The sequence below is a fragment of the Theropithecus gelada genome, chromosome 9, assembly GCF_003255815.1.
Source record: "Theropithecus gelada isolate Dixy chromosome 9, Tgel_1.0, whole genome shotgun sequence".
NCBI classification, from domain to species: domain Eukaryota; kingdom Metazoa; phylum Chordata; class Mammalia; order Primates; family Cercopithecidae; genus Theropithecus; species Theropithecus gelada.
In genome coordinates, this window is record NC_037677.1 from 53,804,440 (window position 1) to 53,922,145 (window position 117,706).

Sequence of the window (117,706 nt, forward strand, 5' to 3'; positions counted from 1 at the left end):
AAAAAAAAAAAAAAAAAAAAAAAATTTTTAAAAAGCTGCAGCCGGGCGCGGTGACTCACACCTGTAATCCCAGCACTTTGGGAGGCCACGGCAGGCGGATCATGAGATCAGGAGATTGAGACCATCCTGGCTAACACGGTGAAAACCCGTCTCTACTAAAAATACAAAAAAATTAGCTGGGCATGGTGGCGGGCGCCGGTAGTCCCAGCTATTCCGAAGGCTGAGGCAGGAGAATGGCGTGAACTAGGGAGGCAGAGCTTGCAGTGAGCCGAGATCCCGCCACTGCACTCCAGCCTGGACGACAGTGCAAGACTCTGTCTGGAAAAAAAAAAAAGGCGCAACAGATATCGTGGCAAATGCTGTTAGTTACCTTACCTGTTACCCCTCCCTCCACTGCCTCCTTGCTACTGGTACTCTGAGTTTAATCAAGACAGCAATATGCCTCGTTAAAATTCTAATTTTCTCAGTCGGCCAGATAAGGGTGGCCAATGAATGTAAATAGGTTACCAGGGAGTTGTGGGAAACTTTTTGCTGTCCTGATATCGACACCACCCTGGCTTTCTTTCTCCTCTTCTTCATACCAAAGAGAAGATGTGATGTCAGGAAGCACAATAGCCACTGCAGACCCAAAATGCTAAGCCAATCAGAGGATCATGAAAGAAGAGCCAGAGATATTAATATCATAGAACCACTAAGCTGGCCCAGGTCTGTCTATTTCCAAATTCTTTTTCTAGGTGGGGGAAAAAAATCCTACTTATGGAAATCCTTGGTGATTCGATTTTCTGTTGTTTGCAGCATAACACATTCCTGTCAGATTATTGATATAAACAAGCATCACAGAAAACATAGTTAATACGTTAAAAGATACTTAATGTCACCACTAATTAAAGATATGCATATTAAAACAAGTGTACACACTCCTACAAGATTGGAAAGAATGAGTAAGTCTGATGGTCCTAAGGTGTCAGAGAAGATCTAGAGCAACACTTATTCTTACAAACTGCTGATAAGGGAAGGTACTGATAAAACCACTTTGGAAATATTTGGCCATATCTAGTAGAGTTGAAAATGCTTTCAATTATTACTAAGGAATAGCAGTTTTAGGCAAATAATTTAATGACTCCTACAAATTTGCCTAGAGAAGCCTGAATAAGAAGGCTGATAAATACATTGTTCAAAATATAAAAAACTGGAAACCAGATAAATATCCAACAACTAAAAACAGAAAAATAAAGCATGGTATTTTTTTTAAATATAGTACTATATAGCAAGAAAGTAGGTTTGAACAATATAGTTACATCTCTTTTACAAATATATCTCTTTTAAAAAAATTTAATGGTATATTTTGGGTAGGGGGCAAGGGGAGGGAGAGCATTAGGACAAATACCTAATGTACGCAGGACTTAAAACATAGATAATGGGTTGATAGATGCAGCAAACCACCATGGCACATGTATACCTATGTAACAAACCTGCACGTTCTGCACATGTATCCCAGAACTTAAAGTAAAATTTTTAAATTTTTAAAAAATTTTTTAAAAATAGAAAACCTGAGCTAAAGTGATGACTTTGAGTGTACCAGTCTATTTACGGTTGCTTGCAATGACTTCAAATAAATACTACATTGTGGTATTGAATACAATCTAAAAATGGTATATTTTTGGGCCAGGGGCAGTGGCTCACTCCTGTAATCCCAGCACTTTGGGAGGCTGAGGTGGGTGGATCACGAGGTCAGAAGATCGAGACCATCCTGGCTAACACAGTGAAACCCCATCTCTACTAAAAATACAAACAATTAGCCGGGCTGGCGCCTGTAGTCCCAGCTACTTGGGAGGCTGAGGCAGGAGAATGGTGTGAACCTGGGAGGTGGAGCTTGCAGTGAGCTGAGATGGCGTCATTGCACTCCAGCCTGGGTGACAGAGCCAGACTCTGTCTCAAAAAAAATAAATAAATAAAAAGGTATATTTTTTAAAATACAGTACTATATAGCAAGAAAATAGGTTTCAACAACATAGTTACAAGTCTTTTGAAAATGCAGAACCACTTTGGGGGAGCAAAGGTGGGAGGATCACTTGAGCACAGGAGTTTGAGACCAGCCTAGGAACACAGTGAGACCCTATTCCTGCAAAATGTAAAAAAATTAGCCAGACGTGGTGGTGCACACCTGTAGTTCCAACTATTCAGGAGGCTTAGGCAGGAGGATCCTTTGAGCCCAGGAGGTCAAGGCTACAGTGAGCCATGATCATACCACTACACTACAGCCTGGGTAACAGAGTGAGACCCTGACTCGAAAAAGAAAAAACTGCAGAACCACAAAATTAAATTCAGGTTATCATAGTATAATCATATAATGCTATTTATATAATGATTAAGCAACATATTACTTATGGACAAAGTCTATATTACAGTAAGAAACAGATATAAGCATGATAAACATTGAATTTGCAACAAAGGTTGCATAAGAGATGGGGAGCAAGATTGTAGAAAGGCACCAAAGTAGGTCTCAACTGAATCTGAATTGTTTAAATAAAAACAAGGCACTAACGTTAACATTTGATAAATATACTATGGGCCCATGGGTATTTATAATATTATTTTCTCTTGTGCCTGTTCATTCAAATGTTTTATAATGAGAAATTTTAAAAGCATTGTAAAAAAGATATAATGTGAATAAACTAATTTTTAATCTAAGATATTAGAAAAAGAACATTAAAATAAGATAAAAGAGTAGGAAGAAGAAACAAATGAAGACAAAAGCTAAGATTAGTAAAATACAAAGCATATATAGCATAAATACAACTAAACATTTGTTCTTTGGAAAATGTAAAAAAATAAGAAACTGCCTGGCATAACTAAGTAAAAATTAAATAAAACAAAAATATATACCATTAGAAATTAAAAGACAATATAAAAAACAAGTGATTATAAAAGAATATTATGTGCTACTCTATCTTAATAACTTGGAAAATATATAGATATAAGCATAAATCTTCATGCTAAGGTTAGACCTTCATGACCTCAGAAACAAGGGTTTCTTAAATATGACAGCAAAAGTACAAGCAACAAATGGTTGCACACATCTATGAACATAATAAAAAGTGTTAAATTGTATGTTTTCAGTCCATGACTTAAGGCTGGGTGCGGCAGCTCACACCTGTAATCCTAGCACTTTGGGGAGCCAAGTTGGACAGATTGCTTGAGCCCAGGAGTTCAAGACCAGCCTTGACCACATGGCAAATCCCTGTTGCTACCAAAAAACAAACAAAAAAAATTAGCTGGGTGTGTGGTGGTACCCACCTGCAGTTCCAGCAATTGAAAGGCTGAGGTGGGAGAATCACTTGAGCCCAGAAGATGGAGGTTGCAGTAACCCAAGACTGAACCACTGCACTCTAGTCTGGGTGACAAAGTGAGACTCTGTCTCAATAAATAAATAAATAAATGCATGATTATTATATGGCATATTAATTACATCTCAATAAAGCTGCTTTTTAAAAAAAGTTTCTTCTGGTGATTAACAGGATAAGTAGGAAAAATTAAGCTACAGAAGATCTAAACAGCGTTATCAACCAACTTAATTGACATTTACGGAACACTTCACATGACAGCCGAACACTTTCTCTTTCAAGTACATACAGAACATTCACCAAGATAGATAGGATTCTCAGCTATTGAAAAAAAAATCAACAAGCATAAAATATTTGAAATCATGTGTCTTATGTTCTCTGACCACAGTGGAATCAATGTAGAAATCAATGACAAAAAGATACTTGAAAAAATTTCTTTCAAATATTCAGAAACTAAACAACACAATTCTAAGTAGCCCATGGATTTAAAAAAAAATCACAAGGTGAATTATGAAATATTTTAATTGAAGAAATATTTTAAATAACATGTAAAAATTCATGTGATGTAGTTAAAGCAGGGCTCTGACATTTATAGCATCAAATGCTTATATTCAGAAAGAAATGTTTCAAATCAGTGGTCTAAGCTTCCACACTAATAAACTTGAAAATAAGAACAAATTAAATCCAAAAGTAAAAGTAAGAAAGAAATAAAAAAGATAATGGTAGAAACCGATAAAATGGAAAACAGAGAAACAAAAAGAAACCACAATAAAACAAATGAAAATTAGTTTTTGAAGCCATTAGTGAAACTGAAAAATTTCTCAGCAGACCGATCAACATAGTAAGAGAGAAGACACGACTTTTAGGCATGAAAGAGAGGTCATCACTAAAGATCCTACAGACAAGGGAATTTTATGAGCAACTTTATGTCAATAAGTTGATAACTTAGATAATATGAGCAAATTATTTGAAAGAAGCAAAATATACAACAGTTCACTAAAGAAGAAACATACTTCCTGAATAGCTCTATGTACACTAAAGAACTTGAATTTATATGTTAAAATCTGCCCACAATGAAAGACATTACTGGTACATTCCATCAAACATTTAAGGAAGAAGTAATACCAAATGCATACAAACACAGAAAATGGAAGAGGAGAGAATATGTTCCAACATATTTCTTCAGGTTGATCTTACCCTGATATTAAACTAAATACATTTCAAGAAAAGTACAGGACAATATCGATCACACAGATTTTTTAAAATCTTAATAAAGTATTAACAAATTAAATTCAGAAATATATAAAATGGATAAAGCATCATGACCATATATGATTTTATCACAGGAATTTAAGGTTGGTTCAACGTTCAAAAATCAATCCAAATAATCCTATCAGCAGACTAAAAAAGAAAAAAATATGATCATCTCAATAGTTACAGAAAAACATTTGACAAATTCAATATCTATTCCTAGTAAAGATTCTCAGTAAACTGGAAATAGAGGGTAGTTCCTCACTCTGATAAATGCATCTGTGAAAACCTACAGTTAACATCATACTTAATGACCAGAGAATCCTGCGAGGAAGTGGCTGCCCAACAGCAATGTGTTCTCTTAACACAGATGCCTTCTGTTCTAAGCTGTAAACTTTAATCTTCTGGAACTTCAGTCTTCTGGAAAAGTTCTTCTAGAACTCCACTAAGTACAGAAGGAATGTGCTCTGCTAATGTTTATCAAGTACTTCCAACACACCCTGCTTCACTGGGACCATCATTTCGTCTTCCTCACAAATCTGGGATGCAGAACTTATCATCATCATCTCCAGTTTAGGCAAGAGGAAACTGAGGCTCAGAGAGTCATGAGTATCTTACCAAAGTCAAATTAGTAAGTGGGAATCAGCTAGTTAGAAAGTGGGTAGCCAAATTTGGAACCCAGACACTCTTACCGTCATACATGCCTCTGGCACAAAGAAGGCAAAAGCCTAGCACTCTGTGGGCACAGGGGCTGCTGCCAATAGTGCCAGGCTGTTTGATGTTGTATTCAGCACTGCCTTTGCTGTGTATGAGCAACACAAACATGGGGCTGGTCACACTAAGCCACCACCATCATGCCCTTCAACCTTGTAACTGTGGAATGGCACCCCCCTACCCCAGCTCAAGGCCACACCTCCTATGAAGCCTGGACCCTCTCTTGCTAGAACAAGAACAAATCCAAGAACAGCTCTCACCGGGGCCTTGATACCCCACGTGTAGTAGGACTTGCTGTAACTATCACTGGGAAATCCACAATGCCCCACCTGCAACCCCTACTCCCTGTCTGCAGTTCATTCAATACAGAGACATAGCAGAATCAATGTGTCAGTGAGGAGCCCAGATCCTGCTCTCAGTCCTGTTCCTTAAAAGCTCTGAGATCCAAATCACTTAATCTGTAAAATGAGGTAGCTGCACATGTTCTGGGGACAGGGACAGGACATCCTAAATCTTTAGCATCTCAGAGTTTGAGAATGAGAACCCTACCATGGTGCCCAGAAAAAAAGCACACCAGTGAAATAATAGGATAGAAATAAATGATGCCTGCCAGGCACGGTGGCTCACACCTGTAATCCCAACACTTTGGGAGGCCACGGTGGGTGGATCACCTGAGCTAAGAAGTGCAAAACCAGCCTGGCCAACAGGGTGAAACCCTGACTCTACTAAAAATACAAAAAATTAGCCAGGCGTGGTGGCGAGCACCTGTAAGCCCAGCTACTCGGAAGGCTGAGGCAGGAAAATCACTTGAATCCGGGAGATGGAGGTTGCAGTGAGCCAAGATTGTGCCATTGTACTCCAGCCTGGGCAGCAAGAGTAAAACACCGTCTCAAAAAATAAATAAATAATGCCTAAAGCCTAGGATGATGTAATTCTAACAGGACATGGGGTAAATACACATGAAAACGAACCCAAAGAATTTAGACCCCAACATCTAAGGCAAAATCTGTTTCCAAATGGGAAAACCGTAGGAAGCTTTGCTGATTCTTGGGTGAGAAAAACCTGGAAAGCAGTAATGCTAGCCACTCTGAGAGATAGCAGAGGGACAGGTAGTCTACAACCTGCTTCCACCCAGCTCCTCTGAGCTGGAGTGAGAACTGGGGTTTGAGTTACAGGGAGTGCCAAGATAAGCAACTGGTGGCCTTTCTCAGGAGCTGACCCTGCTGTCCTCCAGGCTGAAAGTGGAAGCAGGGAGGTGCAGAGATGGGGAAGCAGGGAGGGGACAGCATTAGCATCCTGAAATGAGGGGACAGAAAAGAATCCTAGGGAAGAGGGAGGAAGCCAGGGCAGCTCAGGTCAGCATCCCCCAGCTGGAGCCCTGAAACAGTGCAGGAGAGGCACCTCCCTCCATGCAAAGTGGAGCAAAAGTCAGTCCTGTTCAAACAGTCCCTGGGCTTTTGGCAGCAGCTGGGAGAAGGGAAGGAAAGGGAAACTGCACCGAAACTCAGGCTCCCTGCTGGTCCACTGATCACTGACCAGCTGTGTGACCCTGGGCATGAGCCTCTGTTCTCTAAAAATGGTCTGAAAGTCTGAATGTCTGTGTACCCCTGCAATTCACACATTGAAACCCTAGTCCCAATGTAGTGGCATTAGGAGGTATGGCCTTTGGGAGGTAATTAGGGCAAGAGGTAATTAGGTCAACAGAATGGAACTTTCATGAATGGGATTAGTGCCTTTATAAGAAGAGACCAGAGAGCTAGCACACTTTCTTTCCACCATGTAAGGATACAGGAGAAGTCAGCCATCCGCATCCAGGAAGAGGGCTCTCACCAGACCCCTGACCGTGCGGGCTCCCTGACCTCAGACATCCAGAGTCCAGGGCTGTGAGAAACGTTTGTTGTTTAAACTACTCAGTGTGTGATAATTTCTTATAGTAGCCTGGACTAAGACACCGCCACCCCATCCTCATCTGCCCAAGCCCTTCGGGAACCTGCAGAAGCATTGGAAAGGGACAGGCACTCGCTGTGTGTCTCACCCCTTGAAGTGTGGGAAAGAATCTCTTTCCCTGGGTCCTCATTAACATGGCTACTCTTAGACTCTTCTAACTCTTGCTAATCTGATTGCTTTAATTTACATGGAGGTGGTTTATTAGTGAAGTTGAATGTCTTTTTGCATCTTCATTGTGATTTGAAATTTCCCTCCTGTGAATTGCTTGTTCATTTATTTCTTCATTTTTCTATTGGTTATTTGTCTTTTGCTAATTGATTTGGAGCACTTCATTATGTTTTCTGGGTATTAATTATTTGCCTGTTATATATGTTGCAAATATTTTTCTATTTAAATCCAGTTTCATTCTTTTTTTAAGTTTGGCATCTGTTAAGATTTTTAAAAATCAAGTCATGTTGGCCAGGAGTGGTGGCTCACACCTGCAATCCCAGCACTTTGGGAGGCTGAGGCGGGTGGATCACGAGGTTAGGAGATGGAGACCATCCTGGCTAACACGGTGAAACCCCCTGTCTACTAAAAATACAAAAAATATTAGCTGGGCGTAGTGGTGGGCGTCTGTAGTCCCAGCTACTCAGGAGGCTGAGACAGGAGAATGGCGTGAATCCAGGAGGCAGAGCTTACAGTGAGCCAAAATCGCGCCACTGCACTCCAGCCTGGGTGACAGAGCGAATAAAATAAAATAAAATAAAATAAAAATCAAGTCATGTTTCTTTTACTTTTACTTTTCCTTGTTGTGCTTTATTCTTTCTTCTTTTTTTTTTTCTTTTTTTTTTTGAGACGGAGTCTTGCTCTGTTGCCCAGGCTGGAGTGCAGTGGTGCGATCTCGGCTCACTGCAAGCTCCACCTCCCAGGTTCACGCCATTCTCCTGCCTCAGCCTCCCAAATAGCTGGGACTACAGGAGCCCGCCACCACATCCGGCTAATTTTTATGTATTTTTAGTAGAGGCGGGGTTTCACTGTGTTAGCCAGGATGGTCTCGATCTCCTGACCTCGTGAGCCACCCGCCTCAGCCTCCCAAAGTGCTGGGATTACAGGTGTGAGCCACCGTGCCCAGCCAAGGGTGTGTCTTTCAATCAAGCACTCTTAGGTTTTATGAAATGCACAGGGGTGCATCTTCCAGGTCACTGAGGGGTAAGATAAGCTGAGGCCCTTAAAGGGCCTAGCACAGGCCTGACAGGCCCTCCATCTGGAGGAGTTCGCCTTCATATTACAGCATGCAGCTGCCTTTAGGTCTTGCTCTGCCACCCGACCCATCCTCCTTAGTTTCCAGGGTCCCCTTTGCCCCCCAGCTCCCCACCAAAAGCCCTTAGCTGACTAAGGCTGCAAGTTCTTTCCTTGTGGACACAGATTACTCAAAGCTGACAATTAAGGGCTCCACATATTAATCTTTCTCTACAGCCACAAAAACCACCCTCACCCCTGGGGATGCCCAAACCTGCCAGGTGCCAAGTGCCGTCGCCACCGGTGACTATGGGTGACTCCATGCCTGCTCACAGCGGCCTCTGCTCTGGCTCCTCTCACTGCCCACCTGGTAAGCTGAGGTTTTGTAGCTTTGGAAAGCACTGGTGTGAAAGACGGGGAGAAGTGGGCCCTGGTAGCCTTTGCAGGTGGAGCTGCCTCACTAAGAACCTCACTGCTGGGCCTGAGGAAGGCAGAAAGGAAACAAGAGCAAGGTGGCAGGCTGCAAAGGAACCAGAAGCCCTCGGCAGGTGCTGTGCACACCGGGTGGACTTCAGGCACTTTGTGCACGGCTCACTCAATCCCCACAACCTCCCCTGGAGGGAGGTGGTTTCAGTAAAGCCCGTGCCCATTACAGATGAAGGGTCTGAGCTCCAAGGGGGATGCTGAGACTACACCCCTGAGGAGCTCACTCATCCATGCAGCTGTCTCACCTTTCTGGCTGCCATTTGGAGGCAGAACAGGAGGCTGGGAGCCAGAAAGTGAGGCCCCACCAATGTCAAGGCCACAAACCTGGGTGGGGCACCCACTGCACGGCAGGGCCATACTGGATCTCATGGTTCAGGCAAATGGAATAGAAAGGTCTGGCCCCAGCATCTCTCTGCATGCCCCAAATGCCAGCAGAACACAAGCCAAACTCACACACTCACACACACACACACACACACACACACACCCCAAGTCCCATCACAGCTCTCAGAGATCCCTAGTCTTTGTTCCACTGGCTGGCTCAGGAGGGAGCCCTGTGTTTAGCCACACAATCACAATCAGAGAGTCCCAGGCCACAGGCTGTGCCGACAGTTACCAGCAGATCACAGCAATTCTCCGTGGGCTCTTCCTGCACCCACCATGATGCCTCATCTTTACATCATTCATCTGAAAAGCTCATCAGCATCCCAAGAATCAAGAGTGACCCTTCATTGGAAAAACTGAATTTCTTCCAGTATATCCTAAAAAGTAAAAGTACACTTGTAAAGTACACAAGGGTTGATGATCTGAGACTCACAGGAAAGACCTCACTCCCTAAGTCACCCCGCCCCCCATTGCTGAGACTCCAGAAAAACTGAGTTTGGCTAGGCAGTGATGTGGCTGGTCCCATAGACTAGGGCAAGCGATGGAGCACTCAGGAAGAGGCCCAGACTAATTCCAAGGGGATCTGCCAGCAGAACCAAGAAAGGAAGGAGACAAACACAACCTGGCTCTTAGGTGTCTACATGGTGGCAGAAGCTGCCCCCTTGTTGAAGAAGCATTTTTAATTCTCCCAAAAACTGTCGGGAAAGAGTTGTTATTCTCATTGCATGGGTGATTTTCCAAAGCCACCCCAGTGGAATCAGGATGAAATTGAGTTGCCTGGATCCATCCACCATGCTATAGGCATTTTGAAAGTAGCATCAAGCCCACCCAAGGGTGGAAAAATGAGGCCGGACGCGGTGGCTCACACCTGTAATCCCAGCACTTTGGGAGGCCGAGGTGGGCGGATTACGTGAGGTCAGGAGTTTGAGACCAGTCTGGGCAGCATAGTGAGACTCCATCTCTGCTAAAAATACAAAAATTAGCTGGGCATGGTGGCGTGCACCTTAATCTCAGCTACGAGGAGGCTGAGGCAGGAGAATCGCTTGAACCTGGGAGGTGGAGGTTGCAGTGAGCTGAGATCACATCAGTGCACTCCAGCCTGGGCGACAGAGCGAGAGTCTGTCTAAGAAAAAAGAAAAATGATCCATGACACTATTTCCCACCATAGAATCCCTCAGAAAATGAGCTAAGGGAGCATCCCTTGGGTAGGAAGTCTGGAAGAGTGTCAGGGTCTGCTTGCCTTCCAAATACCCCCTCGAGCTTCAAGGGTACCTACCTACAGGTGACAGGTGATAGGACATCTCTCTGGGGTCAGGTGGACAGCCCTGTGTCACCATAAATCCACTTCTAATGATTTTCTTCTTGTTTGATTTTGGGGCTCCCCTTCAGAAACTGGCAATATCTCATTCACCACCTGCTGCCTTAACTGGTCCCTCAGACCCACACTCAGCCCCAACTTCCCAACTCTCATGGCACAAGAGGCTTCTTACTTCTTGTCTTCCTGGAAATAATTAGGGCTCTGGACACTGTCCCTCACCTCTAGACACCTCATTTTCTCTCCTTATACACACGTGATCAAGTATTTCCTCCAGAGAATTGTTCCTTGAATTTTGCATGGTGACAGGAAATGTTTTCTTAACAAAAGAAATGGGGCACTAATGGTAAATAAACATCACTAAGAGACACCAGGGAGGAGATTCTGTCAGTCACCTCCCTAACCCCTTCCTCCCCCTCCCAGCGCTGTCCTAGAATCACTGTCCCCAGTGTCCAGGAAAGGGGTTGTGAACAACAGCTACAAAGAGCTACGGTCCAGATAACCAGGGCATGTGCTCCACTGACTTCCCAGTGTTCCTGTGCAGCATGGCTCCCTAGATAGTCCAAGGGAATCAACCAAAAAGCTGTTGGAACTAACAAAAAAAAACTGAAGAAGGAGGTTGAGGAAAATTAGCATGCCAAAATCAATGATGTCCCGAGAACATATTATGACAGCAAGAATAGGGATGGGGCGCGAGGCAGCTTTAAGCAAGAATTTCTCATGGTGTTTAGTGACTTCAGTGTAATGTGCTAAGAATCCCAACAGTGAGGGCTGCACTGCTTGATTGGACAAATCACTTGTGCAGTGGGGCAAAGGGGAAATAAAGCATTTATCACTGCCCCTCAGAGAGAAAACATGTAGGGAGCAATGAAACCAGACAAAGTGGAGTTAACATCCAAATAACTATTGTCATTGGGATTTCATTATAAAACCTCTACTATGAGCATAAAAAATAAATCTTGAGAGATGAAATACATAATGTAAACAAAATCAACTACTGATTTACCATCCTTGATTACACCAATGAAATCATGGGGAAGAATATAAAAATAGGCTTATGTTTCTCATCTTCAGTAGACCATGTTTCATTCCTGATAAAAATAATGGGCTTGAATACATTTATAAAAGTAAGCTTGGCCGGGCGCGGTGGCTCAAGCCTGTAATCCCAGCACTTTGGGAGGCCGAGATGGGCGGATCACGAGGTCAGGAGATCGAGACCATCCTGACTAACACGGTGAAACCTCGTCTCTACTAAAAAATACAAAAAAACTAGCCGGGCGCGGTGGTGGCGCCTGTGGTCCCAGCTACTCGGGAGGCTGAGGCAGGAGAATGGCGTGAACCCGGGAGGCGGAGCTTGCAGTGAGCTGAGATCCGGCCACTGCACCCCAGCCTGGGCGGCAGAGCGAGACTCTGCCTCAAAAAAAATAAAAATAAATAAAAATAAAAATAAAATAAAAAAATAAAAGTAAGCTTTAAAATACCGTATGCTATTTAATATACATTTTCCAAGAGAGTCTCCTAAAACAAAATGGCATCAAAAGGCTGCGGTGGGAGATACAGGCAAATATGCACCAAGTGAATGCAAAGAAAAAAAAGAGCATTGGTCAGGCTAAAACCCAAGTTCAAATCCTAAAACAAGAAATGTAAATTGAATGAGTGGCCAGCGCAATAGCTCACGCCTACAATCCCAGCACTTTAGGAGGCCCAGGCTGGTGGATTGCTTGAGCCCAGGAGTTTGAGAGCAGTCTAGGCAACATGCTGGAACCCTATCTCTACAAAAAACACAAAAATTAGCCGTGCATGGTGGCACATGCCTGTAGTCCCAGCTACTCGGGAGGCTGAGGTGTGAGGATTACTTGAACCTGGGAAGCAGAGGTTGCAGTGAGCTGAGATTGCGTCACTGCACTGCAGCCTGGATGACACAGCAAGATCTTGTCTCAAGAAAAAATAAAAAATAAAAAATATTTCTTTTTAAAATTTCTTTTTAAAAAAAGAAAGAGAGAAAAAATAAAAAGAAAATGGAATGAGAGATAAGTAAAAGTGAAAAGGTGACAGATTTGTCATTACTTATACATATATTATTATATATCAGCCTCTACAACAAATCCCAAAGAACACATATATTCTGATTTCTATACTTTCAGAGAGGATTTTTGATGTATAGTGGGGTGGAGGGGTCACAATGCGCAGCACACAGCCTTTCACTCAAAAAAGCAATCCTTTAGCATCTGTGTCCCCAGTCAAACCCCTGCCACAGCATACATGTAAGCACCTTAGCCGCTACTCACCCACGCACACTCCAACTCTGCCCCAGGCCTTGTTCTCGATGCTGGGATAGAAACTGGAACAATGCAAGCAACATCCATGGTCTCATGGCACTTTCAGGCTAATGGAGGAGATGGACCGTAAACAAGCAAACAGGTATGTGGAGCAAGAGGAGGAAGAAGAAGAAAAGGAGAAGTGGAGGAGAAAAGAAAGGAGGAAAGGAAGAAGAAGAAGAAAAGGGAGACGAGAGGGAGGAGAAAAAGGAGAAGAAGAAAAGGGAGAGGAGGAGAGAAAGGAGAAAAAGAAAGAGGGGAGAAAGTAAGAGAAAGAGGAGAGGAGGAGGAGGAGCAAAAGAAGGAGAAGAAGGAGAGGAACAAGAGGAAGAAAGAGAAGGAGAAGGAAGAGGAATAAGAGGCAAATTCACAGAGACAGAAAGCAGATCAGTGGTGGTCAGGGCCTGAGCAGAGGGGGGGATAGGAAAGGACCATTCATGGCTATGGGGTTTGTTTTTGAAGTGAGAAAAATGTTCTGGAACTAGACAGTGGTGATAGTTGGACAACATTCTGAATGTACTAAATGTCACTGGATTACACACTTTAAATGGCTAAAATGGTAAATTTCATGTATTTTACCATAATTTTGTAAAGACACTTGCAGACATGCTAAGTGCTAGGAAGAAAAGTAGGCAGGTGTTCAAAGAGAGAGACTGGGATGCGGCTCATTGAGAGCGGGTGGCCAGTGAAGAACTCTGCATTCAACCGAGATGAATAATGTCCCAGAAGAGCCTCATGAGGATCTGGGGAAACAGCATTCCACGCAGTGGGATGCACATGGTGGAAATTAGCTTGAAGAGGTGGGCAGGTGCCAGCAAAGACCTGTGCCTTTCATGAGTGCCATGAAAGCCACCGAGGCAGAGAGATAAGTCAGCTAACTCGTGTGTCCAAAGGTCTGCGGCTGCTGTGGGAAGGAAATGTAGGGATGAGCTTGAGGCAGGGACTGCACTGAGATCAAGGCCACCATGGGGATGTTGGCAGGCAGGTGCAGGGCTCCGTGCAGGGGTCTAGGCAGGGCTGGCATGCAAGGTCGGGACTTCCATGCCTGGAAAGAGGACACATGGAGGCCAGGAGGGCCCAAGCCCAGCAGGCAAGGTTGCTGTGGCTACCGGATGGGCCCAGGAAACAGGGAAGCCAGATGCCTAGTGAGAAGGATGGTGTCACACACCTCCCATGAGGGCAGTGGGAGTGACTTGATGCTGAGGAATAAAGAGGATGCTAAAGAGGATGAGCCCTTTAGGCCCCGGGTCAGGACTGCATCTGGGAGCACATCCTGAGCCCAGCTGTGGAGAATGGAGGCAGTGGAGGCTGGAGCCCACTGGGCTCAGAGCACTCCACTGGCTGGAATGAGGGCAAGCCAGGGAGCAGGCATAGGAAAGTTGACTGCCTGGTAGGAAACCCAAAGGAAAGAAGCAGCTTCTTGAGTGTGCAGACTTGGTTCACAAATAGGAGAGTGGGAAGAGTAGGAGGGAAAGACGTCTGGCTCCCAGGCAAAAGCATCCAGAAGGATGAGGAGGCGGTCACAGAGGAACCAATTTAACAGTGGCAGAAACCGTCAATCAAGATAAAACTGACAGGGCCAGGCACAGTGGCTCGTGCCTATAATCCCAGCATTTTGGGAGGCCCAGGCGGGTGGATCACCTGAGGTCAAGAATTCAAGACCAGCCTGGCCAACATGATGAAATCATGTCTCTATTAAAGGCAAAAATTAGCTGGGTGTGGTTGTGGGCACCTGTAATCCCAGCTACTTGGGAGACTGAGACAGGAGAATCTCTTGAACCTGACAGGCAGAGGTAGCAGTGAGCCAAGATCACGCCACTGCACTCCAGCCTGGGCAACAGAGCAAGACTCCGTCTAAAAAAAAAAAAAAAAAATATATATATATATATATATATATATATATAGAACTGACAGGTCCAAACAGGGAAGCTTCCTTGGTCAGTAGTGTGGACATGTGTCCTGAGTCATGTGTCCCCAGGTCACATCCAGCTCTGGCCCCAAGAACCTAGGATGACTGAGTAAGCAGAGAGGAGTCCACAGGGTTGTGAAGTTCATAATTCCTAACACGGGGTGTGCGTTCCCGCGGTGGCCATGCAGAATGAGGAGAGGATGAGATTGCACAGGTCGTGGCCATGCTAGAGGGGTTTGACTTAAGTCTTGCTGGGACATAATGTGATCACATGCCTTCTCTGAGTCTCAATATACTCAACATACTGGACAACAAACTGTCAGAAATGCGATAGAGCAATAAACATGATGTTAGATTAAAACAAACCTACCAAGCTGAGGGGTCCACACCATCCACAACAGTATAGAACATCAGGGGGTTCTTGCCAAAGCATAAAGTGAAAACAGAAAAGAAATGCCATGTGCTCAGAGGAGTGACGTGTCCAGCCACGCCCTCGTCTCCTCTCCTTCCTACCTTTCACAGTCTGCCTCTAAGCTTTCACCCCAGCTTACTCCCGTGGGTTCCAAATGTGGATCCCAAAATCAAGAAAACCTCCTAGGTTCTGTAAACGAGAATGATTCACATCACCAGTGTTTACTTGCGCCCTCACCAGGCACAACTCCGGGGCTGTGAGGTCCTCGGGCACAAGGCACACCTTGTCCTGCCTGCCTGTCTGTAGGGCCACGGGGAGTGTTACTTGAGCCCAATGGATGGCAAAGCCAGGCTTGCCAGGAGCGAGGAATATTCCCAGAAAAGAGGGGAGAAGGGAGGCTTTAGAGCACTGGGGACGATGGCCCAGAGGAGGCCCGGTGTCACTCTAGGCTGACCAGGACTCAGCCAGGTCGTGCTCAGGGATCCCAAGGGGCCGGCAAACAGCTCAGCAGGGCCACAGCAGGTGCTTCCTTCAGAACAAATGTGTGGGGAGGGGACCAGGAAAGAGGGTGCCTGTCAATGAGACAAGAATAGCACTGGGTGGTCACAGGAGCATGGAAAACCCAAACAACAGCGAAAACAAGAACAAGACAAAGAAACAACAAGAGAGCAGGAAACCGAAAGGAAGAGAGCAAAAACGGCTGAAATCCCACTCAGGGTGACTTGTCCATGGCTCTTCTGGCAAACCCAAAGAAGGGAGAAAGGAGACAGTAACCCAAGGGGTTCTCTGAAATCTCCTCCTCTTCCAGAACACCTAAGAATTGTTCCATCCCCTAATTAAAGAAACGCCCATAAAATTAGAAACCCAGATTCTGCTGGGCGTGACACACTCTCATGAGCACGCCCGCACTTCTCTTTCAAACGTGTACTTTCGCTTCTCACTAGCAGTTTCTTGCCTTTCCTATCATTCTGACTCATTCCTGAGTTCTTTCTCAAGACAGTGTCAAGAGCCTGGACATCAGCTGGGGGCTGGGGTCTCACAAGCATCTGGAGAACCTTCTGAGTCCTCTGGCAACATCAAGGGAAGGAAGAGAAGATTCCTCCGTGGAGCCCGTCCCCGCACACTTCCCGCCCTGGGACACGGCACGGCTGCTTTGCACCAAGCCTCACCCTTGGCACTCGAGTCGGCTGTGTTCCCTATGATCCATCTACCCGCTGTCTCCAGGACAAGCACTGTCCCATTCACAGAAGTCAGCACATAGTAATGCTGGATAAGCGAATGAATTAGTGAATGAGTGAACAAGTGAATGTGTGCACAGCTCATTTGTTTAATTGGAGTCCCGAGATTGGAAGTGAATGAATGGAAAAAAAAATCAGTCACTAGACTCCAGGTCCAAGTCATGAGATGTAGCAGCTGGGTGACCTTGGATGTAGCACATCACTTCTCTGAGCCTCACCTTCCTTAACTAAAATGAAATCAGGGAGCTTGCCCTGCCACCCTGCAGGAATATGGGAGCAGCAAGGGCTGGGTAGGCACCCAGTCAACGTAAAGCTCACAGGCTGTTGCCACCCTTCAACACGACCCCAGGACATGAAGCAGATCCTGTACATCCTGGACCCTCCAGCTGAAAGTTCTTCGGGCTCCTGGGCGGGGCCAGCCCCCAGGCTCCGCAGTGGCATGCCCAGACAGTTCCAGAAGGCAGGACCAAAGCAAAGAGCCGGGATCCGAGTGGGATCCTGACCTGGGATACACACATTCCTCAGTGTGTTTCCCTGCTTTTCCATTCTTTATAAATCAGAAAATTAATTACCAGAAAAAGGATCTTCTGCACCAGAAACTCAAATGAGTTTAATGTATAATTTATACATGAAAATATAGATGTCAATGTGTGACAAATCTCTGTACAAATATTTTTGCAGTTAAAATTTTAGGCATCCGTCTCCCTCCCAGAAGAGTCATCATGCAGGCAACGCGAGTCCCCAGGGCTCAGGCCGGGTGGGGCTGGCAAGGTGGCTTGTCATTCCACCAGTTAGTGATGCAGCTGCCAGCGCAGCCCAGCCCGGAAGGCCCCAGCCTTGGCACCAGCCACCTGCAGCCAAGTCACAGCTCTGACCCAACCTCCCCGGCAGGGTCCTGCTGTGTCTTTAACACCGTGTGCCAGCTCTGTGCTGGGCCCAGGGGAGAAAGACAGAGTGGAGTAAGGCCTCACACGCCAGGGCCTTTGAGCCCATTGGAGAGCAGGCAAGCAGACGAGGAATGACAATGACAGGGTGGCAAGTGCCAGGGCAGGGGTGGGTCCTACATGCCAGGCAGCCACAGAGGAGCAAGTACTGCCCTATGCAAGAGCATCCGTGAACATTCCGGGGCAGGGGGCCAGTCCTGATGGAGTCTGTCAGGTGGATGAAGGCAAGACATTCCCAACAGTAAGAGCCACTCACGTGAAGACCAGAGACAAGAGCAAGCAGGTCCAGATGGTGCGAGCATGGCCTGTGGTACCTGGTAGGGAATGGCCAGCAGTGAGTCTGGCATGGAGAAGAGCCAGATCACCAAGGGAGCTGTGTGCCCAGCCCTGAAACAGGACTTTGTCCTGGATTGAAAACTTCAAAAGGCAAAGCCTTGCAAACTGTAAAGTGCATGTAGCATCCACAGAAACTACCATCCCCAGCAAGATTGAGTCCTGTGCCAAGCCAAGCCTCAGTGGCCTGCCAGTTTCTGGCCCAGGGGTCCCAAACGACTTCCTTCACCCCCGGGTGTACCAGTCCATAGGATTGACTAGCACAAGACTTTGCATACAAAACACCTGAAATGTAGGCTAGGCCCTTGCTTCTCATCTGCAGTTGCCACAACCATTTGGGGATGGTCATTCTCTGTGTGGGATGTTCCCTGATGCCCTCTCTCTGGATGCCCAGTGGGACTCCAGGGACAACCCACAGCATCCTCCTGCCAGAGGACCTGGAGGGAGAGGCACAGTCCACAGATGGGGCCCTAGCCGAGAACTGGTTTGCCACGCCTGCCAAGGAGAGAGGAACTGCATGTCTATACCACACCCTGGCCCAGAACCAATGGCAAGGGTCACAAACATGCCCTTGTTCACCCTACCATTGCCAACCACGTTGGAGCACAATCTGAAGTCTCAGTGGTGTCTTCCCAGAACTCGGGCCTTCCACAACAAGACAAAGCTAGTCCAACTCCCCCACCCCGATAAGGGCCCCTGGGCAGCCTCTGCAGCAGCCTCGAAGCCCTAAGTTCCTGGCCAAAAGACAAAAGCACAGGCTCACCGGACCTGATGCCCACAGGACAAGGATTTCAAGCCCCCAGGCCTCATCACCCCAGTGCCCATCTTGAAGAAGGACACAGCCTGGCCCTGCTAATTTTTCTACCTCCTGGGGGACTGGTGGCCCACCCCTCCATGACTCCCAGCCACGTACCTCGCTTGGTCTTCGTAGGCCTGAGACCCTTGTCTTGAGCCAGGGACTCCCAAGTCTCCCGCTCCTTCCAGCGCCTCAGCTGCTCCTCCCGCATCTTGTAGAAGAGGATGTGCTTCTGCACATCACTGAGCTCGGCGAGGAGCTCAGGGTCGATGTACATGTCGTGCAGGATCTGCTGCAGCATGATGCCACCTGGGATGCACTCACCAGAAGGGCAGCCGGCCGGGGAAGCAGGGCCAGGCGGAAGGCCCGAGGGGCTGCTCTGCACTACAGGCTCCTCAATCCGAGGCCACTCTCGGTGCCCCTTCTCTGCGCAGCAGCGTCAGTTAGCCTCAGCTTGCAGCCAGCGACAAACTCATCTCCTCTACCCAGGACAGCAAAAGAGGCCAGGCAACAGGACCCAAAGGGGCAGCTGGGACTCTGCAAGGGGGAGCACCCACCAGGAGCAATCTAGTCCTTCTGCCGAGTCACCAAGCATGGCATCCCAGCAGAGCCCATGTCTTGGCCTCACCTGGGGTTCTGGGACAATGGGGAGGGCCCAAGCCTCCAGCTCAGCCAGGAAATGCCCAGTCCCAGCTCTGCCTGAGCCGGTAGGTGTCAAGTGATCTGTTAGTGGAAGGTAACAATGACACCAGCTGTATCAATGACACTGCCCCGGCCAGCTGGGAACCGATCTCTCCTCTGCAGATAAGAGGAGGAGAAGGAGGCAGACTTGCCTACTAAATTCCATGTCTTTTCAGCCAATTTCAAACAGAGACCAGAGGAGCCTGCCAGGAGCTGCTGGGCCCTTCAGCCCTCTCAGTCCCTCTCTCTGCAGGTTCCTTCGCTGCCAACTTTCTTCCTTTCCAGAACATTTGGCATTCTGAGGTGATGCGTTTAAAACTCTGCCTTGAGGGAGGAAAGATTTTTCCTCCTATCTGTGTTATAGCCAAGAAAGAAAACAAAATGGAATCAGTAGAGACAACTGGAGGGGATTTTATCACGGAATTCCAGGACAGAAAGGAAGCAGACATCCTCTGCCTTTGGCCTATAATGAGATCCTGCAGCCATGCGTGCGCTGACAGATAAACTCTCCAGGGGCCACTTTTAATGGTTGTTGTTCATCTTCTTGTTTGTTGCAGATGTCTGGAGTTGACCAAAAAGAAAGAAGATGAAACTGGCTCTTCTCTGTGCCTGATCAGAAGCACACTGGAAGGGCGGGATGTTGACTTCTGCTGGGAGGACTTCTGCTGGGAGGGAACCCACCCTCTCTTTGATGTGTGAAAGTGAGTAGAAGCTGCTGTTGCTGAGATCTTTAGGGTGAAAGCTCACCCTAAATATGTGCTCAGAGCTAATCACAGATGCCCTTTTATTGGGACAAGGATATTGAAACTCAGAGAAAGTAAGTGGCTTGCCTATGACTTCCTAATGGACAAGTCACCACTGGGACTCCCCTATTTTGAAATTTGACATCCACTAGCAGCTATGAATCTGTTGATGGTTTGAAAACATAACCTAACCAGGGGAAAACAAACGAACCAACAGGATTTGGCACTGTGGCTTGGTTGGATTGGTGACCTTCCTGTCCCCTTCCTTACCCATGAGGGTGGAAAGTGGATCAGGTACCCAGGAGTGATGGAAGGGGGGTGGAGAGTTGGCACTCTTACCCCTCTGCAAGGTTAACACAACAGGAAGACGGACTAAGCAGGTTCAGATGAGCTGTAAGTCCACAGGGTCAAAGCTCCTGCTCAGCTGGGCAATGTCCAGGTCACAGGAGTAGAGTCAGGCACCCCACCCCTCCCCACCCAGGTCCAGCTGGCTGGTCCCAGTGTGACCCAGACCTTCCTAGAGCCGCCACAGGACTTGCCTGTCCCCTGCAGAGCTGTGGTCCTGGACTCCCATCCGCCCTCCTCTCCCACCTCAGGGCTTGCACCGACTCCCCAACCGGGAGTCCTGGCTCCCTTCAGTTTCTGAGACCGAGGGTCTTCCCCAGCCTCCGCCCAGCTATTATCTTTCTCGCTCTCGCCGTGGCTGGTGGGGGACCCCCAAGTCCAGAGTGGAGACAAGGGGAGGAAGGCTCCCAGGGTCTGGGGTCCTGCGGGCAGCTTCTTTCTGTCTTTCCCGGGCTGCAAGATGCCTACGACCACAAGAGGGCACGGGGCAGGGACAACGCTGGAGGGAGCAGCAGGATTGGGCCGGCTGGAGGCGGGCGAGAATGGTGATAGTGCCACCCTGGAGGAGGGTGAGGCGGCCAAACTAGAATGACCCCACCTAGCGCCCATTTTGTGCAACAGAGGGGACCTCGCTGGGGGTGGGGTGATTCCTGGTACTCCCAGGTCAGTGGGGCAGGAGGCCAAGAGACACCGAATCGCGGAGACGTGAGCGTGACCGGGCCGCGGATGGCAGCCCGGGAGCGGGCGGGGTGCGGTTTCTGGAAAGACCAGCTTCGGCGCCCGCGCGCCTGTCAATTCTCCTGGGCGGGGGCGGCGCTCGGCCCGGCCTGGGGCGCCCCCTGGCGGCCGCACGGGGAGGCACTCGGCTTCGCAACCCGAGTGTATGGGGCCTGGGTGCGGGAGGACCCCGGAGGACCCCAGGAGCAGGGGTCGCGCCGAAGAGCAATAGTCCGCGGCTGGAAACCAGGCAGGGGAGCCACGGAGTAGTCACACAGGTTTCCTGCCGGCTTTCAACTGGTCTTATTTTGCTTTCATTTTTCATCAGCCCATGTGGCGTGTTTAATGTTGCACGCGAACGCAGTTTCTTCCGGGCCCTGGAGGCCCACGCACGCAACAATGTTGTGCAAGTGACTGGAAACCACCTGAGTGTCCCTCTGTGGGGGTGAGTTGCCCAGCATGGAGCTCTACTCCTGTCACAATGAAGTCGACTGTCTGTTTTGGCGAGGGAAGTGACCACCGTTGATAAAATGAAAAGACGCCATGCAGAATACTGTGCACAGGGTAATTTATAAACTTCTGTATGTCTGATTGCTTTTGTGAAGACAAAGGGAAGAATACGGAAGATCCTACTCCTAATTGTTTAGCATTGCTTCTTAGCTTCTTCTTGGAATGGGGAGAAAGATGACACTTTAGACAATTCTGTGTTGTTTTATACAATGAGTAGGATATACTTACATAATTCATATGACTGAACTATAATGCATTTCAAATGTTTTCAAATGTGATATAAACGAATGGACTTCTGGAGGCTCAGCATCTATGGAGCAGGGACCCACCCCAGAGAGGGACCTGCAGGCAAACCAGACCTGCCTATGCCAGGAAGGCTAGGAAGTGGCAATGGAGAAACCATCCATGTCCCCTGGGGTTCCTCAGCTGGAAGCGGGCTTTGAGGCATCTCTCGGAAGCAGCTCTGGCACTGGTGTGGAGAGGGCACTGGTGTGGAGAGGGCAGGAGGCAGGGGGAACAGCCAGTGGACTCTGGCCAAAGTCCAGGAGAAGGTGATAGGAACTGAGTCAGCCTTGCCAGTGGGAGCCAAGGAGGGCAGAAATGGGGGTCCCAGAGAGTCATATCAGGCACTCTGCTTCTCCATAAAATCCTTTCAAATCTGAAGTCCATATGACCAACGATGGCCAGACAGCCCCATCATCTCAGCGCAGCTGAGCCTGGCACAGCCACACGTAAGGATCGGTGATAGCAAGTGAGAGTCTGGAGTAGTGTCTGCCTTGTCTCCACTGAAAAATTATGGATGTCGAAATCAACAGCATCTCCTATATGAGTGCAACAACTACTTAGAAAATGCCATGTGAAAAAAAGAAAAGATCCTTTAATTTGGAATGAATTTAACAGTGTGGGGACCTGTAATGAACAAAAGTAAAAATCTTCACTGAGAGCATACCTAGAATTTAATTAAGTTTAATAGAATTAAGTTCATATAGGAACACACCACACTGACACTCAGAAAGACCCCGTATTGTCAGATGTGCCATTAATCTGTGTATTAGCCAGTCTCCAATATGGTTCCAATGATGCTCTCCTCCTGGAACTCATACCCTTGCATAGTCACTCTCGCAGGTATTAGGGTTGGGCTGAGTGACCAGTCGAATATGCCAGAAGTGACATGTTCTAACAGATAGATTACTGGTTGCACACTCTGTCTGATAACTGACGCTGGGGGAAATTACATTGTGAGAGCCAGGTGGAGAACTGAAGCCTCCCACCAACAGTCATGGAGTAAGGTTGGAAGGGATCCTCCAGCCCTGGCCAGCAGTTTCACTGCAGCCTGGTGAGAGACCCAGAGCCACAGTCACCCAGCTAAGCTGCTCCTAGATTCCTGACCCTCAGAAGGGTATGAGATATGTATGTGCTGCTTTAAGGTGTTAAACTTGGGGATAATGTATTATGCAGCAAAATGTAACTCAATATGTATTATGAGTAATACATAATACTCAAAATGTAACTCAGTATTATGCAGCAAAATGTAACTCAACTTAATGTATACATTGAATATCATTTCGAGCCAAAACTGAAAGGAAATTGGGAAGTAGAGACTTGATAAAATGATTCCCAAGTTAACCAAAAGAATGAACAGATAAGAAGCAGCCTTGAAAATACTGAGGAATAGTGAACTCTATATTGTGCCACTATTCAAATTTATAAAATTAAACATTTTAGTTCTGATACAAGAACAGGTAGGTTGAACCAAAAAAGAGCTCTACTAAATCATTATTATATGATCAAAATGGCAGTTCAAAGTAGTGCAAAGAGGGTGAAAGCTCAGTCCCAATGAAGCTGGGACAATTTGCTAGATCCTCACCCGTGATCCTGCCAGCACACCCTTCAGTAGTCATGTCCTCTGGGGGTTCTGTGCATACATAAGAATAATTACTGCAACATCCATCATAACACTGAAAATTTCAGAGTAAGTGATGTGTTCAGTAAAAGGGGTTTAGAGTATAAACGAGAGCACATCTGTAGGATAAAATGTAATACGGCCACTGAAATTGATGTTGAGAAATGTATTGGCCTAGATGGTGGTAGTGACGTGTTCGTTGGTAAGAGGGAAGACAGGTTTAAAATATTATGTGTAGCAATGTCCCAGTTTTACATATCTGCATCAGGAAAAAGAATCGTTCCACTCCCACTGCTTTCTAAGGAGAGAAAATAAGTTCTATTAAAAGGTGGAGCTCCAGATCTGGGCAGGATCCTTGCTAGGTTTGGAGATGAAGCTGTGGGGGGTGAGCTCAGTTCCTCCACATAACACAGGCCAGGAAATTGGGGTTTCTGAGCTGCAGAGACAACAGGGGAAGAAGAGGGGGAGGTGGCCATACAACCCAAGCTTGTGGCCCACCTTGCCCCAAATCTCATCAAAACTCGTGCTGTGAGATTTTTTTATTACTTTAAAAAGTGAATTTGAACTTTATTTTTTTTTAACGAATTTTCTCTAATTCTGCCAGAATAGAGGCAGGGCTCAACAGAGGTCCCTAAAGGACACAGGAGTTGGGGACACATGGGCTGCCAGGAGCAGGAGTCCCCAGACACTGGCAAAAATCATGGGGAGGGCTTGGGATTTTCCTCACCATGGGATCAGTGGCATGTGTCTCTAACAAACAAGCACACCCACACTGACATTGTAAACAACTGTACACACACACACATTCATGATTACAACAGCAGAGCCCAGGCTTGCAGCCAACCCGACCTGTGTCACCCAACTTGCCAGCCCAGAGACCTCCCAGGTCCTCCCTCCCATGACTCCCTTTCCTCCTCTGTGTGGGGGTAACCACCGGGGGTAACCAGCAGGGTGCGCCACAGGGCTTTGGTTCACATTAGACAGACAAGGTATGCATGAGCCAGCCAGGCGCACAGCAGATGACAGTGTGAGTTCTGCTGCTTAATCTGGGGCCTGCTTCCTCACTAACTTAGTGCGTCAAAGTAATACTGGCTGAGGGAGTGGGCTGTGGTGGCTGATTCTGTCTGACTAGTGAGCATCTCCAAACTCCAGGTTTAAAAGAAAAATTCTTGGCCAGGCGTGGTGGCTCACGCCTGTAATCCCAGCACTTTGGGAGGCCGAGGCGGGCAGGAGGTCAGGAGTTCGTGACCAGCCTGGCCAACATGGTGAAACTCCATCTCTACTAAAAATACAAAAATTAGCTGGATGTGGTGGCGTGCGCCTGTAGTCCCAGCTACTCGGGAGGCTGAGGCAGGAGAATCACTTGCACCCAAGATCAAGCCACTGCACTCCAGCCTGGGGGACAGAGTGATGATCTGTCTCAAAAAATAGAGAAAAGAAAAAGTCTTGAGTGCTGGACAGGCCTGTGACTCAGGTCTCAGAACGATAAACGAGAGAAATACACTGGGTTTCTATGATAGTCGCTAACTCGGGGCTGCTGGCAGTCATGTTCCCCTGCAGGGGAGAGGTCTGCGTGCCCTAAGAGAGAGCTGCCGGCATGCAGAGAGAAGCAGAGATGCTGACGATGGGGAGGAAGCACACTGGCAGTGGTGAGGCTCCTTCCAGCAGCCGCAGCCCTGGTTCCTCTCAGTATGTGACCCTCACACATCCTTCCCATCTATGAGAGCCTGTAAACTGCTTTTGCTTAACCTTGTTTTAGGTAAGGTTTTAAACAATTGCCACCAGTGTGTCCTAACCACCCCAGTGGCTTGAGTGTTTCTCCGCTTCTCTTGCCTAGGATGCTGCGGAGATGGACAGGACCGGAGACTAAGGAGGTGAGAATCCTGGGCCACACCATCACTGAAGGCCCTTCCGGAGGTCTGCTTCCCACATGAAGTCCTCCCAGGGCCCCGAATCCAGCCATCCACCTCCTTGTTGGACATAGGCTCCATTAGAGAGATGTGGGGCTCCAGGCCCCCTTGCTCCGCGCCTCCCTGTGAGAAGCTGCTGACAGTGAGGGAAAGGTCAGTGAGTCCTGCTAATTAGAAAACATTTTGCCCCATCCAATTTCCCCTGACACAAGGTCACTCAGCACTAGAACAATTAAGTCTCAGCCCAGGACTGACTCTTTTTTAACTCAAAGGGCAGGAGGAAACTCCAGGACCCCAGATGGCGAACTGGCTCACGCTGTGGACAGCCTCCCACAAGGCCCTCCGGGGTCTCCTGGTACCCACTAAAGACCACACAGTCTGCCAGCTCTGCCTGCTGCCTCACTCACTGCAGACGAGTCCATCCACACCACAGGCCCTGCCCACTGGGCTTCAGACCACTCGGACCCGGAGCAAGAGAAGCAGGGTCCTTGCCCTGCAAGTGGCTGAGAACTTGAGTGAGCCAGACTCCCCCAGGCCAGGGGAGCCCTGTGCCCCCAATCTCTGTTCCCTCCCCAGTGGAACAATCAGGACCGAATTGTAAACCTTTCCTCATTCAGTTCTTAGAACAGTATTGTGAGGAAGGTAATTTCATTATCTCAAGTTCATATTTGAGGAAAGTGAGGCACAAGTTCACATAGCTGCTAATGATGGATCCAGGACTTAAACCCAGGTCTCATGGAATCCTGAGTAGCCCCTGCCCTCCCACCCCCATCTCTCCTCCCCTCCCCACACCCCAGGCTCTTGTTTTCAGCTGGACAGTCCTTCTAGGGTCACACTGCTACAGACCCAAGAGCTACTGCTCAGCCTACCCCTCCCTAGTGACCAAATGTGGAGGGCACTGAAGGGATTCATGTGCCGTCTGTCCCTTAATCTGAATATAGAGCACACCCATCTCTGGCCCCGTGGAGCCTACATCCCCACCCAGTGTGACAAGGAGCCCACCATCTCCAGGCCGTCCTGTGGAGCAGAAAGAAGGCTGAGCAGAGGCTGTGAACCAGGCAAATCCACCCACCACAGACTAGGCCCTAAGTTCCCTATAAAGGGAGATTTAGAAAGCCAGGAAATCCAGTGCCAAGGTTCACTTCCCTAAACCATGGGACCTGGGGCACAGACCACTGCCGTCTTCCAATATCTGTACTCTCTTCTTTCTCCTACACACACAGCTAGACCTTTGTGTCATTTCAGGTGGCTTGTGAGTTCTGGCCAGCAGAATGTGAGCACAAGCAGGGTACTCCCATCCTCCCTCCCTGATCCTCACCTCTTCCCCAACCACCAGCTGACTAGAGATGCCTCCAACAGCTACAGGAGGCTGGACCCACAACAGGAAAGGAGCCTGGGTTCATGAAAGACTGTGTGGAGCAGAGAATTCCCCACCCTAGTTCCCAGCAACTACCAGAGACTGTGGCATGAGCAAAAAAATTAACATTTTTCTTTTTCTTTTTTCTTTTTTTTTTGAGATGGAGTCTCACTCTGTCACCCAGGCTGGAGTGCAGTGGCGCGATCTCGGCTCACTGCAAGCTCCACCTCCTGGGTTCAAGAAATTCTCCTGCCTCAACCTCCAGAGTAGCTGGGACTACAGGCTCCTGCCACTAACCCCGGCTAATTTTTTGTATTTCTAGTAGAGGCGGGGTTTCACTGTGTTAGCCAGGCTGGTCTTGATCTCTTGACCTTGTGATCCACCCACCTTGGCCTCCCAAAGTGTTGGGATTACAGGCGTGAGCCACCGCGCCCGGCTAAATAAACATTTTTCAAAGCCTCCCAAGTGTAGGTGATGTTTGTTCTAGTGGTTAGTCTATTCTGGCTCCATCCTTCTGTAACCACCCAAGGGCTGGTTAAAACAGTTTGTTGGGCCCCATCCCAGTTTCTGGTCCCACAGGCCTGAAGGAAGGGACATACAATTTGCATTTTTATTTATTTATTTATTGAGACGGAGTTTTGCTCTTGTTGCCTAGGCTGGAGTATTACACTCCAGGCACAATCTCGGCTCACTGCAACCTCTGCCTCCCGGGTTCAAGTGATTCTCCTGCTTCGGTCTCCCGAGTAGCTGGGATTATAGGCGCCCACCACCATGCCCGGGTAATTTTTTGTATTTTTAGTAAAGACAGGGTTTCACTACGTTGGCCAGGCTGGTCTCAAACTCCTGACCTCAGGTGACCCACCCGCCTTGGCTGCCCAAACTACTGGGATTACCGGCGCGAGCCACCGCACTTGGCCTGAATTTGCATTTTTAACAAGTGCTGGGGGTAATGCTGCAGCTGCTGCTGGTCTGGGGTGATGCTGTGGCTGCTGGCCTTGTGAACCACTGCCCAAGCACGTAGCTGCAGTGTGGGAGTTACTATCCCATTTTGCTGAGGAAATGGTACCCAGTTCCTGGCCGTCATGGGCCCTGTGCTGGCTTCCTGCTGTGCCTCGTCAGTGCCTGCCCACATCGTTGCTCACTGATCATGGCCTGCGAGTTAGTGTCGTCAGAGGGAGGGAGAAGAGTTCCTAGAGTGGAAACCCTGGGCTGTAAGCCTGGCTCTGCCACCTCCCAGCTGTCTGGCAGCAGGCGAGTTCCTTAGTCTGAGTCTGTTTCCTCTGATGTAAAAGGGGAAAAGGGTGTTCGTTTGCTCCCCACCCCCATCAGCCTGGCAGCTTTGTGCCCACAGTAGATTTTCTATGAGGACCTCTCACTGATGCACTTCAGTGGCAGAGACTTGGGACTAAAGGAGGACTTCTGGCCCCAGATGCCCCAGTGCCAGCCTCACCCCTGAGGGCCACAGTGAACACCCACATGTCTCACCGCCTCCAAGGCAGCTGACACCTCTCCTGGTACAGGCTTGCAGGGGGGAACGGGGAATTGTACGGGGAAAAAAAACTCAGACTACAATCACAAATTTTAAATGCACACCTTTTCCAGTTAAGAGAATTGTGTTGCAAAGAGGAAGGAGTGGAGATTTTACCAGCCAGGGGATGGAGGACCCCAACACCCCAGTTTCTTAGAACATTCATTGCAGGTTCTCTTTTCATACTACCAAAGTCCTCCCACCCCATCCCCCACCAACCACAGCTTCCAGGAATCACTGAGATTCAGAGAAGGGAAGTAAACACAAGAACACACTTATGTTGAAAAGATACTTGAATGCACATGTTGCAAACAAGGCGAGTCCCAGGAATCATTCTGAAGAAAAAGACAGAATGGGCCGGGCGCGGTGGCTCAAGCCTGTAATCCCAGCACTTTGGGAGGCCGAGACGGGCGGATCATGAGGTCAGGAGATCGAGACCATCTTGGCTAACACAGTGAAACCCCGTCTCTACTAAAAAATACAAAAAACTAGCCGGGCGAGGTGGCGGGCACCTGTAGTCCCAGCTACTCGGGAGGCTGAGGCAGGAGAATGGCGCAAACCCGGGAGGCGGAGCTTGCAGTGAGCTGAGATCCGGCCACTGCACTCCAGCCCGGGCGACAGCGCGAGACTCCGTCTCAAAAAAAAAAAAAAAAAAAGACAGAATGACACTGAAATCCATCATGATGGTTATCCCAGGGAGTAAAGCCTTAAAGATCTCCTTGTCAGATGAGACTTTTAGAATAGACCCGACATTCTGTTGACTTAGAAGAGCTGATGTAATCCTCAGAGCCCAGGTGATACATACATTCCCCGATTTGGCCACAGGGTGGATGGCAGTACTCAGCTGAGATGGGAATAGGCGGCAGAGCAGTTTTGGGTGTGCGTGGAATTAGGTGTTGGAGAAAGAGAAGCAAAGTTCAGCGGTTTTGGATGCAGCCACTGAGGTGTCTGCAGGAGTGGATGGAGAGGCAGAGCTAACAAGCATTTGAGGACACTCAGGCTCTCTGGGTAGCAGACATGGCCTGAGTGATCCATTTACTACTGAAAGGACAGCGAGTGCCCCGGGCTGCCTCCCAGAGTGGCTGGCCCTTACCTAGGGCACCTGGCGGATGCTCTAACCCCTCAGGATTCACTTTTCACCATGAGATATTGACTCCATTAAATTTCTGCCTGCATCCTATTTTAAAAATGGCTCTGCTGGATGGACAAGTGTTGGAAAGAAATTTGGAGAAAGAAACAGAGATTCTGGTTGTCTTCAGTGGAAAACTATGCACTGGGGCTGGGCATGGTGGCCGATGCCTGTAATCCCAACACTTTGGGAGGCCGAGGCAGGTGGATCACGAGGTCAGGAGTACGAGACAAACCTAGCCAACACAGTGAAAACCTGTATCTACTAAAAATACAAAAATTAGCCAGGCGTGGTGGCACGTGCCTGTAATCCCAGCTACTTGGGAGGCTGAGTCAGGAGAATCACTTGAACCCGGAAGGCAGAGGTTGTAGTGAGCCAAGATTGCACCACTGCACTGCAGCCTGGGTGACAAGAGGGAAACTCTGTCTCAAAAAAAAAAAAAGAAAAAAGAAAACTATGCATTGCTTAGGGCGCATCCTTCCAGTTATCTGATTCTAGACTTTCATTGCCTTTGAGCTATTTTTACAACTAAGTTGTAGAGTTAATGCAAAATAATTCTTGTCTATGGATGTGCATATAATATATCCGAATGAGGTTCAATTGACCTTTCTCCTCCACAAAAAGAAAAAAACCAGCCAGTTTCAACATTCCTTTACTCCATATAGATTTATGGTTCATTGTGATTTCTCTTTTGAACTGGCTGTTAATCTTAGCAGCACTCTCAATTACTGAGTTAAATAAAAGATTTGGCATATGTACATGTAATATTTATGAATCATGCCTTTTTTAAAAAAATTATCTTTAACAGATAATTTAAGGACCACTACCTCTCAGAGATGGAAAGGCTTGCCATGATCCACGCAGCACAAAGCCCACCCCCAGCCATATCATCCCAGACAGGAAGGGTGTAGCCTGGGCTTGCATACCTCCAAGGACAGGGTGCTCAGTCCCTCCTAGAGGCCACCTCACGTCTTCCCATATTGGATCACAGCTCTGACTTTAAAAGACAGAACAAGTACAAATCTAAAACTAGAAGAAAACACTATGGTCCTTCCTGCTGACAGCTGAGTACTTGGGCCTAAATCAGCATCTATACACGCGGCCTGCAACCCTGGGTTCCGTGCAAAGGCAGTGTGACTGAAATGGCTGCAGGGGGAGCGAGAAGAGAGGACAACACAGGCTTGCAGTAACACTTCCACTGCCTCAGAACAAAACCCTGGATTTCCTGACCTTCCAGCAGTCCCTGTGTATTTTCAAATACCAGGTTTTTCTCAGGGCACCAGGGCAAGCCGAGCAAGGCCCACACACGCTAGTCTCACACATGTCCCCCAGCACCGCCCCCAGGTTCCCAGCCCTGCCGAGCTATCCTCACAAAGATGGACACCCTCCCTTATAGGAGGTGTGGAGGAACACCCAGTCCCACTCTGAGGCCTCAGGTAAGTCCCAGCACATCCCAGGGCTTCTGTTCTCTTTATGAGTGGGACCAGATAGGGTCCACCAACCATCCAAACATGATGTCCTGCTGTCTTCAGAGCACATTATCCCCGGCGTGGATGTTCACAATAATGCCCTTTCTCCCCATGGACCATCCCTCCTGGGCCCCAGGCCTCTGTGGCCTACTTGCCCCTTGGCTGGTGATGGCCACTCTGCTGCTTCTGGGGGCTCCCGGGCAACTTCGGTTGTGTTGGTTTCTGGTAGGATCTGCGCTCCAGGCAAGAAGCAACCCCCTCCCTTGCCTCCCCACCTCTGTGGCACAGAAAGCGAACAGACCTTGAACTCTAAATGCCTGCTGAGGCTTGCCGCAGACCTCGAAGCCTTGTTCCTAAAGGGACAGGGAAGTGGACCGTTTCATTTCAGCATGGTTCAGTCTAAGCTGTCTGACATGCAATCCAGGCAGCTTTTTCGTAGGGACTGGCAGCCACAGATAAAATCCCCCAATCATTAAAATTATGTTAGCAATAATTCAGGGGATGCATACTAAATAATGTGGATCTTTGTTAGATGCTTTACCCATCTCAACTCATTTAATCCTTGAAACAACCTCACAGGGTAGGAGGTTTTGCCACCCGACACCCACACACACCAGCAATGGTCAGGCAGCAACAGGCACACCCCAGCCCTGAGTGCCTACTCATTAAAACGTGATCCCACCTCCCAGGAGAACGCCTCTAAAAACATGTTTTTTTTCTTATACACCATAAGAAGTAATTCCAATAACAAAACACTGTACTTTTTTTTTTCTAAGTCCTTGTAAGTGCAAAACCCTGCAAACAACTATAATGCCCATCCACAGAAGCGCGATGGCAATATTTGGCAGCATCCCCAGCCTTCCTCCCCCTCCTGGAGGATGCTGCATTTCACAGCCACATGGTTTCAGTGGGATGATGAAGCATGAGGAAGCGGGGGTCCCTTCCCTTGCTGGCTTCACCACCACACTGCCCCCATCAGGGGGAGGCTCAGGGTTTTCTGTGGCAGACTCCTTCCCTCCACCATAGATGAAGGGGACGCTGTGGAAGGCAGAGCAGACAGAAAAGGAAACAAGATCCTGCTGACGTCACTGAGCCACTTGGATCAACCCAACCCTGAAACTCACCCCACCTTTGGACTTTCCAGTTTCGGGAGCCAAAACCTCCCCTCATTGTTTAGGCCAGTTTGAATTGGGTTTTCTATTACCTGCAACTGTAAATGGACTCCTCTGGTACAAAGGCAAGGCCCATCTGCTCTTGGCACACTCCTACAACTGATGGCGTGACCGTGAAAACGCACTGTGGATCAGTATATTAAGTTAACATTTATAAAATACTATGTAAAATGATTCCATGGGTGTGATGACCCGAGTATATGCATGGATATTTTCAGGAAGGATTCCTAATACTAGTTACCTCTGGGGAACAGAAGACATACTTTCACTTTTCACTTTACATTCTCCTATGTTTAGATTTTTATTTAAGTGTACTTTTTAAAAAGACTAGTTTAAAAGTTGTTTGAGGTGTCAAAATTACAGTCCAAGGTGATAATTTATTCTGGTAGGTTTTTTTTTTTTTTTTTTTTGAGACGGAGTCTCGCTCTGTCGCCAGAGCTGGAGTGCAGTGGCCGGATCTCAGCTCACTGCAAGCTCCGCCTCCCAGGTTCAGGCGATTCTCCTGCCTCAGCCTCCCAAGCAGCTGGGACTACAGCTGCACACCACCATACCCGACTAATTTTTGTATTTTTAGCAGAAACTGGATGTCACCATGTTGTCCAGGCTGGTCTCGAACTCCTGGCCTCAAGTGATCTGCCTGCCTCAGCCTCCCAAAGTGCTGGGATTACAGGCATCAGCCACTGCACCCGGCCATTTCTGGTAGTTATTAAACCACGCATTGGAAGCCCCTGCTGGAATATAAGATGCAGAGCACAGAAAGAAAGCCAAGTGAAGAAAGAATTGTTTTGGACCCTTATAAGGAATACTCACATCCTCCTTCTCCAAAGCTGGGCTCCCTGAAGTTGGCAGTCTCATCAAAACAGTATCCACTTAAAAGTACCCTTAACTTTTTCTTCCAAAGTAACACAGTAGCCCCAAATTCTACAATGCCCACTTCGTGTTGTCCTGAGGCACCCTGGAGACGTCAAAAGCATTTGAGAATGGACGTACCTTTTTTTTTAAGATGTTGTCTCGCTGTATCACCCAGGCTGGAGTGCAGTGGCACGATCTCGGCTCACTGCAAGCTCCACCTCCCAGGTTATCACCATTCTCCTGCCTCAGTCTCCCAAGTAGCTAGGACTATAGGTGCCCGCCACTACGCCCAGCTAATTTTTTGTCTTTTTAGTAGACACGGGGTTTCACCGTGTTAGCCAGGATGGTGAACATGCCTTTAATGCAGCCTTGAACAGGAATGGCCAAGCCTTGCCAACTTGATAAGGAGCTAAAAAGGCTCTAAAGGTGTATGGTTCCCCAGATTTCTGGAGGGCATCCAGATGAATGAGAACAGGGCTGCAGGTAGTCACCTGCAGCATTCTCCTGGGCACGATGACAGACACAGGGAAGTGTCTCTACCAAGATCCATCATGGGGGACAGGTTCCCATAGTCCCGGACACACAACCTAAAAACTGTGGTTCTGTGGACAAACACCCGTATGACCCTAGAGCTGGAAAGGCCCACCCATGAAGGTCATTCAGCACTCCACCCCCCACCCCCAACCAGCACAGCTGAAAGCTCTGGATCAGTGGGTGACAGGCTGATGCATCTGACATTTGGGCAGAGACCTTCCCATGACAGCAGGATGCCTCAGGTGCCGGGGCCACTGCTGCCTCCCTCCGTTCTCTGCAGTCTATGTTCCTCTGAGACTGCTGGCTGAGAAGCCATGAGGTGGGTTCCCTGATGAGACTGAGATGCTCTCTGCTCTGCTGGGAGCCTTCCAACACTGCAGCCACCTACACTCACATGCGTGCCCGTCACCTCCCCAGTGGCCTCTGCATGGAATCTCCCAGAGAAATTCCATGTTCCAGGAAGGTTCTGCATCCTTTAATTTTCATTGTTATTCATGAGGAAACCCAGTGCCAGGCTTCTTGTGGACCATGCAGATGGTTTTTCAGCCCAGCCCACAGCCCTGCCCTGAGGGAAGTGGGATTCCCTGGAGGCCGGTGAGGACAGCTGCAGCAGAGTCCTGAGCAGACGGATGGGAGCGGCCAGAGAACTGGCGAGCCCAGGCCTCTGAAACAGAGAAGCAGAGGACGTTCAGGAGGTGCAATGTCTGGTGCTAGAGGCCGAAGGCCAGGGTTGACCACTGGGATAAGCAGCTTTCAGCTACGTGGGGCATGATGGGTGGTGGAAAGGAAGGGGTACAGACAGCCCAGATAAGAAGCTGCCCGGGAAAGAAAGGAGGGAGCCATAGGGCCTAGGCAAGTTTTTAGGATGAGGAAAGGAAGGCCAGCGACAGGAAGAAGGGACAGGAAAAGTAACGTGACAAGATCCTGAGGGGGTGGGCCAGGGTTGGGGAGGGGGTACAGGAAGGACCCTAAAGCTTTAAAGTGAGCATGTGCATGGTGGGGTGAGACCAGCCACAGCTGGCCTCCAACCAGGGAAGACAGGGATTCAGGACAGGCCAGTGCTGAGTGGGGAGTGCACAGGAGGCCTGCCCTGTGCCTCTGTGCAGAGAGCCGATGCTGGGTGGAGACGGCCAGTGCCCGGCTCTCATCCTTGCTTTCTTTCCATTCCTCATCCAACTATTCAGAGTCACATGATATGGCTGAGAATGGCCAGAAGGGTCTATAGTTGAAAGACAAACCCAACTCTGCAAGTCACACTGAGACTTCATCCTGAACTAGGTCTACAGGAATAGATGGGTCAGGCCTACAAGAGCCTTCCAGGAGCTCTGGCAGGGAGGGTCTGCGGCCACCCACTCCCCCAGGGAAGGCTGGATCAGAGGCATCTAGTGAGGCGGGCACCGCCACCAACCCCCTTCAGAGAGGCCGGCACACCCAGGACACACAGCTCGTGCAGCGGCAGTGCCCAGGCTTCAATCCCGTGTCCCCACTTCGACTCAGTGGCCCCAAGCTCTTTTGCCTGGATCAATAAATAGTATCGCCCAGGGGTGGAAATAACCTAAAACAATGTTTCCTCTAGACTGAAAGTGCTGCCATACAGAATCTTAAAAATAAAAAAAAAAAAATGCACTCAATGAAATGTAAGTCAGATTGTGCTGATGATGGGCTGCCTCTACCATCCACCCTTCTGTAAGGTCTACATACCCTAGCCCTTGGCTCCTCTGGCAGCTGCGTTTACCACTGAGATGCTTAGCAACATCTTGATAGTGACCCCAAACAAAAACGACCAAAACAACAGCATTAATATAAAGATATATTCCATAAAAGAGTTTGGCAGTCAAAGAGAAGCATCACACTTCCAAAAAACACAAGCATTCTTCTCCTAGTCTACAGAGAATTGTAAAAAACAAACAAACAAAAAAACCAGGAAAAAAAAAGATAATATCATCATCAACAAACAGCCACCAGTATACACCACACTAGAATGTACACTCCTGCAAGTTACTGAAGGTTGCACTCGATCCCTGAACGATGAGAAGTGGTCCGAGCTATGGCAAAGCGTTAGAAAGTAGCCCAGCTAGACAAATGCCCCAGCTATCCCCAGGGGAATTATTCAGTACTTAAGAAGACTTCATTTCCAAGAGCAGGCCCCAGAAAAGCCCTGACAGGAAGGGTGGACCAGTGACCACCGATATCCGGTCACCAGAAACAAAACGCCCGGACCTTCTGAGCAGCTGCAGCCTGGGGTTGTGGCTCGGCATGGGGCGTGGTTGCAGAAGAACGGCTGTCTCAGAGAGAAGCAAATGGCAGGCCAGCCAGCCCTGGGTACGCGGCCTCAAGAGGAGCCCTGGCCAACTGTTTCAGGCTAGCCATCTTGGGCTGGGGCTCCCTGGGCTTGCAGTGGGGAGGGTCAGGATTCAAGTTCTGGGTGACAATTTCAGTAGCACCAAGACCAGAAGACAGTGAGGCCACGCTGGGGAGTGGGGGAGTGCTTGTATGTGGGATACATGGAGGGAGGCTGCAGTATGTGGAGGGGAAGGAGAGGCTGTTGTGGGCTGGTTCTTAAGACACTCGAGGGGACTCAAAAGGGTCGGCTCCAGCCGTGGACACTATGTAAGGCTGCTCAGAGGAGAATGCTGGAGGAGAGGAAGAGGAAGTGAAATGGTGTGAGAACATTCTTACCCCTATAAATAAACTATTTACACACTTTAAGAAAAGGAGAGCCGGCTCTCAGTGAAGAACCATGCCCACCACCCCACCGGTGCCATCAGGGCTTAATGCTGTCAAGACCAGAGGCAGTTCTGGCACCGGGAGAACAGCTGGTGGACACAGGGGGGCAGTGGACAAGGCACTCCCGTGGCACCAGTCCACGCACTGGCTCAGGCTTATTTCACTTGAACATGGCTGAGGATCCTGCAAACAACCCCTGACGTGTGCATGCCCCCGCAGACTGCGCTGGCACTCAGAGGCCCAGCAAGGCCACGTCCGCCTCCCCAGTTACAGACAGGCCCCCGTGCTGCTTGGCTTGATGGAGAGAGATGCCTTGTCCACACCTGTGGGTCCCTCTACCCATGGCCCACCCACAGATGGGGCTGACCCAAAGCAGATGTCTGGATGCCAGTGGAGAGGGGACCAGGGTGTCCTGCAGGCGTGCTTGAGCTGCAGGGGGACTGAGTCAATCCCTCCTGGCAGCCACAGGAGCCCTCTCTGTCTTTCAGAGTCACCACTCCCACATAAAGACACATTCTCTGTCTCTGGATAGACTCCAGAGGGATACAGTCACAAGTCTGGGCAGGTAACAAGGGGGTCCCTTGGTCTTCAGCACCAGCAAGCAGAAACAGAGAGGTCACGTCACGCTGAGGCTGAAGATGGCGCGCTGGCTCTGGGGGTGTTGGCTCCTCTCCCTCTGGACTTAGGGCTGACGGCAGAGAAAGGCTCTAGTTTCCCGGCGTGGCTCAGCTCGGCTCCCTCAAGTCTGCTCCTCAGAAGTGATGGCCAGCCTTCACCGCCTCGATGTCCGAGATCAGGGTCCTTGCCAGGAAAATGCCAAATATCTGAAACCAACACCAGCAGAGTCAGTGACCATTGCTGGGGCCCAAAGGCAGACGGCAGGGAGCGGAAGGTGAGGTTGGGAGCTCCCACTGCACGCCTCTCCTCACCGCCCCCGCTGCAACTGAGGATGCAGAGATAGCACCGTGGAGCCAGTGGCACAGCACAGCTACTCCTTCCGCAAAAAGGGGTTCTGGGGTCTAGTCTGTTACATCCCCAGAGCCTAGAAGAGGCAAACCACAGGCAGCACAAGCAAAACAGACACTCTGCCCTGCCTCCAACATGATTAAGTGCATCACAAGCCATGGGGCAGGACACGCCTGTCCCTGGGTTAAACCAAAAATAACAGGGTCACCCTGACTGTTTCTGATTCCCAAAATAATAAATCTTGAGTGTTTCCCGTAAACGTTGATTCCACAAAAAGACCAAGGCCACCCCCAATTTCGGCTGTGCTAATGTCTGAAGGTTCATCCCAACCTTGGTGAGCGGGAAATCGTGAGAAAAGACTGATGTTCTTCTAATGTGAACAGACGAGCATGAACTTGGTGACCTCTGGAAATGGCTTTTTTTCCCTTTAAATTCTTGTGTGGTTCTAATTTGACTAGTCAGTCCTTCTGAAGTCTGATTCTTCCCTTTCCCATTTTACAAATAACTTTTTTCTTTCATTTTCCAGTTGCTTCCTCCTATTTCTTAGTCTTCCTTGAAGGAGGAAGGAATGTGTGGGTGGCTGGTGGCCCTGGGTCCACCTCAGTCACCCTCTTCCAGGAAAGAACAGAATCAAACACTTTATAAATGGTGTTATTTTCCACACAAGAACTGCATCAGTGGACCCAGAAGCTGCAGCTTCCTGGAAGCCCTGAACAGCACTGGAAAGACTCCTGGTTTCTCTGATCACTGAATTCTTGACTTTCTCTGCCACTTCGTCTCCTGGCAGTCACCAACCAGCCCAGTCACTCCAAGCCTCACTGCCCGCTGAGCCACCAACATCCTCCCACATGTGAAACCTGGTTCAAATGAACAAGCACAGCCTGGGAGGGGAAAGGATGCCACAAATGGCAGCGGGCCTCAGAGGATGTCTCATGGACAGGGAAGATACCTGACAATCCCAGCCCAGGGACCAGAGACAGGAGGAGAGGTCCCAGGGCGAGTGCACACACCTGAGCCTCAGGCCACCCTCAGGCCCCAGGTGACCAAAAGTTTAGCCTCCCTATCTGCAGCACTTGATGGCCCACACCGAGCACACTCCTGACCCACCTCCAGACAGGCAGTGACCCTTCTGCAGCCCACCAGGCCCTCTGGAGAGGGCTGCCAATAGGACCTGTGCAGGGCCACAAGCCCCTCCCAGCCTGCCCCCGCCCAGAGGGCGCCCCTATAGGTAGCATTTATGGAAGCCACCATTCTCCTCCCCAACACGTTTACACACATACACCCTCTCAGCCTTGGACATCCAGTTGAATCCCTTTTTTAATTCTGCAAATTCCTTAATACCATACCCAAGCTGGACCCATGCACTCTATGTTAAGGGCCCAACCTCAAATGAAAAAAGGCCACCTGCCAATCCTACAGGCTCCCGGGACGCACCTGCAGCAGCGAGATGGCGATGAAGACGCCAGCCACAATGTAAATGTTCCGCGGGAGCCAGCTTTCCAGTGCCTGGATGCAGCCTTTCGTGAAGATGGACTCGTCCCACTTGCTCTTCAGCTGCAGGAAAACACCACAGGGGCCTGAGCCTTTGGCACGCACAATGTCCCCACCCTGATTCCCTAGCAAACTCCACCAAGGAGCAGTGCAAAGCAGGGTGGGAACGAGGGATCCAGGAGGCAGGCAAGGACTCTCCAGGAGATGCTCGTCGGCTCCTCCCAGCCTCTGCCCCTCGCTGGGCACCGTGCCATCGCACCACCTGTCTGACCAAAGGCTCCCTGGCTGTTTCCCTTCAGGTCTCCAGAGATTTAAAGACCAACTTTCTCAAGATTCCCTTCCCCAGTGTCCACATCTGGAGAAAGAGAAAGGACTTGAAGGCTTGGAGGAGGATGTGCCTTCAAAGGGAGAGAAACCTGGAAAAGGGGATCCAGAGTCTCCTGAGAAGAAGGGTGCTTCTCAGAGCGGGCATCCCACCGGTAAGCTCGGCCAGGCAACAGTCACCAGCCAACCGGCTCCCTCCAGTGCTGACCCCGGTGGGGTATCAGTAACCATCCCAGCACACACCCCAGCCCTGCCCACCCCACCCAGGGCAATCGGCCCCAGCCCCCTCACACCTATCAGCCTCCTCCATGGCAACACGATGGAGCATTAGTCCCTAACTTTAGAGGTGTTAGGGGCTAAACTGTGTCCTCAAAATCCATACACTGAAGTCCTAACCCCCAGGACCTCAGAACGTGATTGTATTTGGAGACGGGCTCTTTACAGAGGTAATTATGCTACAATGAGGCCATCAGGGTGCCCCCTAATCCAATATGAAGAGCATCATGCCAAGAAGAGGAGATCAGGACACAGACATGCAAGAGGGGAGCCCACATGAGGACACAGGGAGAGGACAGCCACCTGCAGCCAAGAGAGAGCCCTGGAACAGACCCTTCCATCACAGCTCTCTAAAGGCACCCACCTTGCCAGCACCTTGATTTTGGACGTCTAGCCTCCAAACTGTGAGAAAATAAATGTCTGCCGTAGCTTAAATTTCTGTTTGTGTTATGTTGTGACAGCAGCCTTTGCAAATTAATGTAAGTGGCAAAACAACTCATAATTAGGGAAGCTGATGTTGATACAGGTTCTTATCTTAGTCCATTCAGGCAACTATAATAAAATACTATAGATTATGTGGCTTATAAACAACATAAATTTATTTCTCACAGTCCTGGGGGCTGGAAAGTTCAAGATCAGGGCACTGGCAAATTTGGTGTTGGATGAGGGCCCACTTTCTGGTTCATGGATGGCACCCTCTCACTGTGTCTTCACACAGTGGAGTGACAAATAAGCTCTCTGGGCCTCTTTCATAAGGGCACTCATCCCACTCATAAGGACTCTGCCCTCATGACCCAATCCCCTCCCTAAGACCCCACCTCTTAATACCATCACATTGGGGCTTAAGTTCTAACATGTGAATTTTGGGGAAACACAAACATTCAGTTTACAGAAGTTTCTCCCTGTAAAATGCAGATCCCTAAAGAAAGACAGTTGCCCAAGCTGTAGGGACACATCCCTCGTATGCACAACTAACAGGAGGGGTCTCTGCAGATTCCTCGAGACTTCTCCCTTTTAGAACAGCAGTCATTCATATCACCAAAAACCACTAGAACAAGGACTGGAGTGGGGTAGGGTCTTGCTTCTCTTTGCATCCAAGAGCACACTCCCTACAGCCTAAAGGAAGTCCTGGAGGACAGAGCCTCACCCCTGCCCCATGCCTGCCTCCCTCTTTGTCACCACTGCCTCCACACAGAGGCCAGACCAAGGCACATACACTCCTGCAGCTGTCCTCTTAACGAGAGACATCTTCTGGGATGCCAAGGAGCCTCCTAAAAATGCAGTCTTTGTCCCTCAAAACTTCCATCCCACCTCTTTAAATGCAGCAACTCCTAGTTGTTGGGACTGCAGCTCACAAGGCTTGGAATCACCATTACTGCTCCCAGGGGTCCTGCCGCCAGCTCAGGAAGCGGTGTGTGTGACCCTGTGCCCATGCTCAGCTTAGGTGGCATCAGGAGCTTCACTGCCCCGAGTTTCCCCACTTCAGTTTGCACTTGTGCTAAATCAGGATGTTGAACCATAGGGAATGAAACCTAAAGAACTCTTCAATTTGTATACACTGGAGCTCTCACCTGAATCCTGACATCATATCCACACTGTGTGTTCACAACTTTTTGCTGCAAGAAAAGTAGAAAAATTAGCTGCTTTTGGTGTCTCAAGAACCTAATGGTAAGAGACTCTAGAAAAGACATGACCAAACACTAGCAAACATTTGTGCAAATTCCATTACAGCTCATATCCTTCAATCACGACACCAACTAATCCTTCAGGCCAGGACAGAGTGGCAAACTTTCTCTAAAGGGCTAGACAGTGAATATTTCAGACACATACTCAATTCTGCTTTTGTTGCATGAGAGCCGGCACTGACAATCTGTAAACGAACAGGAATGGCTGTATTTCAAGAAAACTTCATGGACACTGAAATTTGAATTTCATATAATTTTCATGTGCCCCAAAATATTATTCTTCTTTTGGTTTATTTCCAACCATTTAAAAACATCTGAAAGCATTCTTAGCTCACAGGTCATGGAAAAATAACAGGCCAGATTTGGCCTGGGGGCCACAGTTTGCTAGGAGGTAAGACCTATACTTGGAGGTAAGAACTATACGTGCTAAAAGCAACACTTACGAGACTGGTACATTTCACAGTCGCAGTGGAGACCTTAGAAGAGCTGTGCAGTTTCAGCAAATCGGAGCCTCTCCTGGGCTGCAGAACTTGCCCATATAATAGTGGTGATGCTCTGCCTTCTCAAAGCCCATAACCCAGGACCAGGCTTTACATAACTGCACTGAGAGCTGGCAACATGCCCAGTTCTACTCAGGCTCAGCTCAGGCAAAATTCACAGCTCCTTCACGGGTCACCCCAAGAACATAGCTTCTGGAACCCAAGGACGTTGGCCTTGGATTGGGAATGCAAATAGGTATAGAAAGGACAGGACAGGCGCAGTGGCCCACACCTGTAATCCCAGCACTTTGGGAGGCTAAGATGGGCGGATCGCCTTGAGCCCAGGAGTTCAAGACCAGCCTGGGCAACATGGTGAAACCCCATCTCTACAAAAAATACAAAAATTAGCCAGGAGTGGTGCTCAAGCCTGTGATCCCATCTACTTGGGAGGTTGAGGCCAGAGAACTGCGTGAGCCCGGGGAAATAATACTGTTTTCTCCTGCCTCACCCAGAACACCAAGGCCAGGGTGGGTCATGCAAGCAGTGTTCCTAGAATGTACACACATCGGATTTCAGAGCTGGGCAGCCTTGAGGAGGGCGTGGAGAGAACACACCCGCTCCTCAGACCTCCATGAGAGAAAAGTACCCCAGAGCACTGGAGGAGTCAGGAAAGCTGCTGGGCTTCAGGAAGGGCAGGCTCCCTGTGTCCCAGCACAAGCCAACTCACCGCAGGATCTGGCACGCAGCAGGAGAAGGGGACCCCGCACTTCTCTCGGCTGTAGCTGGCACCGCTGCAATTGAAGTAGACGTTGAGATCCCAGTCTTCAGGGCCATATGCGCCACAGCACTGGTTCTGCAACCACAAAAGCCAGAACTGTTAGGGGCTCCAAGACAGGGCCATGGCTGCCCAGCATAGGGCAACGTTCGTGGTGATGCCAGGCTAAGTCTGCCGGCATCTACCATGCAGAGAAACCAGGGCCCGCCCCGCTACCCCCCATGTGCAGAGATGCTAAGCTGGCAACATAGGCAGCCCTTTAAGAAGAAAACAGCTGGGCTGTAGCCCAGGCCTGTAACTTCAGCGACTCGGGAGGTTGAGATGGGAGGATGGTTTGAGCCCAGGAGCTGGAAATAAATCTGGGCAACACAGCAAGACTGCACCAAAGAAAGAAAGAAAGAAGGAAAGAAAGAAGGAAAGAAAGAAGGAAGGAAAGAAGGAAGGAAAGAAGGAAGGAAAGAAGGAAGGAAAGAAAGAAGGAAAGAAAGAAGGAAAGAAAGAAGGAAAGAAAGAAAGAAAGAAAGAAAGAAAGAAAGAAAGAAAGAAAGAAAGAAAGAAAGAAAGAAAGAAAGAAAGAAAGAAAGAAAAGAGAAAGAAAGAAAGGAAAGAGAGAGAGAAAGAGAGGAAATGAGAGAAAAAAGGGGAGAGAAAGAGAAAGAAAGAAAAGAAAGAAAGAAAAGAGAAAAGAAAAAAGAAAGGAGGGAGGGAGGAGAAAAAAGGAGAGAGAGAGAGAGAGAGAGAGAGAACATGCTCTTTTGATGTGTTAAAGAAAATAATAAAAACAAATAAAAAGGAAATGGCGGTGAAGGTATCTCCCGGCCACGGTGCCTCCTCTGTCCAACCCACATCGCTGGCTCAGTGGAGCCCTCTGGCCCCACTGCCGGGCACAGCATACCCAGCCCAGGCCCTCCTTAGCAGGGAGCTTGCCCTTCTTCCCAGCCTCTTCAAAGGAGACTCCTCCTTCCAGTCTCCTCAGAGGATAGGAGAGTGGCCTCTCTCCTTTGAGGCCCCGTCGGCACCTTGGTGTGGTCCTTTACTTGCCACAAGAGAACACTTCCTAGTGTGCAGTGTTCTCCTCCCTGAGAAACTTGCAAGCGAATTCCCCTTTTCACCCCTTTACAAAAAACAGCTGCTAAGTGTCTGCTCCTCAGAAAAGAGGTCCAATGAGGGTGAAAGGTAACACAATCAAAGCTCCGCCCCACACCTGGGGCCTCTGCCCTCCCCTTCCTATCATCTGGTGTGGCTACAAAGAAAATCCCTATTTGACTACAAAATTTGTAAAAACCAAACACTGAAAGCATCATTGTGAAGTTGACAGTGTCTCTTCCCCTAAAAAACTTTTTTGCATTTGCCCTTACAGCTGACATGGTTATGGCAATAATCACAACAAATGACAACAGCGATTTCTGGTTGTTTTGTTTTGCTTACTTCTCAGGTAAAATCGTCTCCCCCACACCTCTACTGTTCCACTTGCTTTAGTGATTACCCGAAATTTCACCCCAAGGAAGCTCTGTAATTTACTGAATCCCTCTCCTGGGAAGTTTTTTTAAATTATTATTATTTATTTTTTTGAGACAGAGTCTCGCTCTGTCGCCCAGGCTAGAGTGCAGTGGCGTGATCTCAGCTCACTACCAGCTCCGCCTCCTGGGTTCACGCCATTCTCCTGCCTCAGCCTCCCGAGTAGCTGGGACTACAGGCGCCCACCACCACGCCCAGCTAATTTTTTGTATTTTTAGTAGAGACGGGGTTTCACCAGGATGGTCTCGATCTCCTGACCACGTGATCCACCCGCCTCAGCCTCCCAAAGTGCTGGGATTACAGGCATGAGCCACCACGCCCGGCCAGAAGTTTTACTTTTAAAAGAAAAAGAAGTCAATGGAGAAAACTATGTTTTTAAGGCAATGCAGGGATGAACCACAACCTAGCATGCTGACACCAGCAAGCCAAGGGTATGTGAAAATGTAAAAAGGATGGTGGCACTAAACAGAAAAGAAAGGAGAGGTATCAAAACATGGCTGGGATTTGGTGACTTTCACAGACTAATACACATTAGTAATAACAATACAGATAGGGTCTTTGGTACCATAAATGAGTTTTGCTGGATCCCATAATACATGAAATAAAGGTGAACAAGTTTTGGTTAATAATGAGAGTGAATCATAGATTTTTAATGGTTTCTGATTTATTTTCTTCTCAAAAGCAAAGTGTTCCATATGAAAAGTTCTTAAGGAAGCTGGGCTTTCTGTCAGCACACAGATCAAACAAGAGCCTTGCATTGCGCAGGCTGACATGGCCAAGGAGTGGGTTCCTCCCCAGGTGGCTGGGACAGCTGTGTTCCAAGCCTCCAGGTGCAGCCACACATGAGAGGGATAAGAGGGATGGGGACCAGATGGAGTAAAGGCCACAGCCTGGGACTACTTAGACAAACCCCTGGGCACATATTCCAGGGAGGTCACATTCTGCTAGATCTGACAAAGCTTCCTCCAGGCAGCGCTGGCTTCTTAAAAAGGAAGGGGAAAAGGTCCCAGGGAGGAAGGGGATAGGAATAGCCTCAGACGGTGAGTCACGAGCTGTGGGGAAGAAGCTATGCCTTACGGTATGCAGCGCCTAAGGAGGATTGCAGCTGGTGTGGCTATTGGGCAGGATTGGAAAGATCTGGGGCCGAAAGAGGAGGGCCAGGCACATGGGGGTGGGTGTTCTCAGGTGCAGCTGGATTTGCCTGTCCAATCCCAACGGGAAAGGGCTGGCCCACCGGGCAACCACAAGTCGGCAAAGTGGAACAGACCAGAGGCGGGGTGGCCTGTTCCACGGCCTCCCTGCCATCTGCCAAGCTGCAGGCAGAAAACCCACAGAGGAGAGAAGGCCTGGTGCCCTGCTAGCCTCAGCTCCGGGCAGCACAGCAGGCCACAAGGGGGCGCATGCTCTATCGGGGGCCCAATGGGGAGGTGCTTACAGCTTTCTGAAGGGAGTCGATGAGGTTCTGCAGGTCGATATCGTCCCGGTAGGACTTGATGTTGCTCTCGAAGAACTCCCGGAATCGGTCCCTCACCCAGTCCTGGAACAGGAAGGCCAGCACCGCCACAGCCAGCTCCAGGAAGAAGATGAGCACGATGGTGCCACAGAACTGCAGGGGAAGGGGACGAGAGCAGGAGTGACCACCCCACCAGCCTGCACTCCCACACACATAACCCCACCTGACCCAGAACCACCATCCTCGGCAGAACGTGGGCTCTGCACCTGAGAGTCCCACACCGGGGTCCCGAGAATCCCACACTTGGTTAGCTGGGTGACTCTGGGCAACTTCTCTTCATCTGTAAAAAGGGGTTATTTATCCCTACCCATGTCACTGCATTGCTGATAACGGTCACATGAGTGAAAAAGTGTGAGAAAACTCCAAGCCAATGTGTCAGCCATTTGCTATGAAGCAGCCCTCCTCCCTGGACAAGGAGGAAACCCTATCACATGAACGAATGGCTGCCCTACCCCAGCAGTTCCACCTGGACCCTCCAGGGCAGCATCCTGGGGTATCGGCTCCTTTAGGACAGACACTGTGCCCAAGACACAATCTGACGACTCCCCCTACACACACAAACCCATTGAGTGCCTACATATCTGTCACCTCACTTTAGGGATGAGAAAACTATGGCTATGTCACTAGGTACATAGCTTGCCTGAGGTCACATAGTTCATGCAGGACATGTGAGTTCCCTGCAGGGCTCTTTACAATTCTGGAAGTGCCAAAGTTATCTGTACCAACTCTGCATGAAAGTATATGATCGTCAGCTGCATAAAGACCCCTCCAGAAGCTCTCAGCTGCCCCAGGCCACAAGGAGTGGTGGCATTCTGCAAGGGGCCAGTGCAGCCACAGGTCCATATCCCATCAGGGCAGACTCCCAGCCTACAGTCTGTGCTCTCACAGACATTATCACTGGCCATACAAGACACTAAGCAGCTTGCCACAACCAGCAAATGTGGAGTAATCTTTCAAAGTAAGAAAAAGGAAACACACACGCACATGAGGCCTGCCAAAACGTAATCTCTGTTCACATAAAAGCAAGATGCTAAACATAGTTGTTGTTTTTTTTTTTTTCCAGAGAAAAAATTAGGAAAAAAGCCCATAGCTTTGCTTTTAAAATTATGTCCAGGAAAGAGAGAGCTTGATCTAATCAAGTCAACAAACAATACAGTGCAAAATATGATAATGTGTTTTCCCCACCAGGTATTATTTAACTGAATATATCTAAAAATGAATTTGCATCTAAATATAAAACTAAACTCTTAGTAATCTGCAGTTCTGCCAGGAAATTTGGGATTCTGCCTTGTACATCCAATAGACTCACACATCCTTGGAGAAGGGAAATGATTTAAGGTTACTTGCAATATCTTTTGATCTTAGCCAGGAAGGGCAAAGGACAGTAGCAGACAAACAATTCTTTTAGAACTTCTGAAAGAAGATAAAAGGCAAAGGAGCAGGGAGTAGAGCTGGCCTACAGGCAGCTGGCTCCTCCCACCAAGGGCTAAAAACCAGAGGGTACCTAATTCTCCTGTCGAGAGGAACCAGCTTCTCTAGACAGTAGGGTGCAAAGGGCTGCCTCCTGCCCCCAGGCAGGGGCCTGGGGGAGGCTCATAAGAGCTGCCACCTGCTCTGACCAGGTAACATATAATCCTGCCCAACAGAGCCTGCACCCCATTCCATCCTATCCCACTCTTGTCTCTGTGACCACTCACAAAATTGAGCAGGCAGATATTCTCCCGCAGAGCCCCCACACAGCCGGCGAACCCCAGGGTGAACATCACCACGCCCACCATCAGGACCAGCACCACGGGGTCGATTCCATGCATCCGGGTCACTTTGGTGAGGTCGGACAGCACACCCTGAAAGAGACAGAGAAAGCAGGGCAGTATCGGCCCAGAAGGGGAGTCAAGGATGCCACCCTGGGGGGTGCAGGTGGTACTGAAAACAGGGACTTGTCTCCCCAGGCTCAGTCCTCTTGTTAACAGCCAGGCCAGAGTCCGGCCCCATCCATGCCCTTAGGGGCCCCTCTGACCAGCAGATCCTTGCCCACCTCAGGTCCCAGAAAGTGTTCCTGGCCTCCACCTACGCTGTGAGTTCCTCCTAGGCAGCCACCAGGCTTCTTTTGCAGCCTGTGGGGTGCCTATTCCAGGCCTGGAGGGAAACGGGGCTCTGTGGCCTGTGGTCAAACTGGTCACCCTGGTGGCTAACCTTGTTAGTCCCCCAATTTGGCACCTAATTAATAAGGAACACTACTCTTCTGAGATGAAAACAGCCTCACTATGAACACTCTTGTGGAAAACACGCCCAAGGGCAGGCCAAAGCAGTGCTATCCATAGAAATTTCTACACCAATGGAGGTGCTTTAGACTATACCCCCACTCTCTGGCCATAGGTGTCGTGGAGCACTTGAAATGTGGCTAATGAGACAGAAGGACTGAATTTTAATTTATATTCAATTTCAATTTAAATATAAACACAGACAGTCACATAATGGGCAGAGCAGTTCCGTAGGGTTTGTAAAATGCCAAGAGGAAAGCCGAGCCCTGGAGATTGAGTCATGTAGCATGTTTGCAATTCTGTTTCTTAGATGATGGTTGAACTAAGGGACTGGAAAGACCACAGCCCCCCTTCCAGTCACTGATCTCTGTTACAGTTTAACTGCCTCTTTCATTGTTCTTTACTAAACTCAGATCAGATATCACCTAAGACCCAGGGACAATTACATCTTCAGTGTGGAATGTTAAACATACCTTTCCTGAAAGAAAAAGACCGCCTCAACTAATCAGAACATTGTGACTAAGCATCAAGACATACATAGGTGTCTGGGCATGGTGGCTCATGTCTGTAATCTCAGCACTCTGGGAGGCCGAGGGCAGATCACTTGAGGCCAGGAGTTCAACACCTGCCTGGCCAACATGGCAAAACCCGATCTCTACTAAAAGATACAAAATTGAGCCAGGCATGGTGGCACATGCCTGTAATCTCAGCTCTTCGGGACGGTGAGGCATAAGAATCTCTTGAACCTGGGAGGCGGAGGTTGCAGTCAGCCAAGATTCAGTCACTGTGCTCCCGTCTGGGCAACAGAGCCTCTGTCTGGCTTTGTCTACATAAATGAGCCCAAGCTCCTACACTTCGAACAGGAAGGCTGACTTCCATTCTTTGGAATTTGTGCTTCCTGGGCAGCCCTGTCCTTAACATGTGTGCTTGAATAAACTCTCTCTAAACTAGGTTCTGGCCTTTTTAATTATTTTAAATCGACAGATTTGCTCCACACTCAGGGCCACACTCGGTTAGGCGGCTGCAGTCCCAGGGGCAGCCACACGGTGGTGCTGTGAGGCACAGATTGAACCTGCTTCTGGGTCACAGGGGCACAAGGACATCGCACCCCAGCTCTTGCCCTTTCGGGGTTCACAGGCCACTTTGAAGGTGCCCAAACCGGAAGGTGGGCCTTATCCTGTTCGTAAGACCATGGCAGGAAAGCCTGCAGACCTAGGTTCTTCTGCCTCCTCCTGCTGGAAGCAAAGGGAAGTTCCACTGAAGGAAGAAGGCCTGGGCCCAAGATGCTAGAGGAAGCTTTATCCTGGCTCTTTCCGGCCAGGCCTGCTCCACCTTACTGCTTCCCTCCCTTCCCCCCTTCCCTCCCTGGCCCTTTTCAGCCCTCACCGCCTCCACAGCACCCCTGCTACAGGGCAATAAGCAGCAGCACAGCCCCACCCTGCCCATATCCAGTCTCATCCCCTTCCTGGAGCTGCAACTGCCCCATGTCCTTCCAGACGGTAGAAACCAGGTCTCCACTCCTCCCCTCTCCTCCTGAGGCTGGGCAAGGAGGCCCAGAGGTGCTTACCTCTGCCCCACAGGGCACCCTGGGGGCACGTCACCCAGCCCCGCTCCCTGCTCTTTCTCATCCTGGAGGATAAGGGCTTCAACAATAAGCATGCCTGTGTTCAAGGACCTGCTCGCTTGCTCCCAGAGGCACAGACAGGGTCAGGAAGCTGGGTTGCCCCAAGCCTGCTCTGCGGACAAGAGCTGAGCTCTCCACATCCACAGGGCTCAAAACCCAACCAGCCCAGCCCAGCCCATGCCTCCAGCAGCCAACACTATCATGTGGGCAGAGTAGGCAAGAGTTGTGTCTGTAAAGATTAACAACTACACACCTTGACACTACACAAGAAATGTTTGTTGTCAGGGAACAGATTGGAGGAGGGAAAATGAAGTCCAACGAATCTGGTTTTGGCTGCCTGAAGCTCAGTGTCCTGTGATAGTTACACCTACCTTTTCGCTCCATGCCCACAGCCCGACTCCAAGGAAGACAACTCCAGCCAACTAAGTGGGGCAGAGGAAAGAGAGAGAGAGAAGGAAGTTAGGATGGAAACCAACACTATGAACATGCTTCATAGAGCAAAGTCCACACTGCCAGGCAGGGCATGCTCCTAGCTCACATCTCACATAGCCCCTCAGGCCCTGCAGATGACAGATAACCTGAACCTACCTTCCTGAATGTCTGGACAAACTCCTTCAACCTCAGATGACCCTATGCCCCAGGGAGGGAAGAGAAAAAGATCTCACAGCAGGCTCCACCCTGGAGAGACTATGGGTCACAGATATCAGGCTGTGCCGTTTCTTCCCCTTTTTGCAACCCTGAACTCATTTCAGTGCACTATCTGGTGTATACGAAGACATCACCCCTTGGGAGGGCTGGCCCAGGTCCCTTCAGAGGTTCCCAACACACGATGAGGCTGCATAGGACTGGGCACCACTACACGGTAAGGATGGGGGGAAACAGAGCCCAGGATCTCTGCCACACACCCCAGCTCTCTAGCCCTGGAGATAAGACTCCAGGCACAGATAAGCAGCTATCCAGAGGCCCAGGCCAGGGCTGATCCTCCCCCTCACTGTATCTACACTGAGCAGGGGGTGCACCTGTGCTCAGGAAAGGCTGGGTTTTTAGCTAGAGAAAATAGGCCTGCTCTAAGCAGTAAGCTCACCCCAGAGGAGAAGCACCCCCAAGCCCAACTTCCCACCTGCAGGACCCTATACCCCATGTGCACCACAACAAAAAGGGGCCCTCCCAAATACATGACACAGGCTCCTGAACCAGGGAGGGCTTTTCCACATAGAACAAAACACAACGTGGGCTCTGCTAATAAAGCTGCCTCCTATTTTTCTGTGACTACTTTACACCACACTGGCATTTCACTGCCATTTATCACCATCTCACGATAAATAACAGGACCACGCTTCTCTATGACTACCAGTGATCTCAAGCCTTGAGCCACTTCTGCCTATTTTACTCAGTAACTAGCCCCAGGGGCTAGAATGGAAAGAAAGGGCTCAAGGAAAACCCCAGGAAGTCTTACCCAACCCTGAAAGTAATCTGTGATCCAACCTCTTCTGGATCACAGATCACTTTCAGAAAATGCACAAATGCCCAGTATTTTGTATGAAATTTTAGAGGATTCACAGCTTCCCACTGCTGGCTCCCACAGTGGTCTGTGAACACTAAGCGAAGAACCCCCACCAAGAACTAATGCCTCCATTTTACAAAAGCAGAGGCACTGAGGCCCAGGGAGGGCCAAAACCAAAGTGCCAGGCAGTGGGGAGAAGGGCTGAATCACAAGTCTCAGTTCATTCATTCACTCCTCACTCATTCATTCAACAAATATTCACGGAGTACATCCCGAGTGCCAGATGCTATCTCAAGTACTAGATACAGCACCAAGCCAAGGGGGGCAGAACTCCCTGGGCTCATCTCTAGCCCTTTCTACCACACCACACCCATTTCCTGCTTCTCAGTCCTCCCCCTGAACTGACTAGCTGGGAAGGGTTTTCCTGATGGAATGCATGACTGCTTCGTTTCCCTCCCCAGGTGTCTTACACTGGCATGCCGAGCGAGCCTGCAGGCGACTGGTCACCACCTGCCGAAACCTGTAAGCTCCATCCCCACCCATCTTATTCAAGGCCCCCAGTGACCTGCCTCCCTCTTGCCAAAGCTGGAGGCCAAGACTTTTCCTTGTGGTATCTGACCTCAATGGTCACAGCTGGTCATTCTCTCCTCCTCCAAGCACTCCACTGACACACTCTGCTTCAGGGACCCTGAGCATATGCCAACTGCCTTCCTCCCTGCTACTCCTCCTCCTCCTTCAGACCCCTCTAGACACTGGTGGGCGTCACTCACAGTCCTAGCTCCTTCACCCTGCCCTGAGCCCTCTCGATGATCTCATAATTCACAAGGTTTAAATACCATCTAAACACTGCTGACCGACATACCCAGATGTCCAGTCCTGGCCATGCCCCCGGTCAAATACTCTAATGTCTACTTTACTTGTCCTCCTAAGACAGCTAATGATATTTCACTCTTATTCTGCCCCACTACGCAGCCTTGGTCCCCCGACCCCAACCCAACTCATGCAACTCTTCTCCGTCTCATTCAGTGGTACCACCGTCCACCCAGCAAGTGTAGAGAGAAAACCCAGACCCTAGGCTTGGTGCCTTCTTCCTCTTTTGCCCCACACTCAACCCAGAGGACCCTCTGTTGGTTCTGCCTCCAAATACACGGTGCATTCAACCAGCTTTTCTCCAGTCTCTGCTCCCACCTGCCCCGGCTCAACCCATTCGGGTCTGGATCCCACAGGGGGCTCCTCACTGGTCCAAGCAACGAGACTGGTCCTTCAAAAATACAGAGCTGGGAACTCCCCTCCTCGAAACTCTGCAGTGACTTCCCACGCAGACCTAGAAGAAAATGCACGTTCTCTCCCATGGTCCCCAAGGGCCTCTGCAGCCAGGCTTTGCGCACACCTCCCAAGACATCTCCTTCCCACCTGCAACCCACTCCCCGGGCCACCCTGACATTCCTTCTGTTTCTTGAAGTCATCAAGATCACCCCTGCCTCAGAGCCAGGACACTCTTCCCTCAGCCTGGAATGCTCTTCCTCCATATCCATTCCTGACTCCTCCCTCACTGCGTTCAAGGCCTCCTTTTACCACCCTTCGTGGAACTGCTCCCCATCTCCCACGTGTGACCTCCTCTGTTGATTTTCTTTGTGGCACTGATCCCAGACCACAGGGCCTGTCTCTCTATTGTGTCTCCCCAGCTAAGCCCTTCTAAGGCCAGAGATGTTATCTGTTTTGTTCAGAGTTGCAGCCCAACAACGAGGAGGGCTTGGCCCACAGTAGGCACAGAGCAGGCATGAGTGACTCCCCAGGACCCAAGACCACGACAGTGCTTGCCTGGGTCCTTCTAGTTACCCCCAGGTGCGCTTCTGGGTGTGATTCGATCCAAAAGCATTTTCAGCAAATGTGGGCCAAGAAAAACTCAGCCTGGCCCAGTTCCATGGGCCAAGCTCTATATAGGGGCATTCGCCTACAGTCAGAGTAGAACAAGCCCAGAGGCCGATGCCCCATCCAGCATTCCCAACAGACATTCCAGCCCCTGCCTAACCACTTTCCAAGACAGTCCACTCATCCCCTGGTGCCACATGGGACAGGTGAGAAAAGTCTGTCTTAAAGACACTCAACAAAACCACTGCTGGAGCTGCCCTCTCTCCTCCCCACTGCACTTCACAGCTCACCCCTTCTCTCACCTTGACTACTAAGTCTGACTTCTAAGTGTATCGTTTCCCACATTAATACCAGCCTCAGGCTGAGAACAGTGGCTCACAGTAATTTGGGAGGCTGAGGCAGGAGGATTGCTTGAGCCCAGGAGTTCAAGACCAGCCTGGGCAACATGGCAAGACCCCATCTCTTAAAACAGACAAACAAAAAGGTTTTTTTTGTTGTTGGTTTTTTTTTGAGACAGAGTCTAGCTCTGTGCCCCAGGCTGGAGTGCAGTGGCACAATCTCGGCTCACTGCAAGCTCCGCCTCCCGGGTTCACGCCATTCTCCTGCCTCAGCCTCCTGAGTAGCTGGGACTACAGGCGTCCGCCACCACGCCCGGCTAATTTTTTGTATTTTTAATAGAGACGGGGTTTCACCGTGGTCTCGATCTCCTGACCTTGTGATCCGCCCGCCTCGGCCTCCCAAAGTGCTGGGATTACAGGCGTACAAACAAAAAGATTTTAAAAAACTAGTTGGGTGTGGTGTCACATGCCTGTATTCCCAGTTACCAGGGAGACCAAGGTGGGAGGACTGCTTGAACTTGGGAGGTCAAGGCTGCAGTAAGCTGAGATTGCACCACTGCACCCCAGCCTGGGTGGTGACAGAGTAAGACCAGGTCTCCCAAAAAAAAAAAAAAAAAAAAAAAAAGCCTCAGTTCCATCTATATTAATAGGTTTCTGTGAATTCATGCTGAGGTGCTGTATTAATTGCTCTCCCAGGTGACTAAATAGATACAACAGGAAAAGGTGACTGGTTTCACAAAAGGAATTTTGTTCTGTACAAGTTCTCAAAAAAGACCCACGACCTCAAGAGCTGTTCATATCCCCACCCTCAGGGGCACAGTGCCCATGCAAAGGTAGGCCCACTCCTGCTCACCTCTGTTCCAATCACCCCTTCCCCAAACGCAGGGCCACTTACCGCTCTGCATATGGCCCACAGACCATACCCTCCTTCGCTTGCTGATCTTCTCAAGGCCCCCAGGGAAAGCCCTGGTTGACTCTGTTTGCTGGGGAAGCCAGCTCCCTACCAGTGCGTGCAGTTCTCTTTCTCTCAGCTCTAAGAATAAGGGCTTGGCCAGGTGTGGTGGCTCACACCCGTAATCCCAGCACTTTGGGAGGCTGAGGTGGGCGGATCACCTGAGGTCAGGAGTTTGTGACCGGCCTCACCAACATGGAGAAACCCTATCTCTACTAAAAATACAAAATTAGTTGAGCGTGGTGATGCATGCCTGTAATCCCAGCTACTCAGGAGGCTGAGGCAAGAGAATCACTTGAATCCAGGAGGTGGAGGTTGCGGTGAGCCAAGATGGCGCCATTGCACTCCAGCCTGGGCAACAAGAGCAAAACTCCGTCTCAAAAAAAAAAAAAAAGAAAAAAAAAGAATAAGGCCTCGTGTTGTTTTTTATTCTGTCTTAAAGGAAGAACTAAAGTTAACTCACACCGGAAAGACAGGAACTTGGGGATCACATGTCAGATCATGGGTTCAACAAACAGTGACCCAGGGCAGGAACTCTGAGTACGAACAAATCTGGTTTCAGAGACCAGGAGATTGAGGGAGGACCAGACAGGGGAAGTGACCTGCCTGAGAGCTCACATAACAGTCCCATGAATGAACCGGGTCACTGGCCCGCTTCACCCCACGGTACCCTTCCCTGGAACTCTGCAGCAGATGGTCTGTGGGGCCAGGCTGGGTGAGCCCTGACTGCTGTGAGCCCTGGCTGCCAATCTTCTGGGAGTGAGGGTTCAGCTGAGTACCCTCCAGCCTCAAGTGACCTTCTTTGTCTCCCTCCTATGGCCTAATTGAATTACCTACTGAAGAACGGGGCCCAGCTCTGGCCCAGCTTGAGGGGAGACCAGCCTTCTGTCTGCTGCACCAGCGAGCTCCTAGACTGCTATGGTCACTGCGAATAGCTGCCCTTTCCTGGGAGCTGTGCACTGCATTAAACACTTAATGGACCTAAGGCTATCCCTCCACATCCCATAACACTGGCTCAATTACCCGCATTTTTCAGACAGGAAAGCTCAAATGTAGAGCAATTTGGTCCTTTGCCCAAGGTCACATGGCTAGCTGGTGGCAGACTTAAGAACCAAACCTGGATGCCTCTGACCCTGGCAACACATTATCTTACCACCCACAGAGCAGCTGCCTTCCACGCAGGGGCACTCACATAAGGGCCCGGGGATGTAGGAATTCCACAGGGGGGCTTTGGGGTTGTGCAGCTCTAAAGCCAAATGATCCACACTGTCAGGTGGTGAGACCACTTGTGTCCCAACCAGGGCAGGTGGATAAGGCAGCAGGGCCTCTTTGTGGGTCACCGCAAAGATTAAATATTGACCTTTCACCTTAGGAAAATGCCCCTGCGAAAGGCAGGAGGTCCTCTTGGGGCACTCTGGGCTGGTCCAGCCAGAGTCCAGACACAAGAAATCCACTTACCACATGAGCAAGCACGTGGTACTTTACCCAAGCGCAATCAAGTCACAAAGGAAGTGACACCCGGCCAGGCCCTGCTGAACTGGAGGAGAAAGATGCAGCTCCAAGCGGGTCAAAGGCAGCCTCTCACCCATGATTTAATGGCCTTGGCTCCTTGCAAGATTTAAGCATGTATAAAAGTACTTGGCAACTCCAGCAGGCCCCAGAGGCCTTTCTTCAGCAAGATCAAGGCGAACTACCAGCAGCAGGCGATGCTCTCAGGCTCTACCCTGCTGGCCTCCGGGTCTTGCACAATCCATGCGCTGACTCAGGCTGACATTCACAGAGCCTCTTCCCCTGAACAAAGCCGGCCCTGGGTCCAGTCTCTGCTTTGCAGCTGCCTAGTGACAGGGCCTCATGCGAGTCCGATACCTTTTCTGAGCCTATGTTCTCTACAAAACAGGAATGATCTTTCCTAGGTCACAGGAAGGTTGGAAAGATTAAAAGAAGATCCTACGTGACATACTTACTCCAGGCACAGAGCCAGTCTCAAGGTGGCCATGCCCTCCTGCAGGGCAGGCAGAGCAGAGACGCGGGGGACGTTCGAGGATATGCCACAAGCATCTGCTGTCCTGAAGACACTGCGTCTCCTTCTCGTGATGCTGGTGTTCCGTACCCCACCCCCAATTACTTCCAGCACCAGCCTCCGTCCTAAGACAAAGTTCTCCTTTCCAGAGGCACCTGTTTAACTGGGCTTCTGGAGACAACAGTGAAGCAGAGCTTAGGGAAACAGGGCCTTCTGCAGGCTTTTCGAGTGAGGTAGGAAAGGATGATGGAAAGAAAACGCCAGGGAGTGGAGGAAGCCAGGACTGAGTCTCAGCTTTGTTCCTAACTTACAGAGTCAGGGCCTCGAGGAAGCCATCCCTCTCCTGGGTCTCAGTCTGCCAATCAGCAAAATAAGCAGCAGGAGACCGATGACCTCCAAGGACCCATGCACATGCACCTCCCACTGGCTAAGCTTTGCCATTACAAATTACACCAGATGGAAACCCCAGGGTCCTGGCACTCTCCAGAATAGGAAATCCCGAATCCAGGCCTGAGGCATTCAGGAAACAACAGCGATACTTGTGGCCACTTGAAATGCTGATGATTCAATAGAACTTGAGGCAAAAAACGACCAGGAGGGTGCAGATCCCAGACCCAGCCTGGCCCTGAGAGCCCAGTGGGCCAAGGGAGGAGTTGCAGTTAACCATCCTGTGTTGAAAGTCTGAACCAAGCCACTTGTCAGTGGGAGTTTGGAAGGTCTGGGAGCCAGAAGGAATGCTAGGACTCGGCTTCCTTATGACACAGGGAAACAGAGCCCAGAGCAGGAGGTACCTTGCACGGGGTCACACAGCTATCACACCCCAGCTTTTCCTCCTGCCAGAAGGGTGGTTCTGAGAAAAGGCAACAACATGTGCCCTTCCAGCAGAGCCAGAGAACCCATGCGAGGGCCCCATTGTGGGGAAGGACTGCGCAGAGGGCTCCAGGGGCAGCTTCCACAGCTGTCTGTGTTGCCAGATAACAGGGAGTTGACCCCCACTGAGCCCCGCCCAGGAACCTGTGTCAAGGCCCTTGAAAGGAAGGAAGGCGGAGGGAACAGAGTCATTCAAGGGAGGTGACAGGCAGTACCCCCAGGAGAGAAGAAACCCCCATCCTAACTTTGGCACAGTTCACAGTGATTAACAGTGGGTAGAAAACCAAGATACTAAAGCAGTGGTCAGCATTTTTGTAAAGGGCCAAATAGTAAATATTTTCAGCTTTGTGTGCTGGATGATCCCCGTAGCAATTACTCAACTCTGCTGTTATAATGGGAAAGCAGCCATAGATAATACGTAAATGAATGGGTGTGGCTGTGTTCCAATAAAATTGTATGTGTAAAAACAGGCGGAAGGCCAGGTTTGGCCTGCAAGCCATAGTCTGCAAAGCTCAGCTCTAAACTATCACACTAAAACCATCTGGACCTGGAGAGGAAAGACGGGATTTCCTCCTGCTCAGCCACACAAAGCCTGGGATACCCTATACTCAGGTCTCCAACACTGGTATGTTTTTATACCACTGTAACAGGTCTTAATAGCCTAAAACTGTAAACAACACAAACAATATATCCCCACAATAGAATATTACACAACAAGAATAAATGATCTACAACTATGTACAACTGCATGAATGAATCTCACATATGATATTAAATGAAAGATATCAGACACAAAAAACTTCATACTGTTAGGGAAGAATACTTAGTGGAAAAACTATAACTAACATCCAATCAAAAGTTACTAGATAGGGAAGAAAAGGAAACAAGTGAGCTACAAGAGAAAAAATTCAGTAAATAGAAGACACAAGTATGACAGAGAAGATGAAATTGCAACAACTTCAAAACAAGTATTGCAAATATGTTCAGGGATTTAAAGGAAAATATAAATATGATAAGGAAAGAAATTGGAGGCATAAAAAAGACCTAAATGTAACTACTAAAAATAGAAACTACAATACTAGAAATGAAGACTTCACTAGATGGGTTTAACAGCCAGTGAGACGCTACGGAAGAAAAGATCAGTAAAGCTGAAGACAAAGCCACGGAAACTAAAGGAGAGGGGTAAAATGCTCAACAAAATAAAAAACTAAACCAAGCCTAGGACAATGTCCTAGGGAAATGGGACAGGGAAGGGGAGGAAAAGGGTGTACATTTGAAAACATAATGGCTAAAATATTCCAAATCTGATGAAAACTATAAACCCACAATCTCAAAGGCCCCAGAATAAACACAAAGACAACTATACCAGCACGTATAAGCATTTTACCCCTCTCCTTTAGTTAGGAAAAAAAGATCTAAAAATTAGTGATCTACTCTTCCAGTTTAGGTAGCTAAGGAAAAGCAAAATAATCCCACAGTAGAAAGGAAGAAATAATCAAAATGAGAACAGCAATCAAGGTGAATGTGAATGTACTTGATGCTAATGAACTATACACTTAAAATGGTTTCAATGACAAATTTTCTGTTATGTATGTTGTACAATTAAAAAATAAAAAATAATTTCAAAAGATTTTTAAAAAGTAATTAAAAAGAGAAAAACAATAGAGACACTATCATCTAACTAAAAAAAGTCAGATACCAGAGTTTAATTTATAGCAACAGGAGGCAGAACCACCATCACCCAGGGAAGGGGTGGGGTGGGGTGGGCATGACTGTAAGGGCACAAGGAAAGTTCCTGGGGTGATGGGAATGTTTTATATCTTCATTGTGATGATAGTGATTATGTGACATGTACAGTTGAGATTGAACTGTACAGTTAAAATGAATAAATGTTATTCTATCTAAATCAGACATCAATAGAAGTGATCATTATAAAAAGGATTTCCATTAAAGAAAAAAAGCACAAACAAGAAAAATCACTCCTGTAGACTATGCCATGCTGATTATTTACCAGCCAAGGAGGCAGAGTTATACAAGTACACCAAGGTACTTAAGACTTGAAAGTACGTGTAAGCATTTAACAGTCCTGTGTGCCAGGCAATAATCTCAGAGCACCTTGAACATCCCTTCCTCAGTAATCCCAACTGGTGGTCCCAGCCTCACACTTGCCTAAGTTGGGAAAATTGGGGGCTGAGGCCATGCAGGCCTCAGCACCACTGGCCATTCCTTAAGTTCTAGTGGAGTTTCTGATTAAGCAATCCCTGTCCTCTGCCTTGGCAAGCCTAAATGCAGAAACACACACACACACACACACACACACACACACACACACACACACACCCCCTGTGCCAAAAGACGGTCAATTTCCTATGAATTGAGGCAGTCGTTCTGGGGATGTGATTCTGACTGTATGTCAGGCAGGTTAAAATAATGTACACACCTTGTGACCCATTTAATCTCACTCCTGGGAATCTATCTCAGCGAATAATTTCCCTCCCTTCCCTAAAGGGAAGAATGTGTATTACATAAACTAATCACTGCATCCTTATCTGGGATAGCAAAAAAATTGGAAACAACCTAAATGTCCAATATGGGAATTTCTAAAAATACGGTTGGAAAGATAATGTTGCAACCTGGAATGTTCTGTATTAGTAGATGCTGCTGTGAAAATGCATATCTCAAGATTGCAAGGATACTACTCACAGGATATGAAACTGTGTGCCTGCAGACAGGACAATGGGGCATGGAAGAAGAAATGCAGTAAACCTGGGATGCCTTGTTTAGCCTTTATGAATTCCCATGCAATTACAAAAGTTGATTAAATACTACTTGAAGAGAAAAAAGGACATCTTCCCAGCAGTGAAAACAAAAATACACTATATACATTATTAAAACACTAGACTTTTCCCTTTTGACTGCATCACTGAGATGGAAATGAAGAAATCATCTGCCTGAAGATCTAGGGATCAGGCCTTGGGGTCTGATATCAAAGGCACAGAGTTCAGCTCAAATAAGGGCAATTCTCCATCAGTCAGAAGAGCCCAGAACAGCAGACTATCCTGTGAGGTGGCAAGTCCTCTCTAAAGAGGAGCATAATAAAAGTCTGATGAAGAGAATAAGACCCTGCCTGCAAAGATGCCCTAGACAAGGGTAAGGAAAGAGAGCTGATCTTTCCTCCTTGGGCTTGTCTTCTCTTTCTTGTGCAGGGTGGCCACATGCCCAGATTTGCACAGGACAGGCCTGGCGTACACCTGTTGTTCCAGGAACATTCTCAACAAACTCTCTCTTACTCTCAAAAGTTGAGCCACAGATTACATGTTCACCCTACTCACAGGAGATATCTGTGACTCTGAAGGAAGAGGCCTCAAGCCATGCTGGTCACAGAGCACAGATGTCCATGGATCTCATCTCACTCAGAAACAGGCTGCACAGAGGCGAATTCACACATTTTACAAGGGTAAGCTCAAATAGACCCAAGTCACTGAGAAAACCAATGGCAGAATGTCATTTAAAAAAATTTTTTTTAAACTACAGACAAGCAAAGGACTCTCCTGTGTAACAAAGGCCTACAGTCTACTTAGAAGGGGTTTCAGTTCTTCACTTTTAATCCGTCTCTGAAGCAGATCCAGGCAAGGACTTCATCCAACCTCAGCATGCAGATTAAAGCCAATGCTTGTGCTGGAAACCAGCCCTGGAGTTGCAGACATCATCTGAATCATCCCTCTAGAGGATTCACTCGGCAAACTTAGACAACCCCAAATGCTTTGTGGAACCAGTGGGGGGTATAAATGAGCAAAGACAAAGGGCCAGACGCCACTCCTCCAGTGTACGCCTCTCCCAGCTTCCCTTCCTCTGCACGTCAAAGTGAGATCTTCTGTACCCATTAACCAACAACTCCCCAATCTTCCCTTCCCAGGCTCCTAGCAACCAACATTCTACTTCCTGTCTCTATGATTCTGACTACTGTGGGCACCTCATATAAGTGGAATCATACAGTATTTGTCTTTTTGCGTCTAGCTTATCTCACTCAGCACAATGTCCTCAAGGTTTACCCATGCTGTAGCATGTGACAGAACGGCCTTCCTTTTTAAGCTCTTTCACATCTGTATAATATCACATTTTGTTTATTCACTCAATCATCGATGGACACTTTGGTTGTTTCTACCTTCTGGCAACTGTAAATAATGCTGCTATGAATGTGCACATGGGTGTACAAATATCTCTGCGAGATCTTGCTTTCAGCTCTATTTGTTATACCCAGAAGTGGAATTGTTGGATCATACGGTAACTCTATTTTTAACTTTTGTGGAACTACCATACTGTTTACCATAGCAATTGCACCATTTTACATTTTCACTAATAATGCACAAAGGTTTCAATTTCTCCACATCCTCATCAACATCTGTCATTTTCCATTTTTTAAAATAATAGCCATCCCAATGGGTGTGAAGTGGTATCTCATTGTGGTTTTGATTTGCATTTCCTAAGTCAAAGTGAGATTTTGCACTAAAAACAGGTCTAGTACAACTAAAGAATGATTTTTTTAACAAGTAAAAAACACTAGCGCTCTCAAAAAGCTATGTTGCACGGAAGCATATTTTCCCTAACATCCTTGTGATAAGAACCTCATGAAGCCCATTCCATTCTCATTCTGTAAACCAAGAGGTTCAGAACAGACACGCAAACATCAGTGGCATCCACATTTCTTATCCCAAGCAGGTTTTAACAATCCCTGGGAAATCTTGACCCTGAAGTCAGAGAGCTTAAAAAAAAATCTATTAGCGACCAAAGGGTATTTATCTATAAAGAATGCTATTGTGGAAAAAAAATATATATATATATTTTTTGGAGACAGAGTCTTACTCTGTCGCCCAGGCTGGAGTACAGTGGCGTGATCTTGGCTCATTGTAAGCTCTGCCTCCCGGGTTCACGCGATTCTCCTGCCTCAGCCTCCTGAGTAGCTGGGACTACAGGCGCCCGCAACTACGCCCGGCTAATTTTTTGTATTTTTAGTAGAAACAGGACTTCACCGTAGCCAGGATGGTCTCAATCTCCTGACCTCATGGTCTGCCCGCCTCAGCCTCCCAAAGTGCTGGGATTACAGGCGTGAGCCATCATGCCCAGCCTATGAAAATAATTCTAATTGAGGGCAAACTACTAAATAAAACATCATATTTGTTCCAACACCTAGAATTGGTCACAGAAGCAACAAGTTGCCTTCTGCACGTTGAAACTTGCCTGCTGAGCCCAGTGTCCACCATCAGCATGTGCAATCCTTCTGCCACTGCTCACTGTTAATTCATTAAACAAAATACAAATAAAAACACTGTGCAAAATCATCTACCTGGGCCTTGCTTCAAAATAATCCAAAGGGTTGAGCGGGGAGATACAAATCAAATAAGCTAGATGGTGGGAACATGGAGCTCATTTTATTATCCTACTTTTATATTTTCTCCATTTTAAAAAAAGAAAACTTATCTGAAGAGGCAAGGGCTTGGGCATTCCACTTTATACATTTTCAGCAACCTGAGGCAGACACTAGGCAGCTGAGAGTGCTACGTCACAAGGAAAACACTGAAGCTTAGCCAGGCCACTCAGCTCAGGGAGACCCTGGGTGCCCAGAGCCAGCCTGGCACACTCCTGCTACACCATGAGCTTCCCAGAGGGCTGTGCGCCCCAGTGTCAGGCCTCACCCCACATTGCCAGCTCCAGTGCAAATGAAGACTGCACATCACTACCAGGAACCCAGTGGGAGGGTCCAGCAGCTTCCCCCTAAGCAAGGCACTTGGCCTCCCACTCTTATTTCCCAACCAAGCTCTCTCATGCTTGGTCTTCCTGGCTGTTCCTGTTTGTTCCTTCCTGTTCTGCCCCAACGCACACTAACTGAAAAATGATTAACTTTCAACACACACATTGCCAAATCTGCAAAAGGCGGAAAACACTGCAGCACCCTTCAACCACCAAGCAGACTTACTACCATGCTGGATTCATGCGCTCCACTACTGGAATATAGTGCGGCAAATGTGTTACCGAGCAAGTTAGTAGAGCTCCCTGGTGTCAAAAACTCTCTCCTGAAACCCTCTGAAGAAATGAAGATACCAGGGCCCTCAGCCACAGCGGTAATGGAAGAGTGTTGCTCTAGCTGCAGAAATTAAGATGAGAGTCGGAGGTTGAGGCACAAAGCCAAGCAGCACACCCACAGAAGGGAGCAACTGGGTGTCCAAGTGTCCAAGTGTCAGACTGCCTGCCTAGCCCAGTGACCTGACCCTCCACCATATACTTGGCTGGGGGTGCAGGATGGTGGAGGGGGAACACCAGGTAAGGCCAGGGGGCTCTCCAGACAGGGAACAATGCTGCTCTGAGAAGCCAAACATCATGAGGATGGAGGACGGAATCCCACATTAAGAGGGACCCAGAGGCACCACATCAAATATCCAGCAATGCCCTATTTCAGGAACAATGATGCAGTTGCTGGTGCAAAGTTATCGGAGCACAGGAAAAGATGTGGGCTAAAAGACCAAGCCATTGAATCCCACCTTATTTCTCTAGGACAGAAAATCCCCAAACACACTAAGATAAATCACCAGGAGATGAGGCTGTAAAATCAAGCTTGCAAGGCTGAGAAGACTTAGTAAGTCTGCCTTGTTTTCAAGAGTTCCAGTCCCAATAGGTGATGCCAAATCTGCAGTAGAAGCAAAATATGACATCATGGCCACTCATTCTGTCCTCCTTTCTCCACCTACACCCACACAGATATTCATAAACTATGTTTAATGGTTTTAAAAGCCTCTGTGCATGATCATGTCCCCAGGCCCTCCTGCACAGAATCAATGTCTGCCTCTCCCTGGACCAATCTCACTGGCAATAAACACATGCAATATCTCCCTTAACCCCCTGACCATCTCCAGCCAGTGTCCAACTTTTCTTCTCCTCTTTAAGGCAAGCATCCTTGGAAGAACTGTCAAGAGTCATCCCCTTCACTTCTTTACTTCCCACTGGCTCCTCAGCCAACTCCAGCTGGGTTTCTATCCACCCACCCCGATCCGCTACCCAGAGCACAGAGTGGTCTCTTCAAGTTCATCAACAACCTCCACTTTGTCTAAGCCATTACCAATGTCCTGTCCTCATCCTTCTTCGCCTCTCTGCACCATGGTTGACTGTGCCTTTCTACTTTAAAGGCTTCTACAACACACAATCTCCTGGTCTTCCCTTTACCTCGGACCACTCGCTCTCAGCCAACTTGGGAGTGGGTTTTCTTCCTCGACCCAACCTCTAGCATCCTAGGGCTCAATATTCAGACCTCTCCTCTTCTCAGTCAACACACCCATTTTCCACACTCTCATCTGGTCCAGCCCTTCCTCTGATGGTGGCTGGCCAAGACTTCCATCTCCAGGACAGTCAACAACAAAGGAAATGGTATCTCCCTGAGGCTGGCTATGAGATAATTTAAATGTACCCCTTCTATCCCAAATCCCATCTCAGAACCTGGTCACTCTGCAGAGTGACTCTCCAGTCACTCCAAAATCAGATCACACCACCCAACTTACAAGCCTTCCAATAATTATTTAAAGCAGTAAAAAATAATTCCAACTATTTATTGAGACCCGTGTGATCCTTTGTGACCTGGCTCCTGCATGCCTCTGTCCCTATCTGTGTCCCTTCTGCCACTTACTCAGCTCCAGCCACATGGCCTTCTGTTTGTCCTTTGCACACACAGAGCTCATTCCTGCCTCAGGCCCTTTGCAGCTGCCATTCTGTCTGTCTGGAGCATTCTTCCCCAGATCCCTGCTTGGCCGCCTCTTCATTAGTACTCAGTTTTCAGCCCACAAGTCACCTCCACAGAATGCCTTTCCCTGGCCACCCTAGCTAAGGAGCATCTCCCTCACTGTCCTGTTGTTCAGGAGGCTAACATGCCTCTTGGTTACACATAAGCACTATAAGAATAGCATTTTATTGCCCTTGTCTGCTATCACCTCCCAGAACCTAAAACAGGGTCTGGCCCATAGTCAGATGCACACAAAGTACGTTGCTCCTGATGTCTCACTGGGGCACTCCCAGGATCGGAACAGGGGGCAGGTGAGGGAGACAGACAGGAATCTGGGTCAGAGTCCCAAGGCTTCCTGAACCCCCAAGGCTGGGTTGGCCTTACTCTGGCTTTCAATCACCTCAGCCTTCGGCCTTCCCCCATCCCCACAGTTGCAACTGGTTCTGTGAGGGTAGGGGTCACTGACCCTCCCCACCACCTTATTCCAGAGCTTTACATAGTGTCTGGCAAATTAAGAGTGTGTGGAAAACCATAATTTAGTGAATAAAGGACTAAACAAGGGAATGTGGCCACTCTCATCCACTTACCCAGAAGATGATGTTGTAGCTGAAAAGGAGGTACTTGTACCAGCAGCTGACCTTGGCGTTAGAGTATCTATAATAGTGCATCTTCTGAGAAGCAGAATCTGCGGAGAGATGTGTGACTAGTGAGATGACAGGCTCAGCGTTAAAACCTCTCCCCAAAACCTGCTCATAGGTAGATTCCAGAAAGCTCCCGATCATTTCCCTCATGACCCTTTACCGGTCCAAGCAGAGGCCTACTACCAAGGCTAGGTATAGGTAATGCAAAACTCAGGTTGAATCAGCTCTCCAAAAAACAAACGAAAGGATAAGAGACATTTTTGAAAGAAGGAAGAAAGATGCTTTTTAAGTGTCTTTTAAGTACCAAGAATTCTGCTCGGAGCCTTCCCAAATATTGATCTCATCACCTCTCGACTGGGAATTGGTTTTTTTTCACTTCATGGTTTAGGAAACCATTCAGAAAGATCACATGACTTGCCCAAGGACAAGAGAGCAGTGATAGCCCAGGATTGGAACCAAGGACAGGGGACTTCACAGTCCACGTTCTTTCCATGCACCAGAGCCAACAGAAGAAACAGGGGCTCAACCACAAAGAGCCACGTTTGGGAGATGAACATGCAGGCAGGTCTGGACATGATCCAACTGTGCCCAGTGAAGAAAAGCCAAGATGAGGGCTCCATATTCATTCATGCAGCATTTTCTGAGAACCTCTGAAGCTCAGCCCTCAGAGGTGAGGAAGGCCACTGGAGCCAGCAGCCATCCCCCTGCTCCCTCCCTCCCCTGTCACCCGCACCCCGCCCCCCCCACCTCAACCCAGACCATAGCCATAGCTTTGTCCTCCAGGGCTGTCATGAAACTTGGACTACACAGCCTACGTGGGAAGACCCTGTGAACTACAGAGTGAAGGGTGGGGCCACTGATTTTTATCTGTGTCTAACCCCCAAAGCAACCTCAGAGATCCTACCACAGAAGGGTGTTATTTCTGAGGGACTTTTCTGAGGGCCTGGGCTACCTTTACTGCTTTCCTTTTTGAACCCCAGTGGCAATCCAGGTGGACCCCTAAGTCCTCCATGGTCTCCTGCCCCCAGTGCAATGGCTGAACAGCGGGGAAGGAGGGAGTGCCTCAAGTGGACAGGTAGGAACAGGATCAGAGGCCCGCAGGGCAGTGGTCCCATGCCAGCCCCGTGCTCACCCCCAGCTTCCCAGGTGAGGAGAGTAATACAGCACAAGGCGAAAGCAGACAAGGCCACCCTAGAGGTGAGGAGGCGACCGACCCACATCCGCCAGTGAGAAACCAGCTTCCACGTGGTGGCTACTTGCAAAACCCCTTCCTGTGAGGCTGCCACGGCCGGCTGGCTGCTGCTCTGCAATGTTCTCAGAAAGAAGTGCCAAGAAGGGACATGAAACCACACTCCTCTGGAAACGGAACCTGTGACCGCTCCACCTCTCCCACGGTGTGGAATTGACAGGCACAGCCTAGACACTACCACTCATCCACCGGCCCCTCCTTCTGTCTGACCTCGGGAACCGGCAGGGGAGAACGACAGGCAGACCACTACCCAGCTGCCCCATCCCCACCTCCTGCCCTACCACCACCCCACCAGCAGAAGAGTACATCCATAAAACTTGCCTCCAAGAATGAGTGTGTGAACACAACCACCTGCTGCCCAAGGACTCTACAGGACACAAGGCCACACGAGGTCTAAACACTGTCTGGGCCACACAGAGTGGCTGCAGGGAGAAAAGGAGCTCTCAGGTAGAGACACAAGCGCCTTCCTCCAGCAACATGACCTCAGCCCATCCAAGTCCCTGCTCTCTCGGGACCTCAGCATCTTCAACTAAAGTGGGGCTCTTAGTGACCTACCCCTAATGTCACTGGCATGAGGGGCCTGGCTGGCAGCATCGGAATCACTTATTCTAAATACAGATCCCAGCCCCCAACACAAGGTTCTGGTAAGGAGATCTGCGTTGGAGCCCTGAATCTGCATTTCTGACAAGTCCCCCACCCCTGCCCCCACCATGATACTGACATGCCAGCAGACCCATGCCCAGCAGATCAGGTATCAGCTTAGGCACCGAGGGCTGCAGCAGTCCCCTTGGGGGATCTTACAAAGGTAGATGGGCCTGTGAGCTATGATGCAGCACACGGATTCACAGAGAGGGGCTCCTTGCAGGCAACTAACTTAATGGTAGCTATAGCTAACATTCACCAGCTTGTTTCAGATTACAGGGCCCCACAGCACTGGGTTGGTTTGTTAATTTTTTGTGTAGGTAGAGATAGCAGTCTCACTATGCTATGTTGCCCAGGCTAGTCTCAAACTCCTGGCCTCAAGCAATCCTCCCTCCAGGGCCTCCCAAATTGCTGAGATTACCTACATGAGCCACCACACCCAGTCAATGGTTTGGCTTTTTTAATTGTTCTTTTTTTCCCCTTCAGGGGAGGGTTGCACTACCCAACTATAAATCCATGACTGGATTAATGCATATAGAATGAAAAAAAACTTTTAACCTAAAACTCAAGTACATTTATCACAGAGAACTGTCAATTCAGCTGGAAACGCCCTATGAGGCAGAAAAATGTTCTAAGCAGTAGAAACTCTGTTCCTTTTTATGGACAAGACAATCCTGCCCCGCTCTTTCTCATGGTTCCCAGAGGAGCCTGGAAAGTAGAAGGCTGTGCCCTCCAGGGAGCTGGGCCTCAGGAACTGAGGAGGGCTGGTCAGGCATGGAATCGAATGCCTTGGGATCCTAGAGAGTGCTCCTTTAACCTCATTTAACCCAACCCTGTAAAGAACTCTCCGGAAGCAGTAAGAAAAGCCAAACTTCCCCCTTCCTCCTCGATGAAAGCTCCACAAAGAAACCAGCTCATTAGCAAACGTGTCTGTGTGCTTTCCGCAGTGTTGGTGGCTCACCTCTGCTCCCCTGCCCGGGGCCTTCGCAAAATGACTGTCCTGTGGCAACACAGGGAATCTCAACCTGATGGTCCCTGGTCTCCTGCAGCTCGCAACCATTAAGTGCACAGAACATGGAAAGGCTACAGGGAACACTTCAGGGGGATGCAGCTGGCAGGGAGGCCAGCACTCTGGAGCAAGGATTCTCCATGGGGCGCCTGGCTTCCCTGACCATCTGCTGTTTCACCTTCCACCCAACACTCATGACCAACCAGGAAACAATTCTGCTTTCAGATGCTGGGATCCACACCTACAACCCGTCAGAGACTCTCATAGCCACACCCTAAACTCCAAGCCCTCACTCCCTCCCTGGTACCATCAATACTCGAAACTACACTAGCCAGGGCCACACTGCGGAGTAACTAAGAAGAAACCCCCTCTCATCCAAGAAGAGGTATGCCACACTCAGACAACGTATCCTGATACACGTGCCACTTACAACCCAGAGCACATGCACCACCAGCATTATACCACTTTTGGCCATTTTTGTACAACCCAGGATAACCCTATGAGGTCTAGAGGTGGGGCTGTCCCAGTGACACTTTTTCCCCCATCCTCAGCCCACAGAAGAGGAAACTATTGCAAGAACTGTTGCAAGGAAACATTTCAGTTTTCCTTCACCCCCCTCCCCCACCCCTGCCACCCACCTAACCTCAGGAGAGGGAGGGAAAGCACCTCTCACTCTGTCCTTCTCTATTCTGTTGGTCAGCAGGTTGAAAAGCAGGTCCTGACCCTCCATGGGGCTGGCAGATCCTGGTCTCCACACAGTTTAAGCTGAGGGAGGTAAATGGGAGGCTCATTTGGACTCCAGCCTAAGCCACATCCTCCTACACAGTGTATGGTGGCCTTCTATCTGTGGAGGGGTAATGATGGAGCTGCACAACAGGTGTGGCTCGGAGGCTTCAGAATCCCAAGGGAGAAAAAAAGGACTGAGCATTCCTGAGCCACCAACGGAGCTACTAGCGCATTTACGCAAAAATGCAGGAAGGCTGATAAGGCAGTAGTGCTGAAACTAGAACCCAGATCTGACCCGAAATGATTCCCGAAATCACCATGGTCCCTAGCATCTCACCTCATTTGCTAAACCACATCATACTGAAGGAAGGCAGAAATTAGCCCTCTATGAGCAGACGCATCCACAATGAACACCAACACCATTTATCTTACACACACACAGACACACACGCACGACTAAGAACTTTCCTGAAAGTAGAGATGGGTAAACTTTTCACAAATGTTAAGTACCATTCCAGCAGAGGAAGAATCTCCAAAAGCTATTTTGTGTGCACAGAAAAAAAAATTAAGATCTCAAACTGTCTCAACTCTAAGAACATGATAGAAAATAAAGCATCAGTGTGGCAGGAAGGAGGCACATGTTTATCAAAATACCAACTTTTCAAAATGGGGCAGAGGGAGAATTGTTTAACAGTGGTGAGATAACTGGTTAGCAACTTGAGGGGAGTTAAATAATAAGCAAATAACAATTTACAGATTTAAAGGGCATACGCACATGCATGCAAACACCACACCCAGAGAACAGGGTTTTCAATTCCATTTTACCCTCCTTCAACTTTTGAGGCAACAGGAAAAAACAATTTAAAGCACAACACTACCAAGCCTGAACAGATAACAAGTCTAAAAAATTCCCATGATTAGAAGTAACGTTAAAATAAAAACGGAAACACAAATGGTTCTGCAGCTGAAAAAATTACGACAGAGTAAATATCTGCAACCTACAGAGAGAGTCATACTTCAAAAAGACTCCCATTGTATACAAATGAACAAAGGATATGAACATCATACACGAAGGAAAGAATAACATAACAAAGGGAAGAATAACATAACAAATGGAAAAATAAGCCTGCGCAACATGGCCAAACACCATCTCTACAAAAAGTACAAAAATTAGCTGGGTGTGGTGTCTGAAGTCCCAGCTACTTGGGAGGCTGAGGTAGGAGGATCGCTTGAGCCCGGGAGGTCAAGGCTGTGATGAACAGTGATCACACCACTGCACTCCAGTCTGGGTGATGGAGCAAGACCCAGACTTTAAAAAAAAAAAAAAGGAAAAATATTCAATGTCACGAGAAATAAAACTTAAAGACAATCCAGACATACTATTTCACACTTTTTTTTTTTTTTGAAACGAGTCCTGCTCTGTTGGCCAAGCTGGAGTGCAATGGCACAATCTCAGCTCACTGCAACTTCCGCCTCCCTGGTTCAAGTGGTTCTCCAGCCTCAGCCTCTGGAGTAGCTGGGACCACAGGCGCATGCCACCAGGCCCGGCTAATTTTTTTATTTTTCATAGGGGTTTCGTCATGTTGCCTGGGCTGTTCCTGAACTCCTGAGCTCAAAGCGATCCACCCACCTCGGCCTTCCAAAGTGCTGAGATTACAGGTGTGAGTCACCATGCCTGGCCTATTTTATACTTTTTTTTTTTTTTTTTTTTTGAGATGGAGTTTCACTCTTGTTTCCCAGGCTGGAGTGCAATGGCGCGATCTCGGCTCACTGCAACCTCTGCCTCCCGGGTTCAAGTGATTCTCCTGCCTCAGCCCACTGAGTAGCTGAGATTACAGGCGACTGCCACCGTGTCCAACTAACTTTTGTATTTTTAGTAGAGACGGGGTTTCACCATGTTGGCCAGGCTGATCTCGAACTCCTGACCTTGGGTGATCCGCCCATCTCAGCCTCCCAAAGTGCTGGGATTATAGGCGTGAGCCACCACACCCGGCCTACTTTATACTTTTTAATTTAACAAAATTGCCACTACTATTGTGGCAAAACATTTATTCCTTGCTAGCAGCAGAAGAAATGGTGTTACTACCATTTGGTAGCAACATGGTAACATTGACCACCAAAAAAAAAAAAAAGGCACACCCTTAATCAGTAAACTAATGACTAAGAATTTGCCTCCAGAAAAAGGATATGCATTAAGTGAAACACGAACCTGATGGTTTGCAATTATGGGACAATTTGTAAGCATGTGCTTAAAGGCCAAAGTGGAACGTTAAGAGCATGAAAATGGCTGCATGGAGTGGTGGTGGACTTACAAGTGATTTTCCAAAAAGGTTTCCAGCGTCACACTTACCATTACCACTCTTGTATTATAAATGAAAATGGGGTCACTGCTGATTGGGGGGTGCCCCTGCTGGGGAGGAGAATGCTGGCTACAATATGATAAGGCTGGCAGTCACTATAAACAGGGCTCGGCTTCAGTGTTGTACTCACCTGTAACATTCCTCCCTTCTGCCCTTCTTTAAATTAAAAAAGTAGCACATTCTCAACTGTAAAATATCTCAACAATTCAGAATTATGAAAAGTGAACTGGCTGGCTGGGAGCACTGACTCACGCCTATAATCCCAGCACTTTGGGAGGCTGAGGCAGATGGATCACCTGAAGTCAGGAGTTCGAGACCAGCCTGACCAACATGGTGAAACCCCATCTCTACTAAAAACACAAAATTAGCCAGGCGTGGTGGCTCACGCCTGTAATACCAGCTACTCAGGAAGCTGAGCAGGAGAATCACTTGAACCAGAGAGGCGGGGATTGCAGTGAGCCAAGATAGCGCCATTGCACTCCAGCCTGGGCAACAAGAGCGAAAACTCCATCTCAAAAAAAAAATAGGAAAAGAAAAGTGAACTGACAATGAGAAACCACTAAATAAGGGTTTTCAAATCTTACCATGACCCATAGAAAGAAATACATTTAACGAAAGTCAATCCAGTGCACACACACACTCACATGCACAACTAAAATGAGTTCTGTGGAGGCCGGGCACAGTGGCTCACGCCTATAATCCCAGCACTCTGGGAGGCTGAGGCAGGCGGATCACTTGAGGTCAGGAGTTTGAGACCAGCCTGGCCAACAAGACAAAACCCTGTTTCTACTAAGAATACAAAAAATTAGCCGGGTGTGGGGACGGGCGCCTGTAATTCCAGCTACTCGGGAGGCTGAGGCAGGAGAATTGCTTGAACTTGGGAAGCAGAGGTTACAGTGAGCCAAGATTGCTCCAGTGCACTCTAGCCTGAGCCACAGAGCAAGACTCCATCTCAAAAAAATTAAAATGAGTTTTGTGAAATATGTCCTCCATCACATGCCGTGCATTACAGATTTGTTTTTTTCTTTTCATTTTTCAAAATCATAACTGCACATAATCTAAGAATCAACTACTGTAAAAACCGTGTTGAGAAAACAGCAGATTCCAGCCCTTAGGTCAGGTTTTCCCTTTCTAGGTGACACTTCCAACTTCTAGCTGACTCTTGATGTTTACACCCAAATATCTCTTAGAAATGTCTGCATATAGGCTGGGCGTGGTGCCTCATGCCTGTAATCCCAGCACTTTGGGAGGCTGAGGCGGGCGGATCACCTAAGGTCGGGTGTTCAAGATCATCCTGACCAACATGGAGAAACCCCGTCTCTACTAAAAATACAAAATTAGCCGGCTGGGCACAGTGGCTCATGCCTGTAATCCCAGCACTTTGGGAGGCCGAGGCGGGCAAATCACGAGGTCAGGAGATTGAGACCATCCTGGCTAACATGGTGAAACCCCATCTCTACTAAAAATACAAAAAATTAGCCGGGCATGGTGGCGGGTGCCTGTAGTCCCAGTTACTCGGGAGACTGAGGCAGGAGAATGACGTGAACCCAAGAGGCGGAGTTTGCAGTGAGTCAATATCGTGCCACTGCACTCCAGCTTGGGCGACAGAGCGAGACTCCGTGTCAACAAAAAAAGCCAGGCGTGGTGGCCCATGCCTGTAATCCCAGCTAATTGGGAGGCTGAGGCAGAAGAATCGCTTGAACCCGGGAGCTGGAGGTTGCGGTGAGCCGAGATCGCGCCATTTTGTATTATTCCCCAACTTTTCAGTTTTAGCACTCCACTTTCTACCTTGGAAGAGGAGGACTTAACTATTTACTCTCCACAAATCCCTCTCCCTGCAAGCTACCCCTCACGCTTGTCCTTTCCAATCTCTCCACTGATTAAACTGCAGTGCTGGCTGGAGTAATTTTCATAGCTGACCTTATTATGACCATGTGAGCTATCAGAGTGAGCAAGATAACACATGATTTCATTTCTTTTCCCGTACAACTTCTTGTTTTGCTTAATTTTCTATGAATTTATCAATTTTTAACTGAAATTTTGATATCAGTTGTCTAAATCTACTCTCAGTGAGTTTTTTCACATCTGATGTTTTATTCGTATTTCTTCTTCAAAAAGAAATCCTCCTGGGGCCTTCGGAGGTCCTTCCATCTGGACCAATGCACAGAATTCCCTTTACATCTTTTGGGATATACCCTAAAGAAGATCCGGTCTTTGTTCATCTTCATGGAGAAATCCTTCAATGTGAAAGGCAAGTTTTTCACATCCAGTATGTCTGAAACATTTTTATTCTACCTTCCTTTTTTTCTTTTGAGACAGAGTCTCACTCCTTCACCCTGGCTAGAGTGCCCTGGCGCAACCTCAGCTCACTGCAACCTCTGCCTTCTGGGTTCCAGAGATTCTCCTGCCTCAGCCTCTGGAGCAGCTGGGAAACAGGCATGCACCACCACACCCAGTTAATTTTTACATTCTTAATGGAGACAGGGTTTTGCCACGGTGGCCAGGCTGGTCTCGAACTCTCCTAGTCTCAAGTGATCCGCCTGCCTAGGCCTCCCAAAGTGCTGGGATTACAGGATCCCTTCACTCTTGAATGAGTTTGGCTGTGTGCAGAGTTCTAGGCTGGGGTTCAATTTCATTGAGCATGATGAAGGCATCACTCCTCTACCTCCTATATTCAGATGTATCGAGAAGCCCAAAACCACTCAGATTTCTGATCTCTGTACTTGACCTGTTTCTTTCTCTGTGTAACTTGTGTATCACCCCTTTCTCCCAAGCATATTGACGTTTGAGGGTACTAGTTTGGGTCTGCCTTCCTCTACTTGGCTCAACATTCCATAGGCCCCTCCATAGAGAAGCTAATAACCTATTTCAGGCAATATTTTCCTCAATGATTTTGCCACCTGCATTCTTCTGTTTTCCCTTTCAGTTAGCTCCCATCAATTGATGTGGGAAGCCTGGCTGATGCTTTAATTTTCTTACCTTTTCAGCCTTATTTATTATTCACCTCCTCATTTGTTTGCTCTATTTTCTGAAAGACTCCCTGAACTTTATTTTCTAATAATACTACTGATATTTTTGCTCTGCCCTTATTTTTTTTTAATTTTCAGATAACTTTGTTTTCTAATTGTTCCTTTTTATTGTATCCTGTTCTTATTTCATGGATATAATAATTTTTTTCAAAATGTTCTTTTCTCCAAATAGACTTCCTTTCAAATTGCTTTTTTTCATTTCTTTTGCTTTCCTTCATTAGGCACTTTCTTTAGCCATCTAGTAATCCCTGGCAGTCCTCATGATTAAGAGTGAATGACTCAGGAACTAGCTGGAAGCTCTGAGTCCCTGGGCAGCTAAGTTTCTGTCTAGGATGACCTGGTTGGGTCATTTGCTGGGAAATCCTTGCTGTGAGCATCATTTGTATTGTTTTCCCATCTTAGGCTGGTTAGATTCCACAGTGAGGACCCTTTTCATCTCTAAGGGCCTGGCTGTCAATGTTCTAGAAGCTAAAAGGGGTCAGAAGACTAGAGAATGGAAGTGGTCTCTATATTAACTCCCAAGAATACCTGGAGGCTCCTAGGCCCTTGGTTTTTCCTTCTGCAGAAATGTGCAACATGCAGCTAAAGTCGAAGAGGCCAACACCCAGCATCATGGTGGAAGGAAAGGGATCGAAGGATATAACTGCATCAGCTGCTTTCAAACTATTCTTGTACTCAGCAACCTCTGATGCCCACGTTCCCCTCCCCCCACCAAAAAGTCTCATGCCTTCCACTCCTACATTATAAACCAAATCATTCATGTACTCTTTGCTTGCAAAATTTTTCTTGCTGTTGTTTTATTTCTCATTCTCCCTGTCCTCATCCATTGATTTCTTTTTTACAACTCCCTTTATCTTATGTGGGGTTTTAGGAGAAAGCAAAATCAGATGTGTCTACTCAGATCACTATTTTTTACCCAGAAGACCTCTAGGAAGATTTCAAAGTATTTTTAATTGCCACCTTTTTATTCAGCAAAGTGAAAAAATCAGGAAGTATAGTCTATTATTACACAAAAGAAAGGGCAAAAGAGACTTGGCACATGTAATTAAGGTTACTAATCAACTGATCTTAACATAGGGGGATCATCTGAGCAATCCAATGTAATTACATGAGCCCTTAAAAGCACAGCTTCCTCCCAGCTGAGGGCAGAAGAGGAAGGCAGAGAAGCAGCAGCAGGATTTGATGCACTGTTGCTGGATCTGAGTAGAGGGGCCACATGCAAGGACCAGTGAGGGGCTCTAAAGGCTAAGAGTAGCCCTGGCTGATAGTCAGCAAGGACTCAGTCCTACTGTAGCGAGAAACTGCACTCTGCTGAAAACCTGAATGAGCCTGGAAGTGAATTCTTCCTAGAGCCTCCAGAGAGGAGCACAGCCCTGCCAACAATTTGATTTGGGCTTTGTGAGACCCTAAGGAGGGAATAAGTTGAGCTATGCTGGGCCTGGACCTCTGACCTACAGAAATTGTGAGATTTAATACAGGCAGCCTTCTGCAACCACAGTTCTGTATCCATGGATTCAGCTAACTGGGAATGAAAAATATTTGGGGGAAAAAAAAAAGATACAAGTAAAAAATACAGTAAAACCACCTGCAATCCCAGCACTTTGGGAGGCCGAAGCAGGTGGATCACGGGGTCAGGAGATCGAGATCATCCTGGCTAACATGGTGAAACCCCGTCTCTACTAAAAGCACAAAAAATTAGCCAGGTGTGGTGGCAGGGGCCTGTAGTCCCAGCTACTCGGGAGCCTGAGGCAGGAGAATGGCGTGAATCTGGGAGGCGGAGCTTGCAGTGAGCCGGTATCACACCACTGCACTACAGCCTGGGTGATAGAGTGAGACTCCGTCTCAAAAAGAAAAAAAAAAAAAATACAGTAAACAACTATTTCCACAGCATTTACTTTTGTTTTTGAGACAGGGTCTTGCTCTGTCGCCTAGGCTCGAGTGCAATGGTGCAAACTTGGCTCACTGCAGCCTAGACCTCCCAGGCTCAAGCAATCCTGCCTCAGCCTCTCAAGCAGCTAGGACTATAGGAGTGTGTTACCATGCCCAGCTGATTTTTAAATTTTTTGAAGAGACAGGGTCTCACTATATTGCCCAGGCTGGACTCGAACCCCTGGGCTCAAGCAATCCGCCTGTCTCAGCCTCCCAACATGCTTGTATTATAAGCGTGAGCCCCCGCACCCAGCCAGCTTTCACACTGTATTAGATATTTTTAAGTAATCTGGAGATGGTTTAAAGTTTAGGAAAGAATATGTGAAGGTTATATGCAAATACTACACCATTTCATATTAAGGACTTGAGCATCTATGGATTTTGGCATCGTGGAGGAGGTGTGTCCTGGAATCAAACACCCTTGGACAATGCAGTGATGACTGTATAAAAAGAATGGGGAGGTCGGGCACCATGGCTCACGCCTGTAATCCCAGCACTTTGGGAGGCCGAGGCAGGTCAATCACAAGGTCAGGAGTCCCAGACCAGCCTGGCCAAGATGGTGAAACCCTGTCTCTACTGAAAATACAAAAATTAGCCGGGTGTGGTGGCAGGTGCCTGTAATCTCAGCTACTTGGGAGGCTAAGGCAGAGAACTGCTTGAACCTAGGAGGCAGAAGTTGCAGTGAGCTGAGATCGCGCCACTGCACTCCAGCCTGGGCGACAGAGCGAGACACTGTCTCAACAACAACAACAAAAAGGATGGGGAGGCCGGGCACAGTGGCTCACGCCTGTAATCCCAGCACTTTGGGAGGCCGAGACGGGCAGATCACGAGGTCAGGAGATCGAGACCATCCTGGCTAACATGATGAAACCCCATCTCTACTAAAAACACAAAAACATAACTAGCCGGGCGTGGTGGCGGGTGCCTGTAGTCCCAGCTACTCGGGAGGCTGAGGCAGGAGAATGGCATGAACCCGGGAGGCGGAGTTTGCAGTGAGCCAAGATCTCGCCACTAAACTCCAGCCTGGGGGACAGAGCAAGACTCTGTCTCAAAAAAAAAAAAAAAAAGGATGGGGAAAGGGGGCAGAAAAAGAACATCAACTCAGAACAGAGTGGACCTTTAACTTAAAACTTTTTGTCTCTTTTTAGAGACAGGGTCTTTAATTCCCAGCTTCACATGGTCCTCCTACCTCAGCCTCCCAAGTAGCTGGGACCACAGGTGTGTACCACCATACCAAGTTAATTTTTAATTTTTTTTTGTAGAAATAGTGTTTCACTATGTTGCCCAGGCTAGTCTCAAACCCCTGGCTCAAGAGATCCTCCCTCTGCAGTCTCCCCCAAAGTGCTGGGATTATAAGCATGAGCCATCACGCTCAGCCCAAAACTTTTGGATTTACAGAAAAGCTCATTATCTCTCCTATTGCCAGATTAGCTCTATCAAACATCACTGCAACACAACAACTCCCTCAAGAACCAGCTGTTTGTGAGCCTTGGATCCAGATTAAACTCCAGCCAGTGCTTGGCAGCCCCACACCCAAAGGAGTCAGGCCCCTGGCTCCTCCCACAGGGACCTTCAGAGGGGGAGGATGGCCGCCTGCATCCCTCCAACAGGGTCTCCTTCTACCTCCAGTTCTTTAGCATCCCCTGATTCTGCCTTGCCCTCTTTGGATGATGCCCATTTCAGGAGCTTGCTGGAAATGTGGAATCTCAATTCCCTTCAATCTGCATTTCACTAAGATCCTGAATAAGATGAAAATTTGAGAAGCTCTGAGACAACAGGCTCATTTTTTATATATAAATAAAAGGTCATGAGGGAGGAAGAGGGGAAAGAAGCCCCAAGGGAAGGAAGCCGGATGACATGACAGTGGAGAAAAGTGAACTGAGTGTTGGGAAGGCCAGGCCCAAACCATGTGGCCTGACCCTGCACAGAGGCACTGCGAGCTCCCCAGGCTTCCCTAGAGTGACGTCCCTGGAGTGTCTGCCCCTCCTATGGGATAATTACATGCCTCACAACCCTCCAACACTACTCTGCTGACGGTTCCAGAGATCTGCATCTTTCCACAAAAGCACGAGGCACAAATACCAGACAGAGCATGGACCAAGGGGCCCCACCTGGAATCCCTAAGCCTTCACCCACCCAGACACTCAGGAGCTTTCCTAAACCCCTCCCGCTCCAATCGCTCCCCTCCCCTCCTCTCCCCTCCCGTCCCCTCCTGAGGGCACAGGTCAGTCCCTCATGACCTCACAGGGAAAGTCTGAAGGTCTCTTACCCAGCTCTCTACTTCTAACCCGACCCCTCTTCTGGCCCCTCTTTTTCCTAAGGACCCAACTGACAATGACAACACCCACCACCCATATCCTCAGCTACACCCCATGCCGCCAAATTATCCTTGCTATCTCCTTCCCTCTCATTCTCTGAAGCCAATCCTTCAACACCACCTGGCCTTTGAGGCTCCCAGAACTGGCCTCTGACCTGATCACAGGCCCATCCCAGGGAAGGGCAGCCACATCTCCCAAGGAAAGTGGAGTTCCTGTTGCACCTCCAGTAGCACCTGGGGCCTGGACATTCCTACCATCTAAGAAGGGGGTCTCTAGACCCCGCTAGGTGCTGGGGAACATTCACAGGCCAAAGGAACAGGCAGGCCCAGGGAGAGAAGCCTAGGAGGAGGCAGGCGAATATGAAAGGGAATGTGCCCCAGTAGGAGAGAGAATCACTAAGGCAGGCCAGGGCAGGCTGCTCAGCTGCCCACAAGAATCTCACCCTCTGAGGGTGGAAGGAGGGGCTCGGCTCCCTCTGACTCACCCCTTAGAGCCAGAACTGTCCATGTACATCCCTGATCCATTCCCTCATTAACCCAAACACCACACCCAGGGGCCACCAGAAACACTGCAAAATTAGACGCCGTGGCATGTGAACCTATGGATTATATCAAAAGAGAAAAAAAAAGTAATTAAAAAAAAAAAAAACCACCATGGTGGCAGCAACCACTCACTGGGGTGAAGAAGTTTGACTCTTTACTGTGGGAAGTCACTACACAGCTGCACAATGTCAGGGGGGCTGGATCCCCTACTTTATCACAGGGTAACAAACACTACCCTGGCACAGTGTGGGGAAGGTGGGCCCCCGGCTTCCAAGGTCATCAAGCCCCTGACCGCCAGCTCTGGACAGCCTCCACGCGGAGGCACAGGAGAGGCTGGGCCCCAGCCCTGAGCTCCACTAGGCTCTCCAATGGGCCTGAGGGTCTCAGTGCCTGGCATCCTGTAAAAACCCTGATATTAGCGACTGAAGCACTATGAATTTCCACCACCAAAAACCCACAACCCAAAACCTGCTGAGTTTCAGGACACCGAAGGGCCTCCTCATTAACCTGGTGAGAGGAGGCCTCTGTCTACCTCAGTGCTGTCATCAGGAAAGCAGCAGAGTGGGTGGATGTGGGTCAGGGGAGGCCTCAGCAGGAAAAGCACTGGGCCTGGAATGGAGGTCACCTAGTCCAGTGACTTCCAAGCTTACTATTTTTATTATTTTTTAAGCTACAGGAGGCTTTGTTCAAAGAAACTCTGACCCAGAAACCCAACATAGAGGCAGGCAGAGCAGGACACTTTTATCTTCAGGTGGCTGGGGAAAGGGAGACTTCACAAGGTGCACACTAAAAACCACGGGCCTAGTGCGGCTGATGCCACGCTCCACAGGACAGCAGAAAGGCTCAAGGAGCTGCCTCCAGAATCTTATGGCGACTAGTTCAACAGAACTATAATAGGCCTGGAAATGCATGTTTTGAAGAGCTGTCATTCACAGCAGCTTGAAAAAGCCCCCACTGGCCAAATCTGGAATAATCTGAGTGGCAAAATAAACAATAATAACAATGGATTTTAACTCATTGAATAAAATAAGAATTCATGAGCCCATTCTAATACACACAGAGAGATAAATAAACAGGAGAGAAGGAAAAGTTCTGTGTAGCACAATGATACATAGCTACAGCAGTTCCGTATAGTTAAATGATAAATGTAGGAGGAATCATGGAATTAAATCATCGCATTCGACACCCATGACAGAAACAATCGACTGTGCCAAGAATCTGCAATGGGTCCTAAAACCAGTGATGAGTCTGATGTGAAATAGCATACTGTATTTGCATAGTCTCAAAGTATCTCCCCACAGGACACTCACAAAAGAACAAAACTGTAAGCTAGAGGAGAGAAACCCAGCAGACATCACCATAAGCAAGTGATCATTGTTAGTATCACCGGTAATGACTCAGACCCACATCATGTGCCTCCCAGGGGGATGTACCCAGGACTCACCATTTCTGCAGTATTCCTGACAAAACTGCAAATCTTGCATCTAACCATGAGGAAACAACAAACAAACTTAAATTAAGGGAGATTCTACAAAATAACTGGCATCAAGTAACTCAAACACAGAGTTTGTGGTCCTTCTTTAAAAAAAAAAAAAAAAAAGCAAACAAAACATTCAGGCCTTGGGCCCCATTGGAGATTTTCACTTTTACGTTTTTGAGACAGCGTTTCACTCTGTGACCCAGGATGGAGTGCAGTGGCACCGTCACGGCTCACTGCAGCCTTAACCTCCTGGGTTCAAGTGATCTTCCCGCCTCAGTGCACACCTGCAGTTCCAGCTACATAGGGAGATGGGGTCTCCCTATGTTGCCCAGGCTGGTCTCAAACTCCTGCTTAAGCCATCCTACTGCCTCGGGCTCTCAAAGTGCTGGGACCACAGGCATGAGCAACCACGCCCAGCACCCATTAGAGATTTTCAGAATGATTCATCAGGCAGCTCATTCAACTGCACCAGCAGCCTCAGGGCAACACCTGCCCACCCAGGTGAGGCAGGGCCTGGTCACCCACACTTGCCACCCCCCCACCCCCACTTCTCAAATGGCTAGGCAAAAGGAGGCCTGGCACCTTGGCTTCCAAGTTGATGTCCCAACCTACTTCCCTCTGCCATTGAAGGTGAAGCTGCCCACTCACGGGAGGATGCTAGGCCAAGGCAGGCTTGGTGCACATGCCCTATACCCTGATCATCATGACAGGCCTGTTTCTGAAAATCTAAGTCCACAAGAAATGTCTATACACAGCATCCTTTTACACGCCCCTGGTAAGAGCACATCAGAGCCTCTTCCTCACCCAGTTGCAAACAAATGTGGAGAGTCTGGGCCCAATCTACACTAGTATTCCCAAAGTGAACAAGAACCCACACCAAGGTGCTGTGCCTCCAGACTTCAGGACGACTGGGCTGGGCCCTGTGGCCTCCAGAGATCAGCAAGGTTGAAGCAACCCACCCAGCAATCCATCAGTGCACAGGCTCGCTTGCCAAGCCCATGGGGTGAAAAGGCTTTTGCTGTGGGAGACAAGCACCTGAAGACTTGTTTCTACATGTTCACGGCACTGCTGCATGCAAGACACCCAGAATGAGGCCGTGGAGACCAACTCCAACTCAGAGTGGGACCTGTGCCTGACTCAGGGGACTCAGAACATGACCCCCTTCACTAAATGTAGTCAAATAGGTGCTGGAGGGCAGAGAGGAGGAGGTGGTGGTGGTGGTGGCAAGCTGGTCAGGAAATGCTCCCTAGAGCAGCTGTTTTAAATGTGTACTAGATGAGGGCAGCACATATAGAAGCTCCCCAGTTTGGGATCGAGAGCTGTGCCTGAAGACAGGGAGGAACACACTACAACCCAACCTGGCAGCAGGCAACTCTGTCACCCCAAGACTGCCCCTCCAATGAAGATGATTAACAGAGCCTTCAGTGTATCCCCAGCTCCAGGCTGGGACCTGCATGATGATACCAAGACAAAACCAGCATGGTCATCCTTGCAGGGCTGACACCGTCGGGGAGGGAGCCACTCCTGAACACCACATTTTCCAAGTGATGAGTGGCCTGTTCCTGGTAAGAAATAAACTTTGCTCCAATAACTGGGTCTTTAAAGGCTGGCTGTTACAGGAGCTGTTCCAGTAGGCTGCAGGGATTTGACCTACATGCCTAATGTAGATTTGAAGTGTTCTCTTTGCACAGGTCACAAAGACACTACATAAGAGAGTTTAGAATTATATTTGCTCCTCATTCTCTGTTTCCATGCCTGAAAGGCATAAAGATTATGGCTATAAGATGCTTAAAAATCTTTGTACACAAAATTGCACAGTCAGCTAGAATATACTGTCGGTCTTCCATATATCCACAGATTCAAGTAACCAGGATCAAAAATATTCAGGAAAGGCTGGGCACAGCGGTTCACACCTGTAATCCCAACACTTTGGGAGGCCGAGGGGAGTGGATCACCTGAGGTCAGAAGTTCAACACAACCTGACCAATATGGTGAAACCCCGTCTCTAATTAAAACAGAAAAATTAGCTGGGCCTGGTGGCGCACGCCTATAGTCTCAGCTACTCAGGAAGCTGAGACAAGAGAATTGCTTGAATCTGGAAGGTGGAGGTTGCAGTGAGCTGAGAATGCGCCATTGCTCACCAGCCTGGGCAACAGAGCAAGACTCTGTCTCAAAAAGAAAAGAAAAAAAAAAGTACAAATGCTTTAAATTATATAATACTTATATTGCATTTACATTGTATGAGTTATTATAAGTAATCTAGAGATGATTTAAAGTATATGGGAGGAAGTACATAGGTTATATGCAAATACTACTAAGTGCGGGGGCTAAAACCAATCTCCCCTGGAGACAGGACACCAAGGGACAACCATACTGTGTTTTAAGACAAAAACCCCACCTCAAAGGATGGCAAGCTGGAAAACTTCTGAGTCTAGGATGGGACACTTTCCAGCCCACCCCAGGCCTGCCTCCCCCAGCCCGGGGGAAAAAGATTTACAGAGCTAAAACAAAACAAACAAACAAAAATCCTTTCCAAAGAAGCCATGAAAAGTGAAGCCCAGTGGGGAAAAATAAAACTAAGTGTGCCTTGCGAATGTCAAAAGAGAGGAGGAAGCAGGGGCAGAATTTTTTAAACTGCAAATCAATGGTGAGAAACTACTGGAAAAGGCTGAGAGGAAATCAAGAGTCAGGAGAAAGCAGATCATCCCCTAAAACAGAGCTAGAAAGGCAGGGGGCCCCTTGGGTAGCTGAGCAGGAGAGTCAGGGTCTCATTCCCAGGGACGCAAGCTCTTCCCCACAAAGCCCCAACCTTCGCCAGAATGCAGGGGTTGTGCAGGCAGTACAGTGAAATCAGGACAGCCACCTCAAACTGTTTTCTGCTGCAAAACTACTATAAAATACGAATTTACAGTCCCTCTTCTGGACTATTTATTTATCTTCAACATACACCAAAACATCTTTATAGAAAATGCTTTGTGTTTCTTCCAAAAGCAAACAACATTTACGACCTGATTCTGATCCTGTTCTCCAGCTGGAACAGGGCGGGGCGAGTGGCACCAGATGGCCAGGGAGGCTTAGGGCTGCCCTTTCACCCAGGAGGGCTCCAGTTATCCCCCACCCCCACCCCCATGCCCCAAAGATAACCTCGACAGCAGGGCTGTGGGCCAAGGGGGCTTTCTCGATCTAGCTCCATTCCCAAGACATCGCCGGCACCGAGGAATAACTGCTGTACACTGCACACCCAGAGGGGAAGGACTGCAGAGCCGGGGCTGGTGAACCTGTTTAAAGTCGGCAACTTTCAGGAAAGCAAGCGGGTGAAGACTGCAAAACCACGAAAGAGACTAACAAAGCAAAGGCGCAAGCATGACAGTGCGGCTGGCTGAGGCTATGCTTCTCAAACATGAAAGTGCATTCAGGCCAGGCACGGTGGCTTGGGCCTGCAATCCCAGCACTTTGGCGGATTGCTTGAATCCAGGAGGTCAAGGTTGTAGCAAGCCTTCATTGTACCACTGAGTGCAGAGTCAGACCCTATCTCACAAAAAATAAAAAATAAAAATTTTAAAAGAGCATTCGAATCACTTGGGTCACTTTGTTAACAATGCAAATTCTGATTCAGCTGATCTGGGTGGAGGTCCCCAAGGTTCTACAGTGCAGTAAGCTCCCAGGTGATGCCCATCCTGCCTATCAGCAGGTCTGTAGATGGCACTTTGAATAGTAAGGATGTAACACTGACACACAGAAGGAAAACAACCAATCAAGCACGTCATGGGAAGAAAGCCACCCATCTTTATTGTGCTTGATTTGCGAGGATGCAATCAGCTTCCCTGGAGAAATGCTTTAATTTTGGGATTTGTTCGGGATTTTGGTGCATCCCACTGGATTCTCACAGATTATTTTTATTCCCACTTCTCAGCTGTAAAAGCTACTCTAACCAAATGATAGAGACCTGCCTCTTCCAAGACGACCGCCCTCCTGTGTCATGCCCAGCAGAAACACAGCCTACAGCAGTAGTGACACAGGCTGTACCCTGAAGACAATGGGAGGAAGTCAGATGGGCAGCAGGCACAGGGGGGCCTGGCACACAGTGCTGGTTAGGGCTGGCGGGCCCAGAGGATGGAGGCTGGGCCAGGAAAGGCAGATAAAGGGCCAGAAACACAGCCTGAAAGGTTACCAGGAAAAGAACATTTTGTCTCCTAGAACCTATTAACAATATAGAGGCAAAATTTAAACCGAGTCTCCACCCTCAAAGAGGCATGGGGATATTGTTTTCGTTTTTACTTTTAACAAGTTTGTTTTTACATTTAAGAGCTTGGCCTCACTTTGGCAAGAGGTAAAATTAAAAGCTTTACTTCCCTCTCCCTGGATTCCACTTCACAAGAGAGGGGCTACACTAATAAACAAAAGTAATGTGCCATTTCCAAGAAAAGCCAAGGCAAGGTCCAAGGTAAGACTACTTATCAGTGAGCTCCAGGGGCCACACTCAGCACCTGAGAACTGGGAGTGTGTGTTTGGGCTCCGGGTGGATCGGTTTCCACTTGAAAACTACGGGCATCTTTTGAGGTGATCATCACCACCGCTCGAAACGCCCAGAAAAAGAGGGGCCCTTTGTTAATTCCATCTGATGACATTTTCTTTCAAAGGATCCTGAGTTGGCAAGAGAGATTCCAGGTCGTGACCAACCATTTTGGAGTTAGAGTCACAGAACTCCAAGGGTTACAGCTAAAATGTTCCCGAAGTTCCTCTAAGCAACACTTCCATTTTCCAGTCAGAATCTGCACCCCAGGAAGTGACCCGCCAAGGTCACCCAGGAAGCCAAAATTCAAACCCCAGCTTCTACATTCATGTGTTTTTCCCAGAAAGAACACCGAGCTGCCTTGATCGTGACTTTCCCAGTCTTGTTTGGGTCCAACAACCTGTAAACTAAAAATAAAATTCTAAGCCCCACAACCAACTAAACAAACCCTCTTGGCCACGAGGACCCCAGAGAAACCTGAAAAACAGCTCTTGGCCACGACGAGAAGGGAGGTTGGAAAGGCCTCACTACATACCTCCTCCATTTCGGGATTTAGACACAACAACTGACCATCATTAATATTAAAACAGAGATCATTAAGACTAAGAAACAAGACTCTTTGTGACAATAAGATATCGAAATATAAAGAGGATCGAAGGCCATGACAGACAAGGGTTAAGTCACTCACCCCACTGCTGTAACCCAGTGTATTGGTTAATGGACTTCCTTATCTTACCAGTCCTTTCTGCTGACTCTAAATTTTTGGACAAAGCTTTACTCCTTTAACTAATTGCAAACTAAAGAATCTCTGAACGCACCTATGACCTGTAAGCCCGTTTCACGATATCCCACCTTTCTGGGCTTAACCAATGCATATCTTCCATGTACTGACTTATGCCTTTGCCTGTAACTTTTGCCTCCTTAAAATGTGTAAAACAAAACTGTAATCCGACAGCCTCAGGCACCCTTTCCCTGGACCTCTTGAGACTACAGTGCTTTTCCCGGGCCACAGACACTCACTGGATTGGAATAAACCTCTTTAAAATATTTTAGAGACTTTGGTTTTTCTGTTAACATACCCCACCCCCCCCACCCCCACCCCGGCAAAGTGGCATCTGTGTTTCAACGCCTTTCAAGGTGAGCACCAGCTCTTTTTGCTTTGAGTCCTGTAGGTGCTACAACATTTGCTAAAATAAGGGCTGGGTGCTGTGACTCACACCTATAATGCTAGCACTTTGGGAGTCTGAGGTGGACAGCTTGAACCCAGATGACGAGTTCGAGAACAGCCAAGGCAACATAGCAAGAGCTTGTCTCTATGAAAATTTTTAAAAAATTAGTTGCGCATGGTGGTACGTGCCTGTGGTCTCAGCTACTGGGAAAGCTGAGGCAGGAAGATCACTTGAGCCTGGGAGGCCGGGGCTACACTAAACCATACTCATGCCACTGCATTCCAGCCTGGGCAACAGAGCAACATTCCATGTCAAAAAATAAAATAAAATGAGGACACTCCAAGGTGCAACCCTATCTGGGGCTGAGGCTTGCTTCCTGATTTGTAAGACTTGGCTGATAAGAGAATCAAGTAAGACAGCCAGGATGGGTTTTGAAAGGGTAAGATAAAACGCTAAACACATGAAAACTAGTGGGAGTTATGAGTTCTATACAAAACAACTCTATTTCAAAGGCAGGTGCCTTACAGATTCTGGTTGTGGTTTAGAAAGGAGACAGTATGGGTTGGGGCGGGCACACCTCAGATAGAGAAGTCAGACAGTGGGTGAGAGTGGCCTTCACCCCGCCTGCAACCCCACACAGAGCTAAAATTGCACCCTCAGAGAGAATGCTCATTTTGCCCACCAAAAAGTGGTCGGGGAGAGAAAGGAGAGATTCAGATATGAAGGAGCAGGGGACAGTTCCCCTCAGTTAGAGAAAAGTCCTCACAACCACAGAGACCAAAATAAAAAATATTCTCAACCAATCCTGCCTCTGTTTTCAACAAGGACCAGGAGATTAAGAACGAGCATCCTTTGTGCCTCGGAGTGGCTTTTTCTGCCGAAGACCTGGAGGCTAACTCGCTCTCTCTTTAGTGTGCACCCTCGGTGGCCCAAAACAGGTGAGACCTCTCTCTGTTCCCACTGTAGGTGTCACTATCTTTGTGATCCAGTAAGAGGGGAGACTCTGTGCTTCTCTCAGCATGGCTGGGAGACAGGGGTACAGCCAGAGGAATTAGGGGTGCAGTCATGGGGCTGCCATGCCTTTGGCTCAGTGGGCAGATTCATGTCACAAGGGTTTCCACTCCGCCGGCACTGTGTGCTGGCTGCCTGCTGCCCGCTGCCAGCCTGAGATTCAAGAGCCCGGAGATGGCAGAACAAAGGAAAATGGCTGTGGCTCCTGCAGCGGGGGTGGCTGCAGGCTGAGCTGCCAGCACACAGGCTTTTCAGCAGCTGAGTGCTCGCGTGAGGAACAGGGGACACTGCGCTGAGCACTGAGGCACAAAGAAAGTGGGGGGCCTGGGAGACTAACAGGCACGTGCCTGGCCCCCACCCAAAGGCACAGCTGGGCCAGGAAGACTGGGCAGAACTCACTCCCCAAAGCAGCGGGCAGGTGGCCGACAAGCCTGGCACTAGCCACTCCTGCTCCTTGCCCAGCTGCTCAGAACTCTTACCTAGAGGTGTTCCAGGCAAGCACAGGGACTTGAGAAGGGCGAAGGGGGATCTTGACAGAGGCAGAAACTAGAATCTGAGAACACATCATGGGCCTTGGATTGGCTCAAGGCTCTCTGCAAATGGACCTCTATTAAGCATAATGGGCTCCTGCTACCAGCAACAATAGCTGCACTGACCACTCCCGCTCCCCCTCGCCTCCTTTTCTACTCCCCTCCCACCACACCCCCCAAAAAAAACCTACAATGGGAAGCAGCAGGAACCAGGGCAGAGCCCCTGAATAGCTCCACTGTGAGGCCCCAGGTCCCTCCTCCTCAACCCCACAGGTCAGCCCGCACTGCCACCAGGCCACAATAGAAACCTCTGTGCTATCAAGGACCCAGGCCCAGACAACGAGCTGCACATGGGAAGCTCTGGCCTTCTCACAGGGACTGCATGTAACTGCAATGGTGAGAAGTTCTCTGACTAGAAGGGTGGGAGAGCCATGGCAGGGACACAGATCTCAAACCCACCAGGTCAGGGTCTATTTAGGAGGACTATCTGCCAGCCAGCCCTAAAATCTCCCTGCTTCCCACCCTGCCCTGGCATGGGGCAGTGAGAGCCACACAGGGAAACAACCAGAGAGCTCCCAACATGGAGTGGGCGCCTCCAACATGCCCTCACGACTGTTCCTCCTTCCCCACTCATCCCAGGAAGAACCATACCCCGTTTCTGTTCTGAAAGGAAGCGCCTGCTCAAAACATAAAACCCATCTATTATTTTCACCAGGTGCCCTTTACACAGGCTTTTAAAATCACAGGGTGGCAATCAGGCCCAATGTGGCCTGAACAGAGAGGTCTGCAGAGCAACGAAAGGCCAAGGGAGACCAGAGCAGGGGGCTGATCCTCACACCAACCCCTGACACTGCGGGAAAATCTGCTCCTCTAAAAGCTGACGCCAGCTCCAGCTTGTTGCAACCAAGGCTCCCCCTTCGCACCCTACACAGGTCCTGCAAAGTCCTGAGGCCGCTGGAACCCACTATGAGAAGCCTGCTCCCCCACCCTACACCCCAGCTCGCTCTGGCTGACTCCTCACACTTTTGGGGGCACAGGCAGCATGACCCACAGGGCCAGCCAAGGGCTGTAAATATGGAGCTTATGGGGACAGGCTGGCCGAACTGAACCAAAGACGGACCTGGGTGGGAACCAACACGCTGGCACCCCTCATGCCTTCCCAGTAGTTTCTCCAGCTCTTGTCTCTGTAGAAGGCCAAGATCCCTCCAAAATAAAACTTCCTAAACTTTCATTCCCCCTTTCGGAATCAAAGCTGCATGTTTCTTTTCCTTTTACACACCTAATGCAGTAACTCCACATCTAGTCATTTCCACTACAGACCTAGAGCATGCATAAGACACTCCTGCAGCTTAGCCTATAGAAACAAAATACTGAAAGAAACCTCAAAATCCATCAATAGGGGGCTGGTAAAGTGAGTCATCATTCACTGTACAGCAGAATCATGCACTGCTGTTAAAAAGAATGGACTAAACTATGTGCTAAAATGGAACAATCCTGGGATAAATTTTTAGAGTGAAAATCAGGAAGTGCAAAACAGCGTAATTAGTTTACCACTGGGGTAATAAACAAGAAAGGAATACGGACACGCTTGACTAGGCACTGAACATCTGGTGACAGGGGCCTCAGAGGAGTAGAACTGAAGGGGTCAGGGATAGAAATAGGAGTTTTCACTGTGTATCTTTGTTATGTGTTCTTCATCATGTATACATTTTTGTAAATAAAAATGTTAAACCTAAATTAATATTTAAAACACCTAAAGTTTGTGGCTGGACACACAATTTTACCTGTAGCTGTCTGAGGGCAGCTTCTGGTGTTTCCCTAGAACAAGGCAGAGTTAACAGGGAGGGGGAAGGAATCAAGGGGAAGGAGGGGGTCAGGCAGTGGCAGCCTCAGGAATAAAGACTCACCAACTCACTTAAGACTCCACCCCAAGTCCCGAAATAGAAAGTTTTCCTAAGAAGAGCAAGAGCAGATTCTGACAAAGCCACAAAAGAAACCGGACCATCTGCTGCCAAACCCACTTCGTGATAAAACTGTAAGACCCTAAGGTCCAGGCAATGTACGCAATGCAGGAGAGGGGGCTGAAACCCAGGCATCCCAGGCCTCCACAGGGACCCTTCTCTGAGCCCCTCCCCACTCAGTCATCAGTGGAGCTCGAGGTCCTAGTGCTATGAACAACATCCCAGTTTCAGCAACTAAAGAAAGCTATTTCAACAGATTTCTAGGCCTGGCCCAATTCCAAGGACAGGCTAAAAACAGTTTCTCCAAAATCCCAGCTCAAAATCCCATTCCCTAACCACTAAACTCCATGTACCTTCCAGGAAACGGAAGCTGCAAAATGGAGCTATGAGATGCACTTGTAGATTTATTCCTCACTAAAGGGATACATATATGTTGTTTAAAAGCTTCCTTTAACTGACGTGTCAATAAATACTCTGCACTCAGAAGCACTGATATACTTCCTCCAAGTGATTCTTCCCCCTAAGGAACAATACAAAAACCATTCCAGCCTTTCCTGCTGCTGAGGGGAATGACACAATGACCATTAGAACCTGGACCGGCCAGACCATTTGAGAGATGTGGAAGGCAGGGAGTGGTTCACAAACAGAACTCCATCTGTGTAGAATAACTCCCCCACCTCACCCCACCCCATCACATCACATCCCATCACATCCCATCCCACCCCACTGCCACCCCCTAGGCCACCAGAGCAGACAGAAATAAACACCTCCTAATGACCTCAAGCTCAAAGACTGCCCAGACCACAGGGAAAGAAGGCCAGAGAAGGGGAATGGGTATATTTGGTTCCCCTTACAGAATAAGATGCTTTCTGAAGACTGCTACGTATGTTCAACAAGTAGCCCCTGAATTAAGAAGCACAAGTGAAGTGCCCAGGAGTTTGACACCAGCCTAGGCAACACAGCAAGATCCAACCTCTACAAAAAATTTTTAAAAATTAGCTGGGTATAGGCTGAGGCAGGAGAATGGCATAAACCCGGGAGGCGGAGCTTGCAGTGAGCTGAGATCCGGCCACTATACTCCAGCCTCGGTGACAGAGCGAGACTCCGTCTCAAAAAAAAAAAATTAGCTGGGTGTGGTACTGCATGCCTGTGGTCCCTGCTACTCAGGAGGCTGAGGCGGGAGGATCACTTGATCACTTGAGCCAGGAAAGTGGAAGCTGCAGTTGTGATAGGGCACTGCACTCCAGCCTGGGCAACAGAGTGAGACCCTGTCTCAAGAAAAAAAAAAAAAGGCACAAATGAGATCTCACAACAGTGAGAATCACACTGGCACTTGAAGCCCTCATATCTCATTCTGCTCCTGTCTGTGGCTCAATGTAAGCCCTCAGCAGGTCTTGCCTGTAATCGCACAATCCTCTGTGAAACCAAGACCAGCCCCTCTCCGTCTTTCTGCAGGAGTGAGCAGAGCCCACCCCAGGCACTAATCCTCAACACACCAAATCCTGACACCTGCCTTTGCCACCTCATCGATCATGCCACAGAGGGGAGTGTCAGGGCTACCCTATGCCAGAGGAGCCCTCAACTAAACCTGCCCACCCCACCCCATCCTGGGCACATGCCACTTGCTCCTCTTTGCTTACACACTTAGCATCCCAGAGCCCTTGGGAATCAATCCCCCACCACTACCACCAACTTTGATTTTGGCATGCCCCCCTCAAAAACCTATCCACGTTTATCACTTGTATTTTACAGGAAGCTACTAGAGTAACAAAACACAATGATTGTGGCAGGCAGGATGGCTGCAGAGAGCAGGGTTCAGTCACCACCACTGTTCTGCTGCAAGGGTGGAAGCTGGCCACAGAGCCTCTGGGAAGGAGGGAAGGCCCCATCCACAGCTGACTGGTTTTCCTTACTACAGCAAGAGCCTGGTTCCTGAAAAGCTGACTGTTGAGACAAGATCAGCTTCAAGAAAAGGAGGCAGGCCACACAAGGTCACCTGTGCAGGGGGGGCTGGAGGGAGCCAGCCCTCAAGAGAGGCAGAGTCTGATCAAGCAGAGAGGAGGGCCAGAGAGAAAAGGAGGAGCCTCACTCATGAAGGAGGAACAAGGTAGGCTGGATGCAGGGACCTGAAGGCCTCAGACAGAAGGAAGCTGGTGAAGCTCCCAAGGCCAAAATGCCCAGGAGCTCTGGCTAGAAGGCTCCAGGAGTATGCAGTCCAGGCAAGAGGAAGAGATCCCCCACAGCACCTCCCTCTGGCCAGCTCAGACAAATGGGACAGTCAATTCCCAGGCTGATGGAGGCAGGAGAGAGAACCACAAAGTTGTCAGACTGGTTTGTCCAGGACAGGGAGAACAGGAAACACAAACTGCAGCAGGAGCTCAGTTTCAGGGGGCAAAAAAAAAAAAAAAAAAAAAAATGGCTGAATAAAATGGCTGTGGTCTGACAGCCAACAGATTTGGCAATAGAAGGCTAGCGGGGGATAGCTGTTATAAGCAGCAAAATTGGTGGGTTGTAGGGAAATGAGGACCCAGGTCCATGCGATTTCCTGGGTGCAGAGGGGAAATCCAGCAGGCCAAGAGCAAGGGAGCCAAGGGACAAGGGGCTAGCAGATGCTGAAAAGGACCAAGGTTTCTGGAAAAAAAGAGAGTGACACAAGAAGGAACACCTACAAGGAGAGAAACCTGTGCCCTATTCTTGCACTGGCCCAAGTTCAGGACCACTCACACCTGTCTCCTGAGGGACAGGCCAGTGCAAGAAGAATGGACAGGACACTGCCAGCCACGGGATACTGACAGAGATTCTGTCCCTGACCAAACTTTATTTCTCTGAGCCCTCTGCTCACCTGGTCCTGACCTAGGGCTCCTAGCTCCATTCTGTCAGAGCCTAGTTTTAGCAAAAATCCTGTTAACCAGAATCCCCCACCCTCAATATCTAATCACCCTGGATATCTGATCGTATTTCTCATCCTCTGCTATCTCCCAGGTAAAACCTGATCACCCTGGCCTGCTTGCAACAAGAATTCAGTTAGCTACGTTTAGTAAAAATTTCCCTACCCTCTTAAAAATGTTCAGGAGGCCCCACACTCCGTTCCTTGGCTGTAAGTTCCCACTTTTCTTTGTTGTATTTGAAGTTGGCCCACTCTCTCTCCCCTACTGCAAAATCCCATTGCCATAATCCCTACACCTATTGCAAGTCGTAAATACAGACTACCTTACCAGTTTAACAAGCGTCAGAGTAAGTTTTTCTTTAACCAGCTCCCTAAGTCTTCCCGGACCCATTGCTCCCACCCCTCACTCAGAGTGTGTAAACTACTTGGTCTGGGGCTGTGGCTGACCTCCCCTACCAAGCCCCAGAAAAAGACCCTGTCTGCCTGGCCCAGGGACACAGGAGAGGACCCTGAGCACAGCTGGCAGGCACCCAGATTGGGGACAGACACACTCCTACTGCTGAGAGTCCCACAGCATCCCCAGGATCACCACTCAGACCTCGGGGTACAAACAAAAGTGATTCGGGAGAGACACATTTCCTTCCACTGCTCTGGGGCCTCTCTCCTGGATGTTACGGCTACGAACTCCTCTCAAGGCCGTGAAGTGTATAGGAGCACAGGCCTCAACAGCTGGGACACATAGTCAGGCAGGAAAAACCCAGAGAAGGTTCACTAGCCCCTTGTTCCGGTCCCTCCCCAAACCTTATCCATGCAGGACAGCCCAACTCCAGCTCTCCCAAATGCCAGGAAACCACAAAGACTCTGAGGCAGCACCAGGAGCTCACCTCTTACCAGAATCCCAGAAGCCACTTTAGAGACAACTGCCCCAGCTCTCAGGCTCCCAGCTCAGGCCAGCACAGCCTAAGGAGGGAGGAGTCAGTTCCTCCAGCTATCTAGCTGAAAGGCACAGGCTCCAGGCCTTCTCCCTGGCTGCTCAGTTGGGAGTCAGAACAGACCACAAGGGGTGAAGAGTTTCAACCCCAGCCTGCCCAGGCCCACTTAAGCTCTGGTCTCCAGGCCTGGCCTGCTGCCTCCTAAAAGAAAACCACAGCCCCACCCAACCCTACCCAACCCCACCAAGCCCAAGAGTGGAGGAAGTGGGGTTTCCAGAATCAGCTGCTGGTGAGCACTTGCTGAGTGCCACCAGAGATGGCAGCTGTCTCACACCAGTGTCAGGCCTAACTCAGGGGCTTTGGATCTTGTTTCTCAGTGTGCTCATGCTTCACTGCAACCCAGTGAGATAGGAAAGGCAGCCTTGATTCTTCTCACTTTACAGATGAGAAAATTTGACAACTTTTTTTTTTCCAGGAAGAAAAAAAAAAAAATCAAAGACTTGTGTAGGTCACTCAACTAGAAAGTAGATGCAACTTGAAAGCTTGCCTCACCATCATCCATTCATCTTCACATCTCCACGTTTAATCGGCAGAGGCACTGGACACTGCCTCCCTGCCAGGGCCTGCGCTCTACCAACATGGCCACTTGCCCTGTCTAAACCAAAAGCATACGCAGTTAAGGGAGAAAATGGATGTGGAGATGCTATGAATAACCTCCCTGATTCCCAGTTAGAGAGGACACTGCTATAATGGAAGATAAGCAAACTGAAACGCTGGCATTCACCTAGACCAAAGGCTATCAAAACTTCACTCTACGCAGCAACCTGGGTACTCTGATGGCCTGCCAAGAGTGGGACCACTGCTGGAGACCACCACCACCTCTCACTCCACTAGTAGAAAAACGGAGGCCCTGGAAAAGGTGAAAATATGCCTAAGGAGAGTGAGTTAATCATGAGGCGGAAGAACCTGAGGCCTTACCACTTCCAACAGTGTCTGCTAGCCCCGAGGGAAATCACCAGAGACCAAGCAGGTGACCAGGCACAAAATCAAGGGCCACAGTGTGAATGACTCCTTAAAATCCTGCTAAGGTGGCCTGAGGGGGAAAACGCAACTAACAGAGGGTTCCTACTCCCTTCTACAGACCAGGGATCTGGCCCCACACTCAATCCCATCCCCAGTGGGAGTCCACCTTCAGTCACCTCACCACCACTGCTTTCCACACCCCTACGACTGCAAGCTCAATCCCTGAATCAGGACCAGGCCTGCCTGGGTAGCGCTACCTGCTCCTGCTTCTAGGAAAGGTGGCTGCCCCTACAGGCCACATCCAGATAGGGGATGGAACATGCAAAATGTCCAAGGACTGACAAGGCAGGGCAGAGACAGGCAGCAGGAGCCTAATCCCCTTCCCATAGGCATCTTAAAGGCCACCAGGACTCAATGGCAGGAAACAGGGATCATCATGCTCTCTGTCCCTCTGTCCAAGCCACCAGGAGTGTTCCCACTAATCACTATGGGTCCCCCTAGTGAGGACAACATAAAGAAGATAAATGAATATGCAGTGTGAACAAGAAATAAACCTCTGTTGCTTTAAGCCTCTGAGACTTGGGGATTGCTGTTACCACAGCAAACCGTGATCTATCCAGACAGACACAGGCAGTGACTCACCAATCTTCTGCATGTGGCAGTGTTGGTCTTCCCATTCCCTGGCCTGAGGGAGACAGAAGCTACATCGCCAACCAGCAGGGGTTCTGGGGTACCTGCTATGTGCCCAGGCTGTGCTGGACAGATGAGATGTGTTCAGAGGCAGGGACACAAGGGCACCTTCACTGAAAACACTCATTAGTTCCACTGTGGGCCAGGATTGTTCGGTATATGAATCTATTTTAATCACCTCTGAGAGGAACGTATTGTCTAAATTAGAAATGAGAAAACCTGGCCAGGCATGGTGGCTCACACCTGTAATCCCAGCACTTTGGGAGGCCGAGGCAGGCAGATTACTTGAGGTCAGGAGTTTGCGATCAGCCTGGCCAACATGGTGAAACCCCCTCTCTACTAAAAATACAAAAATTAGCTGGGTGTGGTGGCGCACACCTGTAGTCCCAGCTACTTGGGAGGCTAAGGCAGGAGAATCACTTGAACCCAGAAGGTGGAGGTTGCAGTGAGCTGAGATCACACAACTGCACTCCAGCCTGGCCGATAGAGTGAGACTCCATATCAAAAAAAAAAAAAAAGAAAGAAAGAAAGAAATGAGAAAAGCCAGCTCATATTGAGACCTCAAGCAAGTTACTCTGTGACCTCTCGGGACCACAGTTTCCTCATCTGTAAAATGGAGCTGTTGACATCACGGTTGTTTTGTTTTTTCTTTCTTTCTTTTTTTTTTTTTTTTTTTGAGAGGGAGTTTTGCTCTTATTGCCCAGACTGGAGTGCAACGGCGCGATCTCAGCTCACTGCAACCTCCACCTCCCGGATTCAAGCAATTCTGCTGCCTCAGCCTCCCAAGTAACTGGGATTACAGGCATGTGCCACCACGCCCAGCTAATTTTGTATTTTTCATAGAGACAGGGTTTCACTATGTTGGTCAGGCTGGTCTCGAACTCCTGACCTCAGGTGATCCACCCACCAAGGCCTCCCAAAGTGCTGGGATTACAGGCACGAGCCATTGCGCCCGGCCATCACAGTTGTTTTCGAGGATTAAATGAGTTATTACAAGTCAAGCTTCTAGGGTGTAAGTCTCAATAAACTCACTATTAGTATCACTATGAAACCTTCCACATAACTGCTATAATCTTGTCCTTCACTAGATTTTAAACCAGCAAAGTTTTCCCAGGCCTGGTACAATGCCACTTTACAGGCACTGCCAAAAGGAATTCTACCTCAGTTGAAGTTAAATGGGTCAAATTCCTGAGCACATGGTGGCCTAGAGTGTGGCCTCAGGAAATAGTTCCAGAACCCAGGGAACGTCACTTCACTGCCACCGCAACCTTTAGGGCAGGGCCATCTCCTCTCCCACTTCATCCTGCCACTTTCCACATGGGAAGGACCCTCACCAGTCCTCAGAGACTAGCACAGCTGCCCAGCTGGTGAAGGGGGACACTTCCCTGGGCACCCAACCATTCTGCAGCTCCATGCCCTTTCTTCCTGGGGCAGCCACAAACCTTCAGAAGCACCCATGGACTCAGACCCCCGTCTCCCTGAATGATTCTGCTGTGCTGAGATCAAGCTCAGATCAATAAACACTACTGAGCACCGATGCCACGTCCAGCCTGGGTTCTAAGACCACACCAAGTTTACAGCTGGTGAGGGACTTTCCAGACTTGGAATAGTGCCTGCAACAATGCCTCGCACCCCACAGAAATCTCAACCATGCTTTGTTAAGTAAACTGAGGATGACATTAGGTGGTCCAAGCAGTGGAGTTCAGAGATGCGGGGATGGACATACCCAGAAAGTCTCCAACTGAAGTTGGGGTGCAACACAATGAGAAGGGAGGGGAAAATACATCTGGTGGCCCTGGGTTTCCAGGGCCTGTCACTAACGTTAGGGATCGGGGTGGGATGGGATCAGACTGCATGTGGTGGCTCACACCTGTAATCCCTGTGCTTTGGGAGGCTGAGGTGGGAGGTTCTCTTGAGCCCAGCAATTTGAGGCTACGATCACACCGGCAGCTAAGGGGATAGAAAGGCATACAGGGCCATGATGGTGGAGTCTGGGCTTCATTCTGGGGGTGCCAGGGCCCAGGAAGATCCCTGGAAGGAAGGCCGCCCCCACCAACCACTTGGCTGGCTTAAATGTGGCAAGGACATAGGGCTGCTCCGATGGCCTGTCCCCAGGTTTCCCTTCACAAATTGAGAAGGGTAGCCGGAGCACTCAGCAGGCACTAACTGCTTCCAGACTTCAAGGTCAAGGGGCGAGGGGAAGGCTACTTTTGAGGATTTGGCAGGCCACTCTCTCACTAGCCCAAGAACAACCCCGTAAAGGAGGAGGATCCCCTGGAGAGCAGACCACTGCCAGGAGCACACCTGCAGAGGCTCCAAGGAGGAGGATCCCCTGGAGAGCAGACCACTGCCAGGAGCACACCTGCAGAGGCTCCAATACTATGCTCTGCACTGCCGCTCAAGACCGCCTGACCTCCCGGATAGCCGCGCCAGGACACCCAAGGAGTGTGTGTGACACCGCCGCACTCACCACCGCTCCGCGCCCAGCACCAGGACAGTACCCGGGCCCACAACTTCCCCCGACTCCCCCTAGCACAGACCGCTTCTCGCCGGAGATCAACTTTAAGTCCCCAACACAAGTGCTCCAGCGGTCCGAGGGCCAAAGTCTCTCCACACACCCTCACACAGGCACTTCCTACCCACCCGCACCCCACCCCTGGGGGTGGAGGAGAAGCAGCAGCGGCCCGGGACCAGCACACTCCGCAGCCACAAACCTCACTCTACCAGAACTCCGGCTAGGTCAAGGGGTCAGGCTTTGCTCCCAAGCACAACCCCACACGACTAACGCGAAGAAGCTGGGTCACCGCCTACTCAAACTCCGGCCGCCCCAAACCCAAGCCAGGCAGAGTGGGACCCACGGCGGCGTGGCAGACTGACCACGACAACGGCGGGGCAGGGGGAAAGGGTGGCCCGCCCCGGCCTACGCCCACCCCCACCCCGGACCCGAGCTCCGGGGGGCCGAAGGTGGGTGGCTGAGCCGAAAGGGGCACCCATCCCAGAGCTCGCTGCTGGGGACAAGAAGCAGAGCTCCGAGCAGCAGCGGCCGTCCAGACTTCCCGTCGCCCTCACCCCGCCCGGCCCGGGCGCGCACTCGCCGGGGCGCGCGGATGGGGCGAGGGCTACCGAACCAGGAGTGCCGGCCCCGGGACCGCCGCGGCTCTCGTCCGCCGGGCGCCGGAGTTCGGCTCAGCCGGGTCCCGGCCGAGGCCTCCAACCTCTAGCAAGCGATCCTGGCAGACAAAGCCAGCACCGCCCGTGGGGCCGCTCCCGGGCAGGCGGGGAAGGAGGCTGAGGGGCCAAGCAGGGACCTGGGGAGCAGACTTGCCCCCGGAGGACGCTCGGGGAAGTCGGCCTCAGACAAAGAAGGGGGCAGGCCCCGACGCCCCAGCCGAGTCTCCGCGCTCTACTCACCCGCGCGCGGCGGCGGCAGCGGCGGCGCGGCCCGGCTCGGCCGAGGAAGTTAGAGCAAGTTCGGCGGCGCGGGGTGGGAGGGCGCGACTCGGGCCGTCCGAGTGGCGGGGGCGGGGCGCAGAGGGGCGGGGCCGGAGGCGCGGCGCCTGCCGGCTGCCGAGGAAGGGGCGCCGCTTCCCTGCGCCGCCCGGTGCGGCCCCGCGCGCTTGGGCCCGCCTTTGCCCCGCCCCGCCCCCGCCAGCTCGCCCCTCCCCCACCACGCCCCGCCTCCCGGCCCGCGCGGCACCGGGGACCGCAAGGCCGGTTCGCCGGCCCGCCCCTTTGTCCCGCTCTGGGCGGTGCCGGAGGCTCGAGGCGGCCAGGTTCCGCGCCCTCCGTGTGGATGTGCGGCGCAGGCCAGGCCTGGCCCGGGGCCGGGCACTTGTGGCCGCCGGGAGCTCTCTGAGCCGTTGCGCTGCGCAGACGCCGCTCTGGCCTTGTCAGAGCCGAACCTGGGAGAAGCACGAGCTGTGGGAGGCGGCGTCTCGAGGGATACACGGAATGACCGTGGAGAGCGGGCGAAGGATTAGGAAAATGGCTGTGGTGGAGATAAGAGGCGTTCCTGCCCGGCTTTGGAGCCTGGGGACGGGGGTAGTCTTCAAAAGATGGAAGGGGAAATGGTTTTTATTTCTTTGTAAACCGAGAAGTAAGGACGCTCTCCTTCTGGCCTTGGTGCTAAAAATACCAAGCTTTCTTTGGATCGTGGCTGAGATTTGTTCCTCACCTTTACGCTAAAGAGATGGCTGGGACGATTCTTGTAGGGTAGAGGGATTTCCAGGGACAGCCAGGGGCGGCTCCCCAGCCTCAGCCTCCCTACCTGTAGAATGAAGCATGCCACACTTTATTTCTTAAACTTATTCTGTGGCTGAGGGCCGAGTGGTCTGCTCTGTTGGGTAACACCAAACAGCGATCTATTAAAACTGGGCTAAGACTGGTTGCCCCATGCCGGTACAAGTAACCAACTGGTTAATTCCAATAGAAGGAGGAAATCTTGAGATGGAGACTATTCAGTCTATTCCCAGGTTTGTTTGGGTTTTGTTTTTTTTTTTTTTTTTTTTTTTTTTTTGAGCAAAGGTATCGTTTTATCACCCAGGTTGGAGTGCAGTGGGATGGCGGTGGCTCACTGCAGCCTCGACCTCCCGCCTCAGCTTCCCAAGTAGCTGGGAACACAGGTGCAGGCCACCACGTCTAGCTAATATTTTTATTTTAGCTAAATAAAAGAGAGGAGATCTTGCTATGTTGCCAGTGATGGTCTCAAATTCCTGGGCTCAAGCAATCCTTCCACCTCTGCCTCCCAGAGTGCTGGAATTACAATCATGAGCCACTGTGCCTGGCTAATTTTGTTTGTTTAATTAAGGGGGATGCAACCTGTCTGTGACACCCCAGGCAGCTCAGGAACCTCCCTGGGAACCTGTCCGTTCATTCAGCAGATAGTGAGTGCTTGATTGAGTGCCTGATATATGCCAGGCCCTGTGTGCATGGTGGGATACTTCAGTGAACAAGACAGCTGAGGCCTTTTGCCCGATAAAGTTAATTTTTAGTGGAGAAGACAAATACATAATTACAAGTTGAAGTAAAAGGCTGGGACAAAAACAAGGGGCTAGAATAGAGAATAAAAGCTACCTAAGATGAAGCAGTCAGGGAAAGTGAGGAGGTGATGCTGAACTTGAAGTCAAGAGTGAGGAGTTAGCCTTGGGAAAAGTTGGGCAGAGACATTCCTTGCTGAGAGCAGTAGGTGCCTTTTCAGGGTAAGTTCTGCATGGGTCAAGGAGCTGAAAGAAAATCAGTGTAGCTGAAGTTTCAAGCCTAGGGGAAGAGGCCCAGGATGGAGTGGGAAGGTGGGCGGGGGCCAGAGCATGCAGGGCCTGTGGGCTGTGTCAAAGAATGGAGACTTTGTTGAGCCTTGGAAGGGTTTTATGCAGAACACTAACATGTTCTGATTTAAGGCTGTGTGTGGGTGTCAGGCAAAAATAAAAGCAGGGAGCCAATTAGGCTTGCCACAATCCAGGCCAAAGATGATGGTGGTTTGAACCAAAGTGGTGGTCATGCTAAGATGAGTAGTTGAGAGATGCTATTTTGGACTTAACAGGACACATTGATAGGAAGGACATGGGGGCAGGAAATGGAGAAACCAAAGATAACTCAAGTTTCTGGCTGGAGTAAGTGGGTGGACAGTGCTTCATTTATTGGATCAAAAAGCAGCAACCACATCTCAGGGAGTTATATCAGGAATTCTGTTCAAGCCACATGGAGCTTAAGATGCCTGTTAGAGATCCAGTGGAGTTATCTCATCACTAGGAGCTCAGAAGAGAGGCCAGGGCTGGAAAGGGGCTTTGGGATACATCAGCATAAAGATGCTCAAGGTCATGGGATCTGAGAAGGACACACAGGGTGAGGTGGTAGATGCAGAAGAGGAGAGAGTTCAGGAGGGACCCAGGGGAACCAAAGCAGGCAAGAGGACTGAAAAAGAGGCTGGGGGAGGGGGGCAGAAGGAGAATCAGGAGAGCGCTGTATCCTAGAGACTGAGAAAATGTTTCCAGAAAGCAGTTGTCAGCTGTCTTAGATACTGCTTAGAGATCAGATAAGATGAGGACTGAGGCCTGTTGGCTCTGGCAACATGAAGGCAGTTGGTGAACATGATAAGGGCAGTTAGTGGAGTAGTGGAAGCCAGGCTGTGGTAGAACTACCGTGTTTGCACAACTTGTCTAACAGGGAATGGAGAACTGGGAGGGATCTGGAAATAATATGGAAGCATAGGATGCTTTGGTAGAGATTGCTAGATGCCCCTAGTAGTAATTCTCTCTTCCCTTCATGATAGAATTTCCCATTCTGTCTGGGAATTCCCAGAATAAAGGCAAATTTCTCAGCCTCCCTTGCAGCTACACTTCATTCCACCTAATAGGAAATAAGTGTAGGAGTCCATGTGCAAATTCAAAACTGGCTTTAAAGGGAAGTCATGTGCTTTACTCTTTCCTGCCCGATAGGATATATTGATAGCTGGAGCTCAAGCATCCATATTGGATCTTAAGTGGAAGCCAAAGTGTTGAGGATGTTAGTGGAAGTGAGAATAAATGTGGATCCTAATGTGTAGGGAGCCAGCACACATTTGGACTACCTACCTCTTGACTTTCTTTATGGGAGAAGGACATTTCTGTCTTGTTTAATCCTCTATTTTATGGCACATGTAGCCACATGTATTTCTAACATTTGTTAGCATAAAGAGGGGTTCGTTAAAATATGGGAGTCACTGAAGCAGGCTTGCACAGTGATAGGAATGATCTAAGAAGAAGGCAGGGGCCATGATAGGAAGAGCAGATGAAAGGAGATAGGGTATGGGCACTAATGAGGGTCACCTCCTACAGAGGGACACCTCCACCGTTGTTAAGGAGAGTAGTGTGGAGGCCAAGAGGAGGTTTCTAGTAAAAGCTGGGATTGGGAAGACGATTACTCACACCTGGTGATTTCTGCTTAATCCTGGATGTGCAGGAGGTCATGAGCTAGAACAAGGAGGAAGGAGATGGGGAAGCCAGCTTTGCAAACCATGGACTGAGTGGTTTTGGAGATCTTGCTGGCCCGAGCAGCGTCTGGGAGACGTGTCCTTTCTGGAACAGTTGGCCACACTGCTGCAGGCTATGAAAAGTGTGGTGGGAGTACCCACAAAGACAGCATGGCCATCCCTGCCTTGCCCCAGACAGTCACATCTGACACTCACCTGCCATTCCCAGCTGCAGCAGAGACCCACAAAGCTTTATCTGACCCATTCTTTTTTTTTTTTTTTCTTTTGAGATGGAGTCTCACTCTGTCACCCAGGCTGGAGTGCAATGGCGTGGGGTCACTGCAACCTCTGCCTCCTGGATTCATGGGACTACAGGCACGTGCCACCACACCCTGCTAATTTTTGTATTTTTACTAGATATGGGGTTTCACTATGTTGGCCAGGCTGGTCTTGAACTCCTGACCTTGTGATCTGCCCATGTTGGCCTCCCAAAGTGTTGGGATTACAGGCGTGAGCCACTACGCCCAGCTTATCTGACCCATTCTTACAGCAACATGGAGTGGCTTGAGAAAGCCTCAGAGAGTCAAACTGCAAAACAGGTCTATTGTATTCTCCTTTATTAAAAAATAAAAAGAATTCAATATAGACAGCCCCAACTCGTAAAAGGGTTGTATTGTAACCAGTGGTTTACTTTCCCGGCTAGCACCTAGAACCATAATTGCCAAGCATATAACTGAATTGTAGTGCAGACTGCAAGTCTAACGTACGGATTGTGGGAACAAAAAACAGTACAGGAGGCCGGGCGCGGTGGCTCAAGCCTGTAATCCCAGCACTTTGGGAGGCCGAGACGGGCGGATCACGAGGTCAGGAGATCGAGACCATCCTGGCTAACACGGTGAAACCCCGTCTCTACTAAAAAAGACAGAAAACTAGCCGGGCGAGGTGGCGGGCGCCTGTAGTCCCAGCTGCTCGGGAGGCTGAGGCAGGAGAATGGCGTGAACCCAGGAGGCGGAGCTTGCAGTGAGCTGAGATCCGGCCACTGCACTCCAGCCTGGGCGGCAGAGCGAGACTCCGCCTCAAAAAAAAAAAAAAAAACAGTACAGGAAGGAGGAAAAGAAAGAAGCTGAGAGTTTTTCTTCTTTTTTCCGGACCTGAAGCTGCCACAGATAAAATTTTAAGTGGAAGAGCTTGCCCTTTGTCTTCCCCTGACTTCTTCCATAGCCCTCTTGTGTCAGTCCCCAGTGCTGCACTCTGCAGCTTCTGTGTGTGTTTACAGGTCAGTGGTCAGGTCAGGGTGAGATTGAATAGAAGAGGGAGTTGGTGTCCAAGCTCTCCTAGTTCTCAACATCTTGATCTTGAGCAAACCACTCTATATTCCTGAGCCCTGCTGTTCTTATCTGTAAAGTCAAGGTAATACTAAAACCCACCTCACAAGCTTGTAATAAAAATCCAAAGAGATAAAAGTTTGTAAAACTTCGAAAAATACCGAGTAAGCTGTAAAGAACTCTGTTACCTGGGAAAGATGTCTTATTAGGACCAAACTACCAAGGATTAGTCGGGACATTTTGGTTGGAAATGAGAACCCCACTCAGACTAGCTTAGGTCATCAAAGGGGAGATACTGGAAGGAGCCTCAGATCGCTCATAGAATTGAAAGAAGAACTTGAAACCAGAGTGACACTGAAAACTGGGGGCTGATCCTGACAGCATCCCAGACCAGGGACCCCACCCTCTGTTTCTCATAGTTCTCAGAGTTTGCCATGTCAGGTATGTGACTGAGTAAGTCTACACTCTAAGTCGGTATGAACAAATCTCAAGAAAGGATCAGCCGGGCATGGTGGCTCACACCCATAATCCCAGCACTTTGGAAAGCCGAAACGGGTGGATCACTTGAGGTCAGGAGTTTGAGACCAGCCTGGCCAAGATGGTGAAACCCCATCTCTACTAAAAGTAGGAAAATTAGCTGGGTGTGGTGGCGCATGCCTGTAGTCCCAGCTACTCAGGAGGCAGAGGTGAGAGAATCGCGCTTGAACAGGGAGATGGAGGTTGCAGTGAGCTGAGATTGTGCCATTGCACTCCAGCCTGGGCGACAGAGGAAGACTCCGTCTCAAAAAAAAAAAAAAAAGAAAAGGATCCTAACTGGGTCAGCTCTGGTCACATGTTCACTCCTGGACCCATTCTTACAGCAACATGGAGTGGCTGGAGAGAGCCAAACAAACTTACACAACCAGTGTGGTAAGGGAGATGAGAGACCATAATTGGACTAGGTCTGGGTCAGATGCCCATGTCTGTGATCAGTAGGGCAAGGCCCTATGCAGAAGAAGGGGGAATGGTGTGTGCAGGGCCAACATCATCATTTTTAGCAGTCTTATATACCAAGTATTCCTTAGGCCCTGGGCAGAATAGTGACATCGTTACATCTGTGCTTTAGAAAGATCCCTAAGGCTGCAGTGGGAAGGGAAGGTGGGAGGGAACAAGATTGGAATAAAAAATGGTTAGGAAGGAAATGATGAGGAAATAGAAAGAGGTGGACAGAATCAAGATATATTTAGGAGCTAGAACTGAGAAGTGACTAATTGCATGGGAGAATAAGGAATAAAGAGACGTCATATTCTGGCTGCATGGGCAGTGACGCTATTCACTGAGAAGGAACACAAGAGACCCTGTGTGGATGTATAATATGTTTGGTGAGAGGTGATGACTTAGACCTCTTCCATTTGAAGTGTTCCCCGGGTAGAGTGGAGAGGTGCAATTTGCTGCATGGAGTTAAGAGAGACAGCTAAGCAGAAGTTATCAATTTGGGAGTTGTATCCATTTGAAATTGTGTTTAGCTTTTCTAACAATAACCCAAGGCCAGGTGCAGTGGCTCACATCTGTAATCCCAACACTTTGAAAGGCTGAGGCAGGAGGATCACTTGAGCCCAGGAGTTTGAGACCAATCTGTGCAACATAGTAAGACCCCATCTCTTTAGGAAAAACGAAAGAAAGAAAACAGAGAGAGAGGGGAGAAAGAGAAAGAGGGAAGGGAGGGAAAAGAGGGAGGGAAGGAGGGAGGGAGGAAGAAAGGGAGGGAGGGGAGAGAAAGAAAACAGCAACACAACTACATTGCCTTGACTACATTCGGCTTTCTTGCTGTAGTTGTAGGAAAAAACTGACACAACAAGAAGTCTAAAGGTAAGCAGAGCAAGGCTGGTCAGCAGCCCCACAATGTCATCAGGTCCCAACTCCTCTCTGTTGGTCTGTCTGGCTCTCTTTAAACAGGCAGAGTTGGCTTGTGGTCATACAATGGCTGCCCCAGCTCCAGCTTCCCACCCACATTCCAGACAGAAGAAAGAGCAAAAAGAATGAAGGAGTAACACCTAAAACTTACCGAGAAATCTCCAGACTACTGCTTATGCCTCACTCGCTGAGTGCAGTCACATGACAAACCCTAACTCCAAAGGAGGTTGGGAAGTGTCTAAAAAATTAACTCCTGTTTTAAAGAAAGAAGGGAGAATTGATATTGAGGAAGCAGCATGTGATAATGGAAACTGTCACAGTAGAGGAGATTACTTTGGGATGGGGAGATGAGAAGAGAAAAGGACCAAGGACAGAATCTTTGGAAAATCAGAGAGCAGAGGGACCAAAGAGATTGAGGGAGACTGTCCAGTGAGGTAGGAGGAAAACCAAGAGGATGGAATGGAGGGAAGTCCAGGGGTAACAAGTGTTTCAACAAGAGGGGAGTAGTCCCAGTTTCCAGGGCTGCAGAGGGCCAGTGAAACAAGGCTGAAGAGCAACCATGGGGTTGATAGCTTCAGAGAACTGTTTCAGTGGAGAATTGGGTCAAAGACAGTTAATAGTGGGCTGAACAGCAAATGGAAAATTAGAGAGAGGTTGTTAGCTGGAAGATGATGAGGATAAGCAGTTGGAGGAGGGTGTTTGTTTATGAAAGGAGAGACTTGGGCCAGGCAAGATGGCTCATGCTTGTAATACCAGCACTTTGGGAGGCCCAGGTGGGAGAATCGCTTCAGCCCAGGAGTTCCAGGTGAGCCCGGGCAACATAGTGAAACCCTGTTTCTATGAAAAGAAAATAACAATTAAAAGGAGAGACTCAAATATGTTTAAATGATGAAGGGAGAAGGCAAGAGAAGAGGGGAGATAGGAGAGTCTGAAGGAAGAGAGAAAATGCTTGCTGGAGAAGGTGGGAAGGATTGGTGTTCAGACCAAGAGGAGAGAACCAAACTGGAGGACAGCAGGACCTTCACAGAGACAGGAGGCAGGAAGACAAGCTGGGTGAGGATTCAGATGTTTGTAGGTTTGGTGGGGCTTCCTGAGGGAAGAGGTCCACTTTCTCTGGAAGTAGACAGAATGGGCACCTGCTGAAGGTAAGTGGGTGTTGGGTGGGATCCAAGGATTTCAGAGAAACCTAGGAGAGAACGAGAAACACCTCTGAGCATGGGCAAGCAGGAATGTTTAGGGAAGGGTTGCAAGCCCAGCTGCAAATGGAGACCCAGAGTGAGAGTGACACACATCTCAGGTTACATGACCTTTTTCATCAGTACTCAGCAGCAGGGGTAAGTGCAAGTGCGGAGAGCACAGACAGCAGGATTGATCAAAATTTGAGGTTTGCCAGGAGAGCATGATAGAAAAACAATGGTGCAAAGGATTCAAGAAGGTTGGAGATAAAGCAGTTGAGGTGTTGTATCCTTAGTCTTGGCTACTAGGGGAGAGAAGTGACAGCTGGAGGGGCTAGTAGATAGGGGGAAAGAAGATGAGGCTGGGGCTGGAGAGCCCTCAGCATGTGAAGAAGGGAGATATGGTGCACAAGGCTGTGGTCAGACAGAGGTGTGTATTCATGGGACCAGGTGATCGAGATGGAAGAAATGGAGAAGTCAATGGCCCTGAGGGTGAGGAGGTCAGGACCAAGAGGCTAGTGGGAAGATGAGTCACTCCATCAGTATATGGCAGGACTTGAAGTGCAGGCAATGGCAGTGAGCTAGGCGCTAACATTTTGGTAGAACTTTTACTTCAAGCTCAGTTTTGCACTGGTGTTGCCTTTCTTGAAGAGGTCAGGGAGCCTTGGGGAAAATAGAACAGAAAGGAAATTTATTTATTGGCCTGTCATTCAATACTTGGCCTGTTTGTTCCAGAACAATCTATTTTAAGGAATCTGCAAACTTCTAGGAGGCTCCTACTCTTATTTGCATCTATAGCCTCAGCCATGGGACCTCTGCCTGCCAGTGGTGTCCCCTGCAAATAGTTAGGACTAAGATTTGTGATAGGAGCCCATGTGTGAGGACAAGACACAGTGGAACACCCTTTAATGATGGCATCTAAGACTAAGCAGATGGTGATGACAAGGAGTCCCATCATCTCTGTGCCCTCAGTTGCCCATTTCATAAACTGAAGGTGGCAGAGAAAGAAAGGTTGTTCAGTAGGTGATATCCCATGGGCCTTTCAACCCTGTGTGTCAACCACACTGTAATGACTCCACATGGGAGAAGAAAGTTTTGCCAAAGAAGAAAACCCCAGATGTGACCAAATAAGACATCAAGGGAGGGAGCAGATGCTAGATGTTAAGAGCAAGTATAATACCAGGAATCGGACTGCCTGGGCTAAGTCCCAACTCTGCCCCTGAAAGCTGGGTCCACTCAGGGCGGAGAGCTGCTCATGTCTACCCAGGAAACTATGGGATCTATGCAGATGTCAAAGCCACTTGACAGCACAGAGTATTACTTCTGGAATAATCTCATGCAAATTGACCTTCACAAAGCTCTGACTTAGTAACATAAATGTGGAAAGGGGGCTCAGAGGGAATTACCTAGCTGATAAGTGGTAGAAGCAGGACTGTCAGCTTTATGACCACACCTGAGTCCCCAGTCTGTCTCAATCTCACACCCAGAGATTTGAGGGTCTGCTAAGGTCCTGGGACCTCTAGGCACAGACACTGGTAGGAGAGCCACTGAAAGTTCCCCCTACCACTATAAAGTAGAGGAGAGAGGCATACCTAGACTCATCTGACACAGAGTAGAGCACAGATGGATGCTGCAAACATCACAGGTACCTTTCCCTGTCCCTGTCACAGCTCTGGGGACTTTTAGTTGGTTCCATGGGAGAATCTGGTAGTCCCTGAGGAGGGCTGCGCAGCAGCTGATGCTGTGTGCACACACTGCCACCTAGAGGCAGTCTGAGGAAACTCCAAGTTTATTGAACCACGTGTGTGTGTGCGCAGGCGGGTGTGTGTCTGTGTGTTGGGGGAGGAAGGGAGGGCTTTTCAGTCCTTGTCTGGCACTGCTGATTCTCTCTTTCCTGGAGCCCTTGGCTCTCTTCCACAACCACGTGTCCTGCCCCCAGCTCCTTCTCAGTATCTGCAGATCCTGCTCCCCATTCCCGGCAAATGCTACTTTTCCCAGATGCTGGGAACATCTAACACCTCTTTCTTCCCCCTCTCATCTCCACAGGCTCTCTGCCCTCGGTGCCACTCCGGTGTCTTTAGAATCCTCTGTGCACTGGCCCCACCCATCTTTATGGCCAGATCCCTCTCCTGAGCTCCAGTTCCCCCTCCCTCACACTAGAAAGAAAATCTAATCCCATCAGTCCTCCTCCTGCAAACCTTAGAGGTTCATTTCATGAACACCAGCTCCTTCCCATGTTCTACAGGGATTAACCAGGTCTGGCCTCTGAGTGGGCTGCTCCAACCATATTCTGACCACAAGCTTGCCTCACACACAGTGACCTAGCCTGTCACCTCTGGTTTGTGACCACCTAGACCACACTTCAGGACCCACTGTGTTAGATTAGATCATTCACTTGGAATTGCCCCTGGCAGAAGGAAGCTGCCCCGCCCAGGGCTCTGCCCCACCCCCATCCCTGGTGCAGCGTGCAGCCTGTGTCCACTAAATGAGTGATGGGTGGGAGTTACAAAGCCCCCTTGTCTCATTTCGGGGCAGCTGCTGGGTGATCCCAACTCAGCTCCTGTGGGATCAGTTGAGACCTCACAGCTCAATGTCGCCCTCCACTCAGTCCTGCTCCCCTCACTTCTTGCATACACATTTCTGGACCAGCTTCCATTTCCTGTGCACTTGGCATATGCCATCGCTTTGGCTCAGAACAGCTTTTGAGTTCTTCTTTTCCTTTGCCTGTCTGAGCGCAGGAAGTAGAAGCCACCCAGCACAACCACGCAGCTGGGCCCTTAGGAGAACTGGCCAGCAGAGGTCAGGATCTAGTACTGCCTCCACGTCACCCACTCTCCATTCTCACTGAGACATTGGTATCTCATTTATCTCCATTGTGCCAGCAACTTCAGGCCAGCTTCCCCTCAGGGCTCCTCCCTGCCTTCTGCTGGTCAGCTGTCACCATCTGTGCCCCTTCTGGGGAAAAACTCTGTACAGGTTTTACAGGTCCCTGGCTAGTTCACAGAGGCCTGAGTTAGGATCCAGGGTCCACCCCTGGTCCAGTCGATGTGCCCAGGATCAGGGTTTGTGGTGCAGACCATGGAGAGTCTGGGTGCCCCCAATGGAAGGTGTGGCATGGCCAACTCTGAGGTCCCCAGGATGGCACAGCAACATCTGGGCACATAATGTCTTGCCACCTGCTGCTAAGGCTGCTGACTGCAAATAATAAGCAAATTTAGAGCCACATATTAGCATTTGTAACTGGTTTTAGTATGCATATACAGATCCAGTTTTGTAATGATTATGTTATTATTTGTCAATTTTTAAAGGCGTTTGAAACATTTATGGACTGAGTCATTACAGTTGGGAAGAGTGTAACTGATTACATTTAATGTTTAAATGTTCAAGAAAAATCTACTTTCTAAAAATTATCGTCAACGGAAGAATGACGAAGTTCATAAATTTGGCTCTCTTGAGTCATGAAGGCTGGGGAAAGATGAGAGTCCGATAAGGGAAGCCCAGAGCTCTGCATTGCAGAGACTTTAGACTTCCTGCTTCAAGCAGCACCTGCTTTCCCAGGAGCTAGCTGTGCTTTGGCCCCCAGGATCCACACCCCAGCCCCTCCTGGCCAGAGGCATCTGCCCTCCTCCTGCCTCTGTGTATAAGCAGTTCTGGGGTGATAGCCTAGCAGCAGAACTGGCCTTCTCTCCCCCTGAGGAAGCCTAGCACAGTCATGAAGGGCACAAGGGAGGGCCAGTACCAGCTGGGTCCACTGGCTCAGGAAGATTGGCACCCCCCAGGACACTTAGCTGGATTTGTGTCCCTTTCCAGGCTCCTGCACATGCAGGTCCATGATACTTCCTGTGCTCCTTGAATCAAATGGATTTCTTACAGTTCTATATGGCCTGAGTGTCACAACACAAATAACCCTCTCTGAGGGGCTAAGGGTGAGGGCACAAAAACTTCTTGTCAGTGAACTAGCTAGGGAGGTTTACCAAGCACGCGGTATGGTGCATTTTTATCACTCTGTTAAAAGTGTGTGATTGGCCGGGCACGGTGGCTCAAGCCTGTAATCCCAGCACTTTGGGAGGCTGAGACGGGCGGATCACGAGGTCAGGAGATCGAGACCATCCTGGCTAACACGGTGAAACCCCGTCTCTACTAAAAAATACAACAAACTAGCCGGGCGAGGTGGCGGGAGCCTGTAGTCCCAGCTACTCAGGAGGCTGAGGCAGGAGAATGGCGTAAACCCAGGAGGCAAAGCTTGCAGTGAACTGAGATCCGGCCACTGCACTCCAGCCTGGATGACAGAGCGAGACTCCATCTCAAAAAAAAAAAAAGTGTGTGATTAGTTAATATATTCATATGGAACAGATTATAAAAGTTCAAAAGGGTATTAAAAGGGACATTCTCCTTTATGTCCCCAATCACCAGTATCCTGTTCCTAGAGCAAATATTATTACAAGTTTTCATGTATTTTCTCATAAATATATTATGGCAGACACTGCTGGTTTTTGTGTTTTTTTTCCCCAAATCCATTGTTTCTTCTTCGTCATCTTTTGTTTTGTTTTGTTTTTTGAGGAGTCTTGCTTTGTCACCCAGACTGGAGCACAGTGGCACAATCTTAGTTCACTGCAGCTTCCACCACCTGAGTTAAAGTGATTATCCTGCCTCAGCCTCCCAAGTAGCTGGGATTACAGGTGTGCACCACCACACTTGGCTAATTTTTGTATTTTTAGTAGAGACAGGGTTTCGCCATGTTGGCCAGCTAGTCTTGAATTCTTGACCTCAGGTGATCTGCCCCTTAGCCTCCCAAAGTGCTGGGATTACAGGTGTGAGCCCCCTCGCCCAGCCTGAAGGGTATTCTTTTATAGCGGGGACAGGAACGGGGACAGGAATGAGCCCAGGCTGCTCTGGCCAGTTCTTCCTGACCTCAGGCTATTGCATTCCCAGCACATTCTATTATTATTCTTGAGAACTACAGTGAGAAAGCTGGGAGAACTGGGTCAGTCCAAGGCCATCTGGAGAACTGCCCTGTAGTCCATCCAAAACCCAGATATCCCCCTTAGCAAAGCTGGTCAATTTCATATCCCACCAACCTCCCTGGATTTGGAGTCTGAGGTTTGTCTCATTAGTTCGATGTCAACACCTTAACTGACACAATCTCAGTGCAACATCATTGAGCCATAGCCAGAATCCATTTCACGAGGCCCAGGAGGACCCCCACCACTGCAGAATAACCAGGGCTGCCTACAGCATGACCTAGCCTTGGACCCAGTTAAGACCCAGCGATCCAGTTAAGAAGTTGCTAAGGAAGTCAAAGAAGGATCCTTCAGGTGGCCCCACTGTCTGCAGCCAGTGGGCCTGCTCCTAAATTTCTTCTGCTTGTGTGGGTCTGCTCCTAAATTTCTTCTACTTGTGTTTCTTTTCTTTTTTTTCTTTCTTTTTTTTTGAGATGGAGTTTCACTCTTGTCGCCCAGGCTGGAGTGCAATAGCGCGATCTTGGCTCACTGCTCACTGTAACCTCCACCTCCCGGGGTTCAAGCAATTCTCTTGCCTCAGCCTCCTGAATAGCTGGGATTACAGGCGCCTGCCACCATGCCTGGCTAATTTTTGTATTTCTAGTAGAGATGGGGTTTCACCATGTTGGCCAGGTTGGTCTCAACCTCCTGACCTAAGGGTGATCCACCCACCTCGGCCTCCCACAGTGCTAGGATTACAGGTGTGAGCCAATGCTGAAGGGGGCCAGCCCCTCCACACCTACGAGTGTTTCTCGTCAGGTGGGACAAGAGACTGAGAAAAGAAATAAGACACAAAGTATAGAGAAAGAACAGTGGGCCCAGGGGACCGGCGCTCAGCATCCGGAGGACCCGCACCGGCACTGGTCTTTGAGTTCCCTCAGTATTTATTGATCACTATCTCTACCATCTCGGAGAGGGGGATGTGGCAGGACTATACGGTAATGGTGGGGATAGCATCAGCACGCTCTTTCTTTTCCCCACACACCGCACCCAGCCTACTTGTGTTTCTATGAAACCTGATGTGCTTATCCAGGTAGGGCAGGAGGTGTTAACAATTGCACACACTCCTCCCAAAGAAAGTCTCGAGCAATATTGGTATGTAAAACAATCTTCCCAAGGGAAATGAGGGATGTCTGCAGGGCTGCCAAGACAGTGGCAGGGAAGGAGGCAGTATCTGCCATGGTCAGGGACAGATTTCTTATCATTCTTTTATGAGCACTGACTCCTAGGTAGGTACCAGGGAGCTCATAAAGAACATAAACCCAGAGTCAGTTGCACGTCCTGGCAGGCTCCCTAGTCAGCCTGGTGTACAGCTTTAGGCTGCTGGCCCAATGGTGCATCTCATTCCCAGGGGTGATATCCAGTGGCACCCCCAGCTCATCCAATGTGCAGGATTTCACCATCCATTAGCATTCTACTCTCTGCTTTTATGGGTGTGTGTTTGTTTGTTTGTTTGAGATGGAGCCTCACTCTTGTCGCCCAGGCTGGAGCGCAATGGTGCGGTCTTGGCTCACTGCAACTTCCACCTCCCAGGTTCAAGCAATTCTCCCACCTCAACCTCTCAAGTAGCTGGGATTACAGGCGCCCACCACCAAGCCTGGCCAGTTTTTGCATTTTTAGTACAAAAATACAAAAGAGATGGGGTTTCACCATGTTGGCCAGGCTGGTCTCGAACTCCTGACCTCAGGAGATCCACCACCTTAGCCTCCCAAAGTGCTGGGATTACAGGCGTGGGCCACCACACCTGGCCTACGGGTTCAATTTTTGGAAAAAAAAAAAAAAAAGAAAAATTCCACAAATAAGTGAAGTAAGCCAGGCACAGACAGACAGATACTGCACGATCTCACTTAACATATGGCCTCCAGGTTCATCCATGTTGTCACAAATGACAGAATTTCCTTATTTTATTATTTTTTAAAGATGGGGTGTGGCTATGTTGCCCAAGTTAGTCTCAAACTCTTGGGCTCCAGCAATCCTCCCATCTCAGCCTCCTGAGTAGCTGGAACTACATGTGCTGAGAAGTACTCCATTGTGTACATATACCACATTTTCTTTATCCATTCATCCACTGATGTATACTTATCTTGATTCCACATCTTGGCTATCGTGAATAATGAGCTGCAAAGAATGTGAGCATGCAGGTATCTCTTCAACATACTGGTTTCATTTCCTTTGGATAAATACCCAGTAGTGGGATTGCTGGATCATGTAAGAACTCTATATTAAAGAACTCTATACTGCTTTCCATAGTGGCTATACTAATTTACATTCCTGCCAACAGTGCGTAAGGGTTCCCTTTTCTCCACATCCTTTCCAATATTTGTTTCTTTTGTGTTTGTTTTTGTCTTGAGATAGAGTTTCGCTCTGTTGGCCAGGCTGGAGTGTAGTGGCACGATCCCGGCTCACTGCAACCTCCACCTCCTGGATTCAAGTGATTCTCCTACCTCAGCCTCCTGAGTAGCTGGGACTATAGGTGCGCACTACCACGCCCAGCTAATTTTTGTATTTTTAGTAGAGACAAGTTTTCATCATGTTGGCCAGGCTGGTCTCGGACTCTTGGCCTCAAGTGGTCCGCCTGCCTCGGCCTCCCAGGGTGATGGGATTACAAGCATGAGCCACCATGTCCAGCCCCAAGATCAAGATTTTTGACTGACTCAGACTGTGCTGGGAGAGCATTTAGTGTAGCAAGTGGGACCAGCACATCCTGTTATATGAAGAGTGCAATTAGAGGCATCTTCTGCTGGAACAAAGCTCTGCAAGGAGCTGCCCTCTGGACAGACTCAGAGAGGCATTTTCAGGGACTCAGGTATCTCCCACTGGCCCCCCCTTAGCAACTCTCACTCTAATTATGGCTGGACCTGGGCCTTAACGAGTGCTTCTGCGATGAGAAACTTCTATCATCAACTCTTTGGTTACTTTCAAGTAACAAAGGCAGGAAAAATGTTTGTTTTTACCAGGTTTCAAAATGAGTTGCTTTCTTAGCATCATCCAGAGATTTTCTTTTTTTTAAAGGATCATTATGAACTCATTGATTTAAACATCTGATGTGTTTTAATTCATTGCCATTATTCTTACTGATGCTCAAAGAGTCCCATCTTTGACAAGTGAGAGTTGTCTCCTGAGTCTGTCCTTTATACAAGCCCTTAGTAGTGATTGAGAGCTTGCCTGGTATCTGGTACAACAAGATGTTACAGGCTCATCTTGTACATTTTCTGCCCCAACCCTGCAATCAGCCATTTCCCCAAGGAGTTCCCTTTAGCAGAAACTGATATTGGAAGACCATGTTCTGGGCTCAGCTGCCTCTTGAGGGACTTTATTCATGTTTCCTGGCTGAACATCATGGAAATTAGGGCATTAGGGTGTCTCTTAACTAACTTCAGAACAGACACAGACCAAGACTTGGCATGAAAGGGGAAAATTCCTCTGCTTCTTAAAGATTTCACAATTGTTTGTCAATGTAAGGCAGTGGTCTTCCACCTTGCCTACATACTAGAATCCCCCAGGGAGCTCTACAAAATACTGATGCCTGGATCCATCCCCAGAGATTCTGGTTTAACTGGACTAGGATCTGGACTGAGCAATGGCGTGTTTTTTTTGTGTTTTGTTTTGTTTTGTTTTAGTGTGAAGCTCGCAGATGGGGCTCAACCCTGACTGTAATTATTCTGTATTTGTCTTTACACTTTTACCATCTATATATGGAGCTTACACAATACTCTTTGCAAGCCTTACACATTTATGTAAATTGTATCCTAGTGAATGTACATTTTGAAGCTTGTTTTTTTCCTTAGCATTGTTTCAGTGCATCCAAGTTGATACTTATACCTCTAGTTCGTTCATTGTAACTTTTTTTTTTTGAGACAGAGTCTAGCTCTGTCGCCCAGGCTAGAGTGCAGTGGCGCAATCTGGGCTCACTGCAAGCTCCCCCTCCTGGGTTCATGCCACTTTCCTGCCTCAGCCTCCCGAGTAGTTGGGACTACAGGCGCCCACCACCATGCCTGGCTAATTTTTTGTATTTTTTAGTAGAGACGGAGTTTCACTGTGTTAGCCAGGATGGTCTCGATCTCCTGAACTTGTGATCCGCCCGTCTTGGCCTCCCAAAGTGCTGGGATTACAGGCTTGAGCCACCGCGCCCGGTCCATTGTAACTATTATAGCACAGTAAAACCTTCCATTACCCCGTCATTTTCTGCTGTAAAATGATCAAAAATTCATGAGCAGTTAGTCGTCCAGGAGAAAAATCGGGACGGTAACCTTGACTCCTCTTTTTCTTACATCCTATATCCAAATAGTTCAAGAATCCTCTTAGCTCCTCTTTCTGTCACATCCTACATCCAATAGTTCAAGAATCCTCTTAGGTCTGCCTTCAAATATACCCATCATGACACTTCTCACTATCTTCTGTGCTCCCACCTGGTTGCCACCACCGTTATCTCTTGCCTGGATCATTGCAACAGCCTCCCAAATGGGCTCCCTGCTGCCACCTTTGATTCTCTAAAATCTATTATCTCGAAGCAGCCAGAATAATACAAATCAGAACATGTCACTCTTCTAAAAACCCTGTAAACGAATTCCCATCACTCCCAGTAAAATTTAGAATTGTCTCCTATCCCCTATTGCTAACTAGTGTGTGGGCTGACTTTGACCATCATTATATAATACAGAAAGGTGACCAGGTACAGCTGGAAGAAGCATGTCCTTGAAAGGACCTCCCCACACCTCCCTAATCCAGGGATCTAATCCACTATCATCCTCACTTGTAACTGTCTTCAAAACAAAATGACAAATAAGTCCTCCTTTAAATGTAGAAAGGATGTGAAGGGTTAAATAAGAACAAGTCAACTTTCTTTCCCCTCCCCTCCCAAACATAAACTGACAAACACATACCTTGCTTGCCCCATGGGGCACTGGCAACCCAGAATGGAGGGAGGGCAGCCAGCACTGGGGAGAAACTTCAGTCTGCCCTGACTGCATCCACCCTCTATTCTCACAACCCCTACAGCCTCTTCCCCATAGCTCACCTTCCCTGCCCTCCACTCCCCTACACTGCAATGGTATGCCTTGCTCTGGGAAAGAGAGAACAGGCATTGCTTTTGAGAAATCTGCATAGTAGGGGAGAGGACATAGAACCAGGTGAACAAAACAGACTAGACTCCTCCCTGTTCTCCCCTAGTCATGCTTCACTATCCAAATCTCTGCCTTGAAAGTTCCTCCAGCTGGGGATTCCCTATGCACCCACGTCCATACCAACTGTGACCCTTGCCACTGCCAGGGCCAGTGAAAAACTCACCCTTCACCCACTGAAGACTTGCTGAAAAAATCACTGACAAGAGGCAAATTAACAGGAGAAAAAGCAAACAAATTTATTTGATCATAATTGTATGTGAGCCTTCAGAATGAAGACCCCAAGATACAGGGGAATTGTTCATTTCTATGTTTAGGTTCAACAGATTATGGACTGTGTAGAAATACGATTGGACAAGAAGGGTAGGATCTAATAGTAACAGACTGAGAGGGGAAACCCAGCAAGGCCTGTCTAGGTTCTTCTTGGCCTCTCTGCGCAGCATTCCTTCCTTCTGGACGTGGGATGGGACCCTCTCTGGAATGGGTATGACAGTCAAACAAGGTAGGTCAGATCATTTCTTTCTGACCAGTTTTTACACAGAAAGGGGAGTGGGGAGTGAGAGGACTGTTTTTTAGGTTTTATGACTGGCTTTGGGTAAAACCAGTTCTGGTTTCTGATGACCTGCCTTGGGGAAGAGGGATTCTAGTTTCTATGGGTAGCCTTGGGGGAGAATGAGAGGCCAGAAACAAGAGGGCAGGAGAAGGTCAGAGAGAAAATTTTGCTTCGGGGGCTGCTTCTGAGCCCTTCGTTTTAAAGTATCAGAGATGATCAGGGGCAGCCTGGCTCTGGGTAAGGTCTTCTGACGTGTGAGTGCTGATCTTCCACACTGGTTGCCGAGCTCTTTTAAAGGGTGGTTTTCAACCTTGGCTGCATACTGGAATGACCCCAGGAGCTTTAAGAAATATTGCTGGCCTTGGCCGGGCGCGGTGGCTCAAGCCTGTAATCCCAGCACTTTGGGAGGCCGAGACGGGTGGATCACGAGGTCAGGAGATCAAGACCATCCTGGCTAACACGGTGAAACCCTGTCTCTACTAAGAAATACAAAAAACTAGCCGGGCGAGGTGGCAGGCGCCTGTAGTCCCAGCTACTCGGGAGGCTGAGGCCGGAGAATGGCGTGAACCCGGGAGGCGGAGCTTGCAGTGAGCTGAGATCCGGCCACTGCACTCCAGCCTGGGCGACAGAG

At 49.0% G+C, this 117,706-nt stretch overlaps 2 protein-coding genes and 2 long non-coding RNA genes across 8 annotated transcripts in view; 1 reads left to right on the forward strand and 3 right to left on the reverse strand.

Moving 5' to 3' along the window:
* Window positions 1-19,343, reverse strand: part of SH2D4B (SH2 domain containing 4B) — a 110,888-nt gene extending 91,545 nt beyond the window's left edge. The window contains exon 1 of one of the 2 annotated variants that reach the window (XM_025397350.1): window positions 18,730-19,343. In XM_025397350.1, the coding sequence (XP_025253135.1) occupies window positions 18,730-18,913 (184 nt within the window). In that variant the 5' untranslated portion in view covers window positions 18,914-19,343. Of the gene's footprint in view, window positions 1-16,341; window positions 16,451-18,729 lie in introns of those variants that run through there. The other variant, XM_025397351.1, reaches the window with a different exon arrangement.
* A 1,951-nt stretch (window positions 19,344-21,294) lies between these two features.
* On the forward strand, window positions 21,295-25,306 carry LOC112631910. Its single transcript, XR_003121225.1, has 2 exons — window positions 21,295-21,662; window positions 25,072-25,306. It is a non-coding gene; the product is annotated as an uncharacterized LOC112631910 (long non-coding RNA).
* On the reverse strand, window positions 21,795-23,658 carry LOC112631911. Its single transcript, XR_003121226.1, has 2 exons — window positions 23,476-23,658; window positions 21,795-22,517 (listed from the first exon to the last, which is right to left on the reverse strand). It is a non-coding gene; the product is annotated as an uncharacterized LOC112631911 (long non-coding RNA).
* Window positions 25,307-35,254: 9,948 nt separating the features above from the next.
* Window positions 35,255-98,581, reverse strand: TSPAN14 (tetraspanin 14). Of its 4 annotated transcripts, none has more exons than XM_025396857.1 (9): window positions 98,475-98,564; window positions 65,010-65,107; window positions 49,473-49,523; window positions 46,914-47,060; window positions 45,139-45,309; window positions 42,138-42,263; window positions 40,818-40,862; window positions 38,590-38,709; window positions 35,255-37,013 (listed from the first exon to the last, which is right to left on the reverse strand). In XM_025396857.1, exons 2-9 carry the CDS (start codon window positions 65,088-65,090, stop codon window positions 36,942-36,944), a joined length of 813 nt encoding a protein of 270 aa, XP_025252642.1. In that variant the 5' UTR covers window positions 65,091-65,107; window positions 98,475-98,564; the 3' UTR covers window positions 35,255-36,941. The 4 variants fall into 4 exon arrangements, with proteins under 4 accessions (XP_025252642.1, XP_025252643.1, XP_025252644.1 ...); XM_025396858.1 differs by lacking the exon at window positions 98,475-98,564 and adding an exon at window positions 93,303-93,425; XM_025396859.1 differs by lacking the exons at window positions 49,473-49,523; window positions 98,475-98,564 and having other exon boundaries at window positions 65,010-65,106.
* Between the last annotated feature and the right edge of the window lie 19,125 nt (window positions 98,582-117,706).

Excerpts from the sequence above, each read along its gene's own strand:
- TSPAN14 (XM_025396857.1), bottom strand. The coding sequence starts at position 65,090 with ATGCACTATTATAGATACTCTAACGCCAAGGTCAGCTGCTGGTACAAG. Across the intron at positions 42,264-45,138 it reads TCGACTCCCTTCAGAAAGCT|AACCAGTGCTGTGGCGCATA; the intron begins GTAAGCACCTCC and ends TTGTGGTTGCAG. Across the intron at positions 40,863-42,137 it reads GCTGCGTGCCAGATCCTGCG|CAAAAAGTTGTGAACACACA; the intron begins GTGAGTTGGCTT and ends CTTTTCTTGCAG.